Here is a 139,666-nt window from a genome sequence, read left to right on the forward strand (position 1 = left end):
ATGTACGTCCGGCCCCAGGCCATCGACTCCCGGAGCTCCAACAAGCTCGTCTCTGCTGTGTACACGGTCCTCACCCCAATAATCAACCCCTTGATCTACTGCCTGAGGAACAAAGAATTTAAGCCTGCCTTGAAAAAGGTCTTGGGCTAGGTCGATTTTCACAGTAGGACAATCAGATGTCCTAAAGTCTCATGCATAGTGATAACAACGTGCTATCTCATGTTGCACTTTATGCTTTCGACAGTCGATTTGCAAGTGAAATTTAGCAAACTGCAGAACCGTGCACAAATCATAAAGCTTCATCTGCTTTCGTTTTCACGAAAGGACAGCAGGCGGTTTGGCATTTTTGAGCTTTTTATGAACGCAGTCATGAAGATGCCGGACGGTTCCTTTCATTCGCTAGGACGCTTGGGTGAATCCTTTGTGTTTTTGCATGTAGCAGTGACTCGTGCGGATCGCCTGTAATATCGCCTTGCATAAACGTATCACAACACATCTATGCATTGACTGCGTGGACGGTGCTGTAGATGCTGTCTCTTACGGGCAGTGCCCCTGTGAGCATTCTGGGTCATTTCTTCTCGTTAATATACATTCAGCTGCGAGCTGTGTGCCTGGGCTGGACGGAGGTACGTGTAGGTGCCACACGTAGGTGCCACCTGTAGTTGGTGCAACGCGAGGCATGTGTTTGGGCAGGTTTAGTAGAAACCGCCAAACCGTTTTCCGTAGCGGGTACACCGATCTTCGCTCCCGTGAGCGGTGTGTGAGGGTCCCAGCCGCTCCGAGTCTCCTCCACCTTGGTGTCCTAAGGATTTCTCAGAGCAGCCACTCTCCTGGGGTCATGCTGGGATCTCACTGTACTTCAGTGTGTAGTTCCCCAGTGACAAACGCAGTGTCCCCGTGAGGTTAGCGGTCGGCTGTCCTGGAGGTGCACCTGCCCAGGTGCCCCTCACCACGTCTTCCCCTAGCCGCGTATCTACTCGCTGCTTGTTTTCAACGTGCGGGCATTCTTCCATGTTCTGGGCACGTGCCTCCGTCGATGCATTTATTGCAAAAATGTCCTAGTTTCTGGGTTTCTGGGTTTGCCTTTTCCTTCTCTTACGGTGTCTTCCAATAAGGAGGACCTGCTTTATTTTCACGTCCAGTTTGTCCGTTTGCTCCCTTTACAGTCAAGTTACTTCCCACTTAAGAAATGCTTGCCCGTTCCAAGCCATAAAGATATTCTCCTATTTAATTCTAGGAGCTTTATTGTTTAAATTTTCATGTTTAGATTTACAACCCACCTGAAGTGGATTTTAATTTATGGTATGTGATACCGGCTAAAGTTCCTGCTTTTCTATCTGGATATCAAATTGACTCAGCCACCAGCCATTAAAAAAATTTTTTTTAATGTTTATTTATTTTTGAGAGAGACAGAGACAGAATGTGAGTGGGTTAGGGGCAGAGAGAGGGAGACACAGAATCCGAAGCAGGCTCCAGGCTCCGAGCTGTCAGCACTCAGAGCCTGATGTGGGGCTTAAATCACGAACCGTGAGATCATGACTTGGGCCGAAGTTGGACACTCAACCGCCTGAGCCACCCAGGTGTCCGGCACTTGCCATTTATTGAGAAGACCATGTCTTCCCCTCTGTACTGTCACCCTTTCCATAAACCAAATTATCTATCATCTATCTATCTATCTATCTATCTATCTATCTATTATCTATTAATCATCTATTATCTATCATCTATCTATCATCTATTATCTATCATCTATCTTTCTATCAATCATCTATTATCTATCTATCTATCTATCATCTATCATCTATCTATCTATCATCTATTTATTATCTATCACCTATCTATCTATCTATCTATCTATCTATCTATCTATCTATCATCTATCTATATATCTATCTATTATCTATTATATATCTATCTATCATCTATCTATCTATTGTCTGTCTGTCTATCTATCTATCTATCTATCTATCTATCATCTATTATCTATCATCTATCTATCATCTATTATCTATCTATTAGCTATCTATCTATCATCTATTATCTATCACCTATCTATCTATCTATCTATCTATCTATCTATCATCTATCATCTATCTATTATCTATCTATCTATCTATCACCTATCTATCTATCTATCTATCTATCTATCTATCTATCTATTATATATCTATCTATCATCTATCTATCTATTGTCTATCTATCTATCTATCTATCTATCATCTATTATCTATCATCTATCTATCTATCATCTATTATCTATCATCTATCTATCTATCTATCTATCTATCTATCTATCTATCATCTATCTATCATCTATTATCTATCTATCTATCTATCTATCTATCTATCTATCACCTATCTATCTATCATCTATCTATCATCTACCTATTATCTATCTATCACCTGTCTATCTATCTATCTATCTATCTATCTATCTATCTATCATCTATCTATATATCTATCTATTGTCTATTATCTACCTATCTATCATCTATGTATTATCTATCATCTATCTTTCTATCAATCATCTATTAGCTATCTATCTATCATCTATCATCTATCTATCATCTATCTACCTATCTATCATCTATCTATTATCTATCTATCATCTATCTTTCTATCAATCATCTATCTATTAGCTATCTATCTATCATCTATCTATTATCTATCTATCTATGTATCTATTATCTATCATCTATCTTTCTATCAATCATCTATTATCTATCTATCTATCTATCTATCATCTATCTATATATCTATTATCTATTATATATCTATCATCTATCTATTTATCATCTATCATCTATGTATCATCTATCTGTCAATCATCTATCTATCTATCAATCATCTATTATCTATCTATCTATCTATCTATCTATCACCTATCTATCCACTCATCCATTCACCCAGCCATCCATCTCCCTGTCTGTCCATCCTCCTCTCTTTTTGGACTCCTAATTCTGTTCCACTTGTCTATGTGTCTATTCCTGCACTGATGCCATGCAGTTGTAGTTACTATGGCTTTTTAAAATCTTGATGTCTGGTAGTAAGTCCAGCATCTTTGTTCTTGCTTTTCAAGATTGCCTTGGTTATCTTTAGCCCTTCCCAAATGGGTGGTGGGGGATACATATTTGAGAATCAGCTTGTCAATTTCCACAAAATAAAAATTTGTTGGATTTTTATTGGGATTATACTGAATCTATAGATCGATCTGGAGAGAACTGTCATCTTTAGAATTTTGAGACTCTTAATCCAAGAGCAAGGCACACCCCTCTATTCACTTACGACTTCTCAATACTGTTTGTTATTTTCAGTGTATTCATCTTTCACATCTTTCTGGGCATATTTGAGTTTGGGTTTTTAAAACTAACACAAATGGTAACTTTAAAATTTTTTACTTTTTTAATTTAAAAAAATTAATCTCTATTCCTTTGTTGCTGGCACCTAGAACACAATTTTTAGAACTTTCTTTAAAAAAATTTTTTTTAATGTTTATTTATTTTTGAGAGACAGAGAGAGACAGAGCACAAGTAGAGGAGGGGCAGAGAGAGAGAGAGAGAGACGCAGAATCCGAAGCAGGCTCCAGGCTCTGAGCAGTCAGCACAGAGCCTGACACGGGGCTTGAACTTGTGAACCATGAGATCATGACCTGAGCCAAAGTCGGATGCTCAACTGACTGAGGCACCCAAGCACCCCCTTTTTTAAAAAATTGTTTTTTAATGTTTTTATTTATTTTTGAGACAAAGAGAGACAGAGTATGAGCAGGGGAGGCACAGAGAGAGAGGGAGACATAGAATCCGAAGCAGGCTCTGGGCTCTGAGCTGTCAGCACAGAGCCCGATGTGGGGCTCGAACTCATGAGCGGTGAGATCATGACCTGAGCCAAAGTTGGACGCTTAAGTGACTCAGCCACCCAGGCACCTCTAGAACTTTCTTTTTGAAATAATTATAGATTTACAGGAGGTCGCAGGGAGACATAGAGGGAGGCTCTCTGCACCCTTCGCTCAGGCTTCCCTGATGACACCATCTTGTGTGACGAGTTCAGCGTGAATAGCAGGGCACTGACTTCAGTGCGATCCACAGAAGGTATCTGGGTTCCCACCAATTCTACGTGCACTCATCTGTGTGTGTGTATGTGTGTGCGTGTGTGCACGCGTGTGCACACACACCTGTACCTTTGTAGTTTTATTGCTTCGTGGGCTGCCACCTTCTAGGATGTGGAATGTTTCTGTCACCACAGGGGGCACACTCCATGCCCTGGCCTCTGGCAAGCGCTGATCTGTTCCATCTCTGTAACTGTGCCTTCAAGGATGTTATACAAACGGAATCACACCGTGCGTGATCTTTTGAGATCGGCTTTTCCCGCTCAGCCTGATTCCCCTGCGGTCCACCCACAGTCTGTTTTTATTGCCGACCAGTGCTCTGTAGCAGGGGTGCCCCAGCGCGCAAGGACAAGCGGGGGGGCCCCAGCGGCTGGCTGCGTGCGAGGCACGAGGGTGCGGTAAACAGTCAAGCACAAGCACAAGTCTCTCTGTGAACCTGTTTTCACTTCTCCGCAGCCAAGGGCCGCGTTGGATCTCAGCCCGTTTTTAGCGCCAAGGGCACCTGCCGACTCTCCAGCAGAGCGGCCGCGCAGCTTCCCGTCCCGCCGCCGGCGACCGCGTGACCAGGTTCTGCGTCTTCTCCAGCGCGGGGGTCACGGCCGTGTCTCACTCCGCCCCTCCGGCAAGGGCGCGGCGGCGCCTCCTCGGGCTTTAATTTACCTTTTTCCGACGGCTAGCGATGCGGAACGTCTTCTCGCGTGCTTGGTGGCCATCGTGTGTCCTCTTCCGGGAAGTGTCTGTTCACATCTTTTCCCCGTTTTCTAGCTGGGCTGTTTCTGAATGTTCAGCTTTGAGAGTCCCTTACGGGTCCCGAACGCAAGGCCTTTGTCAGGCTGCGCGCCTCTTCTCCCCCTCTGCCGCTGCCCTTCCGTCCGCGTAGGGTCCCCGACAGAACAAACCTTTTTGATTTTGTGGGGTTCCATGAACCACGTTTCCCTTCCGTGCATCACGTTCTTGAGGTCAAGTCCAAGAAGTCCTTCCCTGGTCCTCGGTCCTGAAGGTAATTCTGTCACTAGTGTCTATGACTTTGTAGGTGTACATTTACCCCCGTGATCATTTTGAGTTAATTTTCGCGTGTGGGGTGAGGGGCACATCCACGTTCAGTGTTTTGGGCCCATGGATGTCCGACTTCTGCAACACCGTTGTGTAAGAAGCCCCCCCTTCCTTCGCTGAATTGCATTTGTACTCTGTCAAGTATCGGTTGAGAATATTTGTGTTGGTTTATTTATGATCCTCTGTTTTGTTACGTTGATCTGTGTGTCTGTCCCTCCACCAAGACCACAGGGTCTTGAGAAACGTAGCTAATTGGTAAATCCCTAACATTGCAGGGATGATTGGCTCCTCCCACTTTATTCTTCTTTTTTGAAATGATTGAAGGGCCTGTATGTTTCCTTATAAATTTTATAATAAGCTTCTTCATGTGCACAAAAAAATCTTGATGGGATTTTGTTGGGAAGTGCATTAAACGTACAGATCATTTAGAGGAGAACCGACATTATCACTTTGCTGAGTCTTAAAGTCCGGGAACCGCAGCAAATCTGTCTGACGATTGATGTTTTCTCTGACTTCTTTCTCTGGTGGTTTGTTCCCAGCGTACAGATCCTGGACGCGCTTTGCTAGAGTATCCCTAAGTATTACACTTTTATTCTGGAGAAATTATTAACGCTATTGCATTTTTAGGTTTCAGCTTCCACTTGTTGTTAGTATATAGGAATATGCAGATTTTGTGTTGGCTTTGTAACCTGCAACCTTGCAGACCTCATTTGTTACTTCTAGGGACATGTTTTGGTGTCTGGCTCTGGATTTTCTACACAGCCAGTCGTGTGATCTATGAATAAAGACAGTCTGGTGTCTTCCTTTCCAATCGTACGCCTTTTACATCCTTTTTATTCCTACCTTGCTGTATTGTTTAGGGCTTCCAAGGCTCTGCTGAACGAATGGGGAGAGCAGGTATCTTCCCAGGAAGTGTGATGTCAGCTGTACGGTTTGTACATAGATGTTCTGGGGGCGCCTGGGGGGCTCAGTCGGTTGAGCGTCCGACTTCGGCTCGGGTCATGATCTCACGGTTCGTGGGTTCGAGCCCCGCGTCGGGCTCTGTGCCGAAAGCTTGGAGCCCGGAGCCTGCTTCCGATTCTCTGTCTCCTCACTCTCTGCCCCTCCCCTGCTCACGCTGTGTCTCTGTCTCAAAAATAAATAAACGGTAAAAAAAAAAAATTAAAAAAACATGTATCAGTGTCATATTTTGTCAAATGCTTCTTCTACCGCAGATGTTTTGATCACTGGTTTTCCTTACCTGTTAAGGGGAATCGCAGTGATCGATTTTTGAATATCACATCAGCCTTCCAGCCTTTAAACAGATCCCATGGTGCTGGTGTCTTCACTCTACACATTGCTGTACAGTATTCAATATGCTAACATTTGATCAGGATGTTTGTGTCTAAGATCATGAGAGATATTGGTCTAACTGGTTTTCCCCCCATTTTTTGTGTATGTGCTTTGTCTGGATACCACAGACTGGGCTGGGGGGTGTTCCCTCTTCTATTTTCCAGAGGAGACTATATACAGTTAAATCTTTAAATGTTTGGCTGAATTCTCCAGTGAACGAGAGGGCCTGGCAATTTCTCTTTTTTGGGAGGTGGGGGAAGTTTTTAATTTTTTTAAATGTTTATTTATTTTTGACAGAGAGAGACAGAGCATGAGCAGGGGAGAGGCAGAGAGAGAGAGAGAGAGAGAGAGAGAGAGAGAGACAGAATCCGAAGCAGGCTCCAGGCCCTGAGCTGTCAGCACAGAGCCCAACGCAGGGCTTGAACTCATGGACCGTGAGATCACGACCTGAGCCAAAGTCAGACACTCAACCGCCTGAGCCACCCAGGCGCCCCCTAAATTACAAATTCAATTTGGATAATTTAGGTTAGCAAATCATTATTAGGGCCGATGTCTGGTTTTTTTCTTTCTTTCTTTCTCCTTTTTTCTTACCTTCTGGTTGGAAAGTTTTATATTCTTTAGAGAGCCATCTTGATTTCGATGTAATATAATAGTAACAATTCAGCTTACTTCTGAGGTGATGTTTTGGGCAGTACGGTTCTGTATCGTGTGGTTTCCTTAGCGGTTCCTCTAGATATCACAGCAAGTGCTCGTGACTTAACCTGTCATATCACTGCTTTATCGTTTCTGGTGGGAGAGCGAAATGCTACTTTCACTGAAGTCCTTGCACCACCACCACCACCCCCCCCCCCCATTTCTAAATGTGCTTGAGTGTTTCCTCCACATACATTAAACACCGTACCAAATGATGTTACAATTTTTGCCTCAACCATCCAATGTGATCTGAGAAACTCCCAAGGTGAAGGATGGTCTATTATATTTCACCCATGCCATGGTAATCCCTTTTTTCCGAAGCCCCCAGCCTCTTGTTACCGTTTTCTCTCTGTTTGGAGGGCTCCTTTAGCCAGACTTTAGGGGTAGGGGCCTGCTGGAAACAGAGTCTCTCCGTTTTCCTTCACCCCAGAGTGTCTCTGTTTCCCCTTTTACATCTGAAGGACAGCTTTGCTGGGTGCAGGAGTCCCGGCCCAGGGGCTCATTCTTCTTCTGCGTTGTTGGACAGTCCCTCCGATACCGCAGGTGAGTCCAGCATCGCTGGCAAAGGGGCAGTCGGGAGTGCACCAACAGGAAGTGATGGGGAGAGTAACAGAGGAACACTTCCCAGATGGTTTTATGAATCCAGTATTATCCTGATGCCATAACCTTGCAAACACGGTGCAGACTGAAAACTACAGACCATCTCTGTCGTGAATATACGTGAAAAAAAACTCTTTGAAAACGTTTGCAAATAGGATTCAGCAATATACAAAAAGCCTGACACATGACCGTGTGGGGTTTAGCTCAGGGATACAAGGCTGGTTCAACAGTCAAAAGCCAATCACTGAGATCCATCATATTAACAGGCAGGAGCAGAAGTCATGCTGTTATCAATAGATGCTGGAAAACTGCTTGACAACGTCTAGCATCCGTTCACGGGAACAGTTCTCAGGAAGCAAGGAACCCAGGGAGCCGCACCAGCTTCATAACGAGAAGTAACAAACCTCCTGGACTTAGCGTTACACTTAACCCCAAGCTGAATGCTTTCCCCTGGGAATTCGAGGGGGCAGGCTCCCGCCACTGCTGTCCCACACAGAGCCCCAAGTGGCAGCCGGTGCAGCCAGGACAGGAAAAGAGGCAAACAGCATTCAGCCTGCAAAGAACGAAAATAAAGCTGTTCCTGTTTACGGATGACGTAATTGTCTACATAGGAAGTCCCAAGGCATCTACACGACATCTTCCAGAACTAGTGGTGTATTCGGCAAGGCCACAGGATACAAACTAAGTGTACAACAATCAGTTGTGTTCTTATGCTCTGGCAACAAACACAAGGGAACCAAAATTTAAAATTCCATTTTAAAGGCACTCAAGTTTTTAAATGCAGAACTTACATGCTGAAAAGCGTGGCGTGCTGGTGGAAGGAACCAGAGAGGATGCAAATAAATGGGGGCATCTGTTAGGCACGGGTAGGAAGACTCGGCAAAGAGGCAAAATCTCCCCAAACTGCTATGCAGGTTTAACACAATTACCATCAGAATCGCGGCAGGAGTTTCTGCACATACAGAGAGGATTGCCCTTAAATGTTCACAAAAAGGCAATGGAAGCGGACCAGCTAAAACAATTTCAAGGGAGAATGGACGCGGAGAAAGTAGCCTACCAACTTTGCAACTTGGTCTGGAGCCACGGTAGTCAACACTGTGTGGTGCCGTGGCGCCTGGGAGTTCAGTCGCTTAAGCGTCTATTGATCTCAGCTCAGGTCATGACCTCACGATTCATGAGATCGAGCCCCTTGTTGGGCTCTGTGCTGACAGGACAGGACAGGACAGCCTTCTTGGGATTCTCTCTCTGCCCTTCTGCCGCTCATGTATGCACACACACTCTGTCTCTCCCTCTCTCTCAAAATAAATAATTAAAAAAAAAAGATCGTGTGGTATTGTTGGGAGAGACGCACAAATGTTGAACTTTCTCGGAAGTTATTTTCCACATAGTGTGATTCCTGGTTTGTTCTTTTCTGTCAATGCCGACAGCATTCCGCGGTGTGCACCTGTCATGGTTTGTTTAACTGGCCAGCATCTGGCTATTATAATAAAGCTGTGACCAACATCCATGTATGGGTTTTCGTGGGGACGCAAGTTTCCAGGGAAGCAGAAGTCAGAAGTGACACAAGAATAGTGATCAAATCTAGGTCCAGCCGTACCTGCAGCCAGCTACACGCACTCAACTTCTCCGTTACCGCGAGGTTTCCGTCACTAGATTTATGATGCTAGTTGGTACTAACACATTAGGTATCATACAGTATCTCAGAGACTTGAGAGATTATGATTTGGGGGACAGCCTTTTCTAAGTGTACTTTACATAAATGTGAATCTCACCAGTAAAGCCTCACAAGTTATGTGATCTCAGGATAGTGCAAGTATCTCCTATTGATCCAGAAACATCGCTTTTTCCTTATGAACCAATATTGAATCTTCTCTCCTTTGGTTTCACTGTTGTAGTGATCATACGATCGCTCAAACTGAAGCTGGACAGAATTATAACTTGCAGGGTATTTATAAATGGAGCTCATTTGGAAATGAATTTCCTGAGTGCACTGTTTCCTTTCCCAGTGTTTCAGGACAGGGAAGGACAATATTGCTTGTAGCTGGCTATCAAGGTCCCATAACAGGGTGTTTACGAAGGGCTCACAACCAGGGACACTCAAACATATTATTTGTGTACCAAGAGCTTAACTTACTCTAGTTACACGATCTGTTTAAATCAATTTTGGTTTTAAAAAAGCAGTTATACGTAACATCCCTTACTTCAATATTCCTCACAAACGTCCGTGTTCAGAGCTGTGTCCAGTAGAATGTCTCTTGTCCTTCTGTCTCAGGGTCCAGCCCTGGAGGAGGTACCAGGGAGGAGGCCAGGTCTGCAAAGCGCCTTCACACCCAGAACAGAGCGGGGTGGAGGGGAGGGGGGACGCTGGGAGGCCTGACCGTGGTTCACCTGTCAGGCATGTGTGAAGAGCTTCAGGGCAGTGGTGTCTGATATTAACTTAACCTGACTTTGTTTCCGACTGGACTGTGGTCTCTCTCCCTTTCTCCCTCTGCGGTCAGTACAAGTTGTTCACACAAGAACTTTATCTTGGAAAATAACATAAAGCATGTGTCTTCGTCTGGGGTCAGGCTGGGAAAGATCCCAGCGAATGGGAGTTCTGGAGGCAAGATACAACGGGACAGGTAACAAAGATGAGAAAAGCTGACAGAGCCCCCCGCCCAGAATTGCAACACCTTGGAAAGGGCAGTGGGCTCCCCAGAGTGATGGGACACCTTGGTGATTCCCTGGGGCTGGAGGACTTAGGGCTCCCTGGTCACACCTGCTTACTGGAGGTGCGTGTGCAATGTGTCAGGGGCTCTGCTTGGGGCCGGGGACACCGTGGAGGTAGGATGTGAACGCGGCGCCCGCTCTCAGAAAACGCAGGGTTTAGAACAGTATTTCTCTCGGTGCCGGCCACTGACATCAGAATCCGCTTGTGAAACAGGTTTCGGGGCCTATCCCCGATCTCCTAAGGCAGACGCTCTGGCTTTGTGGAGTAGGACTCTGCACTGTGGATAAGCAGGATTCTCGCATCGGAGAAGCATCATTGGCCGACCTTCGTGTTCACAACGGCATTCCCACTCGGGCATGCAATTCCACGATGGTTCCGAAAAGCCGAAGCCGAGAGGAGGTTAAACGATAGAAACGTCCGGGTGTTGAGAAGAAGCCCGAGAGATGGGAGATTCGGACACCTTTCCGAACGGCAGGCAGGAAAGACATCTCACGTGGAAGTCAACTCGTGCTAACCGGGGAGGCGAGCACCAGGACCCTCGAAAGGACTGCGGTGATGGAGCACCCACAGCGCGCGCGTGTTCCAGTGTCGTCCGAGGTGCCGCACGCCCTGCCAGACCCGGGGTCCCTCGGGCCCGGCCGGGAGGACGAGGACGCCGCAAAGGGCCCTGGGGCGGCCAGGTCCGCCCGCGGCCCCTCTCCCTTCCCCGCCCCAGTCCCGGGCCACCTTCCCGGCCTCGGACGGGCTTCCGGCTCCGGGGGGGAGGGGGGGCGGGGAGACCCAGGTGATTTGCAGGTCCGCCCGGGCCGGCCTCGGGGCCGCGGGCGGGAGGGGGGAGTCCCGGGCGCAGCACCTGCCAGCGCCGGGGCGGCCTCGGGACCCCGGCGGAGTCCCGACGACGCTCTCCAGCGTCTCTGTCGCAGCCGCAGGCCCAGGTCGGGCGGCGGGACCCTGCGAAGGCCGAGCGAGGCGCAGGCGCAGGGGAAGCCCGGCCGGGGCGGCCGTCCAGCGGGAGCCCACACCCCGACGCCCTGCGCCTGCGCCTGCGCCTGCGCCTCGAGCCCGGACGCTCCTGACAGGCGTCGCGCGGGCACCCCGGCCGTGACGTCACGGCGGCGCGCCGGCCGCGGAAGAGGACCCCGCCGCGACCGCGTCCCCTCGGGTCCTTGAGCCGGTGCGGACCGCGGAGCCATGGCCTTGAGGCTGCTGAGAGGGCTCCCCGCGTCGGCGGCGGCGCGGGGCCTGGCGGCGGTCGTCCAGCGCGTGGTGAGCGGCAAGCGGCGGGCGGGGGGAGGTGCCGGCCCGTCCTCCGGCGCCGACTCCCTCACCTCCCCGCGCCTCGGGGCCGCGGCTGCCGGGGTCACTCTCGGGGGGACACCGCGGCCCCCGGAGTATTCGGTCCTGAGTCGCGGGCAGGTTTGCTGGGGGCCGGGAGCTTCTCCGGGCCGTGTCACCTGAGCTCCGAGCACAAGGCTTGGAGGGGAGCGGAGGTGACTCGGCCGCCGGGCCGCCGTGGCGTGGGAGGCCAGCCTGCAGGTGCCCCGGTGCGGCAGGACGACGGGCGCACGAGCAGGTGCAGCCGAGCCTAGGAGAGCCCGGGGCCCGCGCTCCTCATGCACTATAAGCGGCATCCACCGCTGCTCGGTGAAGCCCAGTTGGGGCCCAGCCCTTGCTGGGCGCCGCGGGGATGTGACTGTGGAGCAGAAAGCGAAGAGAAGGCGTTGGGTTAGATCCGAAGGGATTAGGACTTCCTACGGCTGAGAACAGTGGGATGACGTTGACGCAGAGAGAACCAAGGAAGCAAAAGAACTGAGGCCGGCAACCTTAGGGAACTTTCTTTTGTAACTGTGGTCGCAGAGTAGCGTCTTTGCTTGCTAAGGGCTGGAGCTACATTGGTGTCAAATTGCAAAGGGACTTGCTTGACCTCCTTCCTAAAGATTTTGATGAGAGGATTTTAGAACAGTGCAACTGTCTTATCAAAGTCAAATACGTGTTTTTAGGCGATAACTCAGGCCGCCAAAGAAAAGTGATTACCTTTTTAATATCTGGTGTCCTGGGAATTGTGATCGTGGAAGTGAGGGACCCAGAATAAAGGAGGTGATATTTTGCTGTTTTGCTGCAGTACATGCACTAGACAGATTGCTCCCCCCCCCCCCCCATAACCGTTCACTTCCTGGTACTTTCTACAGCGGATATAGATGAACTTCAGTAAGTGGGAGAAAAATGAGTAGGATGAAAAGGGTACACACCTTGTTACTTGAATACGCAAAGGAATGGGAAATGTGTCATGAAAGATCAGTTATTCCATATGATTCTAGAGAGCAGTAAACGGGACTGAGGATGGGAAATTGTGGAGAGTACTACTCTAACTCTATAAAAAAGCACTTCCTAAAGATTTTGAGGTCGGGAAATGGCTGATTGCTTGACCAGACATTACTGTGCACCTGCTTTGTGCCACATCGGTGCTATGTTCAAGTTGTGGACGCAAATGGAAACAGTTTGCGCATGGCTCATACGTAGCCTGGAGGAGGGGGTGATGGATGTCTAGGGTTCAAGGTACAATACGATCAACATCTCCTTATCATCTCCTCTGCTTTTGCCTGGTCCACTTGGCATAGAGCCTGGCCCTGCTGGCTTTGCAGCACTCTGGCCTCCGGACATTTGTGCGAACAGTTTCCTCTGCCTGAAGGACCCTCTTCCACATGTCCACTTGGCCAGTTCCCTCAGCACCTTCCAGTCTTTGCTCAAATGTTACTCTTTCTTCAGAGGCTCCGTAGCCGCCTGTTGTAACACACAGCCCGGCCCATGTGCCATGCTGCCCTCCACAGCACTTCATATGCTGTTGACAGTTGAGTCCTGAACAACACAGGTCTGAACTGCGTGGGTCCGCTTATTTGCGATTTTTTTTTTTTTTTTATAAGTACAGTGTTGTGAATGTAGTTTCTTTTCCTTATGATTTTCTTGGTAATTTGTTTTCTAGCTTGCTTCATTTAAGAATACGGTGTATGATACATGTACAAAGTGTGTGTTCATCAACTTTGTGTGTTACCGGTAAGGCTTCTAGTCAACACTAGGCTATTAATAGTCAAGTTTTCAGGGAGTCAGAAGTTGTACGTGGATTTTCAACTGCATGGGGGAGGGGAGGGTGTCGGCACCACAAACTCCTGTATTGTTCAAGGGTCAGCTGTAACTTCTCTGTTTTGTTGTCCTGTGGAACCCTTTTGCTCATATCCACATCCCCAGTTGTCTAGAAAAAGCGCACTGCATCGTGTGGGCTCCTAGTAAATACTTGTTGAATGAATAAGTAAGTGAATGAACATTTTTTCATACAGGTTTTGGCTATTTTTGATACTTTAAAAATAAGCTATGAGTTCCTATTCTTCCTTATTCTGTCACTATTCCTTATTGATCTATACAACTTTTATATACACTAAGGATTTTCTTAGTTGCTTGCCTTTTGATTGTGTTGCTTTCTGTGTGCGTGTGTTGTGTGCTGTGTAGAGTAGATCATGTGGCTTTTGAGCAGAGAACGGGTATGTTGGAGACAGGAGACGAGACGTTGTGCTGTAGGTGAGAGATGTGAAGATGTCTGCACAGTCAGTGCAGTGGGGACAGGGGCAGGACAGTTCGCTCCTGAGAGGTTTAAGAATTAAGGTCAATAGGATTTTGTGAGTGCCTGTAGGGTTGGAAGGAGGAGGAGGATATCCAAGGTGATCCTGTGTTTGCTTGGTTTTGCTTGGTGGATAGCGGATAGGGAACTTGGGAAGGAAAGCAGATTTGGGGGTTAGGGTATGGATGTTAAATTTCAGTTTTAAGCCTGTTAGTTGTCAGATACCTTCAGGACTTCTGGATGGAGCTGTTTAAAGGCAGGTAACCAGGTCCAGAGCTCAGGACAGGAATCTGGACTAGAAAAATGCTCTGTTCCCTTACTCCTGTCTTCCCTTCGCCTCCTCCTCCCTGCCTTTCTTTCTTCCTTCCTTCCTTCCTTCCTTCCTTCCTTCCTTCCTTCCTTCCTTCCATCCATCCACCCATCCATCCAACTTATATTGAACATGGTAAGCATATTCTGTTTCAGGCACTGTTCCAGGCCCTGAGGATTTAACAGTGAACAAAACCAATAATCCCCCTGTACTTATGAACTTACGCTGGGGGGTGGGGCAGGGAGACCGGTAATTAAATAACTAGGTAATAAAAATGTAGATGTTGGCTTTTTTTCAAGTTTATTTATTTTGAGAGAGCGTGCATGAGCAGGGGGAGGGGCAGAGAGCTAAGGGAGAGAGAGAATCCCAAGCAGGGTCTGCACTGTCCGTGCAGAGTTTTGAAACAGTTCCATCCCACAGACCATGAGATCATGACCCGAGTCGAAACCAAGAGCTGGATACTTAACTTACTGAGCCACCCAGGTGCCCCTAGATGTTGGGTTGTTTTTCTTTTTTTTTTAACGTTTGTTTATTTTTGAGAGAGAGAGGGAGACACAGAATCCGAAGCAGGCTCCAGGCTCTGAGCTGTCAGCACAGAGCCCCACATGGGGCTTGAACTCAGGAACTGTGAGGTCATGACCTGAGCCAAAGTCGGATAGATGTTGGTATTTTTATCACCAGAGGTCTTCCTGGCATTTTTACCTAATAGCTGCTGGTGCCTGCGGGAAGTGGAATGCTCACGTCATGCTGTTGTGTTTTCCAGGAAGGAATTCATACAGGCGCCCAGTGCAGGCTACAGTATGGCCCTTTGGCATACATACTCGGCGAAAGAACAACCAAAAAATTCACAGAACACAGCAAAGTGATAACTGTAGACGGCAATATATGTTCCGGAAAAGGCGAGCTTGCAAAACACATAGCAGAGAAACTAGGTATGGATATATGTCACGTGGAGCTCCTTTCTCTCAGGTGCATCGTTGCTTATTTGAGTTTGATTGTACTTTCATATAGACTGGGTGGAATTGGGCCCGAGGTAGGTATTTTACATTTTTAAAATACACTAAAATCTACTTTTAATCTTTCGGATTTGGAAAGATTTTTAAATCCATACTGGCTGTCAGTTTGCGTTGGAACTTTTTCTTGATAATGTCAGCAGAGCACGTTCACGTGAGCGGTCTCACCCGAGCTCTGTGACGGTCCTCCAGGGTGGGGCCCTGATCACTGCTGTCGCTTGCAGACGGGTGAGCTCCGGAGGGGGCTGGTGAGTGCGGAGCCGGGACCCGAACCACATCTCCTGACTCCCGGTGAAGAGGCCATCGTACTTCCCGTGGTAGCTGACGGGCTGGTGCCCAGTCGCACGGTGGGGGCTCCCCGCGGTCGTGGGCCGCTCTCCTTTTCGGGAGGAACTCCCGCGAGGGTACCAGGGACACACTGTAGGCCGGCCCTTTCGCTGACATGCTTGTCTTCCACGAGTGCTCTGGACACGTCGTCTTGAGTGTCCTGTGTGGACGCAGGCGTGAGGGTGACTTGCCCCGGGTCCTGTGCCGCCGGCCTCCGCCCTGTATTCAGATGGGGCTTTCTTTCTGTGAGTCCCTGCTGCCCGCCGATGGCGGGCGAGGCGTTCGCATCACATTGCTTCTTCTCAGGCTTGAAGCACTTCCCCGAAGCCGGGATCCACTACGTGGACGGCGTGACGGGAGACGGGAGGCCCCTGGACGTGGAGCTTAGCGGCAGCTGCAGCGTGGAGAAGTTTTACGAGGACCCGAGAAGTAACGACGGCAACAGCTACCGCCTGCAGTCCTGGCTGTACGCCAGCCGCCTCCTGCAGTACGCGGACGCCCTGGAGCACTTGCTGAGCACGGGTACGGTGTCCGGGCGGCGCTCGGGCGTGTCCTGCACGTGAACCCCTTCTGGAATCGCCATTGTAGACTGCCACGAAGCAGAGCTTTTCTTTAAGGGCGTTTGGGGAGGCAGGTTCTGTCTTTTTAACAGGATCATAAATTCCCCGAGACCCACGCTGCTATTGCTTCGGGATGAAAGTCCCCGAACCGTGTTTCATTTTCGCGTGCCGGAGCGAGGGGTACGGATTGTGTGGAATTTCTGTGCCGCCAGTGTAGGCATGGCAGTGAAATGTTCAAAGCCGTGGAAGAAAGAGAGAGCCTCTAAAGGGCTGTGAGGAAGTGGAGTCAGACTCCTGCAGACGCAGCTGTGAGTCACACAGAGATGTGACACACAAAGTAAGCTCGTCCCCAGGGCCCAGAGATGGGCTGGGATCCGCCATCAGCCCACTGGGGAGCAGCGAAACCTGGAGGAAGGGCAGCGGTGGTGGAGGCAGAACACGCAAGGCCCCAAGGGCCCGGACGACTGGAAGGGGGGTGTGTTTCTGGAAGTCACTGGAAGCCGGCAAGAGATGGACGAGGACTGTATGTTGGGGCGGGTACCGTTTGCAGTCTGGGAGACCAGCAGCAGGGCTCAGGACATAAAGTTAGCACAGAGCAGGGTCCAGTCCAGGAGGAACTGCGTTATCCTGGGCACCAGCAGCGTGGGTGACGCTCGGCCCCTACCCCAGCGTGCCCTGAGAATCGGTAACAGACGCCGGGGTGCTTGGCCATAGCTCCCAAGCCTTGGCGGTGCTGAGTTCGCAGGTGGAGATGACGTGTGTGCACGTGAGAGGAGGGGGTGCAGATTGTATGAGCCTTGTGTCCGCCTCTTACGACAGTGATGGCCACGCCCGGTCGCCAGTTACCTGGTGAGCCATTTACAGACCGCTCAGCTGCCGCCTGGAGGGTCTGCTTCGTGGGGTGTGAGGACGAGAAGGTACAGCATGTTTGACGGGGACCCCAGGTGACTGACGGAACTGGTTTGCAAAGCGGCATTTGGGAACCACTGCCAGGAGGGTTCCACGTATACGACACAGGCCAGGAGGTGCAGGATTCACTCTTGACCGAAACGGTTACAGAGGAGTCTAATTTTTGTCTTGGGTGTTCAGAACGTCCTCAGTGGTACTTTTCCTTCTATGAACGGAAGCCCCGATTTTCGTTGGTGCTGCTTCTAAGAAAAGATGCGGTCACCTCGTGATGTTCTGTACCAGGACCTGGCTCACGGGAACTGGTTGGTGGCTTGGGATTAACCCTGACACTTGGCTCATTCCAGATTCTTTCTGAAGCATACTTCACCTCTTGGGACTCTCCCTTTCTTAAAGTTAAGAAGAATCACTTTAAACAAAAACTTACTCGTCTCTGTCTGTGTTGTACTAACCGTTAAGTGTTTTGTGAGTGCCCGTTGTGTGAGGTGCATTCTAGGAGCTGGGGTTCAGAAAGTGAAGCCCGCACCCTCCCGGAGCTTACGTTTTCCTGGGGAGATGAACAGTAAATGTGGGGGAGTTCAGTGCCACGTCAGGTCGTGAGAAGCTGAGGAGGGGTTTGCCGTGGGGCCGGGGTCCTGCTTGCAGGTGGGAAGGTTGGGGAAGGCCTCTGTCCTGGCACAGCAGGGCTGAGCCCGGGGGGACCGGTGCTCGGAGTGGCTGTAGTCACAGGGGGCCCCTGTGACAGGAGTGCAGTGAGTGAGGCCGGAAGTGGACGGGATGAGGTCAGAGAAGTTGCCTGGTCAAGATGGGTTTTCCTCTGGAGGAGAGAGGAAGCCACTAGCAGATTTGAGCGGAGGAGTAACGCGGTCTGGCTTGAGTTTTGCAAATGCCCCTCTGTTGCTGTGAGAGCAGCCGGGGGCGAGCACGGACGCAGGGCCTACTTGGTGGCGGGGGCGGGAACCTTGCCAGCAGTGAGGAGGCCTGGTTGCAGGGAGGCAGCTGCGGCGGAAAGGTCAGGTTCTGGATGTGCTTGGGAGGACGCCGGTGGTTTGCTGATGAACTGGGCACGGGGGGAGAGTGGTGGGTGCCGCCGGGGTCTGGCAGAGCAGTCGGGGTGTGTCGGGATTGCAGTGAGCAGGTGGGGTGGGAAAGCTACGGAAGCTGTGAGGCGCCTTCCTCGTAACTGGGGGTTTCTGCTGCAGCCGGCGGAATGAGATGAACGTTACGTTGCCCGAACCAGAAATGTTTTAGTTCTCGAAAACAGTCTCTCACTTACGAGCACACATACGTACGTTTGAACGGTATGGTAGAGAACTTGTCTCTTTGTAAAGTGAAATTACTCGTCTCTGGGGCCTTGGGTTTTTTATCTGTCTGAACTTGGAATTTTGTTTCCCTGTTTTTAAACAGGACAAGGTGTCGTATTGGAACGCTCCATCTTCAGCGACTTTGTTTTCTTGGACGCGATGTATAACCAAGGATTCATCCGGAAGCAGTGTGAGTCGGCGTTGCGCTCAGGCCTTCCTGGACACGCGGTGTAGCTTCGTGAAGGCTCCGGTAGACTCCCCACGCGGCCCCTGCTCTTTCCGGGCACGTCTGTTAGGCAGCCGGATAGAAGCTAGTACCTGTTAAATTTCCGCAGGAAAAAAGCGGGTTCCTTCCACCCTCTCTTCCTCCTAAATTCCCATCTCCCAGTGGAAGCAGGGAAGCGTTCTGGATCCTTGAACAGCTCAGCTCCCGGATTCCACCCAACCTTCCTGAGCTGCCCCGACCCTCTTTGGTCTTGCAGGATACCGCAGCCACTTTCTCTGATCTGTGCTTTAATTTCCCTGAACTGGCCAGTTTTTTAGTGTATTATCTTGTTCACAATCGGGATGTCTTCTTTTTCTTGTGGCTGCACCTGCATGCCAGCGACACCATCATCCTTTCCCTCTGTCTGATGTGCTGCCGGTCTGCCGCGTCCAGGGACGGTAGCCCCGGTAGGGTGTTGTGGAAGGTCTGACGGTGGCAGATGGACAGGAGTGAAGGCCTCTCCTGAGCCTGGTGGCCTGACTGAGCGGTTATGGAACCACGTCAGGGTGGGGCCAGGACGTGTAGGTGGGAGTGCGCCAGGGCGGGGCCGGGAGATCCTGTGCCGTCTGCCTGTGGCCGTGTCCACCTGAGCGCTCGGCTGGCTGGGGCGGTGGTGGCTCACGCCTGGAGGGCAGAGCGAGAGCGCTCGGTGAGTGACTGTGGAGAGCGAAGCAGGCCAGGAGACGGCCCGGGATTGAGGCGCCCGGCCGTTGGTCCGCCCGCCTGTTCTGCGGTTGGGGTGCCTGCCCGTGCTCGCGGGAGGGGCCGCGGCGCCCTTGCTTCTGGCCATGGACCTCACAGGCTATCCAAGCAGCGGCTGCGGGCAGTCAGACAGCCTTTCTGGGACGTGGGCTGCGTGCCGGGCTTCGTTTTAGGCGTCGGGGATCTGGGGTGAGGAGACGGGGAAGCTCCTGCCGTCCTGGCCAGGGCGGGGCCGGCATTGAAGCAACGTGGACGCTGTTACTCCGGGACCCTGTGGAAGCGCCCAGAACTCTGGCTGGGAGACGGGGTGCGGTCCGCCACGGCGTCCTGGGTGAGCCCGGAGCAGGCTGGCAGCAGGGCAGCGGGTGAGGGAGGCGCAGCGTGGCAGGGAGGCCAGCGCGGGCGGAGGACGGCCCAGGAGAGGCAGGTAGGGCGGGAAGAGGGGAGGCTCGCGCCCTGGCCGGGGGGGCTTGGCTGTTTCCTGAAAGTGGTGAGGAGCCACCCAAGGTGTCGGGTGTGGGAAGGATGTGGTTGCGTTGCGTTCGTTCGTCTGAAGTACGTGTTCGGTGAGGGGACATCCAAGGACAGGAGGCCAGAGGTGGGGATGTCAGAGCAGGATGGCACGCCGACACCACGGCGGGCAGGGCGCGGACCCGGCTGGGCAGGGCGGGGCAGGGGCAGGCCCGGCGATCGGCCTTGTGAGGAGGAGGCCGGGGAGTAACTGGGCTCAGCAGGCTCCTTGCCACGTGAAGAGGACAGGGCGCGGCAGCGGGCCGAGGAGCAGGTGTCCCACACGGGCGTGTGAGCTGGGGACCCCTGAGGTGGCCAGGTGGTTGCGTGTCCCAGATGCGGTCTGGGGGATTGACGCGGACAGAGGATGCGCTTGTCCCGGGAGAGTCGGGAGAGGGAGTGAGGACTGAGGCCAGGGTCCTTGGGGCTGGCCTCCGGCTCTCTGGGGAGGGAAGCCCGCTGCGGAATCGCACCCAAACGGGGTCGGTGAGGGTGGCAGGGGCACGGTCGTCACCGAGTGTGTGGGATCTCGTGGGACGGGAGCGGAGAAGTGACCCGGGGTGGGGGGCAGTGGCTTTCGTGAGAGTCAGTTCTGTGTTGGGCTGGGAGAACAGATTACTTTGGGGTGGACGGCGCACGCACGGCCAGGCGTAGGGTCCCCTCGGCCGTGGGGACTCCCAGAACACGCCCAAGGAGAGGCACTTGGCGGAGGAAGCGGGAGGACGGACGTCTTGCCTGGGGGTGGGCAGGACCAGACCGGAAGCCGGGATGAGGCCGAGTGTTAGAACGGTGCCCACAGTCCCGTGAGGCTGGGTCACTTACTTGGAGTGCACCACCGTCGTAGCCTGTCCCTCCGGCCCAGACCCTTGTGACCTTGGGTCAGAGGTCCGCCTGAATCGCCCCCAAAGCAGGCGTCGCTAGCAGTGGTCACCGGGACTTTTCTGTACAGCAAAGTAGTTGTCTTTCTGTGGCTCTTCGTGTGATTGCTTCTGGAAGTTTCTACCATGTGAAAATCTGCAGATGGTCGTTTCTTGACATTGCTGCTGTGGCGGGTGAGGGTGGTGGTTTCGTTCCAGCGACCCAGAATGTGCTCTGGCTGCCTTTCCAGTGGCGTCATTGTGCGCCAGAGGACGTCCAGGTGCAGGGTGTTCTTGGAAACGGCGCGGATGGGGTTCGGCACCACCGGCCGTGCGTGGCTGTTGTGCGTACGGCTTGCTCGGTACGGCGACAGCTTCAGGAGGATTTCCCCCAGCCTTCACTGCTTGCTGCTTTGTTTTCTCATTACTAAATCTGCTTCAGAAGGTCGGTCTGCGTAGCTGATTAAATTTACTAAAGTAGGTTGAACCCGAGTACACGTAATCAGATGTTTTCCAGTTGAGTTTTTTGAAAAGTAAAGTATGTACGAGACGTCCACGATGTGGACACCCGTGGGTGACAGACGTGTCCCGCTCGTGTGTGGCAGGTGTGGAGCACTACAACGAGGTGAAGAAGGTCACCGCCTCTGAGTACCTGCCTCCCCACGTGGTCATCTACATCGACGTGCCGGTTCCGGAAATCCAGAGTCGGATTCAGAAGAAAGGAAATGTAACCAGCTCTTAAATTCAAGACCCCGCTCGTTTTGCGTGTCCTCGTTGTTGCGGTGCCAGTGCTCACGGCACTTTGCTGAGTCGCCACCTTCCTTCACGGAGCCGGGCGGCACCCACAGCGGAGCCCCCGGAGGGTGGGCCCTCGTGCGGTGGATGGAGGGGGGTCCCGGCGCAGTCACTGCTCTCCACCGGAGCCCCGCGGTCCCTGGCCCCATCTCTCTGTCGTCCCCTGTCCCCTAAAGCACGCTGTGAGGCCGGGTCAGTGTCCTGACCACTTCCCTGTGCCCTGCACCTTTCTGTTCTCTCGCGGGGTCTCCGTGCCCCGGTGTCTGGGCAGACCGAGTGTCACTTCAACACCTCTCAGTGCTTCACTCCCGTTGAGCCCTGTCCCTGCGTTCCTGCCTGCTGAGCCTGCGGCGGCTGAGCAGCGAGGTCCACGCATGTGGCGCCGGCCGAGACTCGGTTAGGCGGCCTCGACACTGCAGACTGAAGGTGCCCACCGGCCGTGTGGGCGTGATGCGGGGGACAGAGGTCGTGAAGACCGTCACCGCCCTCAGGATGGTTCTTGGGAAGCACTGCTCCCACTTAGGGTATTTGTTCCTGACACGTGGTGACAGTGTAGAGTTGTGTGAGGGGGACGCGCAGGCAGTGTATCAGGCGGAGGTAAATGCCACGAAGAAACCAGGGAACGATGATGTGACTTGACCGCAGCGTGGCTGAACTGGAAGAGGTCTTAAATTCTGAAGCTTGCTGCTCGTGATTGGCGTTTTCAGTTTCCGAATTTGGCTTAGCACAGTTGGAGATGATAGGGGGGTGAGAGGTCGAGAAGTGGGAGCGGGCGGGGTGTGTGAGCGGCGGGGAAGCGAGAAGGACGGAGGGAGTGGGTGGCGGAGAGGGGGGTTCGGGGTTCGGGGAGAGGTGGGCTGGTCCTCCTGTCTTGGGCGCGCAGCGGAGCGGGCAAGCCAGGCCCGGTGTGTGTGCACGCATGCGCACCGTGTTCTTTCTGAGCCTGTTCGAAGCACGCGTCTGAAGGCCTGTGCGAGGTCATGCCGTGGGTTCCCTGGGCAAACGGGTTAATCCTGACCGATACCGAGGCCCCTTTTCTGTCGTCCCTACGACACCCACAAGTTGTTCCCAGAAAACCGTGTTTGTTGCTTGTTTTCACGTTTTACACGCGCACAAGTAAAAGAAAGAGACGCCTAAATGTTTCACGCTTGTTTTTTTCTTCTTTTGCTTAGCCACACGAAATGAAGGTCACCTCGGCCTATCTGCAGGACATCGAGAACGCCTACAAGAAAACCTTCCTGCCTGAGATGAGGTGAGCCAGGCGCACGATTCACACGTCTTCACACGCGGCTCCCCGTGCGCCGCAGCCCGGGGGGTTCACTCTCACCACGGTGGGTGTTGTGCGGCACGTTGCGCACTGAGGTTTGCGAGGGAGCAGGACAGCACACGTTCCAGCTTGATCTGGTGGGGTCTTGTTGTTTCTTGGCTTGCTTGTTTCGTCCATCTTCTTTGTTTTACTTCTGAAATCACGGCAAGCCGGAAGCAGACCCTTGCTGTGTTTCACGATAGGCGATAGGGTGTGAGCATCAGAGGACTCCTCTGACACCTGAGCTGGCAGCTGGATGTTCATGTCTACCCAGGGTTGCTCGGCAGTGCCCCATGCTGGTACAGAAAATTCAGAAGGATAAACAATCCCTACGGGTTCTAAGAGTTCTTCTGAAAGGTCATTTGGATTAAATGAAATCCCACCAAACCCTCCTGTTTCTCTCTTTTCTCCTGTTCTCTTCCTTTCCTGAAGGCGCAAAGCGAATGTGTTTCCGCCCCCTCCATGTGGCCCATCCTCGTGTGGTCCTTGGCCGCATCGTGGGGAAGGGGGTCGCGGGCCTCCCTCGCGTCCCGCCAGAATTAGGTTGTTTGATGCTTTCACTGAAGGTTCCTAGCAGTATTTCTTAAACTTTCTGAAACTTAACCCTCTTGGTACCTAAAAATCTCATGCCTTTAAGATTTCAGAGTGTAAAATTATGAATAAAAACTGTGGTAGCTTCGGAAGAAAAATTTGGTTTTTAAGTTGAAAAGTAATTTTTTTAAGCGTGAGCATCGATGCTTATGCCGCGGCCGTCTTGTGACAGGCTCCTTTCTAGCAGCGGTACAGAGGGTTGAGCTGCGGGCCCCCTTCGTCCCGTCCTGCTGCTCTGTTTGTAAGACCAGAGGTGCAGAAGCACCTCGGTTTTGTAAACCTGCGCCAGGGCAGCGTGTGGAGGTGTGTGAAGAGGCAGAGGGAGACAGTGGACCGCAGCGCGTCGGTTCCGGAAATGCCTCTGGAACATCTTCGGCTGCAAAACAACTGAGAACGGCAGTCCTGGCCCCAGTTGTTCCCCGCAGATTTTCCCGTAGAACTTCGGCTCATAATGCCTGAATCCTGCTGCAGTCGGGAGGGGATTTCCTTTCACTCGGTGGTTATTTTGAAGGCCGTCTCCTTGAGGGCTTCCAGATCACAAAGTGTGTCCGGCCGCCCCCTAAGTGTCCACGGCGTGGTCTGGCATCCCGTACTTGCTTTGTCCTGGGACCCCCTCCTGGGGCCACACGTGCCACGCTCGACAGCTCACGTGCGCCCCTCCCGGGTCCAGGCAGGTGCCGCTTTCCCCGGCGTCTGGCACGCTTCCCTCCGGTGGCGCCAGAGCCCGGGGCAGAGCAGAGCAGAGCACACACCCTCCCGGGCCGGGGCGGCCGTACGGCGTCGGGCTGTGCGGGCCTCTTGGATCGCTCACGGGGTCTGCACGTCGTCGCCCGGCGCTAGCGTAACGGTTCCTCAGGGTGGGTTTTTACCCATCTCGGTCACGGACCCGGAGCCGCAGGAAGCCGCCGAGGCACACGGCGCACGCGCCTCGGGCCAGCGCGCTGAGCTGGCTGAGTTTACACACGGCGTCGCAAACGCTGTCCCAGGCCCGCCGGCGACCGCTCCTCCTCCCCGGCGTCCTCGCCCGCGGTCCACTTTCCGAGACGCAGGTCGGGGTGCTTCCCGCCTCACCGAGAGGCCCCAGCGTGGCGCTCAGGGACCTTGGGAGCCAGCCACACTGAGGTGAGGCGCTCTGGTGGGCAGGGCTGTGTTCTTGGGACTTGACCTGGGGCCTCGGGGCCTTTGCTAAGTCCGGGTAGGAGAGTGCCACCCCCGATGAGAAACAGAGAGTCACTCTCTGGGGGGACGAGCTCTACCTCTTGGTCCTGCTGTGATGTCTGTGTGCCCTGTCTTCTGAACAGATACGGCCTGTGCATTGTCCTGGCTCAAGCCATGTGGGTTTATGGGAGCCACTTAAGTTGGAGGCCATTTGTCACAGTGAACACATACGTGAGTTTTCTGTGCAGTCTGCCTTATGTTAAGTGTTCACAGGCTCAGGTCACAGTGCAGCGAGGGACGTATGTGACTCCCAAGGTGTTCTCTTAGAAATTCACTGGACCTTGACTGGAACCATAAGTTTTATGTAAAACTTTAAGCAATCTACGACGAGTAGGTTATCTAAAGTGTCTAAGCGTTCGTGACTTAGAATTTGTCACAGACTCAGAGTCTGGAGTTCTCTCTTGTCCAGCAAGAGAGCGGACGCAGAATTAAATGCGAGAGAGGCTAATGTCCGGGAGGATATGAGTCTTGAGGAAGGGTCCTCCCTCCATATTTATTAGGATCAGAAGGCTCGCAAACGTGATAGACGTGCAGAAAGAGACAACGAAATGGCGATCGTCAACTCGTGTGTGTCGAAGCAATGTGGTGTTAGGGGTTTGGGTCAAAATCATGGCTGCCTGAGCAAACTTGCCTAGGGGATAAGACAGATAGAGCATGCTACCTCAGGGTCAACACGACCCTTTTTTTGTGAATTAGCTCCGGGCAGTTTCACCCTGCTCCATGGTCTGTAGCCTGTTTACGTGTTTACCTATTTTGGACCTTCCGTCCTGTGAAAGCAGCTTTCCGTTCTCGTCCTCTGCTGGGGGTGCTTTGCCCTGTTGACCTAATCTCCGATGCTTTAGTCCTAAACCTTGTTAACACAAAGCTGCAAGCTCAGGGAATTCCTAAACTTACTCCCCACAAGAGTTCAGGAGTTCCTGTGTTTTCCCACAGGAATGATTTTAGGTTTCTCGGGCATGTTCATTTGAAGTCATTTGGTTCAATATTATGTATTTACAGTGACTCACCTTGGAAGAGAACATTGTTAGAGTATCAGTAATTAAGCAATGAAATCAAAATTGCTTAAGAGAAATTTTTTTGAGCTCAAATGTCCGTATTTGAAGCAGAGTGGGTTTACCTGACTTGAGGGCAACTGCCGTCCGGGCTGGCTGTCCCGTCAGCTCTCCTCTCCCGAGCAGGCACGCGACGCTTCGCCGTGTTCTTACGTGTTGACCATGAAAGCGTGGGGAGCGTTGCAGCTCTCGTCAGGAGACACTGCTACCCACCACAGGAATACGTTTTCTGGCTTTGAGAACATTTATGCTTAAAATCATTGGAAGGCCTGTGTTTTGTCCTCCTTACCTTGATTATGAAACGTGTCGGAAATGAGCTTGCACCGTGGCTTGGCTTCACACGCTCGTGAGGAGGCCTTTACGCTGCTCTGTCTGTAAATGTTGCCACGACCGCTGGTGTCACGAGAGACACGGCAGGCACAGCGGTTCCCGAGACGGGGCGGGGGGGGGGGGGGGGTGGCCTGAGGGGGTCCGCCGGACGTGAGTTCGCTCCATAGGCCTTGAGGGTGTCTCCGAATCTCTGAGATCTCGGCCACCCTCCTGGTTCAGCCTCTCTTCACAGGCCGGTGGGAACGAGGGGCGGGCATGACCCGACGGCAGGATCCTCTGCCATCTGTCGCTCTGTTACTGAGGCGTTTGGCACGGGACGCTGCTCGTTCTAGACACGCAGAGAATAAATGTCGGGTGTGTGGAGTCACACGAAAGATGGAGATGTTAGGTTATGAAATCGGCTCTGCGAGCCGTTTTCCGTTGACCGTCTGGAGTCGCCAGTGCTGCACGGGCGGGGACCCTGTCTCTGTCACCGTGGACGCCCCACACGGTGCCTGCCGCCAGCGGGGACTTAAGAGGTAGGCTCAGTTACGTGTGTCGAAGGTACGTGTCAACGTGTTCCTGACGTCTCCCGTGCACGCTCGTCACAGCTAGGTCAAGGACGCCAGACCGTGTCGCCGTGTGAGGAAGAGCCGTGTTGTTTCCATGCCAGCCGCCCTCCCTTCCTCATCCAGGGTTGGTGACAACCTCTGTCTCCTACGCGCTTGGTTTAATTCTGACTCGTGGGACTTGTCGAGGGAAAGGACTCCCCTCTGCGTGCCTTTCTCCTCGTAGTGACAGTGAGAGGCCGCGGGCCCCTGAGGAGGGGCTGCGTGCGTCGGGTTCTCCGCTTGGGGGCCGCTCTCCCTCCAGCCACAACGGCCAGCGCACCGAGGTTGTGTTTCTAGCTCTGTGGGGTCATTATCAATCTGCTTGTGGTTTCTGACCGTTTTGCCCCTCTTTGTGGCAATACAGGAAATGCAGTGACCTCGTTGCAGCAAGAAACACTTATCTAGTTGGAGGACGTCTTGGAGTGCGCCATGCAGGCTTACCTGCAATTTCAGTGCTTGGGGAGGTTTTTCCTACACTTGGAATGAATGTGAGTCCACAGTAATGATACGAATACAGATGCCTTCCCTGCACTAACTGTGCTCATTACACCGGTGACCTGTCGAAGGTGGCCAGCAGTTGGCGACGCTCGATGCCGTTGTGGAGGGTCGCACGTGGATTTCAGTTTGAGCGTAGCTCGTACGTTCTTGGACTCTCTGTCAGCGGGAGGGTGCTGTGGTGTAGACGTCGAAAGAGAGAATGGCCTGGTTTACGCTGTGCAGATGATCCTTGGGAAATAGCAGTCTGTCCTTGACATCCTGCCGTCCCCTTTGCTGGATGGGGGTGAGGCATTCCTGTGGTGACGGGCCGTCCAGTGGACCTCTGGTCTGGGCGGCCTTGCTGGCCTCTGGCCGGGGTTGGGGCGTCAGGTCTCCCACTGGCTGGTCTGGAGGTGGCGGTGGGGGCAGACTTCCCATCTGTGGCTCGTGGCGGTCCAGTCGTCTCCTGGCTGGGCAGCTGGCCGTCCAGGTGGCAGTCAACGTGGTGGGGAGATAGGCAGAAGTGCTGGAAATGGCGCTGTCCCCGTCTGGGATCCAGTTGTGACTTTCCAGTGTCCAGACTCAGGCCAGGGACCGGGGGAGTGAGCTGCTTTGCCCTGCTGCGGGCCTGGGCTGACAAAGGTTATCCGGAGGGCCGGTTTGTCTCCTAGATTCTAGCAGCTCAAGTAACCTGTCCTTCCTCTTCCACCACATGGCCACTCTCTGTGCCCACGCCTCAGTGAGGCCCCGGGCACCTTCATCCTGTCCTGTAGCGAAACCCGTGGAGGTGACCCATGGACCCCGTCCCCCTTCGCCACTGGTCCTGGCGCCTGTGGGGCGGGGGTAAGATCGTCAGAAGGGAAGTCAGGAGACGCACCCGCTGTCCAGCCTAGAGCACGTTTCTGCTGCTAGTGGGTCCTCCTTAGCCGTTCAGACCATGTGAGCCAGCACGTGCCCAGCGTATCACCCTACCCTGTTCAAAGAATGGGAGGTTTCAGTGTTTGTGGTGATAGTTTTTAACGTTACGTATTCATTTGTGCATTAATGTAAGCTTGGAAAATTTACGTTGAATTCCATCTTGTTTTTTCTTGCAGTGAGAAGTGTGAGGTTTTACGGTATAGTGCAAGGGAAGCTCAAGATGCGGAAAAGGTAAGAAATCGGCCGAAAGTTTGTGATTATTCTTAAATTTGTTTCATGTGTAGGGTTCTTATAAATCATATAATCAGTTCATCTCCCACCAGTCTTAGAAATGTCTATATTTCATAAGGTTTTTAAAAGAGGTACTGAGCCAGCGTATCTCACTCCCCTGGTCATGAGATTTTGATTTTGATTTGAATAACTTAGTTTCTAGGATCTTAAAATTGTAGAAAATACATTAGTAAGTGCATTTTGTAAAATTCGAGTCAATCTCAGTGCAATGAGAACTTAGTGAGTAGTAACCAAAAACAGTGGAAAAAAATAATGCAGGAACATTTGCCTTCCCAAATAACAAAAACATATTACACAGTGATGGTAATGAAAGCCATGTGGCGTTAACACAAGAATTGATAAATGGCTAAATGGAGCAGAGCAGAGAGTAGAGAAGCAGTTGCGTGTGCGTGTGCTTGTGCGTGTGCGTGCGCGTGCATGTGAGGCTTTGGCAAAGGCAGTGCTTTAAGGGAAGACAAAACATGAAGTAGAAGAAAATGATTTCTTAAATGGTGTTGAAGCAGTTGATCATCCATTAGGCAAAAAGAAGGTCCCATGTTTTAGAAGTTAATCATAAAATACTAAAAGGTGAAACAAAAGGTACAAAAATTCTGGAAGAACAGGTTTTATGGTCTGGGGCTGAGGTACAGGTGGTGACATCAGACAGTACCGTGGAGTTGACCGCTGCAGAGACAACGGGCCCGGTCGGCTCTGGGCACGAGAGGAGGAGAGGGTTATGGAGTGAGGTCTTGTCCACGGAGAGGGGGACGCTCCCTTAGGGCCCGGGGCCGCATCCGAGTGCAGCTCCGGGCCAGCTCCAAGGACTGCACGTGGCCCACTCCGCTTGGACTGCCTGAGTTCTGTTGACTTTTGTCCCTGGGAGGCGGGTGTGTTTGTCGTAGGCGGTCTTACGCCTGGACGGACCCATCAGATGCCACGTGTCCGAGCAGAAGGTTGCATTTGCTCCTAAGACCGTGCCATGCTTTCAGTTTATAATTGGAAGTACCCAAATTCCTGAGACTCAAGAGAGGACCCCGGGTGTGGCGTGGTTTGGGGAAAAGTGCATCTGAAAAGGTCGCCCCTCTGGGAGATCAGAGTACAGACTGAGGGTTTGGAGGCTGGGAACACAGATTGTTGGATCTCTTCAGGAAATGGATTAATTTTCTTGTTCTTTTGTTGCTTCCAGTGGCCAGGTCTTGTCTTCTAGAACGAAGTCCCTGGGGCGGGGGAGTCTGTCACGATCACTGTCTCCCCCGTCTTGAGGCTTTTTTTGTCCCGCGCCTCGTCTCCCGGCCCGACGTGTCATTTCTGCGCCACCCACGTGTCAGCGGGCCGGGCGCGCACACTGAGGGTCAGCGCTCAGTCCCATTTCTTCACCGAAGGCTGTCTGTCCAACTTCCTTTCTTTTGACTTCCGTGAGGATTTTTCCTGCTAGGTGTTTGTGGCTTGCAATGTATTAAAACGTGACCTCGTTTAAATTTCCAAAATGGGCCTCTGCGTCAGGCTTGGAATCGTTTGTGTCGTAGGTGGTGGAGGACATCGAGTACCTCAAGTACGACAAGGGGCCGTGGCTGGAGCAGGACGACCGGACTCTTCACCACCTGCGGATGCTGTGAGTCCCACGCTGTTGGGAACCACCCAGACGGGGCGCGGGGCTGGGTCTTTGAGAATAGTCCACGGCCCGCGGTAGAGACTGACAGAACGTGAAGGAGTTGTGTTTCAAGTTAGGTGTTAACCGTGCCACCGGGAACGAGGTGTATTTCCTTTTTCCTTCAAACAGGCTCTTCCGTCCCCGAGTCGGACAGTTAATTGATTGCCAATGTCAACTCGGCAGATCCTTTGCTGCTTCCATGTGCCGAGCCCTGAGCCGGGTGTAGAGGGTTCAGAATCAAATAGTAGTCTTGCTTTCATCTCCGGTGGGCACTTTGTCCTCCAGCTCCAGGCAGAGGATGGTGGGGATGCGGCCGTGCGTCCCGCTACCGCTCAGCTTGCCAGACAGCCCGACCCTCGCAGACACACAGCAGAGGGCCTTCTCCTGCTGGTGCCCTGGCGTCCTCAGGGCACCACTCCCTTCAGGTCAGGCCAGCTGTGTCAAGACCGCAGACGTCACGTGCGTGGAGCCGTTGTCACATTTCTGTGCCACGGAATGAGTTCCTCGGTCAGGGCCACGTGGTGCAGATGACCCTGTGCGTGCCCTGGGGCTGCTGTAGCGAGACACCACCCACTGGGGGCGCTGCACACAACGGAGGCTGCTTCTCCCGGTTCTGGAGTCCGGAAGTCCAGAGTCCGGGTTGCTGCCAGGGCGCCCTCCTCTGCGGGTTCTAGGAAGACTCCTTCCCGCCCTTCAGCTTCTGGTGGCCTCCGGCCATCCTGGGCTTTCCTGGGCAGGTGTCTGCGTCACTCCCACTCTGCCTCTGTCTTCACGTGACGTTCCTCCCTGTGCGTCTGTGTCTTGCCTACATTTCTCTCTTCCTGTCGGTTCACCAGTCACGGGAGGAGGATCCATGCCAGTGCCCTGGGATCACATGTTAACTTAATCTCTGCAAAGGCTCTTTCCAAATAAGATCACGCTCACAGGTTCCAAGTGGACATGAATTTGGGGGGGACACTATTCAACCCAGTACACCATGTGTTTTAAGGGTCCCTAAGCCCGACTGCACACTTGGAAACTCACTGCAAAGACTCAGGAGTCTCTGTATGGAGTTGTACTCACGGCCGGGGTCACAGGGAGTTAGCAGGTGCACGGCTGGGCAGTGAGGAAGAACCATGGCCAATCTGGAGCCGTCCACGCCCCGGCTTTCGATGATCCCTCCCTGCCATGAGGGACGTGCCAAAGGTGCTACTTTGTTCAGGAAAAGGCAGTAACACGTGGGCAGGATCTCTGCCCACGAAGCCCATTGGACATCAGTGCCCAGTGTTTTTTGGGGCACTGGCCATGTTGGCACCTTCTGCCTTAGCAGCTACTCAAGGCCTGGCCTCCAGGCAAAAGGCCCATGTAAATCCCATCGTACCTTGGTGCGTAGGGTTCAGTGCCCCGGCCTCGGGGCGCTGTTTGGAAACAGAGCTCTCGGGCGTGCTCTGTTTATGACAGCGGAAGGGATTCCATGCGCACGTGAACTGGGCTTCTCACAGAAACGTCTCGGGCGGGAAGGCAAATCTGAACCCAGCAAGTGGAAGTTTCTTGTGAGGGCCGCTGGCTGCCCTCCATGATGGGGGGACCCCATGCTACCGACTTCCCTGTTTTGTCCCCCAGGACGAGCTATGCTGGGGGCTCAGCACTGGCCTTGCTGTGGCACGCTGGGCACACACGGTGGCAGGGCCACATCAGTTTTGAGGAGCGCCACTCTCAGTGTTGAGCCCACGCGTAGCACCCGTCCTGCCCCGGTGACCAGTCTGCCCATCGGACTTGCTCCCGCGGAGCTGCGCCCCGAGCGCCAGACCTTCCCGTGTGTGCCGGGTAGTTTGCTGCGTTGCGGTTTCTTTTGTCTGATAGCTGGATGCAGCCCAGCGTCGGCACACGTGGAAGGGTGCCATCAGCTGTTCGCATCCTGTGCTTGAGGCGGGATTACTTTTCGTGTGAAGCTGCTGACTTAGGTATTACGAGTAAGGTAACTTTTAATGGTTTTTGTTTGTTTTTTCTTGTTTTGTGCTTCAGATGGAAAAAGTAGCAGCTCATGGGAAAGATCCCGTGGTTGTAGGGGTGGGGTTGACAGGGACAGGGAAGGAGGCTCCCCGGGGGAAGGCTGGGAGTGGCCACTGAAGGCCAGGCCTAGCGCTCCGTGGCGGTCCGTGCTCCTCACGTGGCTCGGGGCGAGCGGGGATGTGCCCTGGGCCTGTGGAAGCTCTCTGCCGGCCGCCCCGTCTTCATGGTGAGATGGGAAGTGGGCCAGCGGCCGTGAGTGCCAGTGAGGGTGCGGGGCGCGGGGGGACACAGTGGAGGTTTGAGGAGGGAGGAAATGTCTCAGCCTCGGTGTGGGGAAGACCGTTGGGAGGACCTGAGAGAAACGTGCTGTGTGCGGCTGGTGGGGCAGCGGCCCTGACATCGAGCGGAGAGAGGGCTTTCCCGGCTGCTGCGGCCGTCCCTGGGCTGTAGGACCCTGCATGACAACAGGGTCGGGGTCTGGGGGTGAGTGGGAGAGAGGGCAGGAGAGCCGGGAGCGTACAGAAGTGAATGAGGGTCGTGGTGAGAACTTTGACTCGGGTGATGAGGCGGGTGAAGAACACGGAAATGACCGTCGGCCCCAGTGGGTCAGGGGTGGGAGCCACACCACTCACCATAGAGAGGGAGGAGGCCCAAGTCCAGGATCACCTGTGATTCCTGACCGTGGGTGGCAGGCTGTAAATGTGTGAGCTCGTCTTTCTGAATACAGGTTACCTCGTATGTGTCTTTGTATTCTAGATTTTAACATCATAAGCATGTCCCTCTCAGTGAAAACTTAAAAATTTGATTTCTTGATGGCTGCTTGGGGATGCTGTTTGAACCCTTTGACGGAGATACAAGTCAGCGGTTGGCAAACTGTGGCCTGTGGACCAAATCCAGCCCTCAGCTGCCAAGAATCGTTCTTACATTTTTAAAGGATCGTGAGAGAAAACTGGTTTATGCTACAGAAACTCTCTGAAGCCCTCAGAGCCTGAAGTACTTACTGTCTGGGTTTACAAGTAAAGTTGGTCGGTTCCTGAGATGCTGCCCTAATCCACTTACCGTTTCTTTAATTTTGATTTTTCGGGTTGCTTTGATCCCTTCCTGTTCGTAATCAGCAAGCACGTTGCACGTGTGTCTGTTCCACGCCGGGTGTAAAGGCGGAGGGACTGGGTGAGGTCGTGTGAACACAGCTTACAGCTCTCTCTCGCAGAACCGTTCTCCAGAAAAGGCGAGCCAGGCTGCACGCTCGACCGTCCCCCAGAGTCCCGGACGGACCGCGTAGTTCGAACAGACAGCAGACACGTGTGATTTTGACACCAAAGACGAGTGGTTGCTTTATTTTGCATTTTATGAACCCTGAACTTCAAACAGTTTGTATTTCGGTTGCCTGTTCGTCGTTTATGAATTTTCTCTTCACGTTTATTGATCTTTTTAAAGAACCAGCTTTTTGTTTTCTTGAATTTCTCTGTTGTCTGTTTTCAGTCTGATTTCTGCTCTAGCTTTTATTATTCTTTTTTTACTCTGCTTCCTTCGAGGCTTCGGTCGTCTTTTCCCTGGTCTCCTGGGGCAGAGGCCTGGACGCTCGACTTCAGATCTCCCACGTGCACTCGGTGCTGGCAGCCTCCCTCTGCTGTGCCTGCACTTGTGGTCTGAGAACACACTGAGTTCTGCGAAGGCCTTTTATATGCTCAGGAACTTTTACATGCTCTGGATTCGTGCTCCGCTGGAGTGTGAGCACGATGTGGATGGAATGTTCTGGAGATGTCAGGGAGAACGGGCGGTTCATCCACATGCCCGTGGCTTCTCTGCCTGTGGGTCTGTGGGCCGGTGAGGGGTGACCAGGTCCGCGGCCACAGGCGTGCAGGGGCGGGGGGGTGGGGGGGGCGGGACGGGGGCCTCGGCGGGGTGCTCCCCTCTGCTCCCCACCACCCAGATGGCACCGTTGCCACGCACCAGCGCCTCCCGGCACACCGTTGCTCTTCTTCCAGAGCAGGTGGTTGGTTGTCAGGGATATTTGTTGTGCGGATGAGAGTGGGGACTTTCAAGCTTTTTACTTGGAGCTAAAAACTGCAGTCTCTGGTTTTGAAAACTCTGGTTGAGTTTCTGTGTCCAGATGGTTGTATGTTCAGGTGTTTTTGTACATTTACCTCAGTGAGGTCACTTACCTCCTACATCATTCGGGGCCTTGCTGGAAACGCAGTGTCCTTTCTCTCAGCTGCTGCCTGGTGTCTCCGTGTAGGTCTGAGGCCTCGAGGCGTGAGCCTGAATCGCAGTCACGGTGTCAGCACTGTGTCCGGACGGTGTTCCGGAAGCGCTTTCCGATTCCACCGCACTCCTGTCTGGTGGGGGCCCTCCTCGCTGTACAGGGGTCTGGCCCGCCACCGGAGGCGACAGGGGCGTGGATGGGCTGACGCGACCCTGCCTGCGGTCGTGTGCACAGACCGTGCTGCCTTCCCTCCGCCCGGTGGCTCAGGCTTGGATCCTGGTGGGGCCGTCACCTCTGCAGCCGGCATCCCACTTGGACCCTCCTTTTCCTGGCCGGCTGCCTCGCCCCCGCCATACCCTAAGGGACGTGCTAGGGTCTGCGCTGTCTCCAGTGGTTTCTCTCCCTGCCCTTTTCTCTTGTGACTCCTGCTGCCTTGGCGGTTTGCCCCTTCGTTCTTGATCTTCATGCTGTGCTTAGTGATTTCTTCCCACTGCTTGTCCCGTGTGCACACGCCTAGCAGGTTAATTTTCATGAAAATGTCACCGTGACCCTGCATTCCCTTTCCTCAGAATCCTTCAGGGGCTTATCTTTGTCTTGTCATGAATCCACATTTAGTTTCTGGGAATCAGTTCAGAGTCCTTTTGACGTCCTTCTGCCTCTTCCTGAATCTTCTGTCTCCCCCACCGGCCCGGTAATTATCTACGAGTCCTAGCCTTCTTCTGAGCTTGGCTGTAGCCACCTTTCCCCCCCACCCCTGAGTACCTTCTCTTAACTTCAAACTTTAACAGCCACGTGCTAGCTTGTGGATTTCTGTGTGATTCTTTTCAGTGTTAGCTACTGCTGGACACAGACGTGAAATACCACGTGAGGGAAGGTGGCTGTCCCGGTGTCCCCACCCCCTGTGGCTGGTGATGCGCTAGGGCCTTTTGACTTGTTCCACTGATAGCAGTGTCATTTTCTTTTTAACTTCACTTACTTATTTGGAGAGAATGAGCAGGGGAGAGGCAGGAAGAGAATCCTAAGCAGGCTCCGCGCTGTCGGCACAGAGCCCGACGCAGGAGTTAACCAACCCCCTGAATCGGGAGATCATGACCTGAGCCAAAATCAAGAGTCGGATGCTTAACTGACTGAGCCGCCCAGGCGCCCCCACGGTGCCATTGTCTAAACGTTATCTGGAATGTGTGTTAATTTGATTCCAGACTGTGTCCAAAATTGATGTCTTAAGACCATAATTTTAGTAGTTATTTAGTTGTGTTGTTATTGGAGCAGAGAAGGATTCAGTAATTCCCTTCAAGTTTACAGATTATAGCATTCAATTAACTGTTTTCATTTATTTTACTAAAAATGGCCTGTCCTCTCCTCCCAGTTTATTGTCCCCCTGCCCCTGACGCCCGGATATCTCATCACAGTGTACCATGGTAACTGTTTATTTTCATTTGAGCATCATTTCTTAATTTGGGGGACTCCGGTGAAAATTACGACCGATTTTCTAAGTTAAGTACCATAAACACGCCACTTAACCAGTCACACCCATTTTGTCTAGAACCTGACCAAATTACTGGTTTAGAGCCTTTTTGTTCCACGCCAGTTACGAATGCTGGTGTACGATCATGTGTGCGTGTGCTTATGCCGAGGGACCGCCACTGTCTTTTTCAACCTTGATGGCATTCTGTGTTCATACGCGTGGTCCGTGACTTACCGGCTCCTGCCTCTGGTGCTTTCATTCCCATGCTCGAGACCCCGGTCGCCAGGCATGGCTCCACGTGTGCAGGGCCCTGCTTCCCCAGAGCCGGGGCCTTCCCGGCCCCCCCCAGTTTGCTTCCTCATGGAGACTTCTGTTTCCTGTGACTCTAGGAGAAGGTCCTCGTGGTAGGAAGTTTCAGTTACAGAGACTGTGGGGTATGAGTTTGGTATCAGAAGTGTAGCGTTCGGACAGAACTTTGCGGTTTGGGAGGGACTAACCAGTACCCTTTGGACATGTTTTAGGAGCAAGGGTAGACATTCTGTTGATTGGGAAACAGTTCGAGTCATAAAACATTATCTACGGTTCATTTTTTCTCTCTTTTCCTGCCTCACTCTTGTAGAGTGCGTGGCATGGCATCTTGTGTTGTAAACCAGGCTCGGGTACGCCCTCGCTTCTTCGGGCACTTTGGCTCATGATGTTAAGAGGTTATATTATCCTCAGCCAGTTTTTGAATTCTCTTCAATTAGACTAAGTGCTTTGTGAACAGAATGTTTTCTGTCTCCGCTTTTTGCTCCCTGGGTCATAAAAGGTTTCCCGTGCCTCACTTCTCCTCCATCTGGAGTGAATCTGTGGTTGATTGGAGGTTACGACTCCTGGCGTTTGGTGGAGACGTGACACCGTGGGCTCTTCGTAACGGGTCCCCTTTAAGCTCACGGCAACAAGTGGACAGGCGCTTAGCCACGTTTCAGTGAGAACAGCGGCAGTGGGTATTTTTTTTAACGTTCCAAACCAGTTGGAAGCGTGTTTGCTCAAAGAGACACCGTTTTGGGGGCTTTCGTGTAAGCTCTCCTTCGGCCCGACGGAGCCTAGATGGCACTGTCGCTCTGTGTGCTGCGGACCAGCTCCCGGGCCAGGAAGGTCTTTCAGGGTTTCCAGAATGTTTCAGGTTTTTGGAACTTACTGAGAAAACCCAATCAAACTCCACCTTGATACCTGGTAGCATTTAAAAATACTAATTTCATTTTTAGTGTAAATTGTTTATTGTGAGGTCACTTTAAAAATTATCCTCGTAAAATAAAAAGTAAGAATAATTCCACTTGTGTGAAAAATAAAGAGATGTGTGCTTGGGCGTTATCTGCACGTGCTCACAAGGCCACACGTTCTGTGAGCAGCTCCCTGGGAGAGGTAAGAAATAGCTCTCCTCCTCCGAGCGTGTCTGTTGTGGCCACTTACACGATCAGTGGATGTCCACGTAAATACACTTAGGAAGACTCCTCGGGTAATGTTTGCCGTTGGGTCATTATTAGTCCGTGTCTGAGTGACACAGTTTGTACTGGTGACACTCAGGCGCTGCCTTTTCCCACCGTCCACGTCCAGCCTGCCGCGGGTTCTCGGGGTGTGTGGTCCTCCACAGGGGAGGGCCTGGGGGCGCTGGGCTCGGGGTTCGAATTGGGTTGTTCTGGCGGTGGCGGTGTGCCCCGGGTGCCAGGGTGCCTAGGCCTTGGGTTTACATGGGCCTGGACTCTTTATCACAAAGTAGCTGAAGGCCAGATGCATTTGAAGAACTTCCATTTGGGCCATTACGGATAGAAACATCTTCTGCCATTATAACTCATTAATGGGAAAGTGGTCATTTAAAATAATTATTTCCTTGTTTTGAGCCCTTCAGAAAGGAGACTTTATTTAAGTGTTTCTTCCTAAAAGCCCTCAAAATGCTTTTCGCCTTCAAGGACAGTGGTCATATTCAGACTAAGTTTAATTTGAGATAAGCAGTTACAACACAATGTAAATGTTTTCGCAAGATAAAATAGTGAAACGAGGAGCGTTAGACCTTTATAGGCAAGGGTGCACCTGGCCGTCCTGCGTGTGGCTCCCCACCATGTGCTCCGGACCTGCCCATGGCCTTGCTCTCCTGGAGTCTCTCAGGCAGAGAAGGAGGACGCTGCGTGGTGAATTTGGGGGAACTGGACTTCCTTGCCGCCTTTCCCTCGGGATTCACGAATTGTGCACGCTTTTAACAAGGGCACACTGCACGGCCCTGTTACAGATGGCGTTGGGTTTAGTTTTTTTTCTTTGGGCCATTCCTGTGTCTAAAGCACACCGTGGCTCCTTTTATGTGTCTCCCACACCTCCTCCATTCCCGAAAGGCCGTCCTCTGTGGCCTTTGAGCCTTTTGGAAGACTCTCCCTCAGGTTCTGAAGGTCATTTCAGAAGAGCAGGTGCACACAGACCACATGGTCTCTGAGGTGAAAGTTGGCTCCCAGAGGAATGCTGGGATGGATGGCGTTTATTTGCACGTGTGAATTTTGTAACTTGGGTGTTTTGAAAAGCCTTGTGTCTTTATTTTAAAAGGCTTGTGTCTTTATTTTACGGTTTAGCGTGATCTGTGTTTGTCTTATTTTGTAGGGTTCAGAATAAGCTGGAGGTGCTGAATTACACAACCATTCCCATCTATCTCCCAGAAATCACGATCGGAGCTCACCAGAGTGACCGCATCTTCCAGAAATTCACAGAGGTGAGATTTTGAACCAGGAGCGCTGGCTGCTGGGCCCCCACGACTGTACCAAGGTCACTTCTCCAGAGAGTGGCTTTTGTTGGTTTTTTTGCGTGTTGGTTTTAGTGAAAGAGCTTCCCTTCCCTTGAAGTAATTCTCCTCCCCTCCTCACTCCGTCCAAAGCCGGTGAAGCTTCTCGGACGGCCCTGGCCGTGGGCAGTGAGCCACCCTGGGGAGTGCGTGTGGCACGCGGCCTTCCTGGGCAGCAATTTCTCTTGATGTGGAAACGTTGTCTCCTCTTTAGTCCTTGTCTACGTTTCTCCAGAGTCAGATTTTCCTTGGGGTGCTGCCTCACTCCTCACGGGACACGTGTCCGTGGAGGACGAAGGCGTGTTTGTGCAGGAGGCCCGCGGGGCGGGCGTGAGGCCAAGCTCGGGGGCTCCAACTGGGTTTTGGATCTTATCTGCTTTCCATACCTTTGTAGTGAATCACTTGTTTTCAGAACAGTTTGGAGAATCATTGGCAAAATCCCACGAACCTAGAGGACACTTAAACCAGTTGTGTTCTAGACGCCGGCGGGTGAGGGGAGCCTCCCCTGGGGATCCTGACGTCGGATCGAGAATAAGAGCAGGATTGTGTCTACACTCACTGTCACTGGGTTTGTTATTGGCAAATGTGTGAAATGATTGTATTCAAATTAGCTCTTCAGGCTAAGCAGCCAGCATTTAGCTCAGTTGAAATCTTAGGTATTTCTGCATCTCTAGAATGCTAGCGCATTGCTTGATGCACCGATCGGGTGTCCGAGTATATCCCATTGCTCACTGTCTTACTTGGGATACTCGGCATTTTCTTTAAGTACTTTTGGTTGTTTTGAAAGTGAGTTTATTCAGCGTGGAGATTTGGGGAAGTACGCAGTAAACCCACGCAGCTGTCACTCAGCAGTGCCCACGCTTAGTACGTTTGCACGTCTCTTCTGAGTGTCGTAGCACCTAAGTGCGTGTAGCTCTGGGGGGCTGTGGGGGCCGTGGGGGCCGGGCTGGCTCCTCCCTGCTGCCTCTGTCGTGGCTCTTGCACAGGTGGGAGAGCCTGTGCTTGCTGGTGGCTCCACTCTGCAGCTGATGGCTCTCCAGGTCCTGCGGAGCCCAGGGCACAGGCGGCCTCCTTTTGTTCTGTGTCCTCACGACTCCCACCTTCCAGGCAGCCGGCGCTGTGCTCGGATTGGCACCGTGGCTTCCTCTCTATCTCCCTGGGTCCTCTCCCGTGTTGCCAGAGCTGCAGGTGTGCATGCAAAACCTGGCTCCGGCCCCGCCCCTCCGGCCCCGCCCTGGCTCCCCTTGCCTGGGACCCCGCCAGACCCTGGGACACGCTCCCTCTGGCTTCCAGGGAGCCTCGTCCCCCACTGGACCCCAAGGGTGTCCACCGTCTCCCGGGTGTCGTGTGCTGGTCCATACCACTGGCGCTGTGGGCTTGAAGGGGGTGCACGCACAGGAAATTTAAAACCAGATGGGTATTAAGTTATCTAGTGAGAAATTTTTGCCCTTTTAAATTTTTATTTATTTTTTTTTTTTTTTTAAATTTTTTTTTTCAACGTTTTTTATTTATTTTTGGGACAGAGAGAGACAGAGCATGAACGGGGGAGGGTCAGAGAGAGAGGGAGACACAGAATCGGAAACAGGCTCCAGGCTCCGAGCCATCAGCCCAGAGCCTGACGCGGGGCTCGAACTCACGGACCGCGAGATCGTCGCGGGGCTCGAACTCACGGACCGCGAGATCGTGACCTGGCTGAAGTCGGACGCTTAACCGACTGCGCCACCCAGGCGCCCCGCCCTTTTAAATTTTTAAAAAAATTCATCTGATTGTGTGAGCGTGTTGATTACTGATAACATGTCTGTAACATTTCTGTTACTTTTGATGACCTCACTTTAAAAATTTTTTTTTTAACATTTTAATTTTATTTTTGAGAGAGAAACAAAGCGCTGGTGGGGTTAGGGCAGAGAGAGAGAGGACACAGGCTCGGAAGCAGCTCCAGGCTCTGAGCTGTCGGCACAGAGCCCGACGTGGGGCTCGAACTCACAAACCGGGAGATCGTGACCTGAGCCGGAGTCGGACACTTAATCGCCTGAGCCACCCAGCTGCCCCTTGATGACCTCACTTTTAAACAAGAAAGCAGTGGGCCGCAGGCTCAGAGATTTTGCAGTCACTGATATGTGGGTAGAATGTAGCAATAAGCCCTTTTTTATAGTTTCTTGTTGTGCTCTCTCGTTTATGGTGGGTGGTACTGGCTTTCCACTTGAATTACCGATACAGTTTCCTCTTTAAACTTACTGTGACAAAGGGCATTCAGTTTTTCTAAATGTAAGCAATAGATTGGGCACACAGCTGTGGCTGGAGCAGGGCAGGGGCCTCCGGTGAGCTGCGTGGCTGTGCCGCGCTCTGCTGGCTTAACGTTCCATAGGCGTCAGGCGTTTTCACGTCGTCCTCCCGCACGTTCGCTGCCTTTGGTCATCGGTTCAGTTATTCAGTCCGCCGCGTGCTTTCCGGGTATGTGCGGGGGACCATCGCGGTGCACAGGATGGGCAAGAGCCCCTGCCCTCGTGGAGCTGACGTCAGGGTGGAAGGACCTAGAAAGTAAAACTGAGAGCTTGTTAAATGGTGGCAGGTGCTGTGTAGAAACCTGAGTTCCCAGAAGAGGGCAGGGCAGAGCCTTGCCAGGTGGGGGCTGGATTTGGAAAGCCTGGGTCTTGCTCCCAGAGGCACACTGAGAAGGTGGCCCGGGAGCGGAGAGCTGCAGGAGGTGAGAGGAGCAGGGGTGGGTGCTGGGGGAAAGGCCCGGGAGGGGAGACGGGCAGATGCAGAGGTGAGGCTCGGCGCTTCCAGCACGGTGCCGAGGCTGGAGCAGGGGCAGGGAGGGGGAAGTGGTAAAGAGACGGGGGAGGCCAAAGAGAGGCCTCCTGGGCCCGTGGAAGAAGGTGCAGGAGGAAAATTGCATATTTTGTAATGGGAACATGGTGGTGTCGGATTTGAGAGTAGATTGAGTAGGGGTATGGACGGAAGCAATGAGGCTAGCTAGGAAACTTAATAGGAAGATAGACGGAGAGGTAGCATTAGCTCAGACCAGGGTGGTCCTCGCACGGGTCTCAAAAAGTGGCCATTATTATGGGTAGAACCAACAGTCTGTTGAAATTTTGTATCGGAAAGAGAGAGAGAAGTAAGCTGTTTGCTAGGCGGTGGCCTCGCTAGGACTAGGGACTCACTAGGACTAGGACTAGGGAACTAGGACTTGAGCTGCAACTGGCGGATGTTGGCAAAACAGAGACACAGGTTTCCGTGAAGGATGAAGGATTTGTCGTTGGGGGTGTTGGAGATGCTTTCGATCCCCACGAAGAGATGCTGAATCGGTTACGTGCGGTGGGTTTGCAGTTTGCAGGAAAGCGGGACTTGTAAGTACACGTTTCGGGGTGGTCAGCGTGTGGTTGGCGTTTGGAGTCGCGGAGCTAGTGGAGCTCACGGGTGGTGAGCACACGTGGAGGAAGAGAGTGAGGTCAGGGGGTTGAGGGGGCAGCAGAAAACCAAACTGCGTCACCGTTTTCACGGAGTGTACGTGAGTGTGTGTTTTATTCCGTTAGTTATTCTCCCAAGTGGGGATTGGTAGTGCCTGTAGGAATTTTTCTGCGGATACACGTCCGTTAATAAAGTGTAGCTTTGGGGCGCCTGGGTGGCTCCGTCGGCCGAGCGTCCGTCTCTTGATTTAGGCTCAGGTCATGATGTCACGGTCGTGAGTGTGGAGCCTGCGTAAGATTCTCCCTCTGCTCCTTTAGCACTTGCGTTCACGCGTTCTCTCTTAAAACATAAAAATGAACAGTAAAGTGTAGCTTTATGTACGTTTCTTTGTGCAAGTGAGAAACAGCTGGGTTATCCCAGCAAAGCAGGACTGGCATCCAGAACACACGAGACTCTCGTCATCCCGTGTGGGGAGCGGGCAGGGCAGTGCCCCGCTGTGGAGCATGGGCGGGCCCCTCTGCCGCGCCATGGATGGGGCGGGGGGTGTCCTTGCGGTGGATGGGACCCCTGAGTGGCTTTGCTCACCACTGTGGTGGGACGCTGCTCAAAGCAAGGAGGCTTCCGGTTGACCCGCGGCCCCAGCCTTTGTAATGACAGTTGTGGGCAACACTTAAAAGTCCCAGCGTGGGAAAAGAAAAAGGAAAACGCGTGCCAGCAGGTAACGGCAGCGTCACTTCTTTCTAACCTTTATGCCACCTGTTTCCCCTTGCCTTGATGGGCTGGATGGATCTCTGGTTCATGGGCAAGTAGGCGCTGTGACAGGGGCTGATGTTTCTGACATCAGTAATTCACCAGTAGGGGTTATGCTGCTGTGGGTTAGCGGTAGATAATTCTCCCTTAGGAGCTGAAGGAAGTTCCATTTGACTAGTAGTTGAATTTCCGTCCTGTGTGGGTGTCGAGTCTGATCACCTGTGTCTGCCCCAGACGATGCTTTTCTCCTTTTTTTGTTCATGAGCTCAATCTCACCAGTTGATTTTCTAGAGGGACACAGATCTCGGTCTGGGGGAATCAGTCCCCCTTTTGTGTGCATTAACCTCTTCATCTGGAGCTGAACCCAACTCACGTACTTGATTTAGGACTTTTGTACCTGTGTTCCTGAGAGATCGTAGTTTTCTTGTGATGATCGTCCTCAGGTGTTGTCGGGGTCACACTGACACATGACACGGAGTTGAGGCGGCACCTTCATTTTTTGTTCTCTGCAAGAGTTTGCAGAAGGGGCGCGTCACGGCTTCCTCTAGCATGTGCATGGGTTGACTGGTGGGGCTCTGTTGGAAAATTCCCGATTTTGGCTTCAGTTGCTTTGATTGACACGGAATATTCAGCATCTTGTCCCTTCTTGGGTTCGGTTTTGGAAGTTGTATTTATCACAGAATTGGCCCCCATTTCATTTAGATTTCCTAATTTCTTGGTGTGAAGTTGTTTACAATGTTCTCTTTTATGCTTTCAACTCGAGTGGGCTGGAGGGTGACCGCCATCCCCGTCCTCAGCCCTGTGGCCAGTCCTGGTGTCTCTCTCCCCCTTCGCTCTTGGAAGGAGCTCAGCATCCAAGGAACGGTTTGTTTGGTATTGTCCGTTATACAGTCTGGCTCGCCGATTTTTTTCTCTTTTATTTGCTGTCTCTCAAACTTCTTATGATGAACAGATGGGTCATTGGTTTTTCAGCCTGTCTTGCTCTTGAACAGGTATGTGGAAGGCTGGACACGCTGCTCCCCAGACCTGGCTTAATTTGAGCTCTTAAGTCTCTGTGTTGGGTTTTCCCTGTCATTCACTCAGAATGTTTTCTGATTTTAATCTGACTTCTGTGTACACCAGTAACTCATTTGAGTTCTACTGGATCATTTAAAAGCAGTTGGGATCTTTCTGACTATCTTTTTGTTCCTGATTTCTGGCTTAATTCCACTGTAATCCAAAACATACTTTTTATCATTCCGATCCTTGGATGTGACTGAGGCTCACTTTTCAGCTCAGCATTTGGTCAGTCTGGTGACGTTTCGCAGTCCCAGAAGAGAGTGCCCCTTCCCTGTGCTGTGCACGGCATCCCGCTGGCATCCCGAGGTGACGCGTGTCACGGCAGGACTCGCGTCGCCGTCCTCCATGCTGGTGTGCCGTGCGAGGTGCATGGAAGTGTGCCCCTGTTGGCGAGGCGTCACGTCTGTCGGGCCTGGGGTTGTGTCTCACGCGCTCCGAGCCTGTGTCGTCACACGTCCCCCATGTTGTGTGCTTGTCGCTCTCTGTGCGGACCCACGATGGCGCCGCGCACCTGGAAACGCGTGTGCTTCAGCCCGTGCGGTCCCGTGCGCGGAAGGTGTACCCGCTCGCGTCTCGTGCCGCTGCCGTGTCTGAGGGGCGCCTCTCCCTTGGGGTTTTGTGTGTTTCTTACCTGCTTTTGATTTTTTTCCTTTCTTGCCTTCTTTCGGATTCAGGGTTTTGTTTGTTTTCATTCCATTTCCTCCCTCTGTTTGCTTCCTGGCTCTCATTCTCTTAGTTGTTAGTAGCCAGCCTGGTGGCAAGGTATGCGTCCTTGACTCAGTGGGGTCCACGGTGAACTAGACCTCTAGGCCGGGACGGGGGCCCCGGGGCTTTTCCTCCCTTCGCCCGGCCCTTGGCTCTCGTGCCGCTGTCATCCTCTGTCCGGCTGCCCGCTCGTCGGTGCGCCGTCAGCCCCCGCGACGCTCCGGTCTCCGCTTTCTGTGGCCGGCGCTCCCGCGGGTCTGCCCAGGGCCCCGCTCTCCGTGCTCTCGCTCCGTGTCCTTGTCCTGCCTGAAGAGTCGCGGCTGACAGAAAATCCTCTCGCTGAGTTTAAAATGGTCTTTATGATCTTCGTTTTATCTCCCCTTTCATTTCGGGATGTGTTGAACTTCCAGAAATAGCGGGAATAGAAAACTAGCTCGCGCTGAACCAGTGCCCGTGCTCCACACGACGGCGTCTTGGCTGCAAACGCTTCGCGCAGAGATTTCCGGTGTGGTCCCTGCACCAGCATCGCTGGCTCTCCTTAGGAATGCAGGTTCTCGGGCCCCACGCCGGGCCTACTGGACGGGGCTTCTGGGGGCGCGGCCCAGGAATCTGCTGTAAGGACAGAACCGTGGCTTTGGCGTGTAATTCTTGCAAACGAGGACGTGCTCCTTCACAACCAGCGTGCCGCTCTCCACACCGGGAGGTGAGCGCTCGCGTCTTTCCGCCTCTGACCCAGAGACCCCTTTGAGGGTAACCGTTGTGCCTCTGAGAGCGATGCTCTTGCGAGCGGAAAGACCTGGCGCAGGCTCATGGCCTGCATGTGATTAGGGCGTGAATCGGATCCGTTCCTCAGGCTTTCTGGCACACTTTTTGAGGGGACGGGACAGGCGGTTTTTGCACGGCCCCCCGTTTGGTTTCCCCGGAACCAGGTTTCAGTTGTGTGCCTTCTTGTAGGGACGTCCCGGGATTTGTCACGTCTTCTCAGACGGTGCAGTTCCCGTGGGCCCCCTCCCCACGTACGTCGACTTTGATGACTTGGCGGAGATGATGTGTTCACTGTCAGTCTCTTACTCCCCGTAACTTATATAAATGTTTTCCGGGAAAGTACTTTGAAGCTTCGTAAACGTCCATTTCGTCATCAGACTCTCACCCGGTGGCTCTAACATCCGCCAATTTCCGTGGCTCAGTTACTAACACGACGGTTGCCAAATGGTCACCTGCTAATGCTGTCGCTCTTCCTCCAGTGCTGGTTAGCGCTCCGCTGTGTGCGAGTGCTTTCTCCTGTCCCTGTGCACTCACTTACTTGGCTGTGCCGCAGGGGACACAGGCCGGGGGGCTCCCGGGACCCCCGTGTTCGCCCGCATGCCTGTGCTTCACTCTCCTCCCGTGCCGGGTGCCGGCGACTCTGGGCCCATAGCAGCCCCGCGGGATCCGTCCTCTTCGCCCCCCACTCGTAGGTCCTCACGGAGCAAGGAAGCTGGGCTCTCACGGCTTCGGTCTCTGTGCTTCCCGAGCTGACCATTGTGTGTGACCGGTGTCCTGCCGTGCCTGTCCGCCACCGTCACCACTGACGTCCCCAGCCCCTGCCGGTGCCCCCGCCATGCACATCTCCACTTTGGTCTCTGCTTGGCTCGAGGTTCCTAACATTGTCTGGAAAAGGTCTGCTGGTGCGTCCTCGGTGTGGCCTGTGCCCCACTCCCTGTCTGCCCCCTTCTGGGGCCCCAGTTAGCCCCGTGGGCCTTTTCCGCACGTTCCGTGCCCTCGCACTCTTCTCTGTTTTCCGCACCCTGTTTTCTCTCGGAGCCTGGGTGTGTTCTTCTTGTCCTTCCCCCAGTTACTAGCCTTTTCAGCTCTTCCCAGCCTGCCTCTCAACCTGCATTTCCTGTTTGTGTTTTTAATTTTAATCGTAGTCCTTCTTGACTCTAGAATTGCCATTTTTTTAATTTCAAGCTATTTGCTGAAATCATTTTGTCATCTGATTTCTTGAACAGACCAGGTAACCGCACTACCTGCACCTGTTTTAGATCTGTCTACACTGCCTGGTTCTCTCCGTCCCTTCGTTTTCCTGTTTTAGATCTGTCTACACTGCCTGGTTCTCTCCGTCCCTTCGTTTTCCTGTTTTAGATCTGTCTACACTGCCTGGTTCTCCCCGTTGTTTCATTTTTGGTCGTTTAGTCTTATTTTTGGTGTGCCTCGTTTTTTCTTTACGTGCCAGCCATCAAAGATAGCTCAAAGCTCTGGTGGTGTTACCTTACTCTGGAGAGGACGTAGGTGCTGTCTCCTGGCACCTAAAGTAGGGCCGGGTCCCCGAGTCCATTGAGAAACTGCCCGTTGGTGCTGCGCTTAGGCTTGTGAGGGTCTGCCGTGTTCCCCCTTTGCCCTTACCGACGGGAGTGCGTTCAGTGGGGCCCTTGCTCTGGTGGGTCCTGACCCACCGTACCGTGCCCACCGTCCCCTCCCATGGTGCCCTCAGCTTCCCAGCAACCGCCTTTGAGAGCAGGCGAGCCCTGGGAGGGAGGCGTGTGGAGACCAGGCAACTCGCCTTTTCCCCTTTCTTCGCTGGGACCTGGAGCCTCCCCACCTTGGTGCCTTCGCTCAGGTGTTATCCTCATGTTGCCTGTCTCTCCTGGTGGCTCAGGAGGGGCATGTTGTCCTCACAGGTCCACCGGGAGCTGGATGTGACAGCCATTTTAACCAGAGACATGGTGGCGGTATCTGGCAGTTTTTTATTGTTACTGTGTTTTGCGTGTTATTTAATTTGTGAGTATTAAGAGAATCTACTATATTGGACTTACAGTTTTAATGGGTTTTTTTAATGTTTATTTTGAGAGAGAGAGAAAGAGACAGAGCGTGGGCAGGGGAGGGACAGAGAGAGAGGGACACACAGAATCTGAAGCACGTTCCAGGCTCTGAGCTGTCAGCACAGAGCCTGACGCGGGGCTCGAACCCACAAACCGTGAGATCATGATCTGAGCCAAAGTCAGACGCTTAACCGACTGAGCTGCCCAGGAGCCCCAGACTTACGATACTAATTAAATGTTGAGAAATGCTGGACGTTTTAATTGATTTTTAAAGTTTGTAAGCATTTTAAAAAATAACTCCATTTTTTAGAACAGTTTTAGATTTACAGAAACGTCGTGAAGGCGCGGGGGAGTTCTCACGCACCCGCCCCCAGTTTCCCGTGCTAACGTCATGTTCGCGAGGCGTGTTGTCACGGTGCGTCAGCCAGCACTCGTACCTCCATACCTTCCTCGATTTCCTCACTTCTTCCCTAATGCCATGTTCCTGTTCCAGGATCCCATCCAGGACACCGTGTGACAGTAAGTTGCCACGTCTCCAAAAGCTCCGTTTGGCCGTGACGGTGGGTCAGATCTCCGTTAGTCCTTGTGACGGTTCTGAGGAGGACCGGTCAGGTGTTGGGTGGGGCGTCCCTCACTTGGAGTGTGTCTGCCTTTTTTCTCAGGGTGAGCCGGTGTTTATGTTCTGGGGGAAAGAGCCTGCAGAGGCGAAGCACCGGTTCTATCCCTTCACGGATCGTAAACCTGCCTCCTCCCTGCTGGTGTCGGCCTTGACCCCCTAGCCGAGGCCACGCAGATGCGCACGCTCCCTTTCTACAGTCTGCATGCACACCGCACACTTTATATCTGTCCACTGAGTAGGAATCGTGTGAACATTTAGAGGGATCCTGATGTTTTTGAAGGAAATTCAGTTGCTTGATATTAAAGCAGTGATCAGTTTGGGCACCTGGGGGGCTCAGTCGGTTAAGAGTCCGACTCTTGATCTCAGTTCAGGTCTTGATCTCAGGGTCACGAGTTCAAGCCCCGTGTTGGGCTTCCACACTGGGTGTGAGCCTACTTAAAAAAACAAAACACAAAACAGTGACGGATTGAATTTAGATAGAACGCAAATACCGGTAACTGTTGTCCTCGCTGGCAGAGTACTTCGTCTGGACGTTGAAGACATGGGCATCAGTTCTTACCAGGTGTCCCTTGGACAGCACGTGGCGGGGCATCTGGGGAGGAGCGGCAAAGCCCCTGCTGCTGATTTCTCCCGCAGCTGTTGTAGGACTGGAGAGATTTGTGGTTCCAGGAGGGGTCCCTGGCCAGGCTGCAGAACTGCTTTCTAGAAATGCCTGAGGGAGCAGCAGGTGAGGCCGGTCCTCCCCGGGACACCCGAGGCACCGCGTGGTCTGCTGCCTGGAGGACAGCAGGGTGGGGACGCATGAGAATTGTTTCCTTTAAGAGGAGGAATTGCTTGGTGTCAGAGCCGGGGGCATCCTGTGGCCATGTATGTCCTGGGACACGTGAGTTGCTGGGGTGGGGGCCGTTGCGGGAGGACCCTCAGAAGCCCACCACCCTGCCGGCCAGTTTCTCATTTTCCAGGGAAAACTAGTTTCAGTGTTGAAAATGTGTTTCAGCCAAAGTGCCTCGACGGCATGACAAGTTTGTGTGATTCTGATTCAGGTAGTAAAGGTGATGAAGTTACCAAGGTCACAGTCCTGGTTTCGTGAGGACCTCGCAAAGTGTGTGCCCTGTGCTTGTAGAGACGTGAGGAGCCGGAGGAGGGCCGAGCTCTGCGCGTCGCAGCCCCAGTACACGCTGTGCGTATTTCACGCCAGACCCCTGAACTTGCTGGGGCTTGTGGTAGGAGGTTATTGGAAGCAGGAGCTGGGCGCCGACCTTTTGTTTTTAGTTAAGTGCTGTGGTCCCCTCTCCCTCTGAGGGTCCTTCTTCTCTTTCTGTCTTTGCTGTTCTGGGTCTCTGTTTAAGTCTCTTCTTGCTTCTGCCAGCGCTTTCTGATCTCATTGACAGGATGTTATTTCTTGCTTATGGTTTCATTGGCTTCTCTTTCTTGAAGCGTCTCAAATACATAGTTCTTTGTATTCTGCACGTGGTAACGTCAGGTCTGGAAGAGCGTCAGACTTGGTCGTTTCTCGTGTCCTCTGATTCTGACCCTTGGTGGCTTATTCCCTTCTGTGTTTGGAGACTTTGGACGCGAAGTTCATGCTCTGTGGGCATATATCCGTGGGCGTTCAGTGAGAGTCCCTCCTAAATACAAGATGCCCACTTCAGTCTGAATCCAGATAAGCAACAGCTACTCTTCTGGTGTGAGTATGCCCCGAACATTCCGTTCCTCGGGGCAGCCGGGACTGTGCGGGGACTCCGGGCTCCCACGCCAGAGTGAGGACCGACCGTGGCCGCCCGGGAGCTGTGCTGCGCGTCCGTCAAGAATCCCCTTCCCACACGGCCCCGCGGCCCTGCCTGTTGTCTCTGGGCGGCTCTCCAAATGTCCCCGGGGCAAGGAGGCCACAGCCCGCCATCCTGCCTTCCGGTCTGCTCTTCGCTTTCAGCCCCTGTTGTTGCTTGCGGAGCTCAGCAGTGCATTTAAAGCATTTCCAGAGGTTTCACATCAAGAGCATTCTCCTGGCGTTGGGGCTGTTGCCTTGCTGGAGATGGAAAGCCGCTGGGTTCCCACGGGATCTGAACGCCGGCTTTGGTGCCGGTGCTTCCCGTGTCCGTGCTCCGGGGCGTCTGAGTCGGAAGCTCCGTGTCTCTCTGTGCTCAACAGGTGTTTGCCTGGTGAACCCCCAGGACAGGACTCGTTCAGTGCCCAACCCGCAGGGCGTAGAAGGGAGACCTGGCTGGTGAAGGAACTCCGTCTAATGTTATCATCCGAGAATCCCAGGCAGAGGGTGCGCTCGGGCATCTCGGGAGCACGAAGATACTGTGAGCAATGACGGCTTACCCCTGACGCTGGCTGCCGTCCCTCCCCCCAAACCGTCATCATTTTACATTCGCTCACTCACCCCTCGGCAAATGTTTATTGTGCTGGGCACTGTTGTAAGCGTCGGGGCCACATCTGGGACTAGAACAAAAGCTTGCTCGCAAGGAGCCTGCATCCTGGTTGGGGGAAGGCGGGACAGACGATAAGCACGTATGTAGCAGGGCGTCTGAGTGCCGCGGGGCAGAGATGAAGCTGTCTCCGGTGGGAGCGGCTCTGAGAGAGGGCGCCCGCACGGGCAGGTGACCCCTGCACCTGCAGGCTGGGCACGGAGCCCCCGCCCGTGAAGCGGAGCCGGTGGGGCGGCAGGCGGAGCTGGAGGTGAGGTGGGAAGGTAGCAGGGCAGGGTCGGGGGGGCTGGAGGCCGTGCTGTGAAGACTGACCTGATGTGTTGGTGAGACCGGAAGCCAGCACGGTGTTTTGAGGGTGATCGCGTCTGTATTACGCGCGGGAAGGATCGCTCCGCTTGATGCGCTGGCCCTCGAGTGGGGGCAGGGAAGGGGGGTGTTTCAGGAGTCTGGGTGAGACGTGGTGGGGCCTGGCTCCCGTGCCCTTACCCGAGGGCCCCTTTCCCGCTACAGGTTTACAAGGAAAGACGCTGTTGTTGAAGGGTTCAAGTGCGGGAGAGTGGTCAAGGGAGGGCCGTGACCGCGGGGGCAGGCGCCTCGGGCAGGTGCTGGGCGTGGTGTTTGTCTCACTGCGTTTCGTGTCTTCGAGCCATGTCGTGGGTGTGGTGCCGGGTGCAGGTAGAGGCGACACTAGGACTCGTGCTCTGAAGCGGATTGGCGGTGACGTGCCAGCTGGGCGTTTGTAGGACACACAGCTGCTTGTTTTGACAGCGGGCTTCATTGTGGGGCCTCGGGCACACTTACTAATGGATCCTGTGTTAACTGAGTGAACCCAGAAAAGGCGTCTCACTAGAGAACTTTCCAGGACCAGCTGGACACCAAGGACGCCTGTCCCCTCTGCATGCTGGAGTGGCGCTCTCGTGTAACTGCCTGTCGGTCAGCCATCCTAGGGGACGCTCGTGGAAGCACGTCCGCCCAGCTTTGTAAAGCGTGAGGACCACTGGGGGCACAGTGGGGGCACAGGGTTCGCCCCCACCGAGCTCCTGTACCTGCTCCCACGCTGTGTTCTGGCCACTCAGCCAAAGCATTTCAGCCCCGTTGTCCTTTTTAGGCTCACGCTTTCTGTTTTCATAACGTTTGGTCGAAGTCTGCAGTTGCAGCGACAAGTACCATGGGCGTGGCTGTTTGAAGTAATGACCCGTTCCCCTCGGAGGGTGGGGGGGCAGGGGAAGTACCATGGCCCCCGGAGGAGCTGCCCCTTCCCCGCAGCGTGTGGGCCCGGGGCCTGGGCCAACAGGAGCCGCCGCGGGAGGAGGGGCGGGGGGGGGGAGGAGGGCTGGTGAGGCGGAGGAGCCCCCGGAGCCGGCCCGGCCCCCGCGGCCGAGGGCACGGCGCCTGTGTCGGTGCTGTGGGAAGGTCGGGGTGGTGCGGGCTGCTGGCCCTCGACCGAGAGTTTGGGCAGAGCGGTGGCAGCCGGCTTTCCCGTATTTTGTTCTATCTCGAAAGGCCGAGATCTCAGTGTTTTTGTAGCACAAGGACAAGAGCCAGCAGGAAGTGAGGGAGAAGGTACAGGAGGGTGGGCGCAGCAGGTGGGCAGAGACTGCAGGGGTGCAGAAGGGGTCGCCGGCCTGCCGAGCAGGTGTGGCCGCCCTCAGGGCCGTGGGCACAGTGCGCAGGCGGGCCCCAGCGCCTGCAGGAGCGGTCGCCCTGAGCGGGAGTGGACACCACTTCGTGAGATCTGGTGGGTGAGGCTCTTGTCGCGCCAGAGACCCCTGCCGGTGGGCCGCTGGCCCAGTAGAGGACCTGCCTGTATAGAGCCCGACAGGCTCCGTCCAGCTTCAGGCGAGGACAAGAAAAGGTAGAACGGACTTTCGTCAGTCCTTTATGCTGAACCGCGGGCTTCACTTGGGATTACTCACTGTCTACAAAAAAGCCTCTGAGCTGAGTTTTAAAATTTTTTTTTTTTTTCAACGTTTTTTTATTTATTTTTGGGACAGAGAGAGACAGAGCATGAACGGGGGAGGGGCAGAGAGAGAGGGAGACACAGAATCGGAAACAGGCTCCAGGCTCCGAGCCGTCAGCACAGAGCCTGACGCGGGGCTCGAACTCACGGACCGCGAGATCGTGACCTGGCTGAAGTCGGACGCTTAACCGACTGCGCCACCCAGGCGCCCCTGAGCTAAGTTTTAGACTCACCTTTAGGGAAAGGCGGGGCTCAGAGATCAGCTCCGGTGGCACCCTCCTAAGGAAGGGCGTCAAGGGCGGAGGTCTGGGGTGATGGTTCGGAAGACGCCATCCTGGCTGGCGAGGGCCTTCTGTTGGCAGACAGCGGGTACGCAGCAGGGCCCAGATCCTCCGAGGGCCTTGGCGCCCTCCTGGTGGTCGGCAGTGAGAAGGAGAGGGGCTCTGAGGGGACGGCTGGGGTGCAGGCTGGAGGGTCCCGGGGCAGGGGTGAGAGCTGAGAGGCAGGGCTGACGGGGAGGCTGCAGTACAAGGGCGGCCAGTTGTGAGCTGTGGGCGAGGCCCCGTGCTGCTGCCGCAGGAAGGCACCATTGTCGTTATTCCCATTTGTAAACGAACCGCCTGGCACAGAGGTTATCTGCGATTGGGGGTGGAGGTTCCCGGAGGACGCACTGGGGCCGCGTCCCGTCAGCCAGCCCTTCGGGCACAGCAGCCACACGGGGGCTGCCGCCGGGGTGGCCGGCGTGCAGGTGCGTGTGCGTGAGCATTTCCGGCTTAGCTGTGTTGTGACCTGGGGGTGCGGACTAGTGAAGACAGACCTGAGATCTCACAGGAATAGGATTTTTTAGTTTTTGTCTGGTTTTGTTGATCCTGTGACCTCGGTGTTTGCTCAGCTCTGTCTCTGGCTGGGGTCCGGGTCCTTTCAGGTGCCTGCCACACTCCGGGTGACTGCCTGTCTCCAGTTTCTCCCGAAGTGATGTTTGTAGAGGGGCACGCGTGCCTGGAGTCTGAGATTATCCATCCATGCTCTTTCTGTTCGCCCGGCCCCCTTCGGTACTTGGAACGGCCGGGGCCTGCTCGGGGGGTGCTGATGTGTGCGTAGCAGCCTGCTAACTTTTGAAAGTCATTTTTCAGACACTGTATTGGGTCACTTTTTATTTCCGTGCAGCCCTTCCTTAGGGCAGACAAGCTGTGAATTGGTTTCCACTTTACCGATTCAGTGTCTTTTCGATTTAGGGAGGCCAGATGCCGTTAAGATACGGCGCTCCCTCCACCCATCCGATTGTGTCCAAGACAGTTGCTAGGACAACGGTCTTCTGCTTCCTCTCCTGCTTTTATCTCTCCACTGTCTCAAGTTGTCTTCACCGCAGCACCAAGTGACCCATGTTTCAGAACAGAGACGGTCAGTCACTCCAGTATGCCAACACCGCGTGCTCTCGCTCCTGTGAGATTCCCTTTGATAAAGACAGACGTGCGGTGACCAGGAGCCGTAGCATCCGTTCGCGTGAACACGCTCGGGAGGAGAGGTGCGGACGTTTAATTGTTCCGCGCTTCCTCTCGGCGCGTAAGCCTCGGTTAGAACTTAATCTGCTGCGTGTGTCTGTGTCCGAGTGCAGATTCTCAGCGTGGACGTTGTTTAGTTGAGCGCGTGGAGTGCTCTCCAGCCTGCCCTTCGCCCGTCGGGGCTGGAAGACGCGCCAAGACGTGTGCTGCGAGTGCCCCTGCGCACGCTGCCCGGAGAGCGCGTCCCCGAGACTCCGCATCGGTCTGCGCGCCCCGCGACTTCGAGTCCCGCGTGTGAGCATAACACGTGTCCCCCGGAGAAGACCGCGAGTGCACGAGGCGGGCTTTTCACCAGGTGCTTTCCTCTGAGTGAAACTGCGGATTGTCACGCGTTATCCGAGGCTCTGCTGGTGGCAGGTCACGGGGAGACGCCTTAGCACGCAGCCTGACAAAGCCCGGGCGCCCGGACTTGGCGGTGCGCTCAGTCGATACTTTCGTTTTAGGGTGTCTAGAAAGAATACTGTTTTCAGGTATTTAAGCGAGTGCTTGAGTTAGGGCCTTTTCCACTCACTGCTCACGCGAGTCCTTGCAAACACACGATTCTGTGGTGCTTCTGGCAGTGGATTTGGCCGCTGAGTGTGGATGTGTTTGTAACAGGCTGTGGTGTTTGTGCTAAAGATAGAAGGCACTTGTTCTTCAAAAGATGGCTTTTGAAAATTGTCTTTGATAAAATGAGATTTTGAGGGGGGAGTTGATTTCAGAGTTTCATCCTTGATTTATGCTTAGCAGTAATGGAAAATCAGGGAGATTGTATATCAGAGAAGTGACTCTAAAATAATTTCTGCCACGCTCTTTGAAATTAATGAAAAATTCTTAGAGTCCATTAGCATTTCTACGTAATAATGGGAAGCAGAGATCGGAAGTTGGAATCCCGGGGTCACTCCAGACTTACCGAGCCGGCAGAGCATCTGGAAAGAGCAGAGTCCGTCATAGCCGGTATAACCCACGTCCCGGCTCTCGTGGGGTGAGGCGGGTCCAATACAAGGAGGGCTTCATTTGATCCTTTTAAAAAAATTCACCTCCCGACAGTAATACAACAAAGGATTTGAGGCCAGAATTCCTTCCTGTGTTCTAGTTCTCTGGAGAGCCGCTAAGAGACTGTGAGCCTCAGTGAGCACCCCGCGGTGACCGCTGAGAGCCAGGGTTCCCGACCGGACTCTGCAGGAAACACGAGAGGAGGTGGGAAAGCCTGGGCGTCCACCCTCCGAGGCCAGCGTGGAGCGGGGACCGTGCCCCGACACACACCCAGGCGTCTCTATTCTAGAAACTTAAGCAGCACAGCATGATACACCAGGACTGGCAGATAAACAATAAATCGGAGGGAGTGAATGGAATTTGGTAAAACTCAGGAAAGGCAGCATGTGGTCGAGAGAGACAAAGCTACTATATCATTTTCCAGAGTTAGCAGCGGGGAGGACTTCCTGTCTGCTAACCCGCTCCCGGTGTCCCGGAAGATGATCCTGGACTTGAGACCCGCGGTTCTAGCCTGCCGCTTGCAGCCCGGCGGCTCGGGCAGGTCACGTAACATCTTGTCAAGCAGGGACGGCGCCCGCCTGCCCCTCGTGGCGTCGGGACGTGTGAGGCGGTGCCGGCGGCGGGACTTGGTGACCATCGCTGGCGTCGATAAGTAGGCCGGTGACTGCCCTGGGCGTCGCTTTGAGACGAGTGCCAGGAGGAGAGTCTGCGGACGGGTGCAGGGGCTCCCAGGGGACAGGGAGGGCTCGTGGAGAGAGGGGCAGGAGCCGGGGAGGAAGAGCGGCCCGGGGAGGCACCCCAGAAGAGCAGGAGCGAAGAAGAGGCAGAGGCCCGGACAGCCAGTCGTCAGCTGCTCCCTCGGGGAGGTGCCTGTGCGGGAGGTGGGGCCGGCTCTGTTCCCCCGAGCACCAGCGTTCTAGTCTCTGTCACAGACGGGGGCCAGGGCACTTCCTTCCCGGGAGGTGGTGATGGAGCAGGCCTGGGGGGGAGGGAGGGGGAAGCAGGGCTGCAGGAGCCAGAGCCTGGCCCAGAGAGGGCCGCGCAGTGAGCGACTGGGGAGAGGCGAGGTCTCTTCCTGCTGGGAACCTGCTCTCCAGCGCCACGCGTCGACGCTGTAGCACGTGAGGGTCAGATTTGCATCGTTTTCTCTTTTCCTGCTGCTTTTGGCTTGGTTGATAATGGTCTATACTTCCGTTTTATTTCCGCTGTTGACTCAAAGGCTACACCCGTCTCACCGTTAATGACCGCTCCGGGCCGCTCCAGCGCGCGCCTGTCCCTCGCCACCGGCTGCCCGCGAGCGGCCCGTCCTGTCCTGCCAGGCCACGCGGAACGCAGGCGCCTCACGGGGGCGCCTCCCGCCCAGCTCCTCCCGCCTCTGCCGGGTTGCTCCCCTGCATTTCACGTTACCCGTGTCGGTAGCTCGTGACCTGTTGCCGTTGTTTCAGCTTCAAACGGTCAGTTCTCTGTGAAACAAGTGAGAGGTTCCTCGTGACCCGCCACCCGCCCCGTCGCTCCCTTCTCTGGCGCGCTCGCGCTCTGCGGTCCCAGGCCTCCGTCTGGCGGCTCTCTCGTGTGGCCTGAGCTGCCTCCGTCGCTGCTGCTTACAGCAGGGGTCTGCTGGCAGCGCGTCCTGTGAGCTCTTGCTTGAAGAACGAGAAGAACCAGCTTCAGCTGCACTTTCACAGACACGGGCGCCGGGAGAAGAATCCCGGGTTGGCGCGCGTCCCCCCCCCCCCCCCCCCGACCCGCTGAGGCCCCGTGGATCCTGGCCACACGGCTTCCGTGGACGAGTGTGAGGTCCTGCTTGCCCGCAGCCCTTGTGCCTCTTGCTCTCTGTCTTTGTCACCGCTTCCCAGCCGCTTCGTCACGACGCGCCTCCGCGAGCCGTCGTGTCCCACCTGTGCGCGGCGCTCTCTCGGTCTCCGTAGCATCTGTGAGCACGCTTGGGCGCTGTTGCCCCGGGTGTTGTTTCTCACCCCTTCTGGGGCTCCGTGCACAGACGTTGTCCGACTTGACGGTGACCCAGAGGTCACCGAGATTCTGTTTTGGGCCTTTTTGTCTCTGTGCCTTACTTTCGGTTCCCCGTTTCCTCATGTGTGTGAGACACGCTGGCAGTTCCCTTGTGTTCGTTTGGGCCCTCCGAGGAACAGAAGCCAAGATGGGATTAAATTGCCCAGACTGTTGGGAGACACCCGTGAGGAGTAAAGGGGAGAGATGCGAGGTGCAGGGGGAGCCTTTAGTCCTCCGCTGCGTGCCGTCCGTGACCGGAGAGGGACGGGAGGAGCATGGTGTAGCAGCCGTGCAGGATGGACCTGGCCAGGTGGACGAGGGAGAGTCCCACGGCCCCCACAGACGGGCTGGCCTGGACCCTCTGTGGCTCTGAGCTGAGGGCCGAGCGCCTTACCAGGGCGTGGCCTCGGTGCGAATGGGGTGGTGGACCACAGGGTCGGCACGGGGGCGGTGGGGACATCTGAGCCGCACGCTGCTGTGACCACCACCCCCGTCACGTGGAATCTTATTTCAGAAATCCCATTTTCTTTTAACCCTAGGATTTTTATTTGTTTCTTTTTATGTTTTCTAGTTTTCTCATTATTTTCATTTTTCACTTAATTCCTTCAGGAGGTTGAATATTTTTATCATAGCTGTTTTAACGGTCTTGTTTCGTAATCCGTCATCGTCATTGTCTGACGATTTGTCTGAGCCTAATTTGTTTTCCCCTGGTTACAGGTTATGTTTTCTTTCTTTCTTTCTTTCTTTCTTTCTTTCTTTCTTTCTTTCCTTCTTTCCTTCTTTCTTTCTTTCCTTCTTTCTTTCCTTCTTTCTTTCTTTCTTTCCTTCTTTCTTTCCTTCTTTCTTTCTTTCCTTCTTTCTGTTTATATTTGAGAGAGAGCAAGCGGGGAAGGGGCAGAGAGAAGGAGAGAGAGAATTCCAAGCAGACTCCACCTTGCCAGCACAGAGCCCGATACGGGGCTTGAACTCACAAACCGGGAGATCACAACCTGAGCCGCAACCAAGATTCAGACTCTCAACCGACTGAGCCACCAGGCGCCCCAAGTTACATTTTCCCCTTCACGTGTCTAGAGACTTTTCAGTGGTTGCTCTGTGTTGTTAGTTCTACGTTTTTGAGTACTAGATTTTGTTTTATTCCTCTGAAGAGTGTTAGAACGTTTACTCTGCCAACCGGAGGTGACTGCAAATCAGTTTAACAAGCTTTTGGGGTTTGATACCTTAGCTTTTTGGTGAATCTCAGGTAGCCTGACTTCTAGGGAAGGATTAGCCCGATACGTGGGCGTGGCGGGCCTTGGCTGCCTAGAGCTCAGTCACTCACGGCCTGAGGGGAGCACCTTGCAGAAATGCTCTTTCCCTCGGGTGGCCCTCTGCCTGCCTCCGGGAGCGTCATCTCACGCGTGCACGGACGTGCCCAGCCGCAGACCCAGTGGGTCACTGTGATGAGCCTCTTTCCTCGCCCGGGGCCTCCCTTCTGGCTCTCTGCCCACAGATGCTAGCCACCCTGACCTGTCTGTCCTGGTGTGAATTGGTCCGGTGGCTCTCACGTGGTCCATCCTCAGTGGCAGAGCACATATGGCCGCTCACCGGGCCCCTCACCCGGCCCCTCACCCGGCCCCTCTCTCGGGCACTTACCCTCACTGCCCCCCTCTCCTGGGCACATACGGCCGCTCACCCGGCCCCTCTCTGGGCGGAGAGGCGCCACAGTCAGTCTGCAGACAAGCGGCATGACCGACTTCCAGCCAAACCTTGTTTTCCCCGAGCACAGTCGTCAGGCTGGAGGTGGTCTTCGGGTCCCGGCACTAGGCCGTCCCCGGCACTGGGCCCGCGGCCTGTGTTAAGTGCACAAGGACACGTGGAAGCCCAGAATCGCCCCCGCGGGGCAAGCAGCGGCGTCACAATCTGGGCCGGTGGCTTCCGCGCCTGCTGAGTGCTGTGTCAGCATCTGTCTGCTCACCGTTTGTGTGCCCTCGAGTGAGCAGCCCCCCTTCTACAAGTGTACCTGAAACACGGAAACCTGGAGGCACGCGTCGAAGATGGTTTCTCTCCAGGAAAGCCTCAAGGAGCAGGTTGGCCCCCGGGCTGCACACGGGAGGCAGTTGTGGCCGGTGGCCTAGTGAGTGGGAACGGAGTCGGAGCCGGAAGACGTGGGTTCGGATCCTAGTGCCGTGCACACTCTAGCTGTTTATCCCTGGGCTACTTAGCCTTTCTTTTAGAGAGAGAAGAGAAAGGACTGCGTGTGCTATGAGCTTCAGAAGGCGTGGAGTGTGCAGTTAGCTCAGCTCTCCCTCCTTGGCCCCAGCCCCTGGGCCCCTAAGAGGCAGCCTGTGAGAAGTTTCTTTTGAACGTCCCCTTCCAGGGGTCGTGTGCTAGCAGTGCGCGCGTGTGTGCGTACTTTTGTGCCTGTGTGCGTGCACGCGCGCGTGTACGTGCGTGTGCCTGTGTGCGTATATGCACGCGTGTGTGCGTACACGTGTGCGTGCAAGTGTATGCGTGCGTGTGCGTGTGTGTACGTGCCTTGTGTGTGCATACGTGTGTGTGCAAGCGTGCGTGTGTGGGGGGGGGGGCTGTCCAGTAAGCTGTCGTGTGCTGTTTGCCAGGAGGATCAGGGATCTCACAGTTCCCAGCGTTATAAATGTTAGTTTAAATTACACACGACCCTCTGACACGCAGATTTTGCACAATTAAATAATTTGGGGAAATCGGGAATGATTTTGCAAATACGTACTTTGGTATTCGTGTCTTTTCCCATCTCTTCCGTGCCAGTCAAGATGATGCCAGTGGGAACAAGACCTGGGCCTGGGGAGGAAACCACTGAGCTGCGGACAGCCTCGGATGCCCACGTCCTCGGTCTCTGGACTGCGAGGCTGTGCGCCCCCCGACACCCCGAGGAGGGCTGCCCAGGGGGAGCTCGGGTGGAAGGCCACCCTCCCGCCTCCTCCGGGACATCAGTGCCCTCTCTGTGCCACTCACCCGAGCCTCCTGCTTGTTCCTGGCTCTTCCCAGTGCCCAGCCCCGATCGCCAGGTTTACGGGGGCACTGAGCCCACTCATCACGGAGAGCCCCAGGGGTGGGCCGTGGTGAGAGCCACTCACCACGATATTGGGCACCAGGCAGCTTGGCCACTTTTCTGGAAGAGTTTGTGTTTGTGGTTTGCTGCAGTGTTTTCTTAAGGAAATTCACTTTTTGATTTTTTTTTTTTTTAATGTGTATTTTGAGAGAGAGCACGCGTGCACACATGAGCAGGAGAGGGGCAGGGACAGAGGATTCCAAGCAGGTTCTGCGCTGTCAGCGCAGGGCCTGACGTGGGGCTTGATCTCAGGAACCTTGAGATCATGGCCTGAGCCGAGATCAAATCGGATGCTTAACCGACTGAGCCCCCCGCTCAGGCGCCCCTAAACTTTTTGATTTTTAATGGTAAATGGAAAAGGTGGGGAAACAAATTCCTGAGAGTATTAAACCGGCACAGCACCGTGACTTCAGAGGACAGGTGCGTGCAAGATTATCCTCAGCTCACATGTCCCACGTGGAATTTCGGAGAGGGAGCGCTGAAGGCTTGAGTTCCTAGGCCGCCTTCCTCCCTCCCTCGCCCCGTGCACACGCAGCGGTCCTCAGGCCCGGTCAGCAGGTGGCCCCCCACACTTCACATGTAACGCTTCATGGGATGTTTTCAGGGTGAAGAGGGGGCCTTCCGCTAGTCAAAATTTCTTCTAAGATACTTTCCCGTGCACGAAGAACAAACTAAGACCAGAAGTAAGTTCAGCTGGGAGAACCAGAAAACAAACCGGAACATCAGCGGCTTGAGGAAGATAGGTGGTCATTTGTCCCGTACAGGCTGGACGCTTATACTCGGGAGGCGCTGGGCGGCTCCTGTCTACAGAGTAGTCCCGGCTAGCGGCCCCGTCACCGAGGGGGTGGCCCTCGTCCGGGGATGCGCACCTACAAGCCCGTGTGCGCTAAGGGGTGGCCGGGCCCGGGGAGGTGTCGCTCTGGTGTCGGTTCCTGAGCGGTGCCGCTGCGGGGCTGTGTTTTCTCACATGACGAATGTGAACTGGGTTCTGCTGGTTTGCAGGTTTATTTAAATGAGCAGACGCAGCTATGAAGTAACGTGTAAGCGGCTTATCTTGTGCCCCCGCGGTGTGAAATGTTCCGGATGGAAACGCTCCCTGGGGTCTCTGTTGGCTTACGTGCACTGGAAAGGGACCCTGAGGCTCTGGAATCAAAGGCCAGTGAAACAGCAACCTGAGATGTCCAGGGAGCAGGCTTCACGGGGCAGTTAGTAGATCCTGGCCGGACTCGGCAGGTTTGACGTGCTGCTAGTTTTTATTTGCTCCGTGGTGGGAAATTGGATTTGCGAAGAGGAGGACAGAGCCAGCTGTCGCCTGCCCAGCCTGTCCTCAGCAGGTGCTGCCATGAGGGCCCGTGTGGCAGACGCCAGCACGAAGGACACCTTGACCTCAGAAACCGGGGGGCTCAGCCGCGCGGGTTGCCGCAGGGTCGGGCGGGTCAGAGCCTCAGCGCTCTTGCGCGGAGACGCCAGCGTTGTGTTGTTCGCCTGTGGCGCTGCGGCGGGTGCTCAGAGAGAGGCCGTCTTCCGGCAGGTGCGCGCTCCTTTCCTGCTGCGGCTTGGTGCCCGGACGGCCGTTTGCTGGGTGTTTCCGGATGGCGCCCGGCCTGCCCTCCCTCCCTGTTCTTGCCCTCCGTGGGCCGCCTGCTGGGTGGCGGGGGCCTGCCCGCGGATCTCCGCACGGCCCTGTCTCTGGAGCCTCGGACCCAGCCTTCCAGGGCCCCACACCATCTCCACGAGGTGCCCGGGGCTGCTCCCGTGCGGTGTCCACAGCCCGGCGGGGGCCCCCTTCCCCGGGGACGTCGCCTGTCCTCCCCCTGCTCCCCTGTATTTACCCAGGACCTTGAGCCCTTCGGGCCCAAGGAGGCCAGAACGGTGTCGGTCCCCGCGGCCCTCGCCCGCGGCACTCCCTGCACCTGCTCCGGCCCAGTGACCACCTTACACCCAAGCGCTTGTCGGAACCAGAGAGCAGAAGAGCTCACCTCTTCCTGCCGCTTCCGAGTCCCGTAGCTCGCACAGCGGCCCCGGGCGCCCGCCTCTCCCCGGGGTGTCCCCCGTTCTCCGCGCCGGGCTGGCCCGCAGCGCCGCCGTGGGCTGTGGGCGTGTCGCGTGTGCTCCCTTGCCAGTCTGCCCCCAAGACTCTCAACTCCTGGAGAGCTGGGTCTTGTCCTTTGTTTTCCTCTTGTGTTCCCGGAGTGCTCATGGCACCTGGGTAGGGCCCCGTTAGCAGGGTACCCCGGGCCTGGAAGTAGAGATGGCCCACGCGTGTCTCCTCTACCTGTGTGCCAGCTCCCTGCTCACCCCTCCCGCCAGTGCCCCGGTGGCCGGACCTCCGCGGCCGCTACAGAATCCCCCCGCAAACCTGAGGCTCCGGTAGCCAGGAGGGAACGTGGGCCGGGGGCCTCAGAGCTGGTCGTCAGGGCTGTCTGGCCTTGGGAGTGGCGTTCAGGGCCTTCACGGACACGCTGCCCACATGCCCCTCAGTGGTTCCCCTCGCTGTGGCTGCAGGTGGATGCCTTTTGCTGATCAGGATAAAGGAAAGACTGATTTATTTTAGTTTATTTTTTTAAGTTTATTTTGAGCGTGAGAGTGATCAGAGGAGGGGCAGAGAGAGAGGAGGAGAGAGAATCCCAGGCAGGCCCCATGCCCAATAGCGTGTCAGGCTCGAACTCCCGAACCCTGACATTGTGACCTGAGCCAAAACCAAGAGTCAGACGCTTAACCAACTGAGCCACCCAGGTGCCCGTGGTTTATTTATTTTTTAATACTTCAGTACTATGTGCAAAATTTGGAAGAGTTTTGCATGTAGCGTGTACAGATCTTTCCACATCAATGTGAAAATATGAAAAAGAAAATTCAGTATTTTGTTCCCATTTACGTAACTTGAAAAACATGCTGTATCTGAGTGTTTCCCTGCCTGCGCAGCGCGTCCCTCGGGTCTGGGTGAGCCACACGCAGCTCCGTCGCGAGGCCACCCTGTGGCTGGTGCTGCCTTTTGTGGCCACTCAGGGCCGGCAAGCCCTCGTCTCGATGCAGACTCCTTTGCCCGCGGGGCTGGGCTCGCGTCTGTGTGGCACGGTCTCTCTGCCCTGCATCCCCCATCTGTGCCCCTGACTTCCCTCGGGTACACGGCGGGCGGGCCAGCAAGAGACCTCCCTCCTCCCGGCCCCGTTGCTCCCCCGACAAACAGCCCTCCTGGGTCCAGCCGCTCCCCCACCCCTGCTCCTGGAGGTTCCCACTGAGGTCGGGCCTGACGGTTCACCCGCTTCCTTAACCTGCCCACATAGGTGGCGGAGGGCGGAGGGCCCCGCGTTAGCCTCACCCGAGGACTCACGAGAGTGTGCTGGTCCAGACTGTGCCCCCCGGAGGTGTGATTTCATTGGCAGGTTTTGCAGTGTCACCGTGTTTTTAAATCATGGCCATCAAAGCCAGCCAGAGGCCGCCCCAGGTCTGCTGGTTGCCGGAGCATGCCAGCCGGCCGAGCTCTCACCGGGGGCCTATGTGACTCCCCTTGGAGCAGCACCCGTCATGGGGCGGGCCCCCTGGTCCTGCCGAGGAAGCTCGGACTCGAACAAGCTCTCGGGCGGGTGAGCCGGGGGCTCCGTGTTCCTTGTAAAGCATGTGACCGTGGCTTTCCCTCCCACAGCTGCCAGGACGCAAGTACTGCCCCGGGTACAATGCGGACGTGGGGGACAAGTGGATCTGGCTGAAGTGACGGACCCTCCTCCGTGGACTGCATCGCGATGACGGGGACACTTCCGGTCTGCCTCACTCGTGGGGTCCCTGCAGCCTACTCGGGGGGAGGGGTGGGTGAGCCGGAACCAGGCCGCCTGTAGTGTAGCTGCTGGGGGACCGGGAGCCTCTAGTGTTTGGAAGGCGGGAATCTTGTAGCTTTGGGAATGATCCAGAATTATCACCGGGGAAATAAATCTGCTATTAAAGACCAGATGTTACTAGATGTTACTAGAAGAATTCCCTTTCATTGCAGCCGTGTTCAGTGTCATGCAGATTTTGTACCTGTCTTCACACTTCAAGAAATAAAAACAAAACTGGTTCCGTGGCATTTGCCTCCGTCACACGTCTGCACACGCACACGTCACATACATGTACGTGCACACACGTGTCTGCCTGCACTTCACCGACCGTGAGCTTTGATGCATTTGGTTTATTCAGTCAGAGGCGAGGACACAGAGGGCCCCTGAGGCACTTAGCCGTCTGACCGGCCGTCTGGCTACTGCAGGGGGCACAGGAAACAGGCAGGGAAGAAATCACCGCCTGCTTCTAGAACCACCCGTTTCTTCTAAAAGACATGTCAGGAGACACACAGGAGGACCATCGTTGTAATTCCTCCGAAAGCAAAGCAACGAACTCTGTGTTGTCTTCAGAAACGAACATGGAAAGGGAAAATCCCACTTCTCCACTGAGACGTGGAAAACTTCTTGCAGGCTCGTTGTAGAGTTGCACGCGTCAGGGCCGCCGTGGGGCAGGTCCAAGTCGTGGATCCCGTTGAACCCAGGGCTCCCTCCTCGGAGCTGCACCCCGGCCACCTGCCACCTTTGAGACGTGGGAGACTGACGCGACGTGCAAGTTAACGTCCGGCTCCTGGCACCCCTCCCACCCGTCCAGCCCCGCCCACCCCTCCGGTGCTCGGCGGGCACACGGCCTGCCGTCCCGGGACTGGAGCCTGGGCAGTGCTCTTTGGGCCTGGTGGCCAGAGATCTGCTCTCCTGCCCTTCCCCCTCCTTCCCCTCCTGCTCCCCTCCTTTTCTTCCTTCTTTTCCCTTCCCTCCTTTCCCCTCACTTCCCCTCCCTGCCTCTCTCTTCCCCTCATCTCTCCCCTCCTCCTCCCTCCCTCCATCTACCCCTCTCCCTCCCCTCCCCTCCCCTTCTCTGCTTTCCTCTCCCTCCCTCCTCACACCTCTCCTCTTCTTCCCCTCCCTTCTCCCCTACTGCCCTCCCCTCCTCCCCTGCTCCCTCACCTCTTTCCTTCCTTTCCCCTTCCCACCTTCCCTTTTATGGGGGTGGGAGGGGGTTAACAACTGAAAATAAAGTTTCCCAGCAGCATGTGACTTGGAGTCAGACCTCAGTGTTGAAGCTTCGCAGTTCCCTGAGAAACGCCACCTTCGTCGCCGCTCTGAAGGGTACGGGGCCAGTTGTGGGGCGTTTTCTGGACGAAGTGCCTCAGACCATTAAGGAGAGGAGGAAGGAAAAGAAAAACATCTTTAATTATCTTGGCTGTCCCTGATGTCTCGGCCCTAACGAGCCCGCTCGCCACGTCGGCCTCCGCATCGCGCCGCTGCATCCCAGCTGGTGGCGGGGTCCGCTGTGCGGTCGGGCTTGGGTGGGAGCCGGCTCTGCACACGCGGACGCGCCCTTCCCAGCTCGTGTGACAGCACCGACAGCACCGGCCGGAGTCCGCGTCTGGCCCCGCGGGCTGTGCGTGCCCTGCCGGCCCGCACACCGGGGCGTTGTGCTGAGCGAGGACCCGGTTCGCTTCTGGCGTCTCCTCTCCTGTGAACAGGCCGGAGAACAGCAAATAAACAGTGTCCAAGCCTCCTCTCCGGACAGAAACCCGGGGGAGGTTGGCAGACGCCCCTGTAGGATCTCCTGACTTCAGAGCACCCCATCATTTCGTTTCACAAAAGAAGCTTACCGCCCCCGAAAACCCCAGAGTTGAAATAAAACCCTGTGTTTTAAATACCCTGTGTCGGAATATTTGCTGCTTTGGGGACCAGGGCCTAAGTGTTGCAGCAACGTGGTTTTGTCTGCAGTTTTTCTTACGGGCGTGTGCGCGGATGGGAGAGTTTTGTGTTATGGAAAAAGTGCTGCTTTTTCCCTCAAGGACTTGTCTGTTCTACCGGCTCTTAGAAGCAGAAGGTTGCGAACACTGAGCTTCTTAAAGGGAGTCGGAGATACTCCTCGCGTCCTCTCTGCAGCCGCTGCCTCCGCCAGCCCTGCTCCTGCACAGGTGTGTGGCCGGAGCAGCCGGTGAGGGGACGCAGGTGTGCCAGAAGCCCCCGGTCACGTGGTGCTTCCATTTCAGAGACAAAGGAAACTCGTGTCTTCCTTGCCAAAAGCCACTGTGTCTGTCCAGAGTCCCATTTTTCCCCAAAGCCTGCCGGCTCCTGACTTGGCTTGGGGTCCTTCTGGGTCCTGTCTCCCAGTTGCCCATTTCTGGATTGCTTGTCGTTAGCGGTGCACATGTCAGAACAAAGGGGCCAGCCGGCAGCTGCTTTCTCGTAGGAAGGCACAGTCTGTGCTCACGCTGGGGCAGATCTGCAGGACGGGGGGGGGGGGGGGGGGGGGGGTTGGCAGGGTGGGGGTGGAGAGAAAGCCACAATTACTGTCACGCATTTGGGCTTGCACAGGGAAGGCTGTGTAGGCAGCAGCCCCTGGCTGGCTGGTCAGGACCCGATGAATGGAAGAATGTACCCAAGTAATTCTAGGTTTTATACCTGGGTGGAAATAAAAGCTGGGGACCTGAGGCTTTGCTTTAGGAAAATCGGGAGCCCGAAAACAGAGGCAGAGATTCGCAGCAGTCACCCCCATCGAGAGGGAGCATCTCGTATCGTCTGGATTTCACAAGGGAAAGGGCACTTTGCGGGAACGTGTCCACGACGTGAGTGGCCCTCACCTTCAGCCCTCCCAGTGCCTGCCTGGGCTCATTCTGGTGCCCCGTTGTGCCGGGGACCCCCACCTGGACTCTGCTGGGCTGCACCCTGTTAGAAACTCCTCCCCAGAAGCCCCGAAGAGCCTAAAACTCCGTGCAAGATGTGGTCGTCTGGCCTGCCACTACCACTGGCCCGAAGTCACCGAAGGCAGCTCATGTAAGGGCTGTTCCAACGGGAAGCCGATGAGACACAGTCAACTCTTTTCTTAAATGCATATATATGTTTTGTTGGCCTATACTATTGACTTGAAATTCTTAATTAAAAAATGGTTTTAATAAGAACGGTAGCAGATTTTCCTAAGTGTTCCTTCCAGGGTTAATGTGTAGCTTCGAGGTTAGACCCACCCTTCAGTTGCATTCCGGGAAGCAGTCTGTTCAGTGCTATGTAGTTTCGGGGAATTAATTTTTTTAATGAGGCTGTGCCCAGCGACTGTTTCCAAAATCCCTCCTGTAGTTTCCACAAAGGCATCTTCCTCTGTATATTTAGTGCGGTAATGAACCCACTCGCAGTGGAGGCCCACGGAGCCTGCGTCCCGGCCGCCGCACCGTAGCCCCGGACGTGCTGAAGTGATCACGGCCGTGGGGCCCAGCGGCGGGGCGAGCGCATTGGCCCAGCAGGTCGGGCCCGACCCTGGGGCGCCCGACTCAGCTTCCGGAGAAGAGCAGCGTGGCTTCGGGGGTGCGGGGCGTGTGGCTCTTCTGGTGGATCCGGATGGGACGCCATGGGGACACAGTCTCAGAGGACAGTGTGTCGGGGTGCTGGAGGCCTGGTGGGGAGATCCGGGGCACGGGAGCAGGGACAGTAGGGTGGAGGCGCAAGCTGGAGGGAGAGCGGGGTCCTTTCCAGCCAGGAGCTCCCTCCGGAGAGCCGCGGTCCAGCATCGCTCCTGCCAGAAGCAGGCTGGCATAGGCGCTTCCCCGCTCCTGGTGAGCCCTGTTCTGTCAGGGAGCGGGAGAGGGACACCTGCTGTGCCGCCCGCACTCCTGGAGGGGAGGGTCACTGGCGCTGGACACCCGCTCCCTCTGACTCTGAAAGACGCTCAGGCGAAAGGCACCACGTGTCTCTGAATGTCGCAGCACAGAGGGCACGACCTGAACCCTTCTGTAAAAATCAGGAGCCCGAAGGATCGTTTTAATCTTGGTATCCTACATGCACGAGGTGAAGTGGGGGCCCAGGCCTCGCACCACGACGGACGTGGTGTCGGACGGGCCCCGGGGTGGAGTCCGTGTCTGGCCCCGCGGGCTGTGCGCGCCCTGCCGGCCCTTGTGCTGAGCGAGGACCCGGATCGCTTCTGGCGTCTCCTCTCCTGTGAACAGGCCGGAGAACAGCAAAAATAAAGTGTCCAAGCCTCCTCTGCGGACGGAAACCCGGGGGAGGTTGGCAGACGCCCCTGTGGGATTTCCTGACTTGAGAGCAGCCCGTGACTTGGTTTCACGTCAGGGCCAAGCTCGGCCTGGACTCCTGTCCGTGCTGGCTGCTCACGGGCCCTCGCCTTAGAGACGCCGCCACCCGTGTGCGGTGGAGAGGCGGTGTTTTGTCGGGCGCGTGTGCACCTCGCCTGTGATGCCATGGACGGCCAATCGTCAGCCGGTCGGGGGCTCTGCCGGGGCCCAGGTGGTCAGTGCGTCCGCGGCTGGGCTCCCAGGCCAGTCCTGGTGTTGGGGCTCGGGGAGTAACTCCGGACGCTGACCTGAGGTCGGGTTGCCTTTCTGCTCCCTCCTCTTCTGAACCTGACCCCGGGCAGCGGACCAGCCCCCGACCCTGCACCGGGGGCAGCTCCGGGGCCACTGCAGCGTCTGCCCCTGGGGTTCCTCCGCCCCACACGGTCCTGCTGCCTGCCCGCCTCCCGCCCTCGCCACCGAGGAGTCAAGGCCGGGGCAGCAGTCGTGTCCGGGGCCAGAGTCTCGTGCACCTGGCCCCGGGCTCAGAGCTGTTGACCGCCCCCTCCCTAAGAGCCCGGGCCCCTAAGGGCACAGTTCTTGGTCATCTCCCGGAGCCCTGGCAGGCCCTCTAGCGGAGTCGGCACAGAACCGTGCCGGATGTGAGGGCCACGCCTTGTGGGACACCTGGGGGGCCAGGATTCTGAGTAGATGGGTAGTTCTCTCCCCCGGCCCCCGTCCCAGCTGCTGTGCCGCAGAGCACCTTTGGGAGAGGGCAGCGGGCTGGACCTTGAGGAGGAGGACAGGGTGTGTCCTAGTGTGGCCGTGGGACAGCACTCTACTGGTCACGTTGACGTGACCTCTCTGCTGTCTCTCGGCCTGAACACCCGCACTGGTGCTGCCCCCGTGCACACGGGCGCTAGGAGGCCCCGCAGCCCTTCTCCGCCTTCCCTTTATGTAGAAGGAACGGGGTGGCGGGGGGGGGGGGGGGGGTGGCCACATGGCCCCCAGCATGTTGCTAAGACGCGCCCGATGGCGGGTGTCCGCATATTTCCCGTCCGTAGTATTTGTGCCCTTAATGTGAAGCCTGCTTTCTCAGTGGACAAACGTAATAGACTCGTTTCTGTTCAAATGAAAAGCGAAACGAGCTTGCTACGCACCGGCCAAAGCCGAAATTAAAACGAGCCCCTCCCGCGAGGGGGAAACAGTCTTGCTGAGAGGGTGTAATTTAGATGCAGAAAGAACTCCAGCTGGCTGCCAGTCCCAGCGCAAAGAGCTGGCGAAATGAGCCATTTGTCTGAGGCAGGCGCTGCTGTCCGCGGCGGGAGGAGGTGGAAGGGAGAGGGCTGCACTGTGTGGTGCTCAGAGTCCGCCAGCCGCTCCCCCCGGCGCGGAGCCCTGAGTGCAGAGGGCGGGCCTGCGCCTGCCGGCTGTTCCCAGCTGTGAACTGCATGTGCGGCTACGAAAACAACAATCGGATGATCGTTGTTACCTGGTCGGAAGTAACTGCAAAGACCCCAGACCTTTTTTTTTTTTTTTTTTTTTTTTTTTTTAACGTTCGCCCCTTTCTCTCTTCCGGCAAATGTTACGTTTGCTCATCTAGCGGCATCATCTAGCGGGCGTCCCCGCAGCCACCGCCGTCCACGGCAACACTGAAGGGTCAGTGACCCGGGCCTCTCTTGTCCTCCTTGAAATGGGGCTTTGGTCCCTAGGTGCCCTCTGCGCTGACAGCTGCTCGTCCGTGAGCCTCACTGGAGCCGAGGCGTGCCCCTCGGGGACGGTGCAGGGGCACGGGGGGGACAGAGAAAGAAGCGGCTTTCCCTGCAGTGATGGGACAGGAGCTGGCCTCGGCGCGCCTCCCCGGAGATGCCGGGGCGTCCGGTTGGCGGAGCGAGCTCCGTGTTTGCAGGCCCCGAAGCGTGTGCTGGCATGCTGTGTCCCCGCGGGTACGGCCTCCCTGCTTTTTAGAGGCCAGCGCCGCCTCCTGTTCGGAAGGTGGTTGATTTCTGGAAGCTGACAGGGTAGAGGGGCACGCGGGGCCGTGGGCGCTGCACGAGGGGGTGAGCACACCAGCCGGGCTCTCGGCGTGGGCTCAGACGCGTGCCTGTGACAGCCAGCCCCCGCCCCAGCGCCCCCCGCGTGCACTCTGCCTAGTGCCCTTGCCAAACTGACCCCTGGGGCGAGCCGTGCACACCTCCCTGGGCGGGACCATCGTCCACCCCGCGAGCTCCCCGAGGGCTGGAACCAGCCGCCGTGGGCCTGCGCCGGCTGTGGAGGTCACGGTGCTGCCCGCTGGGACCTTCCGGAGGCTCGGAGGGACCCCGCTTCCTGACCTCGGCCCCTTGGCTCTCGGACCCCCTCGCCCCGGCTGAGCCCTGCTTCTGTCCCCGCGTGTCCTCTGTCTCTCGTAAGGACCCTCGTGATGACGTCGCCCTGCAGAGTGTCGGGACCGTTCCCACCCCGACATCCTTACCTGCCAAGTAAGCCCTTGTGCCGCCTGAGGTCACGCAGTCACCGGTCCGGCAGTCAGGGCCTCAGGGGGCTGCCATTTGTCTGCGGCAGGCGCCCGAGACGGGGCCCCTAGAAGGCCTGTGGGTCTGCCGGGGCCGTCTCTGTACCTCGTGTGTCACCTCCTGCGCGGCCCGGCCAGGAGGCCCTCCGAGGAGACGGGGCTTCATGTTACCCACGGCACTTCGCTGTCCCGGCAGCTGCTGGCAGGCTCCCCCCGCCCCCTCACCGCTGTGTGACTCAGTCCCGCCTCCTCCTGCGGAGCGGTTGCTCTGTGTCCCCATCCCAGGGCTCACCCGGGACGAAGTGACGAAGTGACGTCAGGCCACCCCGTCTCGTAACAGAAGTGAGGGGAAGCCAGGAGGGCCCTGCCTGCACCCGGTGCAGCCCGTGGTCAGAGCCCCTCTCGCCTTGCGGGACTCGGGGCAGGACCTGTAGGTGAGCGCCCCTGATTGCGGCTTCCTCCGGCCCCCCTGCTCCCCAGGCACCCGCCTCCCGCCACCCCTCGGCCCGCACACAGCCTTCCCCGTGTCTGGGCCTCTGCTGCCCACAGGCCTCCCCACCCTGACCTCCACCCTCGGCCCGTCCCTACTGACTAGGAAAGCGGGGCCTGTGCTGGCGTCTGTCATGGGCCCGTCTCGGTGGGTCACTGGGCGGCTCATGTGACCGTGAGCTGGACCAGGAGGGTCTGTGGCTGGCAACTCCGCAGAGACCGCCCGTCAGCCTCCTGCCCCGGCCACAGGAGGCTGCCTGGACGGCAGCGGGAGGGCCCCGGGCGCCGCAGCGGGAAGGGCGCCCACCAACCCCGGGCACCGTGCGTGTGGCAGACCCCTCCCCCTGGGCCGCCCCCCTGCTTTGGTCTGGGTGTGTGGACCCCTCCCTGCAAATGAGCACGGAAGCCCCGGCGGCCCCTCCCCCCCTGGCCTGGGTTCCTGGCGGCCCGAGGGCGGTCTGGGTGTGGCCTCCTGCCCGGCCTCCTCCACCCTGGACGGCGCTGGCCCCTCGTGGGGGCCCCTTCACTCCTGACAGCCCTGAGCTTCAGGGACGTTACGCCCGCGTCCAGAGACACGGTGAGGAAGTACGAGGGTCCGGGTACGGGGCTGTCTGACCCCGGCACCTGCAGGGACCTTGCTCTGCCCTTCCCGAGAACCAGATGGAGGGCGCGAGTGTGGTCGTGCCGGACGCCCCACGGAGTTCTGGTTCCGCCTGGCTGAGGGCTCTCGCCACCCGAGGGGCCCTTCGAGCGCACGGCCTCTCTGGGGACAGCCAGGGGAGCGCCCACGGAGCCCGCAGCCACTTTGGATGGGTGTTCACACCTTCGGGAGGCGCGGCCCGCCTGTGGGCGCTGCACAGACACGGCGGGGGCTGACCCCACGGCAGGGGCGGGGGGGGAAGGCCTTCCTCTTCCCCTTCGGGACCCCCTCAGAAGCCCCCCTCTACTCACGTGTCCACCTCCCTCCCGCCGTGGTGGCGGAGGGCAGAGCTCTGCCCGTGACCCCCGGGTCCCCCGGCCACCGCCTTCTGTGCCGGCGGCTCCCGGGAAGCGGGAGAGCCTGCCAGCTGGCCGAGGGCGGCTGAGGTTCAGGTCACTCAGTGGCGGCTGCTCCGTCCGTGAGCCTGTGTTTCTGCCACAGAAGGGGGCTCATGACAGCATGGTTTTCATGGTTTTGTGAGCGCAGTGACCCGGTGCTGGCAGAGTGACTGGCATTTATCCGAGGAGCAGGTGACATTGAGCGGCTGTCATCACCGGGGCGTCAGACCCGCCTGGGGGCCGGCAGGGCCCAGGGCTCCGGTCCCAGTGCTCGGAGAAGACAGACTTGGCTTCACGGAGAAGGGGCGCACAGGTTTGTGGTTCCGTCACCCATGCCCCGCTCCATAGAGAAGGGACGGGCCTCCACGGGAGCCGTCTCAGGATCTGCCCCAGGCCCCGGGGAACCGTGGCCCAGGCAGGTGTTCCCGGAGGCTCTGGGCGCGCAACGGGGGGGCTTGCGAGGGGGGACACCCTCAGAGCCACTCTGAGCCCAGAGCAGCGGGCAAACCCAGCTTGGGGACGCTTCCCTCAAGAAGTCAGCATGGCCTCGGGCATGGGGAGCGGGGCGACAGGTGTGAGGGCCTGACAGACGGACAGAGTGTGGCCCCGGGCCCGCCAGGGGACCGTGGAGCCGCCTGGAGTGTGGTCTCTTTTCTGGAAGCCCCAGGCTTCTGCTGGATGGCAGATCCTGTCTCTCGATGGCTGAAGCCCCCCACGCGGAACCCCCCCCCCCACCCACAGGTGTGGCGGGACCCTCTCCCGGGACAGGCGTGGGCCTCGGGGCGCTGCCAGGCAGGGGGGCTTGGGTCTCCAACTCCTCCTGTCTTTCCTCAGGAGCCTGGGTCTGGCTGGCCGGAGGGTGGCTCCCGTGTCCACCCCTTCACCAGGCTGGCAACCCTGGAGGCATCGATGGGCTGGGGTTGCCAGCTCTGGGGGCGGCCCGTTCACAGGGGTCGGGGGCCGTGGGAGACGGCTGAGTTTACCCCCATCTCCCCCAGCTGTTCCTTCCGTGCCTGAGCCTTCCGGAGTCTCTGTGAGCAGTCGCTGCCCCAGCACCCGACAGAGGAGGTCCCTCCGGGCCAGGCAGAGGGCACGGGGCCCAGCCCGGAGTCAGGCCCCTGGCGGACGCTGTGCGCCCAGGGACCTCAGTGATCTCACACATCTCCACTAGTGCATTTGGAGAAGAGGGGCTTGGGAAAGGGGTTCCAGGGCCTGGGTGAGGGGCCTGTAAGTGGTGGGGGGATGGGAAGGGAGGGGGAAGGGGATGGGAACAGGACCTCCCAACTCCCAAGTCCCTTTTCTGGAGCCGTCGAGTCCTCCTCCTCCAGGAGGGGCTTCTGGATTTGATTGGCCCAGTCCTGAGCAGCTGCCTGGAGCCCTGGCATCCGGGAGCCCCGAGGGGGGGCCGGCTCTCCAGTGGTCATGGCTCAGCCCACGAGTTTTCACAGCCCGCTGGGAGTGCGCAGGGCTACCGCCCCCTTCGTGGGAAACATGGGGAGCCCGTCAGAAAATTCCCTCCCGTCCCGTATGAGTGACGACCGCTCGGGGAAAACCCCGTGGCCGCGGCGGCTCCGGTCCCTGTGTGGCCACCGCGGCTCCAGGCGCGCACGCTCTCAGGTGCATTTTCCCGTCGAGTCTGGGGCTCTCGCCGTGGCGACCGGCGGTCCGGCTTCCCAAGCAGCTTTGCAAAGGAAAGGCTTCGATGATTAGAGCGAATGACGGTGAGACAGGAGATTTAACAAGTAGGTTTTTATGAAGAGCTTCACCAACTAATCCGTATCAAGAGACAAGACAAGCCGACATGAGGATAACTGGAGGTCTTGAAGAGGTGCTTCCAACAAACGGAGCAGGAAAAAGTGTGCACACGTGGCGTGTGTACGCGTGTGGTGTCCCCGTGGACTGTACCCGGAGGCCACGGCAGAGGAGCCCCGGGGTGCGACCCTGGAGCCCGGCAGCCCCGCTTCCCCGGCCGTGGGGACTCGCGGCGTTTTAGGTCGGGGGCTTGGCAACGGTGGCCCACGGGCCAGCTCGCGGCCTGTTCTCACCAGTGGAGCCTCACCGGGGCGCAGCTCCCTCGCACCCGTGTGCCCGTGGTCTGTGGCCGCCTTTGCCCTGCGGGGCCGACTCGGAGAGCTGCCGGAGGGCCCGTCTGGCCCAAGGATTTAGCGCCAGGCCCCCGACAGGAGAAGCTTGGAGAAGCTCACCGGCTCATCTGCATCGCTGCTGCAGACGGCCGGGGGCGGGGGGGGGGGGGGGGGGGCTCCATCAGTCTGTCCCCCCCATCCCGGCGCAGGCTGGATCCCCGAGCGGGCCGCGGTGACCCGGAGGCTGCCCCTGGCCAGCTCTGCCCGCAGGGGGCAGGCTTCTCAGCAGAACCGAGGCTCCTGTCTGCACCCCAGCCGGTTCCGTGAGGCCCCCGCGGCCGCTGCCGGGTGGAGCCGCAGGGAAGGCCTGGTCTCCGTTCGTGGTTTTGTGTGTGCGAATCCGTTGGAGCCTTTGCTTCGCGGGCTCGACTCTGGGGCTTCTTCTGCGCCTCTCTGGCTGCGTCATCCGCTCCGTCCTGGCCGGGAGACCCGTCCGTTTCTTGTTGACGCAGAGAAATCCCTTTTCTGTTGTGGAAATCGTGGACGTTACAAATACCTTCGACCATTCCTTGCATTTTTCTGCACGGCTCTGATCCTTTATAATGAACTCGTACAGCGTTTACACCCCATCAAAATGTGATTCTTTTTTTCCTCTTAGAGATGCAGGGACAAACAGAAATGCTTTAAGCAAGGGCACAAACACTGGAAAAAGTGAACGGCCACCCGGGGACGCCTGTGAACGTAGCAGCGTCACTTCCCCGGATGTGAACTTCACTAGTTCATGTCTATGTGTTGTCACCCCGTAGAGGGCTGCACGCCTCCTCCCCCAAGCCACACACACGTGCCGGCTGTCGCCCCGCTGGGCCGGAGTCAGTAAATCCCCTCCTCGGTAAGTGGCCAGAGGATGCCGGGGCGTCTGTCTGGGGCCCGCCGAGGCCGAAAGGCTACGGACCCCGATCGGCCACCTCTGTTCCCACTCAGCCGGGAGCCGGTGAGGCCAGTGAGGCTCTGATGATCCCCCGGGGTGGGGGACGGTGTCCTGTCAGCCGGGGTCCTAACTGCCCACAGGCCTCAGGAGCCCCTTGTGGATACCTGGCATCCAGCTTGCAGTTACCGATGTCCTGAAACCATTAGCCATCTGCTGGCAAAGTCTTTCCACCGAGCAAATTTCTCCCAGCTTTATGGCCCAACGGGAACCAAGCGGTCAAGGAGAGACACTGCCGCCCGCGTGACGCCCTGTTTGTGTGTTTGAGCGGCTCACGCGCACTTCCCGACTGCTGCCGGAACCCACGTCCGCGGTTCTGCCTCCTCTGTGCCGTTTGGGCAGCTCTCATCCCTGCCGACAGGCCCCACGCGGCCGGCCTCCGCTCCCAGCCGCCCCCTCCATAGGACTGGCACGGGGGCCTCCGTGCGGGGACCGGGCGCGCCACCGTGTGAGTCGCGCTGAGCAGAGTGTCCAGGAGGGGCCCTGCGCCCGCCGTGGTCGCCGGGCGGGGGACGTGTTCTGCTGCACACGAACGCGGGCTCTTCAGCGACTCACACAGCCTCTACAAAGCAGGAGCGCGACACGAGTCACAGAGGCACGCACAGCACCCCCCCCCGCCCCCCGTGTGCCCCCGACCCCTGCAGGCCCTGTGGTTCTGGCCGGTCTGGGCGGTGTGGCCGGAGGGCGCTGTGTCATGTCAGTGGCAAACGCAGGCACGGGGCGCCAGGCCTGCCCTCGGGTTTCCCCCACTTTCCAGGTGCGTAAACCGAGGCCCGAGAGCAGACGTAGGTGCCTGGGGGGGCACGTGGGCGGCTGGGTCACACCTGAGGCTGGGCACGGTCTCTGTGCAGCTACCCCAGCCGCACACAGCACACGGGGACAGAGACAGTTCCGGGGCTCCTCCGGGACCTGGTACGGAAGGCTGGGAAGCAGGGGACACGAAGCAGAAGCCCGTGGCCGTGTGGGCTGCCCCCCGGGACTTTACCCGCGGCTCGGACGGTCCCTCCGGGGACCATGTGGGGAACTGGGTGCCATGAGCAACTCCGGGGTTTGTCACGGTTTCTTGCAGCCACCGTCGGCCGGCTTGCCCCACGGTGACTTACTGCAAAAGGCGGGTGGGGACAGGTGTCTGGGCACGGGGGGGCGGGCGGGGGCGGGGGTACTGTGCGTGCAGCCCAGCCCAGAGCCCTCCTGCACTGCTGGTGGGACCACGCGGCGCATCCTCCAGAAGGCAGACCTGGAACAGCCGCGTGACCGCGTCCCTCTCCCAGGCGTCGGCCCAGCAGGCGTGAAAAGCCGCGTCCGCACACATTCGCGGCGGTGCCGTTCACTGCGGGCAGAAGTGGGAACACCCCAAAAATACCCGCTGCGGCGTGGACGGGCCCCGGAGAGCAGGTGCTCAGTGGGGGAGGCCGGTCAGACCGCGTGCCCTGCGCGGGGTCCACGGCCAGGACGGGGAGGAGCCTGCTGGGGGAGGGGAGCGGGGCCACCGAAGCGTCGCACAGTGGGATCGCGCTGACGGCCACAGCCCCGTCCCTCGACCAAAACCTGTCACACCGCGCGCGCCTTTAAAGTGGTGAATTTTAGGGTGATTCATGTGTCCATAAAGTTGTTAAAAGCTGAGTTTTGAAAACACGGTTAAGGGTTCGTGCGCTACCACTGCTCCCTTAGATCACAGCGGCGGTCTGGGCTGAGGTGCCCTGCTCTGTCCCTGCCCTCTCGTCACCGGGGGGGTCAGCTGGAGAGGCACGTGACCCCGCTGTCCCTGGAGGCTCTGGGAGGGCCCCCTCACTCCCCGGGAGGCACCGGGCCAGGCCCTAACCCTAACCCTAACCCCACCTCTGCCTGTGGACATCCTCACGTCGGCAGGTGCGGCCGGTCTGCAACCAGGAAGAAAACCAGCAGAGGCACAGGCAGAGCCTGGGTTCTGGAAACTTCCTCCTCGAGTGGGTGTGTGTGGGAGAGTTCTGCTGCTCCCACCAAAATCGTCCTGCCTGTGTTTACTCACTCCCATCCCTCTCCCCTCCCTCCCCCACCCCCCTCTCCCTCTCCCCTGCTTCCCCCCACCTCCCTCTCCCCTCCTTCTCCCCTCCCTCTCTCCTTCCCCCTCCCTGTCTCCTCCTTCCCCTCACCCCTCTCCTCTCCCTCCCCCATCCCTAGTACCCTAACCCCTCCCTCTCCCCTCCCTCTCCCTCTCTCTCTCTCCCTCCCCCTCCCTCTCCCCTCCTTCTCCCCTTCCTCTCCTCCCCCTCCCTCTCCTTTCCTCCCTCCTCCCTAGCACAGTCCCCCCTCGCTCTCCCTCCCTGCACCCTCGTGAACAGAAGAATGGAGTCTGGACCCACAGTCAGCATTTTCAGGGCTGCAGGAACGCACTGCCGAATCAGCCCCTCGGAGCCTAGTGAGCAGGTGTCGACACTTCCCTTTCTCGCAGGGCAATTTGCAGCTACAGCAACACCGGATGTCTCTGAAAGTAACAGGGTCCCTCCCGTCGGGAGACAGGGTCCCGTCAGGAGTGCCAGGGGCGGGGGACACCTGTGCAGTGAGGTCATCGGTGATTCTGCGGGAAAATGTGGGTGCCGTGAGCTAACTGATGGGGACAAACGGGGAAGGCGGGAGCGTGTCAGTCCCACGTGGCGGGACGAGTACGGAGCGGCCACTCGTGTCCCCGTGGGCAGCGGGGTCCAGGGCATCGAGGGAGACGGCTGTCTCGTTCCGTCCCCGGTTCGCGGTCTTCCTACCCTGGCCACGTCAGGGCAGTGTTTCTCCACTGGGGTCACACTTACAGCTCAGTCCCCAGAGTGTTTGGCGGCTGTGGGCTCTGACCTCACAGGATCACACGACAGCCCTGCTCGGGGGCGCCTGGCCCAGGGTGAGCGCAGGGAGGGTTGGGAGGACAGGTCCGCGCGGAGGAGGACACACTGAGGTCGGGGAGGGTGTGCAAGGACCGCGCACAGGACGCGGTGGTGCACAGGTTCCCAGGTGGGAGCCCAGCACCCCCGGGGGGAGAGGGCACGCTCTGGGGGCGGGGGATGGTCATGAGAAGGCCAGGTCCAGGGGACACCACGGGGACCAGGGTCCAGAGGCGGGAGACGGCGGCAAAGGTGCCTCCTGGGCTCCCGGCCTCGGGTCCCTGCCGCATCCCTCCTCCCCGCATTTCTCTGTCGCTGGCATTCGGGACGCGCCCGGCATGGCATCTGTGAGCGCACACACCTGCTCCCACGGGAGTTACAGATCCGCCGGCACTGGGGGCGCCCCCCCCACCCCCGGGCCAGGCGATGAGGGCTCAGCGGCTGGAGCATCCCCCACCCCGGTCCCTGTGGTGGCCGTCCTCCCCCGCAGCCCCCGCCCTCCCCGCCTCTTCCCCAGTGAGGACTGTCTGCCCACCCTGTGCCCCAGGGGGGGCTAGAGCTTGGAGATCTGGAGGGACCTGAGGGGGGACTACTTCCTGATCTGTTGTTGGCCCCGGAGCAGTGTGGCCACAGGGCGGGGCACCCGCCCCCCGCCCCACCCCCGCCGCCCCGCTGCCCCGCTGCCCTCGCAGCCCCTGCAGCACACCTGCCGAGGACGCCCAGACCCCCAGGCCGCACCCGCTGCTGTAGCTGTTTGACCACGGGCCTGCCTTACCCACTGAAGGAAGCTTCCAGAGTGTAGGGTGGAGTCACCGACGGTGTAGACGGGGACAAATGGATTCATGAAATCAATTGCATGCTTTGAGCAGAGTCTCCCTTTTGGAAACAGATCCCAAAGAAAGACCTTCTTCACTCTCCCTCGCGGCCTCAGAAGGAGCTGGTCCTCACGGCCCCTCGGGTTTGGGCTTGTGTCCCCCAGACGGAGAGGGCAAGCGTCTGCCGTTTGAGGCCAGCTGTGGTGCCTTGTTAGGGCGACCAGGAGACCCCGCAGTGGCAAGCAGAGGAGCAGACAGGCCAGCAGGGCCTCGAGGGGCAGGGCTGGGCCGGGCGGGAGGACGGAGGGGGCCCTCGGCCGGCCATGGGGAAGAGGCGCCCGGGCAGAGGCGGGGCCGGCCTTCCTGGGGAGGAACAGCAGGCTCGAGGCCCTGGGGTGGAACACATGTGTGTGCTCAGAAAGCGCAGAGGTCACAGGGGCAGCAGGGCCCCCAGGGCCGCGGCTTTGGACCTGCGCACTTTGAGGGGCAGCCCTTGGAGGGTTTGGAGCAGAGCGGAGCGGTGACCGGTCTGATGCCTGATGTTGGGGCCCCAGGCCCTCCTTGGCGACACAGGTCTCCCCGACTGTCCTGGTTGCCGGAGGTGCAGCTTTGGCCTTGGCCGCGGGCGCACTTTGACAAAACGCTGTGGCTCCTTCGCCCCTGCACAGGGTGGGCTGTTTGCTGGTTTACCCATTGCATGTGTACCGTGAATTCAGAGTGACAAACTGGGGCGAGCTCTAGAGACCCATCCCGGGAGTCCTTTCCTGGGAGGAGTGTTCCAGATATTCTAAAACAGTCCTTGAAAACACCAAAGAAAACTGAAAATCCCAGTGCTGGATGGAGCAGGTGAGCGGGACTTGAGGGCCGACCCCGAGGGGAGGTCACATCCCGGGTCACAGGAGGGGACACAGGAGACGGCCAGGGTGAAACGGCAGTGAGCCCACAGAACCCGGCGGCCCGAGGAGACCCTCAGCAGGCGGCCCCTCGTGGAGGGCGGCGTCCTGGGGCCCCCGTCCGGGGAGTGGGCGCCCTGTGGTACGTGGGCACCTGCCAGGCTTCCGGGCCACGGTCGCTCCCATCTCTGTCTTCTGACCCTCCCGCTGCCCTGGTGGTGCAAACTGCAGGGGAGAGGGAGGCTCAGGGAGAGAGCACTTCCACGGAGGTCCTGCGGTCTCCGAGCGTTGTCACGTGGCGCGAGCTCCAACGGAGAACAGGCGCCCCGCGGGGGGGGGGTGGGGGGGCACCTGGGATCCCAGCCACACAAGCCTCCCACGTGGCTGGCAGAGGGCCGCTTCCCCCCAGTGTTGGGAGGAGCCCCAAGCCCCGCGTGGCGACGCCTGAGTCCCGCGCCCGCTCGCGCTGGCGCAAGCGCGGGGCCCAGGCGGGTCCGGGAGGCGGTGGGAGCGTGACCCGGCGTCCGAGCTCTGGCTCCAGCCTGGTGGCCCAGCGGCCGTGCCCTTGTCTGGATTCACTCTGCTCTGCGAGGAGGCAGAAGGGCCCGGCGCACAGCCGAGAAGCTGTTAAAACGCTCGTCAGAAGTGATCCCTGAGTAAGCTGTCTGGTGCTCGTACAAAGAGGGGAGGACGTATGTTTAGCCCACTTGAGAGAGCACACGATTAGCGTGTTTGAGGAAGCGGGAAACAGCCAGGTTCACAGAGGGGGCCGCCCACAAGTGGGCACTTCTGTAAACCCGCTCCCTAGCGATCCACCCAGACTGACTAATCCCTCTGAGAGTGGAAGGCGTAATTGCCCGTCTTTGGCAGGTAAGGGCACCTAATCTCTGGTTTTGTCGCAAATGTGGCTCTCTCCTCTGTGGGCCCGCAGCAGCTGCCACGGGCCCGCGTTTTCCCCCAACCCCGGTCTCAGAGGGTCTGTCCTGTGGGTGGGTGTGACGCTGGGGGCGGGGGGTGGGGCAGGCGTCAGACCAGGGGCATTAGGAAATGAATGGGTTACCACCAGGCCCAGCGGGGGAGCGTGGCAGAGCCCGTGGCAGGTGTGAGCCGAAACTGGTCCCGGGGCCCCAGTTCTGACCCGCCGGGGTCACCTGTCGCTGCATGCGACTGTCTCCAGTTTCCCTAACGGGTGGGGCCCGGGGATACAAGGAACAGGAGATGCCTCGGGTCTCTGGGTCCGAATCTGTGGGGGGAGAGATGTGGCCCGCCATGAAGGGCTCCTCCCTTGCCTCGGGTCACCCGTCCCCTCCCTGGCCGCGGGCACCTGTGAGGGGACTGCGAGCTGAGGGGAGGCACCTGCCGCCCTGCTCCTCCTCTTCCTCCTGGCGCTGTGGGCTTCCGACCCGCAAGGGGTCTGCTCAGTGTCTCCTCTTGTCCTCCCAGGACCCAGCAGGAGCCCGCACGCAGCAGCTGTTTCCACTCGTTGAACGAATCAAGCGTGGGTTCCCCAGAGACAGAGAGACCCAGAGAGATTTAAGTTTTACGGGACTGGCTTGCACAACCGTGCAGCCGTCAAGTCTGAGATCCGCGTGGCAGGCTGGCGAGGCTGGGAATCCGGGCGGGACTTGTTGCCACAGTCTTAAGGCCGGCTTCCTTTCCTCCAGGAAACCTTGCGTTTTTCTGAAGGCCTTCAACTGATTGGACGAGGCCCACCCACGTAACAGAAGGCGATCTTTGCTCAAAGGCTGCTGATGGTGGGTGCTAACCACACTTGCCAGATACCTTCACAGCAGCACCGGCATCAGTGTCTGGTTGAACTGTGGGTACAGCCGCCTGGCCCAAGTGGCACCCGAGCTGACCCGGGGTCACACACGAGAGATCCCAGGCACAGGGGTTGGAGTATCTGGCCTGGCCTGGGAAGCAAGGGAGCTTGTGGGTGGTGCAGGCCTGGAAACAGAGGCCCTGGTGAAGACCGCCCCCCTCCACTCGGTGCCTCACCCCTTCCCCCCCCCCCACAACTGCCAGACCCCTTCACCCGGCTGGGGGAGGCCACGCCGCCAGCGACCAGGTGGGAACGGCCGGGACCCCTGGGGCCTCCACTACCACAGGAAGGGACCCGGGGAGGAGCTGGCCGGGACACTAGGGGTCTTCCCCTAGTGTCAGGGGGCTGAGGATAGAACCCAGGGAAGATAGCCTTGGAAAGAGGGGCCGGACTAAAGATGGAGGGAAAGGCCAAGTCTGGGGGGGGGGGGAGGTGGAAGGCCAGGGCGAGTGGAGGAGGGGCCCGGCTCGCCCGTCCCCTCCCCCACCCCAAGGGAGGGCAGCTGTAAAGGGAGCACCAGGGCCCAGCACAGCCGCCCTCCCAGTCTGCCTGTGGGCCCACGGATCCAGGCCACCACCCAAGGGCGGGTGGCCGGCCGGGTCCTTCACGCGGTCAGCAGGATGTGGAAGTGGGAGAGGGGGAGGCAGCAGAGGGAGCGGCAGTTCAGGAGGAGGGTTTGGTGTTGGGGTAGGGCTCTGGCTCCCGAGGATGGCCCGAGGATGGCCCGGGGGGAGAGCCGCTGCAGGCCCAGCTGGAAAGGGAGAAGAGACACTGGCCTGTGACAGCGTGACAGTGTGCCCCCAGCACCTACCGCGTGCCAGGCCCTGGGCGGCCGCTATAAACGGCCACGGAGTGGGTGAAACCTGGTGGTTTCCCTCCCCAAGGCCCCTGCGGTCGGTCGGTCGGTCCGTCGGAGGGCTGGGGGAGCCTTCCAGAAGATGGGGGAACCTGCAGGTGGAGGGCAGGAACGGGGGTGGGGGAGATGCACTGAGGGAGGAGCACCTTCTAACAGGAAGGAAAATCACTGTCAGTTAAGTGCTGCTAAGTTTCCCACACAGACGGGAAACTGTGTGGTGGCGGGTTGCTTCTTCCTCAGGCCCCGGGGAGGGGGACGCGTGAGAGCAGGGCGAGGCGGCAGAGGGGGGACCTGGTGTCTGCACAGGTGCCCTCCTGAAGGCCCCCGTCTACCCTGAGTCACCCCCACCCCCCAGGGCCCAGGCGTCCATCCGTTGTCTCTCCCGACCCCTCCTCTCGACTCCGGGGCAGGTGGTGGTCATCTGGCCGCCGTCCTCCTGCGGCCCCCGCAGCCCCCCACCTCCCGCCAGCCCCGTCTTCCCTGCTCCACACCTGCTTCACCCAGGGGGGATGCTCAGAGTGGATGCTCTCTGTGCGTTTATGAGGGGCTGGGAGACCTCCCCACCCCCCACCACCCAGGGGGCAGCACTTTCGGGTGGTGGGGAGGGGGGAGGGGGACGGCGCAACCCAGAGTGAATGCAGGTGGGCGGTTCCCCTGACCCCATCCTCTGGGAAAGGCACCCAGGGTGCGGGGGGCCTGGGGTCCCTGACTCAGTCGGGGGGAGGCGCCCGGGGTACAAGGAGCAGACCAGCAGGACCCCTGACCCCGACGTCCGGTGGAGGAGCCCGGAGGGGCAGAGGCAGAGGTGGCCCAGACCGCCTTGGTGGCGTGGGGAGGGGACGGGGGGGGGGGGGGGGGGGGGAGGGGGGGAGGGCGCCCCCAGGCAGGGGCTGGCAGGGGCCGGGGCACCAAGCGTCTGGAGGCGTGGCTGGCGGCGCCCACGGGGCGGGGACCCAGGCAGGACTCCGAACCCGGGGTGTGGCTGCCCCGGGCTCCCGGGCTCCCGAGCGGCAGACCGAGGTGAAGAGTCGCGCCCCGGCTGGGCGGGGGGCGCACCTGGGGGGCGGCCGGGTTGCCGTGTGGCTCCCGAGGAAGGGGCAGAACCGACGGCCGGGCTCCCGGACGCGGCCCCCGGGGCGGTGCGCCCGCAGGGAGCCGCGCCCGGGGGTGGGGAGGGAGGCCGCACGCGCGCCCGGCCCGCCGCACCCCTGCAGCCGCTCAGGGCTGGGGGCGCCCTGGGGCCGCTGGGAGGGGCGGGCGCACAGGAGGGGGTGTTACTGGGCCCCCTGCGGAGCAGAACCGCTTTCGTTTTTCCGTGTTTTCCGGCCGGTGTTCTGGGCTCTCGTGTGCTCTCTTGGCTGGTGATGCGCGGACTCGCCGCGCTCGGATTTCCCTGGCACATGAGAGTACCTCGGGTGTAATTTTTCTTCCGTTTCTAAATAGTCGTGTCTTCACGGTGGCACCTGGCCTGCCTGTCTGCCCGCACGTTTGCTGTTCCTCGTGCCGTCTGGCGCAGACGCCCTTCCGCGGGGCCCGGGGTTGCAGGGAGCCGGGCCTCCTGGGCCCCCAGCGCTGCTCACCTGGGGACGGTGCTTTGCTTGCTGGCTTCCTTTTAATGGTGCAACGGTTGTGGGTGCACAGGACACGGCGAAACCAGCGCACGGCGTGGGGGAGGGGGGCACGGACCCTCCCCCAGGTGCCGTGGACGTTTGCACACAAGTGTGTGGGTGGACATAGTTTTCACTTCTCTGGGATTCGTGCCCAGGGGTGAGGCTGCCGGATCCGACCCTGACTGTAGGTTTGGGTTTTATTAAGCGACCCCAAAACGTGCCCGCGGAAGGGCCGCCACCCCACCTGCGCTCGGGAGAGACCCGTCTCTCCGCCTCTGCCGGGGTCCCAGTCCTTCCTCCAGTCTCTTCCCGGTGAGGGGTGGGCTCGACTTCACGGGGGGTCTTAATTTGCATTTCCCTGGTGCCTGAAGATGTTGAACGTCTTTTCACGTGCTAATCGGCCTCCCCCCACCCCCCCCCCCCAAATGTCTGCTCACATCCCTTGCACATTTTTTAAGTGGACTGTTTGTATTTTTTACTGTTGAGATTGCGGCTCTTCACGCGGGCAGAAATGAGTCCTCTGTCACCTGGCCTGCACGCGGGGGTTTCAGGAGCAGAAGTTTGTCATTTTCACAAAGTTCAATATTATCGTTTTTTTCTCTTACGGATTGTGCTTTGGGTCACGTTTCAGAGCACTTTCCCTCGCCTGGATCCCCAGGGTTTCTCCTGCGCTGTTTTCTAAGAGTTTTAGAGATGTACATTTTACATCCAAGTCTGTGGTTGGTTTTGAGTTAATTTTGTATGCGGTGGGAGACTCGGTCCCATGTCCCCCCTTCTGCCCGCGGATGTCCACGTACTCAGGTACCTGAATAGAGACGACATTCTCTTCATTCCCCTTCTTCCCAGAATCCCTTCTTTTCTGCTTTATTTCTGAAGGCTACTTTTACTGGGTATAGAATCTGGGACTGGTAATTCTTCTTTGGAAATCATTGTGCCAATTTTTTCTGGCCTCCGGGCTTTCGGATGAGAAATCTGCTGTCATTTAAGTCCCTTTCCCCTCCAGGTAATGCCTCGTCCCATCAGTACAGACTTTATATTTGAATATTAAATATTTATTATTTTAAATATTTATTAAATATTTTAACATATCATATTAATATATTAAATATGTAATATTTGAATATTAAAAAGAAATTTTTATAGGTTGGTAAAGCACACAGTTGCAAAAAGAGCCGTGAGCCTTCTCTATGACTTACACCAGGTTGTCGGTGGTAAAGGGTGGATGTAATCAGCAATATGGTTTATTGTCAGCATGTTGTGGACATAATCTAAGGGCATTTCCTCTCACACCTGAGACCCTTAAAAAATATCCCTCAATAAAGTCTCACATGAACAGCTGCCCATGTGTGGGCCAGCCATATGATACCAGGCCACTGTCCCTGCCCCCCACACGCCCAGGTCAGGCCCCAGGGTGCATCTTTGGTCTGGCTGCACCCCCTCCCAGGTGGGCTGGGGGGCACGAGTGGCTTGACAGGAAGCCTGTCCCCGCAGGTGGCCCCGGGACAGGCTCCAGGGCTCATGGGATGGGAGGCCAGGGAAGAAGCTCAAGGTTTACACAGCCCAGGAGTCCAGGTAAGGGGTGTGCGTTGAAGGGTGAGAGGCTTCACGGCCCCATGTCCCCAAGCCCAAAGCAGCTCAAGTGACTATGGCACCCGCAGCTGCTCCCACACCCTGGTTTCCAAGGCCCCGTGACCCCTGGGGATTCTATCCCGTCCAAGGAGCGGCATGGACTCTCTCTCAAGAAAGGTCTCCAGGCTTGGGGCAAAGGTCTCTGTGCCGCTAGCCTGGAAGGTGGAGGTGGGGAGGTCCCAACGGCCCCTCCGTCCTGGGGGGTCCACTCGCCTGGTCTGGGCTGCAACTCGCCACCAGACACATCCTGCAGACTTTGAGATCAAGCCTCCAAGTGCCAGGCTGCCTTTCAGAACAGCTCCCACACTATCCAAAGATGCTGGCACCTCCAGAGCACAGAAGAGGTTGGGCGGGGTGGGGCACCCAGTGCACTTAGCACGGAGTCATGACAAACTCTGTTAGGGGCGATGGTTTATAATCGAGGGAAAGTGAAAAATGGAAGGAAGGGAGGGAAAGCAGAGGAGGAGGGAAGGAGGGAAGGGGAAGGGGGAGGAGGGGGGGAGGGGGAAGAGGGAAGGAGGGGGGAGGAAGGATGCAGGAGGGGAGAGGGAGGAGGGGAGAGAGGGGAAGCAGGAAGAGGTGGGGAGGGAGGAAGGGGGGAGGGAGGAGCGGAAAGGGAGACCTGAGCCAAGAGAAAAGCACCTGCCCTGCGCTCAGGCCTGTCCTAGCTTCAAGAGACCCACCTGTAGAGCAAGATCCCCACCGTCTGGTGTCCCTGGAGCCCCAGGAGTGTCTGACCCAGCATGGTATCTGTGTGGCCCTGAAACCCTCACTGCAGGACAGGACTCGGGGTCTGCTGCTGGCAGCTGTCCCGGGATGCGAGTCCCATCCCGCAGACACTCCGGGGACTCCGGCCTGCATCAGAGGAGGAACAGCCTGGGCCTAGTAAGGTGGCCTCGGCCACGTTGGAAGATCAGCCTCAGAGGGCGTGAGGCCCCACTCTGGGGCGACCGGGAGCCACACACGCCCCAGCGGGCCCAGTCTTCCTGCACGAAGGCCTCCCCGGTTTGCTCTGGTTTCAAGTCCGTGGTCTGTCACGGCTCAGAGGCCATCCGGACCTGAGCGGCACCCCTGTAATGTGTGTCTTTCCGGGGCAGGGATCCCCGGTGCACAGGGTGCAGGGTGCAAACGTGGTTCCGCTAAGGACATGAGGACAGACCCACCCGGAACATTCCACATCTCCCCTCCCTGGACAGGAGTGGCCCCAGGTGGCCCAGCACTGCGGCCCCTGAGTGGGCACCACCCTGCTCCCGTCTCCAGAGGCTTCCGGTCTCCCTGGGGAGGCCACTGCCTCCTGGCTCTGTGCTGCCCCTCTGGCTGCCCTCCTTGCCCTCTGCCAGCTGACCTGTGCCCTCAGCCCTCCGGCAGCCGGGCAGGGTGCTGTGTGCCTGCTCCCCTCCTGCACCTGCTCCTGTCCCTGTCTGTGCTGAGTGCTCCTCTCCGACACTGTGTGTGGTGCTTTCTCAAGGGCCTGGATCCTCTGGTCATAGGCGGGGTAGGAGCTGACCAGTGGGTCCCCAGTGCAAGTCTGAGCCTTGTCTTGCGGCCGTGGCCTGGATGAGACCTCGGTTTCCCCTCCTGTCAGGACCGTACCAGGACTCACACTGCGGTATGTGAGGCCTGATCAGAGCGAGGGTCCTGAACACACAGGGCGCAGGGATGAGACCACATGGAGGCCTCACTCTGAAAAGCATAGCAGGACTCAGTGGTCCTGCTGTGGCCCCAGGTTCCTTCCAGCGAAAGCCTCGTGTCCTTAGCAGAAGTCAAAGGCCGGGGTGGGCATAGATACCTGTCATAGGAACAGGGTGACCTTTCCCAGAAACCGTGAGGGCGACCGTGAGGGTTGGCAAGTGGCAGGGTGCTGGGGAGGCTGAAGCAGTGTAGCCCCACGGCCAAGATTTGGGGTCCCACCCCGTTCCCGGGTGGGAAGGCAGCAGGGCCTCCCCAGGTCCTACAGAAATGCTGGCCGGGGCCACTTGGGCAGAGAGAAGAGCTGCCACCCATCAAGGCTACCCCGTGGGCTGGTGACGGCTGCTGCTTTCCTGATACTGGGGGTTTCTCATCGAGACTCCCTGGAACGGGTCCCCGCCCCGCCGGCTGCAGGCTCCCCAGAGCCCTGGGGTTAGACAAGTGCCTCTCCCTGGGGCAGGAAGGCCACCTGGGTTTGCCCAGGACTTCAAGGCCATGAAGTGCACCACCGCCCCGACTCTGGCGCCCCTGCATCTGAAAGAGAGACCCGTCTCCCCACCTCCTTGCCCCCGTGATCTTGTTTTTGCAGGGCCTCGGAGGAACCGGCAGCTGCTGGCTAAGAAGGGGCCATCTGTGAGCAGGGGAGAGACGGGCTCGCGGGCAGCTTGACAGCAAGGAAGGACACCGCAGGGAACAGCAAGAAAGGTCAGACCCTGGACCAAACCGCAATGATTTTCTGACCATACGCCGAATAATTTCTGTTCTCTTCCTTGTGAAGTGCTCGCAGATTCTCTTCTTTATTTCTAAACAGGGCCCTGTGTGGTCCTCTTTGAAAGATGTGCTTCTTATCTGTGGCCTTGCGGAGAAGCTCACCTTCAATCTGGGAGTCTCGATCCAGAAGGATCTAGAGCTGCCTGGTCGCAGATGGTCGCGGGGCGTGCGGGACTGACGTGGCCAACACCCTTCCGGGTCATCTCCAGACAAGTTTCACAGGTGTCTCCCTGCTCCGTGTTTTGGGCACAGTAAAGAGCCTGGGTCCCTAGTTACTGTGTTCCCGGAAAGCACATCGTGATGTTCAAGGCATCCTCGGGAAGCCTGCTTCTCCAGAGATTCGTCACAGCTCCGATGAGACGAGAGTGGCCTGGGTCAGCTGAGAGGGTGCTCTCCAATCCCACTGCTGTTGATTGCCACGCCTCTCAACGCTGGGCCTCGGTTTCCCCGCGTATAAAACAGGCACGTGACTGCCCTGGGAGAACGTTGTTTAGACTGAATGGAATGACCAGCTGCACCCCAGCATTGGCTGGGCTTGTGCCGTGTCTTACTTTGGGTTAAAATCAGTCAGATCTGCCTCAGGGGACCCCAGAGCCCTCCCCAGGGGTCCTGCCTGTTTCCAGGGGCTCGCCCCCTGGCTGCCTCCAGGTTTGACTCCCGAGGCATCGGTCCACACCAGGGAACGCCTGGCCGGCCACGTGCAGCTGGCTCAGTCACATCCTCTGTGGCCCCCGAAGCCGCTCTTGACAGAGCAAGGACATTCACACAGTGTGTCACAAAGCATGACCCCGCCCCATGTACCCGTGCTCTGTGTACATGTGCGCGACAGAAAAGTCTCTTCACGGAACAGCCCCCGCTCTGGACTGCGCAGTCTGGCATCTTCTGTGTCGTTACGTTCCAGTCTGTTCTACTCGTTAGGAAGAAAACGCTAGTTTTGAGCCACTAGATTGACTTCCTGACCCATCTTATGAGTCGCAGCGCCGCCCCCCCCCCCCCCCCCCCCAACTCAGGCTTGAAGAGCCCGGTGCAGAAGGCCACAGTGAGGGCTTTGGGTGAACACAGTATTTATTTTTCCGAAATGTGAGCACAGAAACGTTCAGCATTAGATCCAAGTTCCTCTGCTGTGTCTGCGCCTGGGGCTCAGGCCGAATCCCTCACTGCCCCCCCATTGCCTCCTTCCTCCAGAGCCAAGAAGACACCGGAAGCCTGTGCCGGCTGGCTTTGGCGTGATCCCGGTGCACACCTCCCCCCCACCTCCCCCCAAACACGGGCTTCTCCCTTATGTGGCATCTGAGGCCCCGGAGCCTTCTCTGCCCCGCGGGGATGGGGCAAGGTGGCCGGGTGGTTAGATGTCTGGGCTCTGAGGCCCGCCAGCCTCTCCAGCTGACCTTGGTGAGTTTGGAGACTTGCTTTGTCCGGAAAGAAAGTTACCATCTGCCAGCCACCTCCAGGGGCCAGGCCCGCCGGCTTCTCCTGCAGCGTCCGGTCTGCTGCTGCTTTTCTGTGAAAGGGGATCCTCATGGTCCCCCACCTGGAGAGAGGGCAGACAAATGACCAGCGGAGAAGAAATGTCAGCTGCGCTCGCTCACGAGGACTCCTGTTCTTTTCGCAGACCTCTCGCCTGATCCGCGGGGGCGCGCCTGGTTCTAGTCTCGCACATGCTGAAGTGTCGCTAGCCAGCGGGAGTGAGTCACGAGAAATGCCCACGAGCTCCACGTGCAGAGAGAAGGGAGTGAAGGAGGGAAGTCTTTGGTCCTGATGTTGGCCACCTGCCCCCTTGGTGCACCTGTTAGGGCCTGGTCTCTTTGGGGGTTAGAAACCCCCGGGGTTCAAGTTCACCGGGAGCAAAGCTCCCCTAGTCTGCAGCATCAGCCCCTAGTTCTAGAAATCCAGCCTGGGGGAGGGGAGCAGAGGAAAATGCAGTGTCTGAGATGGCTCCCTCGGGGTGTCTCTGGGGGGACCAACCTTTCCGGGCTCCGGGTGCTGGCACGGGGAGGGGAAAGAGGAGGGGGAGGATGGCAGATGGGGAGGAGTAGGGGCTTGGAAGGCAAGGCTCAGGCTTTGGTTGGTTGCCCTCCTCTCCCCTCCCCTCCCCACGACACCTGGGAGGACTGATGGCAGCAGAGGTCTCTGATCTAGGAGAGGTGTGGAGCCCAGATGTCATGAAGTGATGACACTCTGGCCACGGGAACCCGTGTTCATCATTTTGAGTACCTTTGCACCAAAGGAGGGCCCCCAGGATGGCGCCTGCATGCGGTTTTCAACCCTGCTGCCTTCTTGAGCAGCCTGGAGGGTTCCACGCTGACGCAGACCAGGGAGCCCGGCCGGGTTCCAGCTCCCAGGGAGGGACTGCTCACCGGGGCCGAGGCTCATCAGCAGAGTAACAGAACAAAACTGGGGCTTCAGAAAGCATCTTTGGGGCCTAGATACTGGATCCCACTTGGGATCCCACTTGGGATCCCACTTGGAAGATAACTCCTCCCAGTTATCTTACAAAGCCAGGGCTATTAAGCGCCAAACAACACCCTGACTCCACGTGCACAACCCCAGCCCCCGCCCCCGGCTCAACCCCCCCCAACCCCTTAAACTCAGCCCCCATCCCGCAGGCTACCCACCAACCCCCGGGCTCAGACCCCGCCCCCCGGGCTCAAACCCCACCCCTGGGCTCAGCTCCCCCCGCCTCCTAGGTTCAGACCTCGCCCGCAGGCTCAGACCGCCCCCCCCCCCACCCCCGCTCGGCTCCCCCCGCCCCCAGGCTCAGACCCCGCCCTCTGGGCCCAAACCCCACCCCCGGGCTCAGGTCCCCCGCCTCCCAGGTTCAGACCCCGCCCCTGGCTCGGTTCCCCCCCGCCCCCAGGCTCAGACCCCGCCCCCTGGGCCCAAACCCCCCCCCCCCCCTCCCCCCCGGGCTCAGCTCCCCCCGCCCCCCAGGCTCGGCCCCACCCCCGGGCTCAGCTGCCCCCGCCCCCAGCCCTCTGCCCCCTCCCCCCCACTACGGCTCAGACCCCGGCTAATGGGCTCCGCAGAGACCAGCCCTCCCCTCCTGCAGAGCCCAGGGCTACGCTGACAGAAGACACTAGGGACCTGCCGAATTTGGGGTGTCTCAGGAACATTCCCGCCCCATATTCAGCGTGGAAGAGGGCACCGCGCTTGGGGGTCGGTGGGCCGTGCTGTGAGGCAGTCGTGACATTATCAAGAGAGGCGTGGGGCGGGGCACTCGGCGCGGCGGGCTCATTCTCCGCAGGTGCCACCCGCTCCACCCCTGCATCCGCCTTCACGTGGGGGCTGCCATATTGGCACACTTGACGCTTCTCCTGGTCTCAGCCGATTGGCTCAGGGATGGACACGTGATCCAAGCTGGGCCAATCAGGGTCTTCTTGTGTGGCTACTCCCGATACCGGACAGGTGAGGCAGGGCTTTGCCCACCCGCTTTCTGTGCTGGCAAGCGGACCAGTGTGGCCAACATCTGCCTGCCTCCTCCTGGGGGTCCCCCTGGGACTTCCGCTCCCCCCCTGCGTTTGGCCTGTTGGGGAGCGCAGCAGGAGATGGGGAGGAGGGGGGCCAGGAGTCAGGATACCTACCGTTCCTGCTGGCTCCCCGTCCCTGGCTGTGTCCCCGCTGAGGTCACAGCCCCCAGAGGCTGCCTCCTGTCTTCTGGTCCCTTGTGGTTCCCTTACCCTCTCCCTGCCCGCACGTTAGTAACTGGTGTCTTTGTTAAGCCCTCCTGGAATTACCCTAATGGACTGTGTCATCTGATGTCTGCCAGGATCCTGGTCCCCCCTTGGAATTGTGCGCCAGAGCCCAGAAGGAGAAGTCGGAATTTGGGTGGGGGGCAGAACTGAGAACTTGACCATCGCGTGGCTCCGGGGGCCGGGGTCAAGCAGATGAAGGGGGAAGCCGTCTCCCTTCCCTGATTTACGCCTCCCAGCCCCGTGCTCACAAGCTGTCCAGCAGCCTCAGCACAAATTTGCTTTTCTGCTTAAACTATCGCAGGGTCATTCTGTTACGTGCAGCCAAAAGTCCCAACTGATACACCACCAGGCAACACACAATCTTGTAACTGCTTCAGACTACTTTTAAAACAGAAACAGAAGAATTTTCATTTCCTTCCAGCCATTAACTTTCCCACAAACCCAACACCAAAATGTTGATTACAGGTGCTGTTAGAGGAAAGTCGTCTTTAGCAGAACCAGGGAGGGATGACTCGGGCCACTGGAGAAGGGCTGTCCTGTCGCAGAATGCAGGCGTGCCAAGCAATGAGGGACAGAGACCCTGACGGTGGGTGACAAACCGGGAACAGAGCCAACTACCGGCTTGTGTCTGGACGAGATGCTTCTCGGCTGAATCTCTGGGGCCCACCTGCCTCCACCTTCCGGCACCTTCCAACCACTGGAAAGTCTACGTGCATCCTGGGCCCTGCTGACCTCTCAACTGGCCCACCTTGTGTGGTAGGCGGAGAAGCTGAGCGCTGGCCCCAGAGGGAGGGCAGGACCTCCTGCGAGGCAGCTTGGATCCGAAGGGCCCACGTCACAATGTGTGACACCCAACTTGGACAGCGAACAGTTTCATACGAAGTGCGATGCATTTGGTTTTGGGTTTTCTCTTGGCCAAACGTTCTTTTTTTTTTTTTCAGGTACACAAAAGACTATCCGGAACGTTGGCTAGCTGGAGTTCTGATTCATGTGAAGATACGACGAACACAGATACTTGTGCACAATCCCGGGGGTCCTGGGCAGTCCCCCGAGAGCTGCGTTTTGACCAGTGTCTCCCTGTGAGGACCGACCGCGAGGGAACAGCTTTCCTCAGTCGCAGCTTGTGTTGGCGGGAGGGTGTCTCCAAAGATATTAGGCGTGTGTATTCGTGAGCCACAATCGGTTCAAACATTGAATGGAAACTTCACAAATTCTGTCCCCGCTGATGTGTCCCGGACCAGCTTAGGAATCGGTACAAGCCCTGCCCTGAAGAGACAGGCAGTTGGAGCCAGCAGGGACAGAAGGTAAGGCAACGAGCCGGCAAGTGAGGCCAGGTGTTTAAACACACCTGCACCAGCCGTTCGCGAGTGCCGGGGACAACAGAGGACTATCCCCCCGGCTTCCCTCCTCCTCTGCTCGCTTTATTTCAGTGCCGCCGTGTGCGATCGTAGCAGACCCTGGATAGTATCTGAAGTAAAACGCACACCCACTTGTCCTCCAGCTGACCGAGGCGACCTGCCGCCTGCCCTCTATCCCCAGCGGTCTCTTGCCCGCCCCCCGTGTAATTCTCAGCCACCTCCAACATCTGTTTCCTGCGGGTTCGCTGACGTTAAAATGCCCGTCCGGGGTTCGTGTCAATTGGCCTATCGGCGCGGAAGGCCCTTCGCTCTGCTTATACCGATGGAGCGGGTTCTAGATCACTTTTCTAACGGCGACAGTGGTTGTTTAGCTCCCGAATTAGCTCTTGTGGCGATGGCGAGTTACCCGTTTTACTTCGTGGCCTAGGACTATCCGCGTAGCCTTCATCGGCAGCAGCATCATTCCCCGGGTGGGAATCCTCTGCCCACTGTCTCCGGGCCGCCTTCGTGCTCTGCCCACTGCTGGTGGGCCCTCGGGAAACAGGGCCGGCCCAGGGCAGGCCTTCCCGACCACCCCGGTAGTGCCCACGCTGGCTGGGACACGGGAGTGTCTGACCTCGGGGTGTGGTCAGCAGGCTCCCTTTGGGCTCCACCCTGCTGCCTTTTCAATGTTTCGTCCCAGGGAAATGTGAACTTGATCTCCGGTGCCCACGGCGGGGACTCCCGTGGGAGACCCGGCCCCAGGCCACGCCTGCGTCTCCACCCCTGTTTTTTGGAAATCCGTCTGATGTTTTGAACGAGATGAGCTCGAGGCAGGCCCCAGCCCACGGGCACTGGGCATGATTCGCATAGGTAGGCTCCTGAGCTGCTGTCTGATCTAGACCCCGCTCGGGAGGGCGGGCGCCCAGAGCCTGCCGTCTCCCGCTCCTGCTTGGGGACAGGGTGACCAGTAGGGTGGACCGCAGCGTGGACGCAGCTGGGACTCCGACCGCCACCCCAGAGTCCAGTGGAACTGGGACCCTGGGGCTGGGGATCCCCTCACGCAAGGCCGGTGAGAGGCTGGGTCAGACGCTCAGCGGGGTCCCACGGAGCCGGGCTCGGCCGGGCCTCGGGCGGGACGGCTACGCGTGCGTTTTGTTCTTTCTCAGGCTAACCCCTCTCGGAGCCAAAGTCCGGCCACCTGGGCTCGCGCTTCTGAGTCACTTCCTGGCGTCCTTGTCACCCTGTAGCACTCTCAGCAGGCTCTTCTCATCTCTGCAGGCACGAACGATTTTCCCATTTGTGCTTTGCTGCGTTCGTCGGGCTGACATTTTTGTCGTTTTATTTCTAAGTGTGCAATTCGGTGGTTTTTAGTATACTCACAGATACGTGCAGCCGTCACCGTGGTGAGTTTTAAAACCTCTCGTTCACCCAGGAGGAAACCCCGGCCCTTAGCACTCACGCTCGGTATCCCCCCCGCCCCCACCCCGAGTCACGGCTGATCCACTTTGTGTCTGTGCACTTTTGCCTGTTCTGGACCTTTCCTTCGTGTCTTCTTTTCTCACCGAGCGTGTGTTTAAGGTCCATCCAGGCTGTAGCAGGTGTCAGCACGTCTTCCCTCGTCGTGGCCGAATAACGCCCTGTGGGGGATAAGCTTAGGAACCCCCCGGGCTTACACCAGTGGGTTAACAAGGCACAAAGAAATACGAAGTCAATGTAATGCGCACACCCGAGTTTGGGTAAACCAGGTTGGCACTCCAAGAATAGGGGGGTGCAAAGACACCCCGAGAGTAGGGAGGGGGTGCTGAGCCCCCCAAAATAGGGAGAGAGACGCCAAGACCTGAGAGATAAATGGCACAAAGGTGCCCAATACACAGGAATAACAAGATTAGATATTCAGGGTGAAAGCACCCCAAATTTAGTACTATAGCAGAAAGCTGCTTTCATAGGAGAATAGGGCCAGGTTCGGTAAAAATCGGTGAATTGGACTTTGGACGGCTGCGCTTTAGGCAAAGCAGCCCTGAGCGGAGATGGTTAACAAAAGAAAAGATGTCTTGTCGACCCTGCCCTAGGCCGGCAAAGACAAACAGGCACGGCGCCTCCTGTCCGCTGTTAACAACCATCTACCCATCTGCCCGGCGCCTGGATTTTGTTTTATGTTGACCCAAGCCCCAAACGCTGTATGTCTTTGAAATCCCCCTTCCCCCCTCACATCCACAAGTTAACGTTCCTGGTTTCTTTGTCTCTTTGTGCACGCCCATCGCGTTTGCAAGCCTTCTGATCTGAATAAAGACGGGCAAGGACCCTTATTCCGGGCTCTTGTCTTTTTCCGGAACAGTAGCCATCCCTCGTCTGAATCCTGCATCCGCTCTTTTGCTGGCCAAAAGAGAACTTTGGACTTAGAGTCTACGACACGCCCCTCTGTGTGGCTGTGCCACGTGTGGCTCTCACGGGCATCAGTTGATGGGCGTCGGGGGTCGGTTCCACCTGTTGATCTGAGTGTCCTTGCACAACTGTTCGCGTGGCCGCGTGTTTTCACTTCTGTCGAGCGTCTACCCAGGAGTGGTCGCTGCGCCACGCGGTAGCTCTGATTCACCGAGGGGCTGACGGGCGTCACAGCGGCTGCTCCGGTCGCATTCCCACCTGCAGAGCGCCAGCCTCCCGGCGCTGCCGTCATCACCAACACGCCCTTTCCTTTACAAGCCTTGGTGTTATTGTGAGGTTGCTGGTGGTGCCGCCTCTTTTCCTTTCCGATTTTAGTAGTTTGGAGTCTCCTCTCTTTTCTCCTTGGTCAGGCTGGCTAACGGGTCGTCGCTTTATTGAACTTTCCAAGGAACCGGCTTTGGTTTCGTGGATTCTTCTGTATTTTTTTTTTTTTTCATTCTCTCTTTCATTAACTTCCATTCTAATTTCTACGAGCTCTTTCCCTCTGCTTCCTTGACATTTATTGTGCTTTCTTTTTCCGGTGTCGTCAGATGGCAAGTCAGAAAGACTTGAGGTAGGTCTCTTCCTTTTTTATGATTTTATTTTATTTTATTTTATTTTTAAGTTTATTTTGAGCACAAGCAGGGGAGGGGCAGAGAGAGAGGGAGAGAGAATCCCAAGCAGGCTCAGCACTGTCAGCGCAGAGCCCAGCTCCAGGCTTGAACTGATGAACCGTGAGATCACGACCTGAGCCGAGATCAAGAGTCAGACGCTTAACGGACTGAGCCACCCAGGCGTCCCGAGATAGTGCTTTTTTAACGCAGTCACTTAGCGCATGAGTGTCCTTCTAGCAACGCTTAGCCACACCATGCACGTGCGGGCCTGTTGGGTCTCGTTTTTGTTTTATCTCGAAGTATTCGGAGGCTTACTTTCTGATTTATCCTTGGACTCCTTAGTTATTTACTATTTAGGGCGTGTCGTCTAACACGTCGCTGCGAGCTTCCCGGTTTGGTTACCATTTCATGTCGGTCACAGAACACAGCGCTGTTTCCGTCCTTTCTCACGATGGAAGTTTATTTGCAGCCAGCACGTGGTCTGTGCCAGAGAACGTTCCGTGTGTGCTCCCAAAAGGTGTCTCCTGTGGTTGGTGGGGCGCCCCGTGGAAGGCTGGCAGGTTTTCTGTGCGTTTGGGTCTATTTCCCGGTGATCGTGTCCTGGCCACATCTGTTGTGGGCTGCGGGGGGTGTTGAAGGCTCCCGCCGTGGTTGTCGAAAGGTCTCTTGCACTCCCATTCCTGCCCCTTTTGCTCCACGGATCCTGGAGATGTGCTGGTGGCTGCTCTGTAATTGGCTCTTCCTCGCGGACGGTCGCACAGCGTCCCGCTGACCCCCAGCAGTATATTTGGCCCAAGTCTATTGTGTTTGCCACCGGGGTGGCCACTCCAGCCTTCCCGCGTCTGCCTCTGAGTGATGCACCTGTTTCTGTCATTTTACTCTTGACGCGTTTGCATCTCGGCTCTGCAGCGTGTCTCGAAAGTGGCCGTGTTCCCAGGTCGGCATCTCACCCCCGTTCACCGAGGGGGTCACAGGAGCTTGGAGGCACCCCTGCGCTGCCACCTGGGTGTCTTGCCTGACTCCGAGTCCTGCACTTTGACAGCTCCTATGTCACCTGCCGGTCTGCCGACGGCTGGGGCGAGTTTGAAGCCCCGGGGCCCTCGTGCACGTTTTCTCATCTGGTTTTCACGCTGCTCGGTGCACTAGGCCTGCTGCCTGCCTTTCCAGAAGCACAAGCTGAGGTTTGTGGACGCAGGATGCTCTGCTTGGGGTTCTACAGCCAGTGGGGAGCGGGGGGCCCGGCTCCAGGCCCCTGCTGCCTGGGCGCCGCCCCTCTGGGCCAGGCCCGCATTGCAGCGACAAGACGGCTCGGCACCGGGGGTTTTACTCCCAGGTGCACACACTGTGGCGGAGCGCACCCTCCCGGACCCCTGTCCCCGCACAGACATTCAGCCCGGTGGGGAGGATGCCCGTCCACCTGGGACACTGGCTCAGGGCTGGCAGCCAGACACAACCTGCCCCACGGGGAGCCGCTTCGGCCAGTTGTCATGCCCGGGTGGCCTGCACCCCAGAGAGGGCGGGGCCCCGTCCCCAGAGTCCCGGGCCTGTGGGCTGCTGGTCCCACAGAGATGCCCTCGGGGGGGATTTGCACGCCACGCTGAGGGTGCGGCAGTCCCCTGCCTGTGTCCTGTGGGTCCTGCATGCGTCACGCCTGTGTCGCACATGAAGCCACAGCCTGGGAGAGGAGGGACCTAGCGATCTTCTCATCTGTCCACCTCTGTTTTAGCCAAGAAAACCAGGACTCGGAGCATGGTCTCATGAGGAGGTGCCACGCGGGAGGGGAGCCGAAGTCCGGTCACCGGGCACGCTGGTGGTTCTGGGTGTCAGGGGACAGCAGGTGCTGCTCAGGTCCACCAGCACAGTCAGCGCCTCCACAGGTGGACATCTCCGCTGGCCCTTGTTGCGATCAGCCTCTCTCTGTCCCTCAGCTCTGCCCAGAGCCGTGTGGCCTCGACCCGGCTCCCTGCTAATGCAGGTTGCGGGGTGGGGTGGGGGGGGGTGTCTCAGGCTTCCAGAACAGCAGCCCCCCCTCCCCCCACACACACGCTGCCCTGTCCTCCTCCGGTTAGCCCTGAGCTTTGCGGACATCCCGTGGGTGCCAGAGAGTTCTCTGGCCCTGGAGTCCCCTCTCACCTGCTGGGAAACGCCAGGACCTCGGTCCCCGGGGAGCCGCTCTCCAACGATGCACCCGAGGTCCAAAGACTCACAGACGACTTCCTTTCCAGTTACAAAATATCTCACACACACACGACTGAGGACGGTAGTGACCCTCACCTGTGTGCCCACACCCAAATCAGCCAGACTGGCAGCGGAGGGTCTCCAAGATGTGTCCTGGCCTCCTCGGGGTCGTGGGGTGATGGGGGCAGAGCGACCCCAGGAGCGTCCCCTCCCTGCATGTACGGCCTGCAGGGCCAGGCGTCAGGTGGGATGCGGGGCTCCCCGTAGCTGGGCACGGTCACCCTCACGGACCACGGGGAATCGGGGCTGCGTGCTGCCCGCCTCCCGACCTGATGCTTCAGAGAACTGGGAGCTGCCGCCGTCCGCGAGCGTGGCCTTCCCTCTCGTGTCCGCTGGTTTGTTGCTGCCCGCTTGGCCGTTGCGGGAGAACGCTGGCATTGGCTCCCAGAAATTCACTCTGGGCTGGTGGCACTTACCCCCCCCCCCCCGCACCCCGGGGGGCTGGCTTCAGGGAAGTCGGACCTGCCTGGTCGTGATTAATGGACACAGATCTGCCCCGGAGAAGCTAACGTAACAAGAGCCGTAGGCCTCTGCTTCTGCGCTCCTGCCTCGGCCGCGGGCGCACGCGTGTGTTTCTGTTGGCCGCGGCCCAGATACCATCGAGAGGTGGAAAACAATCTGGAAATCTGAACAGTGTTGAACAAGGAAAGAAAATGCTCTGTCGACCCAAACAAACAGAGATACGGTCTCTCCGCCCCCGGCCCCCCGACGTGATGCTCCGCTGGGCCTGGGAGGAAAACAATGAGACGCTGAAGGAGAAACACGTGAAAACACGCAGCCCGTGAAGACAGAACAGAGTGCGTCCGTCCCTCGGCCGCAGCCCCGGACAGACCCTGGGACCCCGGGGCAGGCCCCCCCGGGAAGAGGGACCTGGCGAGTGGGGCAGGGCTCTCCCGGGGCTCCGGGCCCGGCCCAGGCGGCCTCTCTGTCTGCTCTGTGGACAGCACGGGCGTCCAGGTGTGACGTGAACGCCTCTCCACGTGTCACCCGCTTCCCTGTCACGGATATGTGAGTGATCTTCCCGCAAGGATGCACTGCGCCGGGCACAGATGGGCCTGGGACACGGCGGTGGGGGGGCCCGGGGGCTGTCACACGGAGGTGAGAGGGTCGGGGAGCCCGAGGGGCGGCGCCGGGGTCTCCGGGCGGAGCCTGGTCGTGGAGCATGAGGACCAGGTTGTAACTCCACCTGAGGCAGCAGAACTGCTGCCCTTGGAGGCCGTGTTCTGGCAGGTTCCACATCCGGTTGCATGGGGGTCACGGGAAAAACACCGGGGCCGACACTCTTGGTCCTTCTGGAAGGAGGGAGCACAGAGCCAGGTTCCACACGTGCTCTCTTCTTGGTGAGGGCGCCGGGGACCCACCGTGGGCAGCGGGGGGACGTGCGCACACAGGCAGTCGCCTCCCCCTCAGAGGCTCGGGCGTGGGCCAGGGGACCCTGACGGTGCCCCCGTGCCAGGGCCGTGAGGCGTGCGCTCTGGGCGGGCTGGGGGGAGGAGGGCTTCCGAGGACGTCCCCCCGCTGCTGTGCAGGGACCGCCCCCCCTTGCGCTGTCCTGACAAATGGCCGTGTGGCGAAGGTGCCGCGTGAGGTGCTGACGAGGAACGGCTTTTGGAAGGATTGGGGTTTGCGGGTCCAGGGCAAGGCCCGAAAGAGCTCTGCTGTTCCTCCGAGCCCTGCGGCTGCGCCAGGGGCCCACGGCCCCCCGGGGTGACCGAGGCCCAGGGGACAGCGGACGAAGCGATGGGAACTCACGGCCGTTCACCCAGCTCCTGGCTCAGCGTCAGGCGTGTGGCCCCCCCGGGGCCGAAAACCGCATGGCCCGGGGAGGGTGAGGAGCCGGAGGGCCACCCTCCTCTCTGCAGCCTGCCCCCCACCACCCCCGGCTCTGCCTCGAGGGCTCCGCTCGTTCTCAGGTCCTGGGCAAGACCGCAGCTCAGTTGTGTCCCTTCTATCTTACAGAAAACTTAACCTTTTTACCCAGTTTTGGAGGACAGGATTCTAAAGGGGCCCCGACATTTCCCCGCGTGGGGCACCTGCCTGGGACCCTTTTCCCCGTGCAATGGGGCGTGGGCACATCTGTGGATGCTTCATACGGCCAAGAGGACTTCGTGAGTATAATTCAGGCTGCGGGCCAGTGCACTTGGACGTCAACCAAAGGGAGGTCGTTTGGGTGGGCCCGGCCCAGTCGCTGGAGCCTTTTACGTCTGAGCGGGGAGGTCCGATCAGAGAGCGCGTATGGTCCTGCCGGCCTGCAGACGGTCGCGTGATGCCGCCGGCCCGAGGGCCACCAAGCAGGGAGGTGCGGGCAGCCTCCACAGGTCAACAGAACGAGACGGTTCTTCCCCAGAACTGCCCGCAGGGGACACAGCCTGGTCACGCGTCAGTTCCGGCTTCGTGAGACCCCGAGCAGAGAACCCGGTCACGCCATGCTGACTCCTGCCCCACAGAACCGTGGGCCAGTGAAGCAAGCGTTGGCCGAGCTACTAAATTGTGATTCTTTAATACGCAGCAACAGGTAATCATACAAAAAGCAGCACAAACGCATGGTTGCAAAGTTAGCAAAACCAGACGCAAAAAGAAGGGAATGAAAACCACTGATGGTGAGTCCGCCCAGACGGGCCTCTGGCTAACGTGGTTGAGCAGCCTTTCATGTATTTTCTCTCTCTCTCTTGCACATTTACCAGCTGTATCGGGCTGTGGCTGACCTATACCACGTTTTAATGTTTTTAAATCATGGTACAGTTCGTCAGATGGACGTGTGCTTGCTCCCACGAAGCCTGCCCCTCAATCAGGATATTGAACCTGTCCTACTCCCCGGAGTCCCTCATGCTCCTCTGAGGCCCCTTCCGCCCACGCCCGCCCATCCCCGCCACCCCCAGGTGCGTGATGACACCGTTCTGTCACTGTGCAATGTAGCAGTCCCCCGCCTTAACTGTGGTCTCAGTGACCGGCACTCAGCCGTGGTCCCGGAGCAGATGATCCTGCATCACAAGCCCTCGTCACTGGCCCACCTCACCGTGTGGGCGTTGCGTCACCTCCCAGCCTCCCAGGAGGAGGGGCGAGTGCAGGGCAAGAAGACATTTCGAGAAGAGAGAGACCACGTTCACGTACCTTTAATTATAGTGCATGGTTATAATTGCCCTATTATTAGTTATTGCTAATTTCGTGCTGTGCCTGAGTTTAAAGTGCACTTCACCGCAGGTGCGTATGTGGAAGAGAAGAGTCTCTGGAGGGTTTGGTGCTGTCCCTGGCTTCGGGCATCTGCTGGGGGACTTGGAAGCATCCCCTGCAGATAAGGGTGGGGGGCGCTTCTGTGCCGTCACGTCCAAGAACCGTGTGTCGGTGGAATCATGCGGTCTGTGCTCCTTGGTTTGGTGTTTTGATCTCCGTGTTTCCTCACGCTGCCTTCAAATTCAGTAAGTTCAAGTTCATCTGCAAGATCGGACCTTCTGTTGATCCCATCCAGCCACTTTCCATATGAGACTCACAGTTCTTGTCTCTGGGCCTCTGATCTGGGTCCTTCCGGCCTCTCTCCACCCTGTTTAAGGTGCGCGTCTCCCCCTCCCTCCTGGAACGCACGGGGTCAAGTTGTGACGAGGGCCGCAGTGTCCTGTCTACCAACACATTCGCCTGCGTCACGTCACCCTGTTTCAATCAACTTGTCCTAATGGGTCACACTTCCCTGCTTCGTGGCACGCCTGGTGGCACTTCACTGGATCCGGACGTTGTGTGCTTTACCTCGTCGGGGGCCACGGAGTTTCGTAGTCGCATGACTACTGCTCTCCTCAGACGCGTGTCCTGCTCAGCGCTCCCCTGTCCTGGGTCTGTCTTATCAAGCTCCCCACACTCCAGCCCCTTGTCCCCGGGCGGTGAGCGGGCACCGGGGGGCGGGGGGCTCAGCTGGGCTTTGTTCCCATCCTGCGGCGTAATGTCCTTCATTTCCTCATGGCCAGCGTCTCCAAGAGAGCCCTTTCCTGTTTTGTCCGGTGTTTTCTTGGTTCAGACCAGAGGGTAACTCTAGTTCCTGTTATTCCATCTCAGCCAGATGTAGAAATATCAGCGTAGATTTTGAAAAAGAAACAATCAAGCCAGACCCGGTGTTTTGAATCCTGGTCACCATGCCTGGAAACGGTCAGTCAGTGGGGTTCGGGCTGTCTCCCTGCAGAAGGCCCGGGGAGGTTGGCTGCGGGAGATCGAGCCCCACCCCGTGCCCTCGGGGTCACTGCTGGGCTCAGGTCCCCGTCGGATGTGCCCATGGGCCCATCTCGTCTGTGGGAACCCCCAAAGTGAGCTCTGGGGAGCCGGGTCCTGAGACGCTGACCGGGGTCAGAGTGGGGCAGGGGGACCCTGGGTGAGGACGGGCTGCCCGTGGAGGAAAACTCACACGCGAGCAGGAGATCCTTGTCGGGACCTGGTTCCCGGGGCCGAGGTGGGGAGGCAGCCGCGTCCACAGGGCCGGCCTCCCGGAGCCGACACGCTCACACCGTGAGTGTTGAAGGAAACCACGACCTGTCGTCACGGTGTTCCCCAAACTTTTTTAACTTAAATTTAGTGAGTTGAACCTATTGGCCTCCTAACTAGAGCGAATCCATCTGTCCGTCCACACCCAAGTTCCTGTTCGGGGCCCTGAGAGCCGGCCGCACCCACACCCCATCCTCCGGTCCAGGACCCGGGAAGGGACAGGGCGCTCGGAAATTCTCTGCCACGGAAGCTCCGCGTACACATCGCTGTCCCAGGGATGTCAGTCCTGTCCAGCGTCAACCTGAGCGATGGTCCCCCAACCGCAGCAGTGACACCAAACGGGAGGAAATTGCTTTCTGCGAGAGAGCCCAAATATCGCAGTTTCTGGACCAATAGAAGAGACGTGTTGAATAGAGTGACAGGAACGTTCGATTTGCTCCATCTAGAAATCACATGAGATGGGAGCCATTTACTAATAAGATTCACATGTGTGGAACGAACACATAAAACACTACCCTGAAATTATAATCTTACCAGGTCTCTAAAACATGGCGTAAACACTTAGTAATAGCAATAAAACCAAAGGAGGAAAAAAAGTTGAATTTATTTTAGAAGACAAAAATCTGGCTGTGTGTCTGGGTTATTTTAGTGAATTTATTGGCAATAATAAAGATAGTGTAATTACAGTACTTATAAATAGGATAAAATGTAGGAATCTCATGCAAGAGTTATTTAAATACTCCGCAGTTGTAGAACATTATCTAAAAATTATAATCTGAGAGGTTTGAGACATTGATTAATCACTTCATGGCAGTAAAACTAAGAGAAAAACCAGAATTAACTTTAGCAGAGAGGAAAGTGTCTTGCTGTGATTTTGGGTCTTCAGAAGCCTCCTTGGAGGATGGGGACAACTTGGAGGCAAGTCACTTCTGCTTTGAGGCTGCGTGGACAGTGCTTGGTGTAGACACATCTCTGGGCACGTCAATGGGCATATGCATGTCGGGGAGTCCTGGGGTAGGGCCCCAGGCCCCTAGGCAGTTTCTTCCTCCCGTTCTGGAATCTGGGGAAGGACCGACCCTCTGCTGTGAGGCCAGGGTGAGGGAAGGAGGGAGCCCAGGTCGGCGACACCTTGTTCCATGGGCAGGCTGGATCGAAAGAGTTCTGTCTCCTGCTTCTGACTGTGATTTTCTGCTGTGGCGAAGCGTTCCCAGGGCGGTGACTTCCCCGCGTGATCTTTAAGGGCATGGACTGTTCTGGCACTTCCATTAATCCCGCACACATTTGGGTGTTTTCTTTATGTTTAACTCGCCGCATCAATGTGTCCTTGAAACCCCTTTGGGTCACCGTCCAGAGGGCCCCCTGAAACCCGCTCTCTCTCCGTGTTCCCGAGCTTCTTTCTGCTGACGAACTAGGTCACCAGGCCCCCCTGCGTGCCAAAGCTCGGTCAGGAGCTCGGTCGGGGGCTCCCCGTTGTGGAAAATGCCCGTTTTCAAAAAAATCTTTATTACAGGGGCGTCTGGGTGGCTCGGTCGGTTAAGCGGCTGACTTCGGCTCAGGTCGTGATCTCACGGTTCATGAGTTCTAGCCCCGCGTCGGGCTCTGTGCTGACAGCTCGAGCCTGGAGCCTGCTTCGGATTCTGTGTCTCCCTCTCTCTGTCCCTCCCCAGCTCGAGCTCTGCTTCTCTCTCTCTCTCTCTCTCTCTCTCTCTCTCTCAAAAATAAATAAACATTAAAAATGTAAAATAAAATAAAATCTCTATTGTGAAGTTCACCCTTTTGAAGTGAGCAATCTGATGGTTTTTAGTCATTTGACTGTGTGGCACAACTATGGCCATAAACAAGTTGGAGGTTCTGTTCGTCACCCACTAAGATCCCTTCAGGGCTGAAGTTTGGGTGAGTTGACAGCCTGTCCTTCACTCTCTTTCTGATTCCGGAGCCCCTGTCTCCTGCCCCAGGAGACCCTGGCACCCTCTCTGGGGCCACCACAGGCAGCCCCGTGGCGAAGTTTCGGGAGCGTCCCCAGGAGGGTGTCCTGCACCATGAAGCTGCCGCTGGGACAGGGGCCACTGGCGGGCTGACCCCGAGAGCCCGGAGCGGGAAGGGCGGAGTTTGCCGGAACCTAGTTTGAGAAACACTGACGGGGAGACTCGAGTCCAGTGTCCCCAGCTGAACGCCCTCCCGCATCCTGCCTCCCTCGCTCCACCACCCTCACGTGCCACATCCCGCCCGTGTGGCCCTGCCCTCCGCCTCCAGGAGGCGCGTGGTCAACACTTGCTTTGTGCCACATACTCTCAGAGCCCGGACACGAGGCGCAGAGCAAAACGTAACAGGACCCCCCTGTCCTCCCGTAGACGTGACACAGTCCAGTTGTTGGGACTTTGCTTTGGCTCCTGAACAGCTGCCCCTTCTTGGGAAAGGAGGTGGCGGTTTTCAGGGCCGTGGTGTGTGAGACGGCCGCTGCTGAGACTTGGCCCGTTCATGCTGGTTAGCGACCTGCACCGACCCCTGGCCTCTCCTGTGTCACCCGTCACTCGGCCCCCCTGGACGCATGTTCATTCTTCACAGGTGTCTCCAGTGGAGGAAATACAGCTGCTGGCAATGTCCTGCCAGCGTCGTGGGGGCTCCGGGTCCGCGGACGTCCGTCTCCGTCTCCCCTGCACCGTGACCAGATCTCAGAGCAGCCTGGCTCAAGTTCAGTCGAGGAGAGTGTCTTTGCCAGTGGGTGTGGGGCGTGAGTGTATGTGTCATGGGAGCAGAGACTCCCCTGGGTTCCTGGCCCCCCAAGAGGAGGGACAGGGCATTTCAAACAGTGCTTATTTTATTTAAAGCAGGAAAGAAACATGACGTTTTATGCAACTCCAGGATCTTGGAACTGCCATATTTATGACGCAAGGAACCAGCAAACAAGGCTGCCTGGGGCTCATTTGGCCGCATATTTGGTAGCACACGAGCTGTTTGGGCACAGAATCCAGGACACCGGGCACCAGCGGGGACATCAAGTCTGTACCCCGGGCCGCTGTGTTGAGGAGGCAAACACTCCTCCCTTTGCCTGAAGGTTGGGCCACCGTCAGACTGGCTGCTGCTGGCCGTCCCCACCCTGGGCGGCTGCTGTCTCAGGCTCGGCCTGGCTCCAGCCGTCCGACAGCCTCTCCCAGCTCGCTGGGGATCCCTGTGCACCTTCCCCCTGACAGCACCGCGCCCTCTCTGTGCTGTGTCACACCCTCACCCGCCAGCTACGCATCTGGACAGAAGACACATGAAACCAGCGCCGTGGCAGTTGACGTCCTGTTCCACGAGCACCTGTCTTTCTCCTTCCGTATTCTGGGCTCCTTGCCTTTGAGTAGGACCCGGCTGACAACATCCGCACTTACTTACTGACAGACAGGCCTCCTCCGGCCGGAACGTGCCGGCCTCAGGGGATGCATGTCGACGTGCATCCCGGAGCCGCCCATGGGGTCTGGCGCACAGTAGGCACACGACACAGACTTGCTGGATGGCTGATGGCTCCGTGATCTCTCAAGATGGTGGGAAGCGCTGTGACCACTTACTGAGCGTGCTGCTGTGTTCCAGCATCTCGACTGTGGCAGATGACCCTCGAGCAATGCAGTTTGAACTGCTTGTGTCCACTTACCCGTGGCTTTTTTACAGTACACACTAAATGCATTTTCTCTCCCCTGTGACTTCCTTAAAAACGTTTTCTTTTCTCTGGCTGACTGTGTTGTGAGAATACAGTATACAAGGCATACAGTGTACAAAATACGGATCAATCAGCTGCTTATGGCATCAGTAAGGCTTCTGGTCAATGGTAGGCTACTTGTAGTTAAAGTTTGGGGAATTAAAAGTTCTCTGTGGTCAACCGTGAGGGGTAGGCACCCCTCACCCCTGTGTTGTTCAAGGTCAACTGTGCTTTGTCACCGTCATGAGGGAAGACTCTCTGTGCTTCTCTGAAACTCTTATTTAAGTATTGCCCTGCTCTGCTGTCGGCTGGTCCTGTCATGTATGCGCCTCTGTGACCCGGGTCATGGGGGGCAGCGAGGAAAGAATGAGGTGCCTCTTCTCAGAAGGTGTTGGCAACAGAAGGGATGAAATCCGTGTCCCCTAAAGTTGCAACACAGCAGCAGGAGAAGTGTGGGAAGGGGCCGGGACTCTTGAGGGCCACCCCAGAGAGGGGCAGGAGGCAAGGGCAGTGACTGCCCTTGCTGGGAGGCCGCTGCCTGAGGCTCTGACCACCCCCCTGCACAACCATGCCAGCCACTGACAGGAGGGACGAGGCCCAGGGGCCTTTCCAACGCTTTCCTGGTCCTCTTTCATTTGATGTTTAGTGAAACCTTGTTCATTCTTACTTAAAAGTTACCAAGATTTTTTTTTTCTCTTTTCTCACCATCTTTGATGACTTCTCTCCAGATGAAATTCATTTCCAAAAGTGCATTTTTTTTCATTCCCCCCCTCCCCCATTTGTTTTATATCCAAGAAATATTCACTCTTTGGCTAGTGTATAGAGATTATTAAGGCAATGCCATGGCTTCCAGAAGCACATATATTAGCAGGGGGACAACCTCTCTGCATTAACACATGGTAAATCCCACGTAGATTGCCTTCTCCTTCCTGCCCACTGTAACCCCCTGAGGCCCATGTAACCCTTGGGTGCAGATACATTTGGTGAAGAAGTGAATAAGAGCTAGTTAGGGGCACATACCATATGCCAAGTGCTACTCCTTGTGGTGTTTGTACTTCATCGTATTAGATTCTCGCAGCCACCCCAAGGCAGTAACACCATACAACAGGGACTGCCATGGGAGCACTGACAGGTGACCACGTGGAAGGACATTTCAAGAAGAGGAGCAGAGAGAAGACATTTGAGCAAGAACTTGAAGGGTGTGAAAGCAGGATCTGGGGAAGGGATGAAAGTCAACCAGAGTCACCAGCAGGGTTAGATGCCCCATCAAGTGACTGACACGTTCACCATGATATCATTTCCTCCCCTCTGTCCCAGGAGAGCTTCCAGATCATTGATGGGCTGGACCACCCAGAGAAAGGACCTGAGCTCCTGAGAGTATAGGGTAGGACTGAAGCATATATGACTAATTACACTCAAGTTAACAATGAGACCTGGGGGCGCCTGGGTGGCTCAGTCAGTTAAGCATCCAACTTCTGCTTGGGTCATGATCCCATGGTCAGTGAGTTCTAGCCCCACATCGGGCTCTGCTGACAGCTGGGACCCTGAAGCCTGCTTCTTATTCTGTGTCTCCCTCTCTCCCTGACCCTCCCCTGCTCACATACACACACTCTCTCTCTGTCAAGAATAAATAAACACTAAAACATTTTTAAAAATGAAAAAAAAAAAAAAAAGAATGACACCTGGATGCTTTTTGGTACCATTTAAGAGAGGAAGTCAGCATCAACCTTGAGAACTGTTTGAATTTCTAGAACCTATGGGTTTGTCCAAATATGATCTTTTAAACACACTTCTGTTTCCTTGAAGGCTAGAGAACATTCTCAAAACATTAAGGGCCCCCGACCTTGCATCTTGAACAGTAGGCAGAAGGAGGGGGTGGATTGGTGCTGGGTGCTAACTGGCTAAAGCTGCTGGACAAGTGGCCTGAGTAGAAGGGGGCACCAGCAAGAAATAGCACCACAGCTCTAGAGAGGAGGGCACCACATGTGTCCTCCTTGAAGCCTGTGGAATTAAGACATGGAAGGAGGGAAGGAAGTTCTCACCAAATTGAGACATAGGACTATTTCTATTATATATTTCCTCTTGAGTAAGCTTTGGCAGTTTTTGTCTTTCAAGGACTTTCCCCATGTCCTCCGAGGTATCAAATACATTGGCATAAAGTTGCTCATAGTATTCATTTCAATATCTGTAGAGTCTGTAGTGATGTCTCCCCATTCATTCCTTATGTATACAACTCGTGACTTCCCCTTTTCCACCAGATAATCTCGATAGTTGTTTACCATGTTTATTTATATTTTCATAGAATCAACTTTTTAAAAAAATATTTATTTATTTTTGGGAGAGTGCAAGAGGAGGAGGGGCAAAGAGAGGGGAACAGAGGATCTGAAGCAGGCTCTGCGGTGAGAGTCTGATAGCAGTGAGCCTGATGTAGGGCTCAAATCACAAACCACGAGATCATGACCTGAGCCGAAGTTGGATGCTCAACCAACTGAGACACTCAGGTGCCCCAGAATCAACTTTTTGATTTATTTATTGCCTCAATTTTTATGTTTTTGGTGATTGCATGGATGCCTGATTTTATTTTTAATTCCTTTTTTATACTTCCTTAAAGATTAATTTTGCTATTTTTGATGATCTTCAGAATGGAAGTTTTGATCATTAATTGATCATTCTTCATGCATTTAATGCTACAGATTTCCCTCTAAGTGAAGCATTAGGTGTGCTCTATAAATGTTGATATTTTATGTTTTCATTTTTATCCAGTTCATGATATTTTCTAATTTTACTTGTGATTTTTTTTCTTTGACCCAATGTTTATTTAAAAGTCCGTGTTCACTTCCTAATATTTGGAGGTTTTTAAGATTCTGTGGGGAGGGTGTAGGATTCTGGTCTAAGTTCGTTGTGATCAGAAATCATACTTGCATGATTTGAATAGTTTTTAAAATATTGGGAAATTTTAATGATCTCTCTACATAAATATTCCATGTACAGTAAAAACAATACGTATTCTGCTTTCATTGGGTGGACTGTTCTGTAAGTGTCAAATAGGTAATATTGGTTTATATATTTACTCAGGCCTTTTTATCCTTACTGATTTTCAGTGTACTTGTGTTACAGACACCCACGTTCAGCTGCCTGTCACTCGAAAGGCCAATAGTCAAGAGATGATTTTAACATGAAAACTTCTCCACTTGGGGAGAAGGCAGACTCTTGTCCAAAGGCCAACTCCCAGGTCTCAGTCTGACTCAGAGACTTTTTAAGGGGTTTAACCAGTTAAGGGAGTGCAGTCGTCTGTGACATTTCTTGATTATGTGCAGACTCAGTGATGCCAGCTACAGAATTATCTCTGTGCTCAGAGGTCGTACAAGGTCTTGTTCCTTGGTGCCCAGGAGAGGTTGTACAGGAATACTCTGTTCTTTCTACAAAGGAGGGCAAGGTCTACAGGTGTGAAAAAGGAGGTCAGTAAAGTCATTTGTGTGACCTTAAAAAAGAAAAAAAAATGCTAAAAGATCACTGGGCTAATCAGAAAGCTAAGGGGGTGTCAGTAGACCTGCTGGCCTCTGACCTGGGGATGCTCTGGTGTTTTACTCCCCAAGGCCAGTAGTATGCAAATCTCAAAAAAAGTAAATTAATTCTGTTACAGATCAAGGGCTTTAAGTCAGGGAGCAAGGAGTGTGTTACCTTGAACAAGTTAACCCTTTAGACCGACTGGAGGGCTGTCATGCTTGTTCTATTAATTATTGGACAGGAGTATTGAAGTCCTGACTGAAATGGTGGAATTTTCTGTTTCCGTTTAGTTTGAGCATTTTTTGTTTCATGAATCTTGAGCTCTGTTATTAGACATATTTAAGATTTTTCTCTCCTTTCGATGGTTTAACTTATGAAATTATGGTTATGAAATATTTCTCTTTTTCACCGATGATTTTCTATTCTCTAAAAGTCTTTTTTATGTGATATTAATATAGCCAGTCTAGTTTTCTTTGGAATGTTACATACTTGATGTATATTTCCTATCCATTTTAAGGTCATGTGTTAACAACCTGCATTCCATCTGCAAACTTAATTCCTCTTTGCCATGTAAATGAGCATATTCACAGGCTCTAAGGATTAAGACGTAGACATTTTGAGGGGACCATTATTCTGTGTACCACAGATCAGACTTCCCGGAGATTTGTCATATTTTTCACCTTTCAAAAAATCTCTTTTATTTTCTCTGCTTTCTGGTTTTGATTTTATTGATTTCTGCTCCTTATTATTTCCTTCCTCTTGTTTGCCATGGGTTTATTTTGCTCTCTGTTTTCTAGCTTCTTGATGTAGGACGTCAGGTTATTGACTTGAGACTTTTCTTCTTTTCTAATGTATGCATTTATTGCTATAAATTCCCTTTCAATAATGCTTTTAGCTCTGTCCCACAAATATTGATATGTTGTATTTTAATTTTCATTTAGGTCGATGTATTTTTTTTTTTTTTTAATTTCCCTTGAGATTCCATTTTAGACCCATGGATTACTTTGGAGTGTTGTTCAGTTTCCAGTTGTTTGGAGAATTTCCTATTATCATTCTACTGTTGATCTTTGATTTGATTCCATTATGGTCAGAGAACATGCTCTGTATGATCAATTCTTTTAAATTTGGTGAGGTTTGTCTTGTGGCACAAGATGTGGTCTATCTGGCGGTCTGATCCTTTGGTACTTGAAGTGAGTACATATTCTGCTGTTGTTGAGTGGAGTGATCTGTAAATATCCGTTGTATCTGTTGATTATGTGTTGTGAGTTCTTCGAAATCTTGGCTGACTTTTGTCAACTTGTTGTAGTTTTGAAGTCTCTACTTCTAATTTAGGGTTTGTCTTCTTTCATTTCTATCAGTTTTTGTTTCTTATGTTACACAGCTCTGTTCTGGCTGGGTGTATACATATTTAATATTCCTATGTCTTTTTGATGGATTTGCCTTTTATTTTTATGTGATGTCCCTCTCTGTTTCTGTATTTTTCTTTGCTTTGAAATCCACTTTAGGTAATATTTATGTAGCCATTCCTGCTTACCTTTGATTAATGTTTGGATGATACACTTTTTTCATTATTTTACTTTCAAACTTTCTACATCATTATATGGAAGTGAATTTCTTATAGTCATCTTGTAGTTGGGTCCTGATTTTTTATCCACTCTTCCAATCTCTGTCTTGTAATTGGTGCAGAGACCATTTGCGTTTAATGTAATTATTGATATGTGAAGGCTATGGTTTCCATTTAAATCTTTGTTTTCTGTCTGTTTTGTTTTTTATTTTTGGTCTCTTCTGTATTTCAGTGGGTTACTTGACACTTTTACCATTCCATTTTGATTTATCTATAGGTTTTTCAGTGTATATGTTTGTATAGCTTTTTCAGTGGCTGCTTTACATGTTATATTATGCACACATAACTTATCTCAGCCTACTGGTGGCATTAGTTTGCCAGTTTGAGTTAAATGAAGAAAACTTGTCTCTCTTTACATCCCTTTATCCTCTCCATTTATAATACAGCTATCTTAAATATTTCCTCTGTATAGATTTAAAGCCATATCAGACAGTTATAACTTTTGCTTGCATTGCCAACCTTAGTTTAGAAAACTCAGGAAGAATTACATTTTCACTTAACCCTTTTTTTTTTTTTTTTTTTTTTGCTTATATGTTTTCTCTTCCTTCCTGATTTCCCTCTTTTATCTTCTTCCTCTTTAAAGGATTTTGTTTAGTCATTCTTCCAGGGTTAATCTGCTTGCTGATAAACTCCCATCTTTTTCTTCATCTGAGAATATGTTGACTTCCCCTTCATCCCTAAAGGCTATTTTTTTCTGGACATAGGACTCTGGGTTGGCAGATTTTTTTTCTTTTGGCACACGAGAAACGTTTTGCCACGTTTTTTTTTCTGTTCTCCAGTGATTTCTAATGAGAAATTCACTGTCACCTGGATGCTTTTCCCCTTGAAGGTAAAGCTTTGTTTCTGACCAGCAGATTTCACATTTTTTTATTTGTGTTTAGTTTTTGTAAGTTAGATTATGATGTGTCTTTGTCTGGATCATTTGTGGTTTATTCTGTTTGGGGTTTGTTCAGCCTCTTGAATCTGGGAGTTTGTGTCCTTTGCTAAAGTTGGGAAGTTTGGGGGGCACCTGGGTGGCTCAGTCGGTTGGGCGTCCAACTCTGGATCAGGCCGTGGTCTCACAGTCTGTGAGTTCGGGCCCTGCATCGAGCTCTGTGCTGACAACCTGGAGGCTGGAGCCTGCTTCATATTCTGTGTCTCCCTCTCTCTCTGCTCCTCCCCTGCTCAGACTGTGTCTCTCTCTCTCAAAAAAAAAAAAAAAATTAAAAAATTAAAAATTAAAAAAAAATGAAGTTGGGAAGGTTTTGGACATTCCTTTTTTTCTTTTTTTAAAAATTATTTTGTTTATTTTTATTTTTGAGAGAGAGACAGACAGCATGAGCAGGGGAGGGGCAGAGAGAGAGGGAGACCCAGAATCCGAAGAGGCTCCAGGCTTCTAGCTGTCAGCACAGAACCTTATGCAGAGTTCGAACTCACGAACTGCGAGGTCATGAACTGGGCGGAAGTTGGATGCTTAACCAGCTGAGCCATCCTGATGCCCCTTGGCCATTATTTCTTAAAGTGGTTTTTGTTGGTTTGTTTGTTTTGTTTGTTTCTTTTTGTTGTTGTTTGTTTGTTTTTTGGGGTTTTTTTGGTCCCACCCTCTTTCTCTTCTCTTTCTGGGACTCTGATGGCACAAGTATTCGATCTTTTGTTAGAGTCCCACAGGTCCCTGAGGCCTATTATTATTATTATTATTTTTCATTCCATTTTCTTCCTAGTGTTCAGATTGGTGCTTCCTATTATTCTGTTTTCCACTTCGCTTATTTTTCCTCTATCTCCTTTATTTTTCTGTTGAGCCCATCACTGATTTTTTTAAAAAAAGTTAGTTATTGTATTTTTAAGTTCTAAAATTTACATTTAGTTCTTTACATTTTATATTTCATTTTTGAGACTTCCTATTTTGTTTGCTGTACTGTCTTTCTATTCTTTTGATTATTTCAAGCAGTTTTCTTTTTAAGTAGACTTCACACCCAGTGCAGAGCCCAACGTGGGGCTTGAACTCATGACCCTGAGATCAAGACCTGAGTGGAGATCAAGAGTCAGATGCCAAACAACTAAACCACCCAGGCACCCCTATTTTAAGCACATTTTTAATTGCTTGTTGAAACATTTTCATGATGGTTACTTTGGAATCCTATTTGAATGGGGCGCCTGGGTGGCTCAGTTGGCAAAGCATCAGACTTCAGCTCAGGTCATGATCTCACTGTTCATGAGTTCCAGCCCTGCATCGGGCTCTGTGCTGACCGCTTAGAGCCTGGAGCCTGCTTCAGATTCTGTGCCTCCCTCTTTCTCTACTCCTCCCCTGCTCACACTCTGTCTCTGTCTCTCTCTGTCTCAAAAAAAGGAAGAAATGTTTTTACAAAATTAAAAAAAAATCCTTATTGAATAATTCTGATTTCTCTCTCATCTCATTGTTGGCATATTTTGCTTTTCCTGTTTCGTTCAGTTTTAGATGTTCCTAGGTCTTAGTATGACAAGGGATTTTCAGTTGAAATCTGGGCAGTTTTTGTATTATGTTATGAAACTCTGTATCTCACTTAAATCTTCTGTTTTAGCTGACTTCCTGTGACACTTGAGGGAAAGTGGGGGCACTGTCTCATTACTTCCATGTGGGGGTATAAGTCCGGGTTCCCTATGTGCCCTCTGTTGACACCTGCAGGGAGAAGTCCTATGACTGAAAGGCAGGGATAGGAGTTCTGGCTCCCCAGTGGGTGGAAACATATAAATGAGGCATCAGTTAGGATACTTACAGCTGCAAGGAGCAGAAAATCCAGCATCATGATGTGAATCATCAGGATATTTATCATGGTGTTGACAAGAATTCCAGGGTTAGGTAGTCTCAAGATGAGTCCAGCAACACAGTAGTATTATCGGGGATCCAGAATTTTTCTATCTTCCTGCTGTGAAAGCTTCTCTGACCTCCTGCCTATGCTACATAGTTGGCAGGAATAGTCCAGGAATCGCATCGACATTCCCAGACAGGAAGAAAGGAGAAGACTAGCGCCAGGGAAGTCTAGTCTTGGATCTGTACTTCTTATTAGGAGGAAAAAACTTTCCCAGAAGTCTGCCTGCAGTCTCTGCTTGCATGTTGTTGGGCAAAGAGATGTCATATCTCCATCTCTTGCTGCAAAGGAGGCTGGGAGAATGAGTATCTGGAAAGGAGGATTCGGATTTTTGAGATCGGCTAAGCAGGGTAAGAGTGTACTCCTCCTAAGAACACGGGGTCTCACCTGCCTCCTGACCCGGTGGAGAATCTCTTCATGGGACGCATGGGGTTGGGGACCCTGCTGACCCGGTGGAGAATCTCTTCATGGGACGCATGGGGTTGGGGACTCTCCTGACCCGGTGGAGAATCTCTTCATGGGACGCATGGGGTTGGGGACCCTGCTGACCCGGTGGAGAATCTCTTCATGGGACGCATGGGGTTGGGGACCCTGCTGACCCGGTGGAGAATCTCTTCGTGGGACACATGGGGTTGGGGACCCTGCTGACCCAGTGGAGAATCTTTTCATGGGATGCATGGGTTTGGGGACCTCCTGACCCAGTGGAGAATCTCTTCGTGGGACACATGGGGTTGGGGACCCTGCTGACCCGGTGGAGAATCTCTTCATGGGACGCATGGGGTTGGGGACCCTGCTGACCCGGTGGAGAATCTCTTCGTGGGACACATGGGGTTGGGGACCCTGCTGACCCAGTGGAGAATCTTTTCATGGGATGCATGGGTTTGGGGACCTCCTGACCCAGTGGAGAATCTCTTCGTGGGACACATGGGGTTGGGGACCCTGCTGACCCGGTGGAGAATCTCTTCATGGGACGCATGGGGTTGGGGACCCTGCTGACCCGGTGGAGAATCTCTTCGTGGGACACATGGGGTTGGGGACCCTGCTGACCCAGTGGAGAATCTTTTCATGGGATGCATGGGTTTGGGGACCTCCTGACCCAGTGGAGAATCTCTTCGTGGGACACATGGGGTGGGGACCCTCCTGACCCGGTGGAGAATCTCTTCATGGGATGCATGGGGTTGGGGACCCTGCTGAAAAGCAGAAAGCTGCGTGCACAGAACCTCTTCAGCAATGCATTCATTCTCAGCAATGCATTGGAGTAATTTCTCTGTCAATGATCTCTTCTCAAAAATTACAACGTAAGCATACCTCCCTAACCCCTTTCCATTGTGTTGCTTGAGCATGGTGTATGCACGAAAGAGCATTCTTGCTCTGGTTATGGCTGACAGCCACTTCTAGTGGCTCGAGTGGGCTTTGCTGTGGACGTGGGTGCAGGGACAGGTGCGGAGACACCCTCCTTCCCACGGATTCGTTCTGACTTTCTGTTCGTGGGCCACCCTGAAGCATAATACCCCACACAGGTGAGCACGAGCCCAGGTTTGATGAGGAGACAGAGGAGTGCGTTCATCCCTTCCCTCCCTGTTCATTTGTTTCCCTGTCCAACCTGACAAGGCATCCATCAGTCCTTTACCTCCTCCAGCTGCTCCAGCTGTGTCCAGATGTCTCCAGAGTCAGGGCTCCGTGAGAGAGGCAGACAAAGGTGCCCTCATCACTCTTGCTGTTGATGCTGGAAGCAGGGCCATCGTCACTGGCTCGTCAGCAAGATCAGGGGAGGTACAGACATGTGAGGCAGAGAAAAAAGATGGGCACAGGGGATGCAGAGAGCAAGTGACAGAGGGGATGGCAGGATGCAGGGTGCACCTGGAGAGGAGGGGTGGGGGTGGAGGGAGGCAAGGTGCACCTGCAGAGGAGGGGTGAGGAGTGGAGGGATGCAGCCAGAGGCAGCACAATGGGGGAGACCAGGGAGTCTATTCGTTGCTTCCCTGTTCACCTTTGCTGAATACATACAATCACCCTAGGAGAGGGGAGAACTTTCTAAGGCCTGTGAGGACAGGAAAGGTCAGATTCAGAGTCAAGGACAACAGTACAGTTTTGTCAAAAGTCAGGGCACATTTTAGCATAAGAGAGTTACTGATGTTTGAAGACAAAGGATCATTTTGCCCGAATGCCACAAATGCAACTTGTGGTCTATATCAGGTGGCACCACCCCAGGGATGCCCCTGGAGGTGATGTTCCCTGGAGGTGATGTCACCTGGAGGTGATGCCCGTGAAGGTGATGTTCTCCCGGAGGTGATGTTCTCCTGGAGGTGATGTTCCCCTGGAGGTGATATTCCCCTGGAGGTGATGTTCCCCTGGAGGTGATGTCCTCCTGGAGGTAATGTTCCCTGGAGGTGATGTTCCCCTGGAAGTGATGTCCCCTGTAGGTGATTTCCTCCTTGAAGTGATGTCCCCCTGAAGGTGATGTTTCCCTGGAGGTGATGATCCTCTGGAGGTGATATCACCTGGAGGTGATTTCCTACTTGGGGTAATGTCCCCCTGGAGGTGATGTTCCCCTGGTGGTGATGTCCCCCTGGAGGTGATGTCCCCCTGGAGGTGATGTCCTCCTCGAGGTGATGCCTTTCGGAGGTGATTTCCTCCTTGAGATGATGTCCCTCTGGAGGTGATGTTTCCCTGGAGGTGATGATCCTTTGGAGGTGATGTCACCTGAAGGTGATTTCCTACCTGGGGTAATGTCCCCCTGGAGGTGATGTTTCCCTGGAAGTAATGTCTCCTGGAGGTGATTTCCTCCTTGAGGTGATGTCCCCCTGGAGGTGATGTTTCCCTGGAGGTGATTGTCCCCTGGAGGTGATGTCCCCCTGGAGGTGATGTTCCCCTGGAGTTGATGCCCCTTGGAGTTGATTTCTTCCTTGAGGTGATGTCCCTCTGGAGGTGATGTTTCCCTGGAGGTGATATTCCCTTGGAGGTGATTTCCTCCTGGAGGTGATGTCCCCTGGAGGTGATTTCCTCCTTGAAGTGATGTCCCCCTGGATGTGATGTTTCCCTGGAGGTGATGTTCCCCTGGAGGTGATAGTCCCCTGGAGGTGATGTCCCCCTGGAGGTGATGTTCCCTGGAGGTGATGTTCCATGGAGGTGATGTCCCCCTGGAGGTAATGTCCCCTGGAGGTGATGTCCTTCTGGAGGTGATGTTCCCCTGGAGGTGATGTTCCCCTGGCAGTGATGTTCCCCTAGAGGTGATGTCCCCATAGAGGTGATGCCCCTTGGAGTTGATTTCCTCCTTGAGATGATGACCCTCTGGAGGTGATGTTCCCCTGGAAGTAATGTCCCCTGGAGGTGATGCCCCCTGGAGGTGATTTCCTCCTTGAAGTGATGTCCCGCTGGAGGTGATGTTTCCCTGGAGGTGATGTCCTCCTAGAGGTGATGCCTCTTGGAAGTGATTTCCTCCTTGAGGTGATGTCCCCCTGGAGGTGATGTTCCCTGGAGGTGATGTCCCTCTGGAGGTGATGTTCCCCTGGAGGTGATGCCTCTTGGAAGTGATTTCCTCCTTGAGGTGATGTCCCCCTGGAGGTAATGTCCCCTGGAGGTGATGTCCCTCTGGAGGTGATGTTCCCCTGGAGGTGATGTTCCCCTGGCAGTGATGTTCCCCTAGAGGTGATGTTCCCCATAGAGGTGATGCCCCTTGGAGTTGATTTCCTCCTTGAGATGATGACCCTCTGGAGGTGATGTTCCCCTAGAAGTAATGTCCCCATAGAGGTGATGCCCCCTGGAGGTGATTTCCTCCTTGAAGTGATGTCCCCCTGGAGGTGATGTTTCCCTGGAGGTGATGTGCCTTGGAGGTGAGCCCTGTGATCCACTCCTGAGTAAGCCCAGGGGTTGCCCTGTGTTTCCAGACTCCGTGAAAGAGCTATTTCCGGTTGTACCTGAGCAGGACCAGCCTCATGACCCAGCAGTCAGTGCCTCTCTCTGGCCTCCTGTCCTCTTCTGGAACACGGCAGCTGTGTGTTTGGAGGTTGATTTAGGAGCTGCTCCGTGGCTACTCTGTCCCGCTGGCCCTGACGTTCCGCCAGTGCAGACCCCTTGCCGTGGGCGCCGGCGTCTTGCCTGACACGAGGCCAGGAGCTCACCGTCAGGTCATGGAGCCCCTGGCTGGGCCCCCTCCCTGCTTGTAGCTAGTCCCGTCCCGGGGACCCCGAGGCTTCCTGGGGACCAGGTCTTTGGAGGCCATGGGATCTATGATCTGGACCTATGGTGGCCTTATGGTGACACCTCCCAGCCCCCGTGCCGTCACTGGACTAAATGGCATCTCACACCCACCCTGGCTCCTGCGTGCAAACTAAGCCGCCTGGACTTACTTTCCTTTTTTCCTCCTAAACCACAGGGTCATGAGCGTGGAAACTAGAAGTGACCCAGGGGCCTCAGGGCCACACTCTGACTTCGCAAACGCAGGGAACCCGGCCAGCCAGGACGGGGAGGGCCCCGGGGCCCCGAGTCCTGCAGCCACGGAGCGGGCGTGCACTCTGGAATCCCAGGCCAGGGTCCAGGCCATGCAGTCGCCTGGCGGCTGAGTCCCCTGAGTCCCCGGGGCCAGTCACGGGAGAAGACAGCCCTGCGGGGCTCGCCCACACCCCTGCTCTCAGCACGAGGAGGGCCCAGCTCCGAGATCCCCACCACGGTCCTGAGCCCCCTGCTACTATCCCCCATTGTAGACTCTCGTGGGCTGAGCTGTGTCCCCAGAAATGTTGAAGCCCTAACTCCTGTACCTGTGAGGGTGACCTTATTTGGAAATAGGTTCTTTGCAGATGATCAAGGTCCGATGAGGTCATCAGGGTGAGATGCCCCGGGGGCTGGCGGTTTGGTGAAGGCTCTTGGGTCTCCTCGTCCCTGCGGCTGGCCCAGGACCACCTCACTCCCCCAGCTGCCATCTGATTAACCCTCCTTTTATGCACCTTTCTGGAAGGCTTCTATCCAGATGCTACTATTGATGAATTTCGGTTGGTTAGAGTGAATCTTACACATGTTAACTTTTTGGGGGCGGGGGAAATACTCCAAAAAGCTTGAGAACGGCCGTCTGGCTTTGGACGTCCAGAAGCCCCAGCGCGCCCGAGGCAGAACCCCAGAGCTGCTCTCCGGCGGATGGTGGGGCCCACGGCCCTGCGGGCTGGCCCGAGGTCTGTGGCCGGTGCCCGCGATGCCGGCGTGGCAAGGATGAACACGTGGCCACGAAGGCTCACACGGGAACCCGCTCTGTTTCTGGGAGCAGGTGCCCCCGCCCCAGATGCTCTGTCCGGCCCCTTCCTGGTGCTCGCTGCTCTCGCTGCCCTTTAGCCGGTGCGCAGGTGAGCACGTCTGGCTCCCCGCTAAGCCATGAACCGGGCGGGGCCTGACTTGGCCCACGGCGCGCATCCCAGTGCCGGGCAGGTAGTAGGTGCTCGAGATGTTTGTCGAATGAATCAATGACCTGGGTTTGACTTTCAGCCGCTGACTTCCGTGCTTATTCCCTCAGTTGCGACAAGGAAGCATTTCTGCCTCCCTCGCGGGATGATGAAGGCGGATGTGTATGTGCAAGAGCTTCACGCCTAGAGGTGTTCGTGTTTTCGATGAGGGCACCTGCAGTGCTGGTGAGCGCCGCCCGGGACGTGACCTGCGCGCAGCAGCAGCTGGCGAACTGTGGCGCCTGCCCGCTGGTTCTGCCACGTCAGCACCTGCCATCTGCATTTAATGAGGCCACCAGGGGAGCCACGTGCTCAGTCCCCCGTGAGGAGCCCTCCAGGGCCCCGGGGGCTGCTCCGCAGGGCTGGAAGGGGGTGGGGGTGGGGGTCCGGCCAGGAGGGGCAGGGTGTGACCCTCCCCTCGGCGCTCCCAGCCCTAGAGGGCGGGTGTTGGTTCCTGACCCTCCAGGAGGAATCTGTCACTGGAGGATGGACGGCGGGAGGGGGTCCATTATCAGGAAGAGCAGCCGAACCGAGGAGTCTAATCGTCCTTTTCCTGTGGGCCATTGATCCCCTGATGGCCTTCCCCAGCTTTAGGCCAGCTGTCTGCCATGCCAAGCGCTCACAGCCCTCGGGGAAATCTTACGTTTTCCTGGTATCAGCAGGAAAATAGGAAATGGTTTGGAAAACCAGGCTACACCAAACAATGGCTTAAGGAGACCGAGGTCTGGATAAACAGCCCTGTTGCCCTTCGGAGCCTCTGGATTAAAGCGCACACTCAGGAATGTGTGTTCTGCACGGGGAGAGATAAAACGAACCAGGCCAGCAATTCTGCTGGAGCAGCCGTGGCTGGCAGACACAGGAGGGGGGCGCCGGGGCGCCGGGGGGCGGGGGGGGGGGTCTCGGATGCAGAGACCCATCCTGCGGCCTCAGCAGCCTGGCTACCTATCAGGTGTGCTCCTGACCGCGAATCGGGTCGAGCGGGCAGCCGAGGTCCCTGCCAGGTGGATGGCGTCCGTGCCCAGGAGGACGGGCGGGGCCTCGCTGCGGGAGGGGGTCTGCGTCCGGGCCGGCCTGGTTCTGCGACCCATCTGCAGGCAGCCGGTCTCGGGGACTCGTCTGGGGTTTGGGGAGGGCGCTTCTGTGACTTTCTGTAGAATTAGGAAATTTTAGAGTTGGTTTTAAAGATAAACATACCCACGGAGTAAACGCCCTGGAATTACGATGGCCCCTTTGCAGTGAGCACCAGGCAGGCTTGCCCGGCTGGAGCCGACGGTGACCCCGAATCGGGGACGTGTTTAATCCTGCGGTAACCACAGAGATCTCATCCTGCCTCGCGTTTGACCCTCAGGTGGCCCCGCGTGGTGGGGACAGGCATCGAAGCCACTCCCTTGTGACATTAAGGGAAGTGGGCCCAGGGAGGGCGGGGCTGCCAGGGCAGCGTGGACCCTCGAGGCTGAGCTCGTCTGGAGTGGGGTGCTGGTTCCCTGGAGCCGCTTTGTGGGCCGCCCGCCTCTGCCGTGCGGTGGCCCCGGCCGGCCAGCTCCGCAGATGCCCGGTCCAGCCCGAAAGCTGCAGAGCACTGGCCACTCAGCGGCAACCCCAAAGCCTTGCGGGGATTGTCATCTTTGCTGAGAGGGCGGGACTCTGTGCCCCTGAGAGAGGCCGCCTCTGTCCGGCCCCTCGGCCTGAGCGTGGCTGCGGCTGCCTGGGGGCTCAGCCGCCTCTGTCACTCAGGCGTGGCCCGCCTTCCTGGTTCACACCCGTGAATATCGTGGGGAGAAGTTTGCCTGTAACAATATAAGCGGTGCTTTTTTTCTAAGCTTACAGTGACTTGCAGATACAGCTTTGTGCTCCTTCTGGTTTGTTCCAAAGACAGGGGGCTGGCCCTCAATGAGCGCCCCCTCCCCAGCTAGTCCGTTCTGTTCAAGGTACTCACTGAGCTGAGACACAGTCGCGGGTCTCAGGCCCCGGGCTGGCGGCTCCGGGCCTGCGGCCTCTTTTGCCAGAGATCTAGGAACAGCGATTCTCGGAGAAGGACAAAACAGTGTGGATTAAGAAAAGGAAGGAGGGATGTGCTGGGTCGTGGGCCTGGGTGCTTGGTGGCCCGTAGGCTCCGTCCACACCACGAGACCCTGCTGCACTCTGGGAGAACCTGCTTCTTGGCTGTCGTTTCTTAGGGAACCTCAAAATAGCGCTCTGCGCATTCTACCCGTTTTCTCCCTTTCCCTTTGGACTTGCAGAGTCAAGTTGCTTCAGACTTTCAAATACCTGACGATGCACGTGCACTCGAGTTCCCTTTTTCAGGATGAGTGTCCTGGCCGCTCTCATCTGGTCCTTATTTGGCCTCCTCCCCTATCCCAAGCCAGGCGCTCCTCTTTGGCAAAGTGGCGATGGCAGCCCCACAGCCCCCGCTCGGAGCTGGACCACACTTCCCTTACCCCATGCTGCCAGGGACTACGCTTCCCAGCAGCCCATGGTGTTAGGGACTACACTTCCCAGCAGCCTATGTGCTAAGGGACTACACTTCCCAGCATCCTGTGCAGTTAGGGCCTGCCATGCCCTGAGTTCTGGCCAATGGAATGTGTGAAAGCAGTTTGGGAGTCCTCCAGAGCTGGCCCAGGAGGACCCCACTGCCTGTGCCCTTCCTCCCTCCCTTCCTGCTGGCAGGGACAGCGACCCAGGGTGCTCTTGGAAGCCACGTGTTCCAGATGGCAGCCCCTGGGCCCGACCCTCGTGTGACCTCCGGGCCCTGACCTGGAGCCACCTCTCACTGTGCCTTCCCCAGAATGGCGCTGTTACAGGCCTGGGTCCACCTGTCCAGCCTGGCGTCCAGTGAACACACTGACGTCGCCTGTGGCTGGCAGGACATCCTGGGGGCCGGCAATACTGAGGTGTCCTTGGAGCATTGCTGGTTCCGGACGAATCCGCTCCCCACCCTGGGCGTCCCCGGTTCACCTGTGAGCGGACTGGCGGGCGGGGGCCTCCTTGCCCAGGCAGCCGCTGCAGCGATAGCACGTGTTCCTCAGGTGGGGACAGGCCGCCCTGTGCCAGCAGACAGATGAAAATCTGTGTTCAGAAGCAGCCAGAAGTCTGGCAGCAACGCCTGTGGCCCGGGGACTCGGGGACTCGGGGACTCCGGGAGGGGAGGCCAGCTGACCAGCTCGGGTTTCAGGCTCTCGGTAAAAACAACGTAATCCACACCACTTTTTCCTAGTGGAACACATTTCTCATCCCTGGGCTTTCTCTGGCAGGAAGAGGGAGAGTTTTTAAGGCGGGACAAGGTCACCAGCAAGCCTGTCCGTCCCAGAAGCGCCGAAGAGCGCCGACTCCCTCCTCTCCTTTCACCCCGCGCGACATCAGTCCCATTTTACAGCCAGCGACGTGGGGACACCTTTTATTTCTGGCTAAATGAAAATGAGAGTTGTCTTGGGTGATGAATTATCTATCTGGGCAGTCCTGCCGGAAATGAAGTACGCTCAGGTTCCAAAATAAAACGCAGCGCACAAGTGTCCCTGAGCGTGGGTTGTCCACAGAACTTACTCTCTGCCTGCTGGTCTGGCTTTCCGGGGACAAGGGACCCAGGCTTCCCGGAGGGGGTGCAGACGGAGGACAGGGAGCCTGGTGGGAGCCTGAGAGCCCCCGAGGCGGGAACCTCGTGGGGGAAGGAGAGAACTGAACCCCTCTCGGCTCCCCCGGGCCGGGCCTCGCCGGTGCCCAGATCCTGCAGCCTGGCCGTGCCCGGCAGCAAACCCCTGAACCTCTGCAGGCAGGATCCACGCTGGTGGCGGACAAGCGCACCCACAGGGCGGGGCGGTGCCCCCCGGGCGGTGGGCACGTTCCGGGCCGACCTCAGGGCGTCCCCGGCTCTCTGTTTCACAGATGAAAATGCCATTTGAGAGCCCTGGGTGCTTTGTCCGGAGCTGCAGGGACCCGTAGGAGCTGGGAGCCAGACCTCCCCTCCACCAGCTCTTGGAAGGAAGGAGCTGGGCGGGCGAGGCCGAGTGGGCAGCGACCGAAGGGGAGGCCAGGGGCCGGCTGGGGTTTCCCAGACCGAAGCGCAGGGGGAGGTCTGGGTTTTATTCTGAGCTTGAGGGTGCGTGAGGTGGGGGTGTCCGCTTGTTCTGGGGCACGGGCGGCACGTGGCGTGTCACCAGGAGGGGGGATGGGAACCCCCCGAGGGTGCACGGGAGAGGGTTCGTGGCCAACGGACTGAGGGTCCAGGGCTCCCTTGTTCCTCTCCTCCCCCCATCCGGTCTCGTTCCCCAGCCCCCCACCCAGCAGGCTGTCAGTCCCCTTTCCCGGCCCCCTCATCCCGACGGGTGCCACGGGGTCATCCCCATCACCTCAGGCCACCCTGGGAACCCAAGATGCCAGGCAGTGGCTGTCACATTCTGAGGTGCTGGGAGCTAAGACTTGCAAGTATGAACTTGGAGGTGGGGTACAGTTCAACTTGCGTGAGTAGGCAAATCTGATTTTTGTAAAACTCTGACACACAGTCCCCACGCAGGGGACTTCCTTGGCTTTGAGGCTCATGACACCTGAGTGGGCCACCCTTTACCCTTCCTAGTGGTCATCTACAGACCTTCTGGCCAACCCCGCCCCCATTCCTTGGGAACTTTGGAGGCTTGTCATCTCCCCGCACAAATACAAAGACACCTTTCCGCGTGATTTGGAAGCCTAATTGGGTCACATATCCTCCCTCTTAGCTTCAGAAACCTGAACCTTCTAGAAGTCACTGACTGTCACCATCACTTAACCAGACATGCCCGTGAACATGAGCAGTATCTTGGTTATCACCCAGAATGGCTCTAGCTCTGAAATTTTAGTCTCTGTGGTCTAGACCACAACCTCAAACCTTCTGGCCCGCTCAGTCCTTCCTATACTTCTGACACCTGCTTTGTGACCTGACCGAGAGGTCAATTCTTGTCCTATGAAGGCTCATCGGGTCGCAGCTGATGGGGGACCCGACCTAAAGTAGTGGCTCACCTACCTGGTAAATGCAGAGACTGATGGCTTCAGGAATGCTGGAGCCAGGCGTCAGGGGAAGCAGTCAGTTCTTTGTATATTTCCCGCCTCTCCTGACTTCTTGCCTTCTCTCTTTCTCAACTCGGATTGACTTTGTTCTTCAAACGGGTGTCTCTACCTGGCTGCCAAGGTGGCCTCTTGAAGCCCTAAGTCTGGATTCTCATGGCTTGTGATCTAGAAGAAAGAAAGAGAGCTTTCTTTCTTGCACAGCCCGAATAGTACGTCTCTGCAAAGGGCTATGCTAGGCTGTGCTAGATTCCCATGTGCACATGGACTGGCCCTGGTCACGGGGATGGGATGGCCTGGCCCGCCACACCGGTGAAGGTCCCTCTGGAGGTCAACCGTTTGGGCCTCACCATTTTGGCCCAGTAGACATGTTCACCCTGAAAGAGTTTTTACTCCAAGTGTCATGAACCATCGTATTAATCGGAATTATGCCAAGAGCTGTTGACATTTATCGAGGAAGTGTTTTTGGAGGCTAATTCCGCGAAGCTGGTTTAGTCCCTGGGTCAATTTTCTACACAGTGCAATTCACCAAATTGTTTCCATGTTTATTTCCCAGTAATGATCCGACTCAGCCATTTCTGCGGTGGTTTTTGTTGCTTGCGCTTTTTACCCTTGCCTGGATCCAACCACTGTATCTTCTGCTCTAATGACTTTCCTTCTGTGGCCAACATGTCTGCAAAGCCCAATTTCTTGGATAATTTGCACAGATGTCGATTCCGTTAAAACTTTTTTATTTTGTCCGTCTCAATCCTTAAAATCTTAGCAAGTATGTTTGCATTCTGATACTTTCTTTTCTATTGCTTCCTTCCATCAACGCTCTTCTTTGCTGGTTAAATTCATCGTCTCCGATGTCAGCAATAACTTTCCATTCAATGTTTTCCTCCATAACCACTCTAACTGTGTGCGGCCTCGGTCATTGTTGGCTTTATTTTGTGTTATTCCTACCAGTGATATGAACGTTGAACTGGAAAAAATCCAGCAGTCTGCATGTCGTAGCCAGTCCTGAGAACGTGGCACGGGATTATCCTTGGATAATCGCTCTGGACCACAACTGGTCTAGTTTGTACTAATTCCTTTCTTTCATACGTTGAAAATGACTCTATGGTTTATGAATAATCACTCACTCTTTGACAGAACAAAGCCTCATAGGGCATGTAGGGGTGAGGCCGCCTCCCGGGAACACCTGGTTGGTGGGTGTTTCTCCTCGAAGAACGGCGTAAGTCATAGAATAACTTACATGGTCTTACCCATCAATTTCTCAAGATCTCTTGTGACCTCCAACCTTCACTACTGGCTTTATCCAGGTTCTTACCCACAGTGCTCCTCTTTATCCACCAACATCTCTAGTATGTCCCTTCCCCAGGGTTCCTGTGCTGGTGCTTGACGGATTACCAGTGAAGGCTGGACCCAGCGCTCCCCACCCTCCCCCACCCATGCCCAACGGTCCCCTCATCTACCCATAGGCAATAGTCCCTTCTCCACTCATACCTTCAGGCTGCGGGGGACAATGCAAATACAATCCTTTGGGATCCCTAATGAGGGGCTCCCATCACAGCTGCCACCCCAGGTGCACAGGACTCCCTGTCCGGGGCTTGCACATCCCTCAACGGTGACTGTAGGCTTTTCCTCTCTGCTCACGGTCCTCACATCGCACCTTCTGTCACTCTCGGCAGATGCCCAGGCTCTACACTTCTCTGAGCCACAGAACCTCTTCCTTAAGATCCCTCCCCACCTTCCTGCAGCCCCAGGGAGAGCCTTTCCCACATCTGTACATCATCTTGTGTTTATCTCCTTCTCCACTTAGGGTAAAGGGCAACCCCTTCCCCTGCACCCTGAGTACCCTCCTCTAGCTTCTTAAGGACCATCCCTCCTTGATTATCCCTTTAATCTCTTTGACTTCACCTTCCCTGTGCCAGGGGCTCGCTGTCCTGGCGCTCCCTCTGGCCTTGTTAGCCTCAGGCTCTCCCTGAATCTCTTTCTTCTCCCCGCTCAGGGCTTGTCTCTCGTCCTCTCCCAGCCTCGGGACCTGCATGATGCTTCCCTCCCCGAACCACCCCCATCTGGGTGTGGACTTTCCACCTCTTTGCTGTAAATCTGCTGCCTTCCACTGTCAGCTCTGGATCCCAGATTTTCACCTTGGGTGGGGCCCTTGCTTGCCCAGGAGGGGAGCTCTGTTCCAGATTCTTCTGTTGGTCCTACTCTCCAAGGCAGCCCAGCCTTGGGGGTACCAGGGTCTCACCTGCCTCTGCTTATGGCTTCTTCCTGTTCAGACAGTGGTGTGGGTGGGTGCTCGGGGCTCCTGCATCCGTCTCCCACCCTCACCCAGACTGGCTGAGTCCTGAGGCTTTCCTGGCCCAGCCGTGCCCTTGGGTGGCCCACAGGTCAGCTCAGAGGAAGAAGGAGGGATGATGGAAACCAGACCCGGCTGGTCTTGCGTCCAGGGGCCATGCCAGCCCCCCTTGCTGGTGAGGGGGTGGATCTGGGGACAGGCAGCCTTACCCCGCACTCTCCTGGCCCCGTGAGGCCTCAGATCCAGAGGCACTGGAGGAATGGGCAGCACGTTCCTGGACCTTGGGCTTGGTGGGGGGAGGAGAGAGAGGGGCTGGTCCATCTGTTCCGGCCAGTTGAGAACCTGCTGTCTGAGCATCACCTGTGTCAGCCCAGGCCCTGACACGTCAGGCGGCCTCCAGAGCCCCGGATCTGCCCGAGGCTGTCCGGGCGAGGGCTGGGGTGCTGGGCACTGTCTCCTCCCCATGCCCACCCCTCCAGGCCAGAGCTCGGGCTCCAGCGCTGAAGGGAAGGACCCACACCGCAGCCCGCCTGCCAGCGGACCGGTGACCGAGTACCGCACTCCCTGTCTCTCTTTCCTTGGGGCGAAGAGCCCCTGCCCCGCAAAAGCTGGCGGACGTGTGTGCGAGTGCCTGAAGAAGGCTCCCGTGACATCCCGTTGTAATCACTCCTGCTTCACGGGCCCTCGGTTAGACGCAGGCTCGTAAAAACATTGACACGTTTGTCTTCTTCCTCCGGAACACAATGCACTATTGTTCGTGTTCTGTTCACAGTCAAGGCCCGAGTCAGACGCGGGTGGGGCACGGACCTCATCACCAACCTCACGATGCTCCTGACTCCCGCTGCCCTGGGTCCCGGTGGTCCCGTCCTTGGCTGTGGCAAAAGCCATCCTGGTGCCTCCAAGGCCCGCCTGCATCAGCACCTTTGTCCCTTCGCGGGGACACTCCAAGGTGACACAGCCGGACCCCCACCCTCTGGTCCCGGTGAAATCTGCAGGCTGTCGAGCCTTCATGGCACCCGGGGTGATTTGCCGGGTTGCCATCACCTTGGGTTCATTCGCTTTGCTGGCGTCTTCGCCAGCCCCCTCCTGGGTACCCGGGAGGCATGTCAGACTCTCCCCTCTGGTGGTCTGATCTCTGAGGCAGCGCACCCTGGGTCTGGGCCCCGCTGCTCTGCGCTGGAGACACAGAGCTGCAGTCCCGGAGCTCCCACCGCGCTCCGGGTCCCAGCACGGGCCCCGACCTAGACAAGCAACGCGCAGGACGGTGACACCCAAACTGAGCGGAGGAAGAGGGACGAGGGGGCCGAGGCAGCGGGAGAAGGTGTCCCTGGGGGAGGAGCCTGGCAGAGTTGACGGAGGGCCATGGCGGTGGCAGTGTGGGGACAAGATGGCCTCTGCCCGCCTGCTCCGGGCCCCGGGAGAAATCTCCGAATGCCGAACGCAGGCGGGGGGTGGGGGCCGGGGATGCTGCTCCCTGACGCCCCTCCTTGCTTCCCGGGGGAGACCTGGGGAGATCCCGCACGGCCACGTGTTTCCCAGGACGGGGCCAGAAGGGTCCCTGCCACTGGGCTGGCGTCCCTGGACCAGGACCTGACTCACAGCCAAGACTCGGTTAGGGCTGATCCCTCTGCCGCCTTGTCCAGGAGCACGGCCAAGTGCAGGGCACCGCTGTGCGCCTCGTGCGCCTGTGCGGCCTCTGCCGCGGGGCCTGGAAACGCGTTCTGCCCGCCACGCGCGGGCCTGGTGCCCTCCGCGGATGACCGTGCGGGGCCGGTCGCTGGGCCCGCACGCGCACGTGTGGGCCTGCATGCACCTGGGGCTTTTCTTTTGTGTGTGGATGTTTGTGCCAGACTGTGCTCTCATACTGGATTTTAAATTAGTTTTTTTTTTTTTATTAGAACTGAAAGTGGAAAATAATACACCTCTGGAATGGCATTAGCTAAACCTTCCACAGAAATAAATCCGTGCGCTAACGGTTTGTTTCTGTGCTGTTTGGTTGTCGTGGTGACAGGCTGCATTAACTAAGAAGTTTTGTTTTGAGAACTTCCACGCCAGTTTGCCGAACGTTGTCCTTCTGCCGCGGGGGCTGACGTGCGGACGGCCCTCACCGATGGGGACCTGGACTTCAGGGTCCGTCCCGCCCCTAAAATGGCCCGAGCCCCTGCAGCAGCCACGACTTGGAAGGTCTGGGAGGCTGCGCCGTGTGTGGACGTATTTACCGTGACGGCTCCCCGGAGATGCCATGCGGAGAACATAACCAGCGAGGCTGTAATCTCGGCTTTCTGGAAAACGTTCCCACGCGGGACCGTCTCGATGGCAGGCGGGAGGCACGCGTCCCTTCCGGGTGGGGGACAGGCCTGCGCGGCCCCCGCGGCCCCTCAGTGGCCACCGCGGCCCAGAACGTGGCGGCACACGTCGGGGTGCGGGGCCGGGGCGAGGGCGCACCGGCCGGCGGCCTGCTGCCTGCAGACGGGGAGCTCAGCGAGGTGCGAGGCCCCCGCTGAAGTTTGCGTGTGAACCTGCAAGAGGGACGCCGCCTGCCTGTGAGAGGAGGGGCCCTCGGCCGGATCAGAAGGCCCTTCGGGTCCATGTTAAAACGCTCTGGGCCTCAGGAGGCCCATTTGAAGGAAGGACACCTTCTGCCCACGGGGACTCTGGACGGGACCCGATGGCAGTGGGGCCTGGGCGCGGCCCTCCGACCTCCCCTGCTGTCCCCTTCTTCCCCTGATTGGAAGGAAACCGCCCTGCTTACCCGTAGGACCGGTGACACAGACCTGGCCGGCGAAGGTGCCCGAGGACAAGGTCCTCCCGTCGTCCCAGCCCTGGTTGCGGCTCAGCTCTGCCAGAACCTCCTGGAGACGGTTGGTGTCCACAAGGAGCCCCGCGCTGTCCTCACACACGGGCCTGCCCTCGGTCTCCACCTAGTTGGCGGGGGCCTCCGGGGGGACAGCCGGACCTCCAACGTCACGTCTGCAGTCTACCTCAGAGCCCCCACCAGACCCCAGGGCTGCGACGCCACGGAGGGAGACACGTGGTCCTCAACGAGGGGCCTTCCTGGGGGTTGGGAGTTATCCTGCCAAGGGACCTGTCAGTGGCTCAGAGAGCGGGGAGTAAATGAACTAATTTAAAATGTGTTGAGCACCTACCACATGCGTGACACCGTCCTAGGAGCTGGTGAGCCCCGGGAACGGAGCGGACCGCACCCTGCTCTGACGGAGCCTGGATCCCAGTGACTCGGTCACAAGCAAGTGAACAGCTGAGGGCCGTGCCGAGGAGGAGGCAGTCTGGGTGGCACGGGGGTGACGGAGGGGAGGTGGGTCTTTCAAACGTTGGTCAGAGAAGACCACCGCGGGGGCGTGGGGGCAGTGGGGGCGCTGGACGGAGGAGGTAAAGCGGAACGGGGGGGAGGGCGGGAGGGGTGTCGCGGACCCGCATGAGTCCTGCACGGTGACAGCATCTGTGAGGGAGGGGTGGAGTGGGAAATGACGTGTTTGCAGGGAAGGAGGGGACGCCAGGTTTGGACAAGCAAGGGGTGAGGTCAAGGTGGAGAACAGAGGTGGCTGTGGGTGTCTCTGTGCCATTGGAAGGAGGATCTACGATAGACTCTCGGTCGGTGAACGTTCCCACTCCTGCCCCCTCTCAGGTGTGGCTGTCGGGGCTGCTAAAGGTCGTACGTGAGGGGGTCAAACCGAGCATCACAATCCGAATCTTGGAATCTCTACAGCCGAGAGTGTGCTTGTGTGTGTGTGTGTTTGGGATGGAATTGGTCTCTGCTTTGAGTTGAATTTCTGGAAGTGACCTATGGGAATGTTTGTGATTACTCGAGGTGAGGGAGCGGAGGATACGAGAGCAGACGCGTTGCCATTCTGTAGTATCTGTTTCTATTAACATCACTGTTACCGACCGAATATTAGTGTCTCCCCGAAAATTCATATGTTGGAGACCCAGCCCCCAAGTGATGGTTCCAGGAGGCAGGGCCCTCGGGAGGTGATTAGGGTTATGCGCCCCCCACCCCCCGCCCCCCGGTGGGATGGGTGTCCTGGTAAGAAGAGGAAGAGAGGGATCTCTCCCTCTGTCTCTGTCTGCCTCCCCCTCTCTCTGCCTCCGAGCCCCCCAGAAAGGCCACGAGCACCCACAGTGAGAAGACCGTCTGTGGGCCAGGACGAGAGTCTCCCCAGGACCCGCATCTTGGACTCCGGCCTCAGGACTCTGAGAAATGAATATCTGTTGTTTGAGCCCGGGTCTGGGGTCTGGTCAAGACTGCGGGAGCCGCCCACGGCACTTGCTGAGAAGCAAGACAGAAGCAAGGGTCTGGATGCTCTCAACTCAGGCGCGTCACCCAGGGAGGGTCCTTCAGACCCCCACCCGGAGCCCGCTCCCTCCTTTCTGGCACACAGTGGACACACACCCACTTGCCTGGTTTCCTGAAGTTCCACGAGGAAGACACAGCGGTCCCAGAAAGGAGCAAGGCTCTTTGAAGCAGGAACATCTGGAAGCTGCTTCTGTGATTAATCATAGTCGTAAAAAGAGTGCAGAGAAGCTGAACTCAGCAAACACAGGGCCCACGTGCCTTCTAACGGAGGACAGTTTAGGGTCAGAGCAAACGACCTCACGAGTTCCTGTGTGTGTCACGTCACGAGGACGGCGCAGCGTCGAAACCTGTATCGGGGCGCCTGGGTGGCTCAGCTGGTCAAGCGTCCAGCTTCGGCTCAGGCCACGATCTCACGGTGTCTGAGTTCGAGCCCCGCGTCGGGCACCACGCTGGCAATGCTGAGCCTGCTGAGGATCCTCTCTCTCTGCCTCCCTCCCACCTGCACTGCTCTCTCTCACTCTCTCTCTCTCAATATAAATAAAACTTTAAAAAATTTAAAAAAAACCCTCATATTAAAGTCAGCATAGTCAGTACAACGGATTAGAAAGGCATTAGGAAAAAAGTCTGCCCCGTGGTTTAAGGTGTTCGCGCTAACGGGGCTCCTGCCATCATCCGCTCCGGCCTCTTCGTTTTACGCAAAGGCCGGGCTCAGCGAGGCCCAGCCACTCACTCCTTGGCCACCGAGAGTCACAGCTGGCACTTTCCAGCCCAGTCACTTCACTGTGGGAGGCGGGGACTCAAGCACTTTGAATGTCTATCGGGACAGACAGGGGACCGACCGGGTGGCTTCCCCGGGTGGTGCCAGGGCCCTTGCCCCCCCACACGAGCTGGGCCACCTTCTCGCTGCAGGGTGGCATTGGGGCAGAAGTCAGGTCTACACCGTTTTAACAGCAGTGATTGAACTCCCTTGCAGCGCGGGGTGGGGATCGCGGACCGCCATGGCGAAGTGGAAACCCCCTTCTGTCTAAAAGAGAGAAGCCATTTATAGTTCATTTCTGACCGGATTAGGCTGTCGCTGCCAGCAGATCTGAGAAAAGTCTTTCCTCTTCCAAATTCTACAGCACTCGGCTTTTTCCTCACATCAGAAATTCCTTGATTCCACTTCAAAGCACCTACGGATGCCAATTCTCCTTAGCACGGAGCCTCTGCCCAGATCCACACGACTCGTCTCTGCAGCCTCTGCGTCTGCTCCGAGGGCCGAGCTGTGTCTCTGTGCAGAGGCCACAGACGGGTGCAAGGGGCCCGCGGAGGCTGGGTGCTCCCCGCAGGGTGGGAGGAGACTGGGGACCACTGGCACAGACAGAGGGGGACGAGGGCAGCATGGGGGCCTCACTGCCCGGCTCAGGCGGGTCGCTGGGGCTCCGGCTGTGTGTTTGTTCCTTCTGAACTGAGCTGGGCTTCTGGGACTGGAGAGAAAGAAGGGAGAGAAGGTCTGCTCTCTCTGAGAACCTCCTGTCTCTACCGACAAGACGGAAGGGTCACTGTGGGCCAGCGGGGGGTCTTTGTCCCACATAACACTGAGCGCGGTGTGTCTGGGAGGGGCGCACAGTAGGCCTGCAATTGCCCCTTTAACATCTGAAGGGGGTGAAATCCAACCACTGCTGACTTCAAAATTATCGACTACCGCATGCATTTGTGTCCAGCCTCCTCGGGCTCTCTTCTTTGTTCGTGAGTTTGGCCGCCTTGGGTGGTCAACTAAGCTTCATTCAGGCTCCCAAACCTTCTGGGACCAACTGTGTCCTTCCTTGTGAATCCAGTTTTAGCAAGAACCCTTCTAAGTCAGCTTCCCCAAGCCCCTGCCTTCAGATTTCAGATTAGGTCCCCGTCCCCCTGCCCCATGCCAGGTGATGTCTGATCTCCCTGGCTTGCCTTCAGCAAGAATCCTGTTAGGTCGGTTGAGCCAGGATTAGTAATTTTCCATCTGTGGACCCTGCCCTGCTCCTTGGCTATAAATTCCTGCTGGTCTTTGCTGTATTTGGAGTTGAGCCCAGCCCTATCCTGAGGTCTCTTTTCCCCGGTTGCAATAGTCCCGAATAAAGTGTGTTTTGACAGCTTTAACCACTGTCCGGGGCTGGATTCTCTTCCGCAAGAGTCGCGCCTACTCTGAGAGAGAAGACAGAACTTCCCAGCTCAGCTGTGCGTGCACAAGCTCCAAGACCACGCCACGCGGGCCTGACAGTGGTCCACACTTGCACACACTCAGGGCTGGACCACGGCCAGGCTCCCTTCTGACTCGGTGCTCCGTGGGCTTCGAGTAGTGGCGTGGCCCTGGGGTCGTCCTCCGGGCAGTGGTGGACGTGCTTCAGTGACACTGTGTCTCAGCGAGCTCCGAGTAGAGCGCCGTAACCGGACGAGGGAAGAGAAAGAGGGAGCAGACTCAGGAGCGGAGGGGAGGGGCAGGGAGTGAGGGGGAGAACAGAGCAAGAGCCAATTCGATCAGGACCAACAATCGTCCGAGGGTCCTTCTCACAGCCCTGCCACCCATGTGGGTGATGGAGATCCTGGGCGTGGCCCCTGTAGACCCTGCTGTGTAGCCCAGGAACACCACCGTCAGTTTTACCTGGGAGCTTGTGAGAAATGCACATAGACTCTCAGGCCCCACCCGACATCCTGAGTCAGAGTCCCCCTGTTAACAAGCCCCAGGGACTCGAGAGCAAGCTGCATCCTGACACGCTCTGCTCTAGAGCACGAGGAAGAGTTAAGGAGGCTTCGGAAGCTTCCATGGCTTGGTAGCTTCTCAAACGGCCTTGGCTAACACCAGATGAGCTACAATCCTATTAGGGCCCTTACGTTCATTTGGTCTCTATTTGTGTTTAAAACATGTTTGCTCCCTTCACCTGTTTTGCATAATCACCAGGAACCCTGATGCAAGGCAACATGATACTCAATGAGGGAAAAGTCTCCTGGAACCGTGTGTTTGTGTCGATCTCCCACAGGCAGCGAGCAGGGACTCTGCCCAAGTTAGATCACCTTACTTTCCAGGGCCAAAGCATTCAGACAAATATCCAGCCTACAGGACAAGCTGCAGGACAAAATAACCAAACTTGCACTTGACCGATCTCCAGTTCACTGGGTTTCACTGGACTCACACGGCCCCATGCACAGACCTGTGGGTCAGGAAAGAAGGTTCTGCCCCCGGAAACTGAAGACACAGACTAGCCCTGCAAATACTGGTCTTCAGAGTGCAAGAAGTTATCGGGTTGATCCGAGAGCACATGTTGTGGAGCAGGAGGCCATCGATTCTATGTGACCAAAAGAGTCATGGAGGAGCAAAGCGGAGAAGTGAAGATTTATTGACACTGTTTTGTTCCAAGCATCAGGACATGTGCATTTTCAGTGTGACTTTGCCATAAGACAGTGAGCAGATCACATTCTCATTTTTAAAAGATTTTTTGTTTATTTGAGAGAGAGAGAGAGAGAGAGAGAGAGAGAGAGTAGGAGCGAGGGACGGGCAGAGAGAGAGAGGGAGGGAGAGAACTTAAGCAGGCTCCACGCTCAGGGTGGAGCCCAATTCAGGTTTGGATCTCAGGACCCTGGGATCATGACCTGAGCCAAAATCAAGAGTCAGACACTTAACCTACTTAGCCACCCAGGTGCCTCCACATTCTCATTTTTAAGATGAGAAAACTCATACTCAGAAGTGAGGTCATGTTCTTAGATGTCATTTTTCCATCCATCCGTCCATCCATTCATCCACCCATCCATCCATTTATCCAACTGTCCATCCATCCATCCATCCACTCATCCACTCATCCACTCACCCATCCACCAATCCATCCATCCATCCATCCATCCATCCATCCATCCATCCATTTATCCAACTCTCCATCCATCCATCCATCCGTCTGTCTGTCTGTCCATCCATCCATCCACCCATCCATCCATTTATCCAACTCTCCATCCATCCATCCATCCGTCTGTCTGTCTGTCCATCCATCCATCCACCCATCCATCCATTTATCCAACTGTCCATCCATCCATCCATCCACTCATCCACTCATCCACTCACCCATCCACCAATCCATCCATCCATCCATCCATCCATCCATCCATCCATCCATTTATCCAACTCTCCATCCGTCCGTCCATCCATCCATCCATCCATCCATTTATCCAACTGTCCATCCATCCATCCATCCACTCATCCACTCATCCACTCATCCACTCATCCATCCACCAATCCATCCATCCATCCATCCTTCCATCCATCTGTCTGTCCGTCCGTCTTTCTGTCCATCCATCCATCCATTTATCCAACTGTCCATCCATCCATCCATCCATCCACTCATCCACTCATCCACTCATCCATCCACCAATCCATCCATCCATCCATCCATCCATCCATCCATCCATCCATTATCCATCCATCCTCAATGATGTTTCTGTGGCTTATAGGAACTTAAAATGGTTACAGGTATTCGTTGCTCCTGACACTCATGTACAAGAAACATAATATATAATTTTAATATTCTCCCACTCACTAAGGCTGGTGAGGAGACTGATATCTAGTAATTTTCCACAATGCCTTCCCCGTTCCTCCCAGAGCGGTGTCAGAAATCCAAGGCTACTGCTGCCACCTGCTTTGTCCAGGTCTGTTTTCCCATCAGAGAAGTCCTCCTCCTTCAGTGCCAAGCTTTATATTGGGACTTTGGTCAGTGCCTCCAAGGCCATGACACAGGGGTCGTGGGCACCACAGGCACCATGCAGCCCCTACTTGAACCTTGCAGCCTCCAGGCACTCTTTGGGTACGAGAGAGAACCCAGAGGCCCCCCATCCCCACCCCCACCCCCATTGTTCTTGCTCCAGCATCCCGCCGAGGGGACCACCGTGTGATGAAGCGGTCATCTCGGACATCTAGCTCAGTAGCACCTGCAGGTTACTCTGCCGCCATCCACCTGCAACCTCCTGAGGGTTGCCCAGCGACGACTTCCCACTTGAGCCCAGCAGCCCACATCGCTGTGAGAGATGACAATATACTGTCGTGTGAACACAAAGTGTCGGGTGATTAGTTGCACAGCAATAGATTAACTGCTCCAAACACCAAATGTGAGACCCCAACACGCAGAGTGCCACCTTCCCCAAGTCAACCTTCCACCCAACGGCAGGTCAGGGAATGGCAGGGAGGGCAGAGAGAAGGTAGGGCCATCCTCTGGGAAGGAGGAACGGGCCACAGTCCTGGCTCAATGCTGCCTCCATGGGTGGCAAATGCAAGAAACGATACGTTCAAGGGCTGGCAGCTGGAGCCTAGGGAGAGGGAAGGAGCCGGGGCGGGGGGGGGGGCACATCGGGAGACCCTGCCCAGACCCAAGACCACAGACCTGGGATCAAGGACAGGTGTGTCTTAGGTAGGAGATGCCTCATAGCAAAGTCTGAAAAGAAGAGTCGCCGATAAATGCTTCAGTTTCAAATGTTTCTGCTTATGGGTGGGTAACAGAGCGTCCGTCCCCAGGGCTCATCTCCTGGGGTTCATGGACACCCTCAGGCCTGGTGGGGGGTGGGCAGAGGGCAGATCAGAAGACACTCTGTTCCCGGTCATTTATTTCTGTATTTATTTATTTTTCCGATGACCAAGTAAAATCATGTCTTTGTAAGTTCACAGATTGCTCCCCAAAAGGGAGAAAGGGGAAGAAAACTCATAGGCCTCAAACCAACCGGAACAATTCTAGAGGAGAACCACGTCAGAGGAGACCTGTCAGGCAGTAAGCTGTCCTTAAAGCACCGGGCATTGAAACCAGGTGTGGGTGTGCAGGGCCGGGCAGACAGATGGACCGGCTCTGAGTGGGGAGGTGGCTTTTCAGACCAAGTGAGAAGGATCAGGTTTATGTTTCATTAACATGTTTTGGGGCAAATCGCTTGGAACATGGAAACAGAAGACAGTTTGAGTCCGTCTTCAGAAACATATACATCTGTATCCACCAGGGAATTAACAGCAAAACCCTAAATGCAAATGTTCTAGAACCAAACGATGCTGAAAGGGTCTGGTTTTGTATGTCCCCAGCTCTAGAAATCCTAATGGAAAGTATGACAGCTGGACCTACATAAAGTATAAAACAGGAGGCGTACCTCTCATGAGGTCAAAGGCAAACTAAGAATCCGGGGGACTCTTTTCTGCACACCGACAGACAAAGCCCAGTAGGTGAGCATATTTATAAGAAAATCAGGCAACAGGGGTGCCTGGGTGGCTCAGCTGGTTGAGCAGCCGACTTCGGCTCAGGTCATGATCTCACGATCCGTGGGTTCGAGCCTCGAGTCGGGCTCTGTGCTGACAGCTCGGAGCCTGGAGCCTGCTTCGGATTCTGTGTCTCCCTCTCTCTGCCCCTCCCCGGCTCAGGCTCTCATGAAAGCTTTCCCAGTAAGAGAAGTGGTTAACGAGCATAGGCACAGGGAGCACAGACACACACGAAAGAAGTGGAAACAGCCGATGATTAATTGTTGTAGGAGAGAACCGTAGATGTTAACACTATAATAAATGTCTGGATGCAGGAATACTGTAAAGACTGAAAAATCTCTGTGTTGGAGAATGTTCTTGCATGGCTCGCAGGAGTCTTAAATTAGAATTCTCTAGAAGACAGTCTGGGAACAGGTATCCTAATGCGGGATATTGTCTCCGACTCGCGGGATATTGGTGTAAAGGCGATGATTCCACACGGTCAAAGGGAGGCTGCAGGACGACACTCAGGATCTCGTTTCTAAAGCAAAGTGAAGAAGAAAAAAGGAAACCAACAGAAAGCAGGAGTGGCCATTCCCGGGGCTCGGCTGTGCAGGCTGTGACAAACACATCGGAACGACCATAATTAAAGGCGATACGTACGTGCAATTTGTAAGTGCCGCCCTATTTCTGAAACCACTGTTGTTGGAAAAACACTGATTTCAGAATGACGTGCGCACCATGTCCCGGTTTATGTGAAACCGGAAGCTTGAATTTCGCAGACCAGCAGCCCTTCCCGGCCACCCTGACGAGGCATCTGCCTCGAGCGTGTTTGGGAAAGAAGGGGGTCTCAAGTGCTGCCCCGCTGTGCCCGCCACGGGCCCCTCCCTGGCCCACGGCGGACCCGTGTGGGTGGTGCACCCAGGCAAGCCCAGCCAGGTCAGTCGTGTCCAGGCGGTTGAGGATTCCTACTTTCCACTTGTTGGGCTGCTTTATGTTCTTCTCACTCAGGGCACGTACCATTTCTACCGAAGTAAAGAACCCTTTCTCGGAGATAAGCGCAGGGCTGGGTGTGGGAGGCCCACATCCCCCCCAGGCAGTGTGTCTGAAGATGTGCAGAGCGTTTATTGAGCCCTGGAGGGATTTGGAGCCGCGTCTGGTGGCTCTGAGCCGCCAGGCCTGGGACGCGGTGGCCCCTTCATCTGCTTCTCGGGCTCTGGCGTTCAAAGCGGCACACCCCTGTGGTCAGACCCTCGGAGGCGCCAGGAGGGCAGTGGTGAGACGTGGCGGGGCTCAGAGAGACCGGCAGGGTCTCCCCAAGGCCTGGGCGCCGGGCCTGGCGAGGAGGGCCCAGAGGCAGGGACAGGCTGGCCCGGACGTACGTAGCACAAAGTCCCCGTGCGTTCCAGAGTCCTTTCCAGGGTGAAACGGAGAAATGTGCCGCGGCTTCCCTCCTTCCCTCTCTCTGCTGGCGAGACGGGCCCCGAGGGCCTGCTGGCCTGAGGTCTGTGCAGACAGAGCGGCTGACGGAGGAGGAGGGACAGTCCCCGACCATCTGCTGTTGCAGCGCTGGCCGGGTCCCCCGGCTCAGCCCTGCCTGCAGGCCAGCGTGCGTCCTGGGCCCTGGGCCCCGTGCTCCCGGGAAGCAGGTGTAACAGGCAAACAGACCTCAGGAGGCGCATCCCAGAGTCGTCTTTGCCACCGGTCAGAGTCCCTGGGCAACTTGCAGACCGCAGTGATGAGGGCAAAGCTCCACGACGCCCCTTGGGCCCCACCCAGAGACCTCAGCTGTGTTGGCCTGGCTTCTGTCCTACACAGGCTGTCATTGACCTCATGCCGGTCAGCGGTCACGCGGCAGCTGTGTGAGTGACCCGGCTGCTAGGGGCGTCCCTCCGCGGGAGTGTGTGGGTACAGACACCGGCACCGTCCGGGGAGGAGGCACGCGCTCCCGGCCCAGGCCCTCGCGGCCTCCCCAGCCCCTCCTCGGTCTCAGCCACAGTCGGACGGGGCACCGGCAGGTGCGCGGGCCCCGGCGAGACC

General features: G+C 56.4%; 2 protein-coding genes and 1 long non-coding RNA gene across 5 annotated transcripts in view; all 3 read left to right on the plus strand.

Moving 5' to 3' along the window:
* Window positions 1–150, plus strand: part of LOC132672382 (olfactory receptor 6B2-like) — a 921-nt gene extending 771 nt beyond the window's left edge. Inside the window, exon 1 of the mRNA XM_060624370.3 lies at window positions 1–150. This exon is cut by the window's left edge and continues 771 nt beyond it. Within this exon, the coding sequence (XP_060480353.3) occupies window positions 1–150 (150 nt within the window).
* Window positions 151–11,611: 11,461 nt separating this feature from the next.
* On the plus strand, window positions 11,612–63,920 carry NDUFA10 (NADH:ubiquinone oxidoreductase subunit A10). Its single transcript, XM_060624358.3, has 10 exons — window positions 11,612–11,756; window positions 15,174–15,342; window positions 16,057–16,272; window positions 18,624–18,710; window positions 21,460–21,581; window positions 22,822–22,901; window positions 28,308–28,362; window positions 29,928–30,013; window positions 38,341–38,449; window positions 63,513–63,920. Exons 1-10 carry the CDS (start codon window positions 11,682–11,684, stop codon window positions 63,579–63,581), a joined length of 1,068 nt encoding a protein of 355 aa, XP_060480341.1. The 5' UTR covers window positions 11,612–11,681; the 3' UTR covers window positions 63,582–63,920.
* A 21,163-nt stretch (window positions 63,921–85,083) lies between these two features.
* LOC132672387 (uncharacterized) lies at window positions 85,084–108,009 on the plus strand. Of its 3 annotated transcripts, none has more exons than XR_013557130.2 (4): window positions 85,084–85,441; window positions 87,777–87,892; window positions 92,592–92,954; window positions 105,290–108,009. It is a non-coding gene; the product is annotated as an uncharacterized LOC132672387 (long non-coding RNA). The 3 variants fall into 3 exon arrangements; XR_009607496.3 differs by lacking the exons at window positions 85,084–85,441; window positions 87,777–87,892 and adding an exon at window positions 91,376–92,406 and having other exon boundaries at window positions 105,290–105,442; window positions 105,556–108,009; XR_009607495.3 differs by lacking the exons at window positions 85,084–85,441; window positions 87,777–87,892 and adding an exon at window positions 91,376–92,406.
* The last annotated feature ends 31,657 nt before the right edge of the window (window positions 108,010–139,666 follow it).

Source organism: Panthera onca, chromosome C1 (assembly GCF_046562875.1).
Source record: "Panthera onca isolate mPanOnc1 chromosome C1, mPanOnc1 haplotype 2, whole genome shotgun sequence".
NCBI classification, from domain to species: domain Eukaryota; kingdom Metazoa; phylum Chordata; class Mammalia; order Carnivora; family Felidae; genus Panthera; species Panthera onca.

Bases quoted from the DNA above. Each gene is read 5' to 3' on its own strand.
- NDUFA10 (XM_060624358.3), top strand. From the start codon at position 11,682: ATGGCCTTGAGGCTGCTGAGAGGGCTCCCCGCGTCGGCGGCGGCGCGG. The intron at 15,343-16,056 runs GTATGGATATAT...GCTTCTTCTCAG, and splicing joins ACACATAGCAGAGAAACTAG to GCTTGAAGCACTTCCCCGAA. The intron at 38,450-63,512 runs GTGAGATTTTGA...TCCCTCCCACAG, and splicing joins TCTTCCAGAAATTCACAGAG to CTGCCAGGACGCAAGTACTG.